General features: G+C 41.2%; 8 protein-coding genes across 12 annotated transcripts; 4 read left to right on the forward strand and 4 right to left on the reverse strand.

Moving 5' to 3' along the window:
• Positions 1–8,199: 8,199 nt before the first annotated feature.
• Positions 8,200–18,478, reverse strand: mrpl3 (mitochondrial ribosomal protein L3). Its single transcript, XM_084919764.1, has 10 exons — positions 18,259–18,478; positions 15,211–15,392; positions 15,025–15,116; positions 13,963–14,061; positions 12,011–12,110; positions 11,859–11,919; positions 11,501–11,612; positions 11,310–11,387; positions 11,060–11,137; positions 8,200–8,426 (listed from the first exon to the last, which is right to left on the reverse strand). The coding sequence occupies exons 1-10, from the start codon at positions 18,330–18,332 to the stop codon at positions 8,277–8,279; spliced, it is 1,026 nt and encodes a 341-aa protein (XP_084775890.1). The 5' UTR covers positions 18,333–18,478; the 3' UTR covers positions 8,200–8,276.
• Positions 18,479–19,842: 1,364 nt separating this feature from the next.
• cpne4b (copine IVb) lies at positions 19,843–46,441 on the reverse strand. 2 transcript variants are annotated; one of them, XM_084919406.1, is made up of 16 exons: positions 46,113–46,441; positions 42,330–42,520; positions 36,804–36,983; positions 33,065–33,136; positions 32,685–32,759; positions 32,030–32,113; positions 31,845–31,934; positions 30,060–30,158; positions 29,684–29,770; positions 27,985–28,044; positions 27,757–27,890; positions 27,457–27,511; positions 27,171–27,222; positions 26,415–26,548; positions 25,772–26,008; positions 19,843–20,810 (listed from the first exon to the last, which is right to left on the reverse strand). In XM_084919406.1, the coding sequence occupies exons 2-16, from the start codon at positions 42,498–42,500 to the stop codon at positions 20,679–20,681; spliced, it is 1,662 nt and encodes a 553-aa protein (XP_084775532.1). In that variant the 5' UTR covers positions 42,501–42,520; positions 46,113–46,441; the 3' UTR covers positions 19,843–20,678. The 2 variants fall into 2 exon arrangements, with proteins under 2 accessions (XP_084775532.1, XP_084775531.1); XM_084919405.1 differs by having other exon boundaries at positions 46,108–46,440.
• A 970-nt stretch (positions 46,442–47,411) lies between these two features.
• On the forward strand, positions 47,412–56,141 carry dync1li1 (dynein, cytoplasmic 1, light intermediate chain 1). The gene is made up of 13 exons (XM_084919657.1): positions 47,412–47,613; positions 47,883–47,956; positions 49,901–50,017; positions 50,173–50,403; positions 50,653–50,807; positions 51,001–51,094; positions 51,632–51,767; positions 51,860–51,971; positions 52,219–52,278; positions 52,418–52,462; positions 52,588–52,675; positions 52,791–52,913; positions 54,771–56,141. The coding sequence occupies exons 1-13, from the start codon at positions 47,510–47,512 to the stop codon at positions 54,887–54,889; spliced, it is 1,458 nt and encodes a 485-aa protein (XP_084775783.1). The 5' UTR covers positions 47,412–47,509; the 3' UTR covers positions 54,890–56,141.
• Positions 56,142–58,158: 2,017 nt separating this feature from the next.
• Positions 58,159–69,041, forward strand: LOC146362778 (catenin beta-1-like). 2 transcript variants are annotated; one of them, XM_084919306.1, is made up of 17 exons: positions 58,159–58,353; positions 59,369–59,418; positions 59,856–60,065; positions 60,677–60,927; positions 61,038–61,276; positions 63,435–63,636; positions 63,750–63,894; positions 64,056–64,159; positions 64,286–64,420; positions 64,540–64,743; positions 64,854–65,012; positions 65,124–65,243; positions 65,547–65,697; positions 65,789–65,910; positions 66,055–66,115; positions 67,779–67,974; positions 68,075–69,041. In XM_084919306.1, exons 2-16 carry the CDS (start codon positions 59,406–59,408, stop codon positions 67,967–67,969), a joined length of 2,307 nt encoding a protein of 768 aa, XP_084775432.1. In that variant the 5' UTR covers positions 58,159–58,353; positions 59,369–59,405; the 3' UTR covers positions 67,970–67,974; positions 68,075–69,041. The 2 variants fall into 2 exon arrangements, with proteins under 2 accessions (XP_084775432.1, XP_084775433.1); XM_084919307.1 differs by lacking the exon at positions 58,159–58,353 and adding an exon at positions 58,524–58,762.
• A 7,151-nt stretch (positions 69,042–76,192) lies between these two features.
• Positions 76,193–77,616, reverse strand: LOC146362779 (forkhead box protein H1-like). Its single transcript, XM_084918960.1, has 3 exons — positions 77,461–77,616; positions 76,907–77,002; positions 76,193–76,819 (listed from the first exon to the last, which is right to left on the reverse strand). Exons 1-3 carry the CDS (start codon positions 77,614–77,616, stop codon positions 76,193–76,195), a joined length of 879 nt encoding a protein of 292 aa, XP_084775086.1.
• Positions 77,617–81,377: 3,761 nt separating this feature from the next.
• Positions 81,378–84,263, forward strand: LOC146362780 (uncharacterized). Its single transcript, XM_084919677.1, has 4 exons — positions 81,378–81,742; positions 82,319–82,547; positions 82,653–82,745; positions 82,828–84,263. The coding sequence occupies exons 2-4, from the start codon at positions 82,395–82,397 to the stop codon at positions 83,440–83,442; spliced, it is 861 nt and encodes a 286-aa protein (XP_084775803.1). The 5' UTR covers positions 81,378–81,742; positions 82,319–82,394; the 3' UTR covers positions 83,443–84,263.
• Positions 84,264–96,541: 12,278 nt separating this feature from the next.
• ndrg1a (N-myc downstream regulated 1a) lies at positions 96,542–109,013 on the forward strand. Of its 3 annotated transcripts, XM_084919196.1 has the most exons (16): positions 96,542–96,694; positions 100,556–100,630; positions 101,141–101,176; positions 103,609–103,714; positions 104,126–104,246; positions 104,542–104,604; positions 104,708–104,768; positions 105,243–105,329; positions 105,433–105,489; positions 105,631–105,734; positions 105,979–106,035; positions 106,130–106,181; positions 106,575–106,622; positions 107,019–107,054; positions 107,395–107,446; positions 108,636–109,013. In XM_084919196.1, the coding sequence occupies exons 2-16, from the start codon at positions 100,574–100,576 to the stop codon at positions 108,893–108,895; spliced, it is 1,197 nt and encodes a 398-aa protein (XP_084775322.1). In that variant the 5' UTR covers positions 96,542–96,694; positions 100,556–100,573; the 3' UTR covers positions 108,896–109,013. The 3 variants fall into 3 exon arrangements, with proteins under 3 accessions (XP_084775322.1, XP_084775323.1, XP_084775325.1); XM_084919197.1 differs by lacking the exons at positions 96,542–96,694; positions 100,556–100,630; positions 101,141–101,176 and adding an exon at positions 102,507–103,068; XM_084919199.1 differs by lacking the exons at positions 96,542–96,694; positions 100,556–100,630; positions 101,141–101,176 and adding an exon at positions 102,508–103,062.
• Positions 109,014–109,602: 589 nt separating this feature from the next.
• On the reverse strand, positions 109,603–116,638 carry ccn4a (cellular communication network factor 4a). Its single transcript, XM_084919200.1, has 5 exons — positions 116,285–116,638; positions 113,400–113,688; positions 112,174–112,428; positions 110,924–111,117; positions 109,603–110,838 (listed from the first exon to the last, which is right to left on the reverse strand). Exons 1-5 carry the CDS (start codon positions 116,330–116,332, stop codon positions 110,539–110,541), a joined length of 1,086 nt encoding a protein of 361 aa, XP_084775326.1. The 5' UTR covers positions 116,333–116,638; the 3' UTR covers positions 109,603–110,538.
• Between the last annotated feature and the right edge of the window lie 7,724 nt (positions 116,639–124,362).

The raw sequence follows: 124,362 nt of genomic DNA on the forward strand, positions 1-124,362 counted from the left end.
TCTTCCCTTCTGTCTCCATCATTCCTCCATGAATCCTTAAAAAGAATTCAGGGAAACTAAGCAAGGAATGGTGAAAGGCAGTTATAAACACTGCTTTGTGGGATCATAACTGCAACACACACACACACACACACACACGATCACATCTAAAAGCAGGATAGGAACACCTGTGGAGAGGGAAGGCGGGGACACAAAGGATGCACCCTGCTCTCACCCAGTGGTGCTGGAAGGAAGGAACCCAAATTTACCTACACGGGTGGGAATCATCACACACACACACACACCCCTGAGACCCAGGTGTGCACAACTGGGAGGGGCCCACACCAGCAGGACCACCAGCAGAGCGGCTTAAAGGGATGTGCGGCGATAATTGTGCATGTGAAATTACTAGCAGGGTGCGTCTCTCTTTCCACATTTAGCCATCATTTCCTATTGGATCAAATTATAATTAACAACACATATACAAATATTTATATTTAGAAGCTCTGTTCTGCACAACGCTGCCAAATGTAGGCTGAGCAACGGGTGCAGTTTTCTCTCAGTAAGTGTGCCAAGACGTCCATGATACAGTGCTCAGATGGTTTCCTCTGTAAAGTTCAAATGTCATTTAGATGCATGTATTTGCAGACTAGGATCGTAGTTAGACTATTAGAAAATGATTTTACTGCTCTGTTTCTGTTTAAAAGATTCATTTGTTTTATCCCTGACGCGAGAGCTTATATAAACACTTTTATAATTGCCTGCTGATACAAGCCGGTGTGAAATTGCATTAGCATTCTTTCTTTCCCCTCTTCACTTCTGTTTAGTGACTCTTCACTGCTGTCACTGTAGACTGCTGTAACTGGCTGTCTAACTGAGGCACTTAATGTGCTCAAGAGCCAGCTGTCCCTCAAATAACACACTCAATAATTCATATTGCGCGGCGCACGCCACCACACACATACTCGCTGCATGCGCCTTTGTGCGTGCGTGTTGTTAAGATGCAGGTCAGACCCGGAGTTTGTGTGTAAACTCGGCAAGGAGGCAACAACATAAGTGCTGACCAGCCTTGGAGAGGGAATCTTTGCTCGCTAAGGAGGCATTAAAAGTGAGTGTTTGTGTGTGTGTTTGTGCAAAAGAGATAGTGATGGTCACTTTAGGTGTGTATACAAGGAGAGGCTGTGTGTGTATGTGTGTGTGCGTGTGCCCTCTTTACTAATGGAAATCAGATCTCTCATGTGTTGAGCCAGCAGAAGTAGAGCAGGAGATCCATCATGTCAGACCTGGGTCAAAGTAGCAGGCCAAACCTCTCACACACTCTCCAAGTAATTTCCCCGAAATGTTTAGATTCAGCCAAAACTCAGCTCTTTAATTAACTAATAGAAGTGCATTTTGAGATCAGATTCAAGATTGTTACACAGGCAAGAAAACTGGTGAGCGTGGCTGGTCAGAGCACTTAAATATCTACATTTGCAAACTTGTGCTTTTCTCCCCAGCGATAGCTACACTCCTGTACGCTGTTTTAAGAGAGTCGTTGAATAATAAGTCTTGAATCGAGTCCAAATAAAGACAAAAGTCCTCATTAGCAAAGTGGAATTGAGCACTATTTCTTCATCAGTCAAAGTTACATGCACGGTCAACGACTCTTTCAGCGCTAATCAATTATAGAAACTATTCTGATTTGAATGAATTACTATTTTTGGTCCCAAGTGATTTTTGGTTATGCATGCCCTCTCAAAACCTAACAGTGTAACTTTCCCACAGTTTTCTGGGATGAATCAAACAAACTTGTAGAAATATCACTCGTGAAATTATTTCGTTGCAGCCCGAGGCCAATTGCATTATTTACTGACAAGTTTTCAGGGCTTGGCTGTCTTTTTTTCTGTCTTTTTTTAAGGTCACATTTTCTACTCATAAGCCAAGTCGTGGTTTAGCAGTAAATCTCAATAAATTCAGGTCCAAGTCATTTTTAAAGTGCTTTCTTGTGACTGAAAGCCTCCAGAAGTCTTCTACATTTTTCATTATTGCTCTAGTAAATATTTAGTACTAATAATACAACAAATGTGTTCATATAAATTAGGGATTTGTGAAATAACAAAAAGTGCTGAGTAGATTATTCTGTATTCATGGAGTGTCTCCATCAGTTATGATCGAACACAACTCGGAAATATTGGTTTTCGGTGAATAACCCATCTCACGTTTTTCCTGCATAGATGACAGATTTCAAGTTTCAAGGTTTTTGTGTTGTAAAAGAAAAAGATGCTCAGAAATAGCAAAAAATAGTTAAAGCTTGGAGCTTGGAAGGCTTATTGAAAGATCAGTCTAAGACAGCACAGTGCAATATGTGCATTTATCCACCCCTTTATTAAGGCAAATATCTAATCAGCCAATCACATGGCAGCAGCTCAATGCATTTAGGCATGTAGACAAGATGATCTCCGGAAGTTCAAACTGAGCATCAGAATGGGGGAGAAAGGCAATTTAAGTGACTTTGAATGTGGCATGGTTGTTAGTGGCTGGTCAGCTGATCTATTCATAAAGTGTTGATCTGCTGGGATCTTCTCATACATCCATCTCTAAGGTTTACAGAGAATAATCTACGAAAGAGAAAATACCCAGCGAGTGGCAGTTCTATGCCTTCTTAATATCAGGAGTCAGAGGAGAACACCACTGCAATCGGGAAATATAAAATATTTAGGTATTAATGTTTCTCCCAAGCTTGCAGATCTAACTAAATTAAACCATATCCCACTTTTAAAGAAGGTAGAAGGTGATCTGGCTAGGTGGAAATGTCTACCCATATCACTCATGGGAAGGGTTGCCGCTATAAAAATGATGGTCTTACCAAAAATAAATTATTTATTCTCAATGATCCCAACTAAACCGCCACAAGATTGGTTCAGATCTCTAGATTCATGTATGTCCAAATTCCTTTGGAAAAATAAACCCCCACGTATAAGCTTAAAAACACTACAAAAGACCAAGGATAAAGGAGGATTAGAACTACCTAACTTTCAGCACTACTTCTTAGCCAACAGGCTTCAGTTTATCTCAGGATGGCTAAAACATACCCTCTTAGATGAACCTTGGCTAGATGTAGAACAGGCACTTTGCAATAATCTAGAGATTTCAGATCTACCATTTATCACCTCAAACATCCAACGACATGAATGCTTTAAAAGCATCAACATCAGCTCTTCTCTGACAGCATGGTGGGAGTTTCTAAAATTGACGGAGTCTTCATTAATCCCATGCAAACGTACACCTATCTGGAACAACCCTGACATATTACAAAACAATAATATGATAAACTTTTCAGATTGGAGTGGTAAAGGAATCAAATATTTAGAACATATACTAGAAGGAACAGAATTTATTTCATTTGACGGACTAGTTACACAATATGGGATCAACAAGAAAAGATTTTTAGAATATCAACAAATTAAATCCATAGTAAAAAAGAAATTTAAACCGGGTCAAGTTGAACTACAAACACCACCAAGTGTGGTTCAATTTCTTACTCTTAAAACCCCCAAATTACTATCCAAAATATACAGAATGTTTTCTAAAACAGATGAATCAATATCACTTCCTATTGCAAAATGGGAAGCGGATTTATCAGTTAACTTAGACCAAAACTTCTGGTCTCAGACTTGCTTAAAAACCTTTCATCTAATCAGAAATCCCAGTCTTCAATTAATTCAATACAAAATATTACATAGAGTGCACTATACAGGTCATCGGATGTTCAAGATGGGCTTTACGTCTACCAACAACTGCTCACACTGCCAAACCAATTCACCGGACAATTATATCCACGCTCTTTGGTTCTGTCCACCAGTTCAGAAGTTTTGGCGCGAGATATGTGAAGACTTATCAAAGTGTCTGAAATGTAACATTCCAACTTCCCCCTTAGTGTGTTTGTTGGGCAGCTTAGATAATGTCACTTCAGAAAAGAATATAGCCCATATGGTTTTCACTGCCCTATGCATAGCCAAGAAAACAGTCCTCATGAACTGGAAAAATAAAAATAATCTTAATTCTAACCAATATAGAAATTATCTATTAGATTACATTAGTCTTGATACAGCCTCTGCCACCACATCAGATCAATTGCTCTGGGCTCCTTTGATCAGCTCCATCACCTAGTGGGGGTGGGGGGTCATAGTTTGGTCCCGCCTTCACTGTTGTGATTGGTGTGGGGGTAGGGACAGGCTTAGGGTGTCGGGGGGTTCCCCAGGGGCATCTTTCTTGGGGGGCTCAACCCGGGGTAGCGGTCATGTCCAATTAGGGGCTCTGTTGGCTCTCAGGTGACGGTTTCCTCGTGGCTGCGTGCAGCGGGGCTAGGGGAGGGTCTGTGCTGACGGACGTGGGTTACTGACCTGGTAGCCTGGCTGCCCCTGGGTCGGTCCGGGATGGGCGTGAGGTTCTGGGGGCGCTCCGTCTCTGGGCTGGGGCCCTGGCCGGGCCTCGGGGGCTTGGGTCCTGGTTGGTGTGTTGCCGGGGTTGTGGGCGGGTGGGTGCATGGGGGCCCGGCCCTGGCGCAGGGTGCCGCCGGTGCGTCGAGCCACCTGGGGGGCTCTTCAACTGGTGAGGGAGGTTGTCACATCTTGCAGGAGCTTTCCTCTCTTCGGGAACTCTCTCTGCAGGAGGGGGAGATACAGGAGAGGTGGAGGAAGATCTCAGCCTGGGCGTCTATTGTCTTATGTAGTCTGGAAGATGAGTGGATGGTGGGGTGGGTGCAGTTTTCTCTGTGGTGGGGTTGGATGGACTGTCCCGGGCTCTGTGGGGCCGGGCGGCGCTGCTGCACTGGGCCCCGGTCTGGATGGGCCTGGGCCCCCTTTCCCTGGCGGGTCGCGGAGTATGGGGGTGCCTACTGGGGTCAGCGGGGGAGCTGGCCCCAGGGAGGGGTCACTTGCCCCTCCCTTCCTTCCCTCCCCATCTCCAGCTGCCTCCCTCTTCCCGCTCCACCACAACCACCCACACAGGCAGGGCCTTGGAGTAGGGGTGTGTCACCAGGGTGCAGAGAAGGCTACCCCCCCCCCCGCGTCCCCTTCTGGCTGCCTCTGCCTCAATTTTATCCCACAACTTAGACATTCACATTACTCACACTCTCATTACACATACATATAGGATCTTGGGGGTGGGCACGCTACACGGATTCCAAAAGACCATCAGGGTGTACACCTCACCCCTGGCGTCGTTGCCCACCTCTCAATTTTAAATACACGTAGACATTGAGGGCTATCAGGAGGGGCTATGCGCTTACCTGCTGCTCTCTGGTAGGTAGCTCCATGCCCTCCTGGGGTTTAAATGCACCTTAGAACACACATGCATCAACACTACAATGAGCGGGTGGAGGGAGGTTTGGAGTCTTCTCTCACCCCCGTTCTCTGCGGCCTGCTGGAGCGGGGGGGCTAGAAGGAGGAGTTGGCCATCCGACTGCAGTCTGGAGTGTGGGGCCTCCCTGCTGCTGCGGAGTCGGGGCGGTCTGCCTCTCCCCACCGCAGGGAAAAGGGTTACACCACCTGGGTCTGGGTGCAGTTCCCCCCTCCAGGGGCAAGGGTACCTAGACCCGGTTCGTAGAATACGCTTGGGGAGTGAGCCCTCATCTGGGACTCTCCTCAGCTCTTTCTGGGACAGTGGCGCGGCTGCCCCTCTGTTGGTCTTCCTTGGTCCTTGTGTTCTGGGGGCCTCTGGATGTCTGGAGTTTTGATCTCCTCCATACCTGCTTCATGCCCTGGAGGACGGGGCAGTGGCTCCCCCACACCCTCTAGCAGATCATTACATGAAGGAACCTTTTAAAAAAACAAGCGCGTCCATGCTCACAGGTATACACACGGGTGATCACACCCACAAACTACACCCTTTTTGGCTCCTACCTCAAAGCACACTGTGTTCTGTTGATCTTATGTGCTGCACAATAATGTTTAATATTTAGTATTTACTGTCATATTCCCATATATCATTGTGATGTTGTTTATTCTATTACTCTTGTTCTCTTCTGCTTGTTTTCTTTTTTCTTTCTCAACAGGCGATCCAGGTGATCGATAGATGCATTTTTTTTTCTGCCCATTCTGTTGGTTTTTGTTTTTTGCCCTTGTCCCTCTTCTCAGCTGTTTCTCTTTCCCTCTTTCTTTCTCCCCTTCTTTCCCCCAGTCAAGTCTGTCCCGTATTCAGCAAGTGAAAATAAAATAAACAATAAAAGGTGAATCAAATGGACCATTACGGCAAGGCTGGGATGGTCAATTTGGTAAAGTAAATCCGTTGGGCATCTTTCTTTGCCTTTAGACAATAATTCTGATGGCAAAAGAGCCAAACGGGACAGGCAAAAGAAAAAAAAAAAAAAAAAAAAAAAAGGAGTCAGAGGAGAATGGCCAGATTACTTCAAGCAGATTGGAACTAAAATAACCACTTGTTACAGCCAAAGTACGTCTCTGGATGCACAACACATCGACTTGAAGACGACAGGTTACGGCAGCAGAAGACCACACTGTGTGTCACTCCTGTCACCTTAGAAGAAACTGAACCTACAATACACACGGGCTCACCAGAACTTAACAGGAGACTGGAAAAACATTGTTTGGTCTGATGAGTCTCGATTTTTGCTGAAATGTTCAGATGTTAGGGTCAGAATTTGGAATAAATAACGTGAAAGCATGGATCCATCCCGCCTCGTACGACTGGTTCAGGCTGGAGTTGGTGTAATTGTGGATGTTATTTTTTTGGAACACAGTCCGGGCATATTTATTGATTATTCAAAATACATAATCATATACTGGAGGTCTTTTTTAATACATAAATTCTAATATAGTTTTAATAGGGTTGCTGACTTATTGGACTGCTTACCATGTGAAAAACAGCCTGGTCTTGTTTCACAGGCAAAGCTCTGCATAAACAAGCAGGTTACAGTCCAGCACACCTTATCCTCAGGTGAAGGAAGAGTCTTGTGAAAGTCAGGGGAGACCGCGACTTCCCAATCCTGGCCGGACTTCATCGTCTTCTCTTTCTGCTCTGCTGCTTTGACAGGCAAAGACCACCCCACCCTTTTTCTTTCCCTCCCCACTCTGCTCTCCTCTCGTCCACCCCCACAAAAGCCAGATGATGTGCAGGCTCCACAGAGCAGGACTTTCAAACGATATCATTACCATTTCAAAGAACCTGCCGCTGTCTTACAGACCTACAAGCTGTGGTATGCTATAGCTATTGCCACAAACTGCGTCATCACTTTGTACTGTTTTATAGCTAAATGATGGCCAGCGCCTGCATGTTACACATGTCAGACAGTGGGAGGGCAGTGCAGTGTTGCAATTAGGGAAAAGAAATCGATGCTGTGCGCATCCGCAATTGTTGCAGCGGATCCTGTGAAGCATCGCTGCTTCTTGTCAGTGTTTCAAACAAAAGCCTGTTTTGGTTTTTTTCTGCTGTTGTCAATTACATGGCAGATATGGAGCAGAGAAGGACTACAGGCCTCTGAAGATACACACTAAACAACAGTCAAACAGTTAGGAGGACATGATTTTCATCTGATAACTTGCTACCCACAAAAAGAGGCGTCCACACTGTGCCTAAGGAGCTCCGTTAACCCACAAACAGTCTGCCTCATTTAAATACTGCTGAACACAAACACGCAAGCACAGGCTTAAGCACCCAGCAGTTCCTCCTGCAACATTAATGTCCTCATTTATCCTCTTATGCACAAATGTCAACCTTTGTCAGCCTTCATCCCTGCCTCTCTCTCTCTGCCACCTTTAGCTGCCCTCCACTCCTTCACTGGCTCATCCCCACCTAAAAAAAACAAAACAAAAATAAAACTCCTTTGTATTTGCTTCCCTGCTTTATACCCAATTCATTACTCCTCCCATACCAGCCTATTCCTTCCCTCCCGTCTGTATTCCCCTCACTGTTTCATACACTCATTTCCATCCCTCCCTCTTCCTCTGCATAGATATTGCAGTTCTCCAGCAGGCCTGCCTCACTTCTCCCTTGTTTTTGTTTCATTGTCTTTTTTTCCTCCCCATTTCTCTCCCTCTCTCTACTTGGGGATCCTCTAGTGACATCATCACTCCTACAGTTACCATGGTTTCTGAGAGGAGAAAAAAACCAAGAGAGATGTAATAACTGTTTGGATCAGACAGACATTCTTTGTGGCAACGCATTTCTCTCACTCTCTCTCACACACACACACACACACACACACACACACACGGCTGGAGAGAATACAAGGAAATACTCTTTTATTACAGGATCAAGGTACAGTTAGCAGGTTTGTGTGAAACAGTTGTGTGTGAGAGAGGTCAGGTCAGTGTTAACGATGGCTCTGTGTGAACGAACAAGTCTTCGTCGTACAGGTCTTCGTCCAGGTCACCGTCCTCTTCTGTGAAGTAGGTCGGAAAAGGAGGGTTCAGCAGGGTGGACCTTCTGCTCGGTAGCACAGTGTCTCTTACCTGGAACACATAGAAACACAGGTACTTAATTTTCTTAGTGACTAAAAACTTATTTATGAAGCAAAAATATAAATATATACAAAAAAGCAAAAGTCAGGCTACTGAAGATAACGTTACACGTGCAGTGAGGTGTTTTGTTTTGTGAGCGATCGAGCAGCTTAGTGTGATGGACGAGCTGCACGACGGTATCTGATACGTGATTTAGAGGCTCTTATCTTCTCCTCCAGCCTCTTGAAACCGTGCAAAGACAGACTGGACAAATGCCTCGCGTGGGCTGTCTGCTCCTTGATCTTTAACTGAAACCAACACGGCAACTTCTCCCGAAACTTTCAAAACTAGTCCCGTAAAATGAAAGCATTTGAGGACAGTAATAAGCCATGTAGTTATTGAATGGGTCTCCATTCTAGATCAATAATCGCTAGTTTCAAAGTCTCTTACTTGTTTTTAAAGATGGCCAGTTATGTTGTATCCTCCTGTTTGTTTTACTTTATGCAAGTAAACACCACGCTACCAGAATGCACGAGCTTTCACAGATGATCATCGAAACTGAGCTAGGGAGAGATGTGAGGTTAAAACATGAAACAGCACACGTGCAAGAGGTGCACAAGTGCATCAGTAACTCATACACAAACGCCATCATCTCAGCTCATGGCAGTGTCCTTCCATGCTCTTTTACTCTGTAAATATCAGGGGGAATGTATTACCAGTTTTAAATTCATTGTTGTTCCTCAGAACATAGCTTTTCTCCCCTGGCTCTTCAACCTTTTTTTTTTTTTTAATTTCACCTAGACTGGAGCTAATACACCGCTGTACAAATTACCTCCTTTAGTCATTTATAATTGGCGGTTGGTCGTGTACTCTGCTTGAAAACAATTTGCTCCACGACGAGCATTAAATAAATCACGCTTGGAATTATTTCTGACTGACTAGTTGTTCTATTTAGTGTTTACCATCAGTCTTACTGAACCCTGAAACACAGTGCGTATACAGATGTACGAATTGCAATCAAAGACTTCGGCACCTGTGCCCATAAAAATCAAAAACTATGCCTTGATCTCCCCTTTAAGATCACGTCATTGTGCACCTTCACATCACTTCTAGTCGCGTTCCAACCGCATCCATCCATCAAGAAACCCACTCTCCCTCCGTCACCTCTTCCATCTTATCTGGTGGTACAGTGAGTCATTTCCAAGCCAGCTGAGAAATAAAATCTCTCCAGTGTGTCCTGCGTTTGCCACAAAACTCCCTGCCTGTAGTACAAGCCCGAAATACCTCGTTTAGGAGGCACTCAGTAAGTATTCTAGTAAGATCCCTGAATCACCTCCACTGGCTCAATATCGGCTCTTCAAAGCAACCCTTTGAAGGAAACTTGTTTTTATCGCTTGTATTCGTGATCTCATTCTTTCTGTCACTAACTAGAGGTCATGGCCTTTGGTGAGGGTAGAAACACAGACTGACCGGTAAATCACAGCTTCACTTTTAAGCTCAGCTGTCTTCACCACCACAGACCAGCAGACATTTGCATCACAGCTGGCGGCGCACCAAAACATCTGTCAGTCTCCTACTCCACATTCACCTGTGCATGGTTTTTACACACTGGATCTCCCTTAAGTGTGTTACATAAAAGCTTAACTTTAAAACTGTTTTGGTAAAAAGGACAATCATGGGGATCCAGATCTACAAAGTACAGTAGGTGGTGACCACTGATTGTGCAGATGTGGACAAAAACTTTTCAATGCAATGTGAATGGGCAGATGTTGTCCTCACACACCCCAGCTTGGAAGTCTGCATTGATAGTCTGGCCGCAGATGAACTCATGCAGGTGGTCAGAACAGGATTTCCTCGGAGTGAACAGGAATGCTGAAATGCTCACAGCACTTTGCAGCTGCCAAAATTTAAATAAGGATAAGGATTTTCTTTTACCTGCAGCCACAAAACCTTTTGACAGCACCTTTCCATCCCTCCACCCCCTACTCTCCTGACCCCAACATAGAAACCAGTGTCCTAAGTGATTAATCAAACAGTCAGCACTGAAACCAATAATAAAAATTATCACTAATTGCAGCCATAGATTTAATTTAAATTAATAAACCATGACTGGTCCTCATGTACAAAGGGACATTAGGGCCCCTCTGAATGATTAAAAAAAACAAAGAACAAGCATTAATAACCCGCATGTGTGTCCTTTGGGGCTCTATAATCTATAATGAATCCAGGTGTGTGTTTGTGTTGCACACAGCTGAGCTGGGTGAAATGCAACACGCATTTGTATTCATTATCGCTTGTCTGCAAAACAAATAATAGCCTGCATCTATGTTTCAGCAATACACACACACAGGGCAAGCACAACATGCTGAGTATGGAGATGGATGCTTTGGGTAATCCTAACATCGTTAAGGAGCATGCTCCCATTCCCCCACAACACACACACACACACACACACACACACACACACACACACACACACACACACTGCTGATCCAGCACTGCGTCGATGAAGACTGATCACACCGTCTTGCAGGTGTGACGGTGTTTTACAGGTGCAAGGTCACTTGTCTCTGTACGAACACTAAGCATGCTGGGGTTGACCTTCGACTTCACACTCCACTTTGACTGTGTATGATTATATTTACCTTCAGTAAGCAGTTCTTGTGCCCGGGGACAGAGCCGTTAACGTACAGCACATTGTACTTGGTATTGACCCTCCATATCTGGAAGCGGGATAGAGAAGAGGCAGATGAAAGAATATTGAGCTGAAATTGCAGGCAAGGACAACCAAGTTTAAAACTAAGGCTCTTTAAGTTTATGTGTGTGTGTGTGTGTGTGTGTGTGTGTGTGTGTGTGTGTGTGTGTGTGTGTGTGTGTGTGTGTGTGTGTGTGTACCTTCAGTCCATAAGCAGTGATGTAGGTGTTGCCCATTTGGCCGGGCATCTTCTTCCCTTTGAAAACTTTAGCTGGATCCTGGAAGCAGACGATGAATATCACACATGTTCATATTAATGGATTTTGGGGAACCAAATGTTCACGTTTGGCATGGATGAACATCTTAACAAGCGTGTGTGTGTTTGTCTAACCCCTCCTGGTCCAGAAGCTCCCGGTCTGCGATGAGTTTTGGTTTGGCCGTGAGTGGCTGGTTGACCTTTAAATCCCCATCTCTTCATTACACCTTGAAAACCCTTACCGATTCTACAAACAAACACGCACCACAAAGTTTATTTACACACGCTCAGATTTCCAGATTACTTTTATGTTGACATGTTTCTCCAGAAGGTAACAATATTTAAAAAAGGAAAGAAAAAAGGACAGACGTGTAATTTCTTGTAAAGTCAAAAACTGAACTCTCTTCAAAACGTGACGCTGGGAAAGGGTAAGAAGCAAGAACAGGAGCCAAGCAGAGGAGCGCCAACGAGGAGCTGGAAGAACATAACTTACGATTTGCCCGTGACGTCCACATACTGGCCAGGACGGAAATGTGCTGCATACAGAGGAGTGCCTGAACATGCAACAAACAAGCCTGCATTACCAATCATGCACAAAAACCTAATAAGTGATCTTTCTTCGCAAAATTCAATGTCATTTCATACCTGGCTTGATGATGGCACTGTCAGAGACTTTAAAGGCAGTGACTTTCTGCTTTGGAGGCACTCCTGCGTTCCTGAATACCTCCATTTGTTTTTCAGACCTCTGTCAGGCATAGTGACGGAGCGCAAGAGAAAAATAAGAAGCAAGGAAATAAGGTGTTAAAAGAAGTAAATGCAGTAAGAAGCAGCTGGACTTTAGCGTTTTCAAATTAACCACGGGCCTGTTATGACTGTATGGGAGCCAAACACACTCGCACACAAAACGCACTCTAGCAAGCGTACGCGCACACACTTGGCACTGAGAGTCTTTGACATTTGCTTTCACTCGGCTCGCTCTCATCTTAGCGCCTCCAGTCACTCTAAACTCACTCTCTCTCCCCGCTTCTGTTGACTGAAAATCCATCTGCCAAAGCCTCTCACTCCAACAAACTCTGCTTCTGAATAAAGAGTGATGTGGCTGTGTGAAAAGGATTCAAAAACAACTTCACGTTGGACAAGTGAAATCCTGACACCGGCCCATTGAGCATGTACTGAGGCCCAGAAAAATAAATGACACCCTAATGTATTCACACTTGTTCCTTTGTTTTTCATTTAAAAGAAGGAACATTTCGAGCATTTTAAAGCCAAAATCCTCCTTAAGAGGAGATTCTTTTTAAACCTGTTTTGTAGGAGGCAGGTTAGAGTGCAGTATATGTTTATCAGCCAGTGATGCTGTCTTACTTTTCAATTAATCGTATTATTGACTTTTGAGAGCAGTCATGGGGCCTTAAAGTTTATTACACTAGTTGTTACCAGACATAATTGTCATTTAATTTAATTGTTAACAGTTTAATTGATGTTATGCAGCCATCTTCAACCACATGTAGCTGCAGCCCCGACATCATTGTTGAAAACTCTGTCTGATATAGAGTGAAGAGTGCAGTTATTTAGGAGGAACTCAAGTATAGCTGCTCCTCCACATCGAAAGGAGGCAGGTCCTATGGGGAGAAGGCCACACGGTAGACCCAGGACACACTGGAGTAACTAGGGGGCATTGGTGTTACCCCGGATAAGCTGGAAGATGTGGCTGGGGAGATGGAGGTCTGGGCTCTCTGTTTAGGTTGCTGCCACGGGATAAGCGGAAGAAATTATGGATGGAAGATTTTAACTTTGATTGAGATGGCTGTCATGAATCGTAAAACAATGCGTCATTCGTAATGCGTCACACTTTTCAGCGTTTCTTACCTTTAAACTAGTCTGTTAGTCTAAATTTTTCCTTGTTTAGTCGACTAAGAAATGAATCACCATGAAAATCCCTGCTGTGTGTCCTCTTTATGCCATGATGGCAACACATCCGGAAGTGTCAACACACAGTCTAAAGCAAAGTTTAGCGTTCTCTCCCCAGCAGAACACTGCATAGTAATGAGGCGAGTGATGTCATTCATTTACACCCATCTTGTTTATTAATAATGTGTTTGATGGGTGCAAAATACAATCATTGACTGTTAACTGGAATTTCCATATGAAATTACCAATTCATTTCCATTTGGGGGGGAAGGGGATGACAAAGTTATGCATCCATAAAGCTGTCGCACTGATGAAATATAGCGAGAACTAACAAATACGCGTTAGGTCTGTACAGTATGGCTGAGCGATGTTTTCAACTCGTGAGTCAGCTGCACACATCGTTCAGTCGTGGACACTCAACACTTTGACAGGATAAAGTGTTTGGCAGCAGAGGCTGGTGTTACAATTCAGTACAAACTCAACACGTTATCACCAGCTCAGGCCTCGTGTGAACACTCACCACAGCTTGACTGAATGAAAAAAATATGCTTTGTGAAAAGTACGAAACACTTAACATGAATTGCCGTTTTTAAAGGCCAGTGGCCATCTTTGCAGGATTGTTCTTCGAAAGCACAACCAGCGTGAAGCGCTGTCAAATGCACAAATTCAACCACACTTTTTCTACTTACGTGGAATGGGGACACATTTTTTCCTCCTACAATGAGAGCAGCAGAGTGTCCATCGTATTCTTCTTTGGACAGGTACTTTATTATGTGACAATCCTGCACCTGGAGAAAACAGATGCTGCATTATCAATCAGGTAGACAGCGCTGCCGCTGTACTTAATCTAATAAGAGCCAGGGCCACAGTCGTGATGAATGATGATAGAAATAGATGGTGGAAGAGTCTGGTGCAATATAATAATAACAATCAGCAAAGAGATAAATTCATCAAGATACATTACTGTAACAACAACTTTGCATCATTACACACATTGTACAGTGTGTGCGATATCTGCACAACTGATGAAGGACATACATCACGTTAAAGTTTCATAACTTCTTTTAAAACCCACCATTTTAACCTGCCCTCCTGCTCTCGTTCCATTTGTGATGATGACCCTTCAGCTTCAGTTCAGATAAAAACATGAACCCAAAAGCTAAAGTGGTGGGAGTAATTTCAATATTCAACTTGTCATCTTCTCTTTTTTTGTGTAGACCATTAACATTTCAGCTGAAGAGAAAATGACTAACTGTGACCGAAGTGAGTCAGCAGATGGGGATATGAGTTTCTTTATTGCCTTGAATCTCATATTAAAGAGAGGCGATGACAAAATTCAAATATCTGTCCAACTGTTAACATTGACATTTCACTGAAAGTGAAATGCAAGTCGTGATCAATAAAGAGCAAAATGAGCACAAGCAGCCAGTGGTCGCTTCAGTTTACTTTAATGACAGATAAATCGATGGGAATAAAACGTGGTCTGAATAAAGCAAACATCTAGTATCTGCTCCTCACACCTTACTGTAAAAGAGGACGAGCTTGTTTTAAATGTAACATCAAAGTCTGAAGGTGAGATTTTGTGTCCTAACTTTGCTATTCTTTCCCTCCACTATACTGAATAATCCAATTCATTAAGTTCATACATACATAATAAACATAAATGCCCGTTATCACTCCTGAACACCTGAAGACTATCTGCAGCTATTATGGATCAAAGCTAAGCCACAGCAGAAGCAGAAGTGTGATACCTGTAACATGGTGACTACATGTCTTTCGCCTGTTTTCGTCCAGACAGGCACCATCCCCAACTTCACAGCAACTAACCCGACTCTTCGGCTCCCTGGTGAGAGAACAGAGGAAAACATGCTGAAGTTGCCAAGTGGATGGAAACGAGAACCATAACAGACACGGCTCTAACTAATACTTGCACCCACCTTCTGTCCACTCATGTCGAGGCCACGGCTCATCTTTGAGTGGGTTGAGCTTTTCAGCCGTTTGCCGTCTGTATTCCTCTGCCATGCTCTTCCTCATGTACTCCTGGTTGTCCTCTGTTAGGTTTTCCTCAAACCATGTTGTGGTTTTCACTGTCCTGATACAACCAACCAGCAGGGCAGGACTGAAAGAGAAAACAAACCATGTAACGCCCACAGTTAGAACAACAATGGTCAGACACACTTGCTTCCAAACAACATTACCACAGCCAAATATTTTAAAATAGCAAGAAAATAATCATTTTAATACTGTTATGTTGGTGTATGCTCATATTAAGCAGTAACTGTATTAAGCTTTAAATGACAAGATCTACAAGTAATCCTTCTAGCGTTTGTCCCGCATGGCAGGGTCTGCTTTGCGTCTCCATTTGGCACGACCGAGGGCGTCTTCCTTTATTCTATCCTTCATGTCTTCCTTTATTCTATCCATCCACCGTTTCTTCGGCCTGCCACGGGGTCGCTGGCCACCGGGCTCAAGCCTCATTGCCGTTTTTGCCACTGAGCTGTCGCCTGAGCGTAATACGTGTCCGTACCACCGTAGCCGTGCCTTGCGCATTTTCTCCGTGATTGGTGCGATGCCAGGTCGCTTTCTGATGTCTTCATTCATGACTTGGTCCTAACGCGCTAGGCCTTGACACCATCCATACAGGGCAACTGGGCGGACTACAGTCTTGTAAATCTTCGCCTTGAGATGGTCTGGCATTCGACGGTCGCATAGCACATCCGTCACCTGACGCCACTTCATCCATGCGGCATTGACCCCAGCTCGCATGTCCGGAAGAATATCCCCGTTGCCACTGATCATCGATCCAAAGTACTTGAATCGGTTGGCCTTCTTCAGGTCTTCCCCGTCGATGTTAATAGTGCCATCAGTTTGGGGGCCAGCTTCCATATACTCGGTCTTCTTGATGTTGAGTCTCAAACCATGATCGGCCAGGTGCGTCTCATGGTTTGAGACTCAACATCCATGAGTCTCAAACCATGAGACGCGACAAGATCTACAAGTAATCCCTGTAAGGAAAAAAGACCCTCAGGCTTCAGATTGCCCTAAACACTCAATTTTCCCTACACTTGGCCCTGTACGATTTCAGCAATAGCACATATCCCTAATAAAGTCATCTCAGGCAATCAGCACTAACTCTGAGCATAAACGTCCCACCCTATGCCACTGAAAAATCATTTTAAGTTTTAGTTTAATTTCTCAATCACTTGATAACTCAAGATTTCAAGTTATTTCCTCAGAGGTTTGCATTAATAAGTTGAAATTTTTGGAAAACCCCAAACTCTGACTTATGAATGCTAAAAAAAAACAACAAAAAAAACTTTTAGTGGCAGAAAAAAAATGTCCACCTGTCTTCTGCTCAGACTTTCTGTTTATGAGGTGCAGACAACAAGAAGAAAGCTGGTTTAAGGAAAAAAGAACTAAATGACTTGCTTCTGACAATGGATGAACTGGGACAGCACCAAAGCCCAGTACATACAAAACAATGATTCATTCAAAGCTTCTCTGATAGAAATAGGTTCACAATAGATCCACATTAATGCACTGAAAATCCTTAAAGCACCACTGGATAATCTACACTGAAATTTGCCTCACTGCTTCAGATCTCAAACTACTCCTCAATTTTAGTTTACTTAGTTAAAAAAAACAACAAAAAACAGTCATCAGTCTGCTGCTGCAGTGAGTCGGGTCATTGCAGTGTCCTTGCTGATGCATTAACAAACAGATCCAGACATTTACATAGACAGTTTGAGCATATTAAGTGTCACATGGGACTGAGTGAAGCCTGGTGGCTCGTTGTTATTTCAAAGTATTCTTGCCTGCCTGTAGAGGGACATCAATATTCCTGATCTGCAGTGTTACAGGTTAATGTGCAACTGTAATGATGAAATCTGTCTCTAACACAGTCATAAAAGACTTTTGTTCCCAAATTCAGCAATCACATAACAGCTATTAATCAAAAAAGGTATATTTTTACAGAAGGTCTTCTTGAAACCTGAACTTTCATAGGAAAAAAGGACAAAAGCAAAATGAAGAGGCTTATAGCATCATACAGAATAAAGGAAATGTTGATATTTCCTTAAACTTTGCTTTTTGGTATTAAATATAATATTTCAAACAAAGGTTGGTATCAGACATCTAACCACTGCTAAATAACCAGACTCTTGATATTTATCTATAAATAAGATTACTTTATTCCTCTGGCACATAAGGAGGAACGAATACCAAGATATCACAAAAAACAAAAACAAACAAACAGTACAATAGCTGTATTGCCTAGAAATTCCCTGCTCTGTAAAGTAGGCAGGTGTCTCTATTGATATGCTTCTGTTTATTGGGGTTTAATTTCAGGTGATGGCAGTTGTGGCAGAGGTGGTGAGGAGGTCCTTCAGTATGGATGTCATACATATTCTACGTTGTGTGTGTGTGAGTGTTAGAAAAAATCGCTGTCTGAATGTTTGTGTGATTGGGTGAATATTATTTGTAATATGAAACGCATTGAGTACTCAACATGAGTAAAAAGGCGCTACAGGAGCATCACAAAAGTAAAATACTGAGGATATTAATACTTTAACTTCATACAGAGAGTGAATTTAGTGTTTTTACAACCACAATGTTGATGAATATGTTACTGTACTGACTGGGACTGTGGAGTAATTTTATGTTCTCTATAACAACCGCTCATTATCAAGCATGTCATGTAGAGCATTAAAGATGGGAAAAGACTACTTTCTTTATAAACCATTAAGTGAAAGTCAAACAGTCTGTTAGATCAAACGGGGGAATCTCAGAAATGACAGGAGATGATAAATCTCATTCCTCTACTAGGAACAGAGGCAGTTTATTACGTTACTATTTTAAAGAGACAAACTCGAGATATTAAGCTTAAAGCTTATGAAATTGCAAAATTAAACAGCAATGTCACCCTGTGGTGTCCAAGCTTCAAACTGCAGCTTATGTTAGCATGGCTAGCCCGTTAGCATCCTTACCGTTCTGCTGTTGCACGAGGAGGGATGACACGAGTCCCCCGCAGAAGAAGAAACCGGCAGCTCCACGCGGCCATTGCGCTCTCTAAACTATACACTTATACATATAAAATTAAACCTTCAGAAGAAAGACAAGCCTTCACTGAGGACTCTCATACACGCCTTAGTTTTCTGTGTAAATGTCACCCTGCATACTTCCGGTGCTCAATCATAACGGCTCCGTAGAACCGGTGCTCAGGGCAAAGGTTCCGCTCATGGCAGCCATTCTAACGGGATAACACAATAAACAGGGGCGTATCCAGATTAATTGTTATTTATTTTATTTGTTACTTGGGTGGCAAGTGGAAAAAACAAGTATTCAGGCTTCAAGTAAAATTAAAAGTTATGTTAAAGTAGCTAAAGTAACCATACAGTGCCATTTATATACTGTATTTATTATTGGATCATAATTATTTATCCTTTTACTACCTGTCCAGAGTGTAGCCCGTCTCTCGCAGTCTGACAGCTGAGATAGTCTTGAAGTTGATAGTCATGAAACCAAAACCAAACCAATGTGTGATATAGATGAGGACTATGAAGGAAATGAATGGATGGATAATTACTGATTCACTGATATGTGGATATCTCTTTAATATCCCACCTGTTGAAGAATGAACATGAATACAGGACAAAATAATAATAATAAATAAAAAAAATTTTAAATGCTAAATTTCACTTTCACCTTACATAGTTGTTCCGGGACTTTCAGTTATGCTAGCAGGTTTTGTCTAGTTTTCATTTAAATGTTGATGCTCAGTGAAGTGCAAAAATATCAAACAATTATTATTATTATTATGATGATGATTAGTAGTAGCAGTATTGCTACTTGTTATAATTCAGGTCAGCTAAAGTACTAGACTAGACATTTTTAAGTGGTTACTTTCAGAAGTCAATACCACAGTTGTTGTTGATTGTCCATGGCTGCAGACTCCCTGGTTTAGCGGAGCTGAACCGCTGCTGTTTGTCATTCCCGTGCTGTCTTTTCCAGATTTCCTGTCTTACTTCACTGGAAGTCTAACAGACAGGCAAAATGCCAAGGAAAAAAGAAGTTTTTATGTGACTCCTATGCTGTGAAGCTGATATTTCTGGTCTCTTCTGATGGGGCTTATCTATGATAGGGAAACAGATATCAAAAGGTTCATGAGCTGAATACAGATCTGACTACCAGAGCCCGAGGCACGCTTGGAGTGTCCTCTTAGGACAGCCCAACTTTGGCTCGCATTAATTAAACTGTATGGAGATTAGTGAAATAATTTATTCTAGCATTTTAATGTCTGTCTAGGAACGAGTGAAGGAAAGGCAGACATGTCAGTGAAGGTGTCTGTGGGCTGATGGTTTTTATCAGTGTGTGAAAAGTATGTGGCATTTGGAGCTGTTGTGGAGTACGAGCTAATTTAATAACACGGCTGGCCATGTGGATTTTATTATAAATCCAGATCTTTGGCAGGGGTTATCAGAACTGCTACATAGTATTTGACATTTACACCATATGTTCTTGTTTTTTGTCACTATAAGGAAGACATCCCGTCATAAAAGATCACACTAAAATGAGAAAACCAAAGGGTCTTTATTATAATCAACATGCAGAATACAGAAGAAAAAAACATTTTCAGCTCACAGATGAGTATCTACCACACAAGCGTTTCTATCCTCCCAAAACTCTTTACAATGTAAGAAGGTTATTAAGAAATTATTACAATTATTCAGTTGTTCATTCCATTTAGCAAAATGTCAAACAAATCTGTAGAAAAGAACCCCAAACACCAAAGACAACCCCAAATCTCACACAAATGACAAGATACTTTATTTCATAACTAGCAAGCAACTACTAGAAAAGGGGAATTAACAGGAGCTGAATAATGCATGCATTTATGCAGTACACAAACAGAAATGCTATCAATCCTTTAAATAACATTTGCAATGCTAATTCTAAGCATTTCGGGTTATGCATCTCACGTATTAGGTTCTATGCTGACAGATAGTTTGGTCTATGCACTTGCTAGTTATCTAAATAAGGTAAGAGTGTCATTCTTTCCCCCAGTGAGCTAAGGTCTGCATATGCATGCTGTTTCAGAAGACTGTTCTTATTTCTATAAATACCTTTTTTAATGTACAGTAGATAATACAGCAGTTAATTTCCCAGGTGATGCCACTGTGGCCAAACATGCAATAGTCACCAATAGAGTAGTTCAATTTGTATCACCAGAACGAGCTAATTCTCTGAGCTAGTCTACTGTATGTAGTATTGTTTTGTGTACATGTTTGTTTGCGTATGTGTGTGCTTGTGCTTTTGGACATGTATACGTTTTATACAGTACTTAAATGTAGATATAGGATTCATACATGTATATGTAATTGTATGTATGTGTGCACGCAGTCCATTGTCAGGGGCTGAAGGTTCTTGTGGACTCATAATCTGACATGCACTTGGGTTTAATTCCTTTCGCGTTGTAGTAATCTACCACCTGGTTAGGGACTTCTGCCAAAACACTCTTAGCAAGGGCAGCAGGGGAGGCCTGGAAAAACAAACAGAGACACAAGAGGAGACAGGTCACTAATACACCAGTAACACCACGCATGCCCGAGTCGAGGATGCTGCTGAGCTTGATGCTGCCAAAGGTTTAGACCAGTGAGACTGATGTGACCAGACAAGCTCATCTGAAAACCTCAAAACATCCCTCCTCACCTTTCTGTTCCGTTACACCCTGGCCTGGTTTATATTTTCTGCATCCATGCTGTAAAACGCCTAAGAGGCAAGTGCATCACATCCTGTACAAAAGCACTCAGTAGGCTGCAACAATAAGCAACTATTCGCATTAGACCTTGCTAAGTACACCAGTGGAAAACAGTCCAGTTGTTCCAATGTTGTGATTTAATTGCTTTTTTTTTCCATTTGGGTGGGCTGACAAAAGTCTGTGGCAACTTCCTGAGAAGCACTTTAAAAATATGAGTGGAAATACATTTTCAAACAAAGCCAAATCCACTTACTTGACATTATAAATTTAATGTGAGCTGTCAAGATGCCTGCTGTAAAAGTCATAAAAGTCAAACCATTCCGTGACTGTCATCATCTTATTTTCTCCAAATTCAAAGTGGGGATTAGATGGGATGTTAGGTTATACGAAGGGATTTGGTGAGTAGTTCATGACATGTCAGCTATTGACTTTTAAATCTCTATTTGACCTTTTGACTTACTACTCAACATATACACTCTTAATTCCACTTCATTAGGTACATTGTGCTAGTACTGGGTTAAAACCCAATTTTTCCTTCAGAATTGTCTTAATTCTCAATGGCATGGACTCAACAAGGTGCTGAAAACATTCTTCAGACATTTTGGTCTGTATTGACATGAAACAGTTACTGCAGATTTGTGGGTTATACATTCAATACAAATATCCTGTTGCACCACATCCTAAAGGTGCTCTACTGGAGACCAGGCAGGCTTCGGTATTTAAATGGTGCACAGTCGGTATTAAGCATTTAATGTCAAGGAAAATAAGACGCTTTGCAAACCATGTGGAGCAACTTTCACAGCAACAGCATGACAAACTTTTACACTTTATATTTTAGTCAACTGAATCCACTTTAGAGTTAGTCTACAATAACCATATGATATTTAGTTGACTAAAACTAGACTAAGACTATAAGAAAAATAGACTAAATTATGACTAAAACTAAATAGCTTAATACTCAAAAGAATATGAATAAAACTAAATCAAAATGAACACCGTTCTTCTGCAGACCTGTTCTGTAACAAGTGCTTATTTAAGTTACTATTTAAGTTACGTTCATCTCGGCTCGAAGCATTGTGGCCGTTCTGAATATTTTCTCTTTTTCAGACTATTCTCTGTAAACCCCAGAGATCGTTGTGCAAGAAAATCCCAGTAGATGAGCAATTTCCAAAATACTCAGACCAGCCCGTCTGGCACCAACAACCATGCCAGGTTCAAAGTCACCTTTTTTCCCCACATTCTGATGCTCAGTTTGAACTTCAGCAAGCTGTCTTGACCATGTTTACATGCGTAAATGCATTGGGTTGCTGCGATGTGATTGGCCGATTAGATATTCGTGTTAACCAATAACGAATGACAAGAGTAGATAGTTGAGTGAGTCTTTTAAAAATGTGTAAAATATACAATAGTCGTGTATATTACTGAAGAAAGAATGAAAAGAAATCCTTATCCTTTCTTCCAGCACATGTATTAACACACATTGTTACACACGGGCACACACACATACTGCCACAGCACTCACACTTCAGAATGCTCAAAGTCAGAGAGTCTGTCGTACTCCGTCTCACATAATTCCCCGAGACAATGCATCATCAAAGTGCTCCCACCCCAACCTCCTCACCCTTCCTCCTCTCATTTCCACCCTGCCTCATGCTTTCTCCTCTCTGCTCCTATCTACCTGTTATCCCCCACTCTGCCTGTCACCCAGCAGCTCCGTCCTGCTAATCCCCTCTGAAAAGAAACGACAGAGCAGAAAATCACCTCTCCACCTCTGTCACACACTCCCTCGCTCCCTTTTGTCTTTAGCTCTGGTCTCCTGCTGACCTCCTTCCAACACCAGCACCACCACCCATGGGCTGTCTCACATCCTCCACCCTTCATCACCCTTCCTTCTCCTCTCAGTATGTCTCTGTCTGTCTTCATACGCGTCCGTGCGGCATGTTCCTACTCCTTCCTCCCTTTCTATTACTGCGTAATTGTTTAATTTCCTGACTTGTCATAGATCAAGCTCACCATAACGAACCCAGTCAAACACATCTGGTCAAAGGCAGGCAAAATTAATGCCAAGACAGAGACACACACAAACACGCACATACAAACACACAGAGAGGGCCGATAGCCAATAGTTGATGAGTTCTGACGAGCAAACCGAGCACGTTACGCCCACACAGTCACACTTTCAATCCCCTGAATACTGTAATCATATCCCCCACACACAAGACAGAAATTCAGAGTACAAATAAAATCCCAACACCTAACACTGAAATTGGTGCTCACAAATATATACACAACATTTGTGTTCTTCTGATTGTGTTTTTGTTTTGTTTAGTCTTAAATTACATTTTATTATTGTGCAATTTTGTTACTTGTCGTGCTTTCTCAGTTTGCACTTGCCTTTGCATATTATACTACATAAAATATAATGTAATATGAGAATTTTATATCCCCTCGCTTATTTAAACCACATAAAGTGTGAAAGACGTCTGATTTTATTTGAAAGTTACTGTTGCATTCTGCATGCTATTTGAGATTAATTGGCATTTACCGTATATTTGTTTTTGAGTCTCAAGTCTGTTTTGGTCAGATCGAGTACAGCAATATAACAGAACTATGTTTGAATTCATTTTCATTGGAATGAAGTGGAAATGTTTATTAACTATAATTTATTCAGAAGGAGGCACAGCTGCTGAGGTTCTGAAGCTTGTCTTCATGTGGGGATAATTAGTGATATCCCAAACAGTTTTTTTTTATTGCCCCGGTCGTGATTCAAATCTTTTAGTATTAATGTGTCTTGAGACCAATTCAGTACTTATATCTACTTTAAAAACATGCATATGTGGGTCAGTGACGTGACATGCATATTTCAGTGTCCCACTGCATCATAAATAAATAAATGAATATCATGTGTATGTATATATATATATGCATACACACTATACATAAATAATATATATATATATATATATATACAATATTTTTAAATAAAATTTATAGAATTTATAAGAATAAATGAATAAAATGTATTAACTAATAAAATAAAAATAAGTGACATTTCTTTCTGTTCGATCCTGTGTTCGATGAAATGTGCCAGACTGTGCGAATCCTGGGATTTGAGAACAATAAAACTGGATGGTCAAAACAGTTTTAATTGTCTCAACAGCAAACTTTTGGTAATTACACATGCTGAGTGGCACTGTAGTGTAGAGGTTAACACATTTACCTAACACCCAGAGGAGGTACAAATCCCTTGGAGGGTTAGGAAGAGAGGAAGGGCATCCAGTGTAAAAATGTGCCACATCAAATATGCGCATATTCAGAAGAAGATATTTATGTATTTGATTATTTCAACAGCTAAAAAGAAAATTCTGCCAGAGTTTAAACAACATTTTTTAAATCTTCTTAAAAGACTTAATTTTGAGTTTTAGATAGCATATTATATATATTATATTATATATTATTTAAATGCACTGGAAATGTATTGAACCCTAGACTCCCTGGATGGAATCTAGGGGCTGTAGTCTGTCATCGGGTGAGAGGGGTGTACTTCCTGGACAGGTAGCACAGTCTGTTGCAGCACAGTCAGAAACAAACAACCTACAGCCAGTTTAGAATCACCAATTAGCCTAACCCCAGGCATGTCTTTGAACTGTGGGAGGAAGCCCATGCTGATGTGAGGAGAACATGTCTACAATCCACACAAAGGCCCCAGGATTCCAGCCCAGGACCTTCTTTCTGTGAGGTGAGCGGTAAACCGCTAAACATCGACGTGCCACCACTGAAATGTGTTTAAACTTAAAAGCTTTTATAGAATAAACTGTTACAAGTCATTAATTTAATACTGCATGTGACATGATGACTGACCCGTATACCTCCCAATGTAAAAAAACAAAAACAAAAACAAATTAAAAAAACATCAGTGCTTTAAATAGGCCCTCGTCAAAGCAACCGTTTTGACTTGAAATAGTAGGGATACACAGGTGTTACTAATCACATTAAGGCTCTGTGCCCAAATACAACAAAACTACCATTAATCTCATTAGTGCTTCCCTGCTGTTTCTTTTTCTAAATGTCTGCTGTAAAACAGCCTTATCATAATTAAGATCTTTTAGACACGAGGCATGAAATTGAATGGGACTTGTGGATAACTGAATGTTGGAGTAGTACAGCTGGATATCCAGCTGAGTGATAGTTATAGCCTTTTTAGTAGTGATCAAAACATCTTCCCTCCATGTCAGTAACCTCCTTAAATTTCCAGTGCTTTGTTGTTGTTAAGAAAGTTTTAATGTGTTAAATCAGGGGAGTCAAACTCCAGTCCTCGAGGGTCGTTGTCCTCAAACATTTACACGTGTCCCTGCTGCAACACACCTGAATAAAATTAGCAGTTCATTAGCAAGACTGTAGAACTTGACTGCATGCTGAGGTGGCAATTCAGCAATTTGATTCATGTTACATCAGCTCATGAGTGAATGAACATGGTGCAATAAAAATCCTTTTAGCAGTACAATTTTCCAAACACTTACATTTATACATGTATTTGAATTTACTTGACTAGGGTTGACTGCATGCCACCTCAGCGTGGAGTCAAGTTGCCAATGACCTACTAATTTTATTCAGGAGTGCTGCAGCAGGGACACATGTAAAGGTTTCAGGACACCGGTCCTCGAGGACTGGAGTTTGACACCTGTGTACTAAATTAACCAGTCAGAGCTTTTTGACCAAAACCCCTCCCAACCATCACCTACATGCTTGAAGTCCTTGAAAGGGACAAACTGGACGATGTCGCGGAGGACAGGCTCGCCCTTGGGCGAACGCAGAATCCCGTCGTCGCCGTCCAGGATCTGCATGTCTGTGAAGTCTGCGTTGCCCACACCAACAATGATGACAGACATGGGCAGGTGAGAGGCGTGCACGATGGCCTCTCGCGTGTCGGCCATGTCAGTGATGACGCCGTCCGTCAGGATCAGCAGGATGAAGTATTCCTGGTGGGACGTAGGTAAAGGGGGTGGGGGGAAGGAGGGGTATTTGTGGGTGGAAGGGGGAGAAATGAAGAATACATGTTCAATTAAATTTGTTTTAAAAATGGCTTCTTGTCAGGGGCTAATTTGAATAAAACTCATTTTAATCCACCAGAGAGAAGCAGTAGGCATTAAGTCAGAGACGAATTTCTGCTCTAAAATTTATGACCAGAATTAAATTAATATCAATCCAAGTTCTTTTCAATTCATCTTTTTTCTTTTTTGATTCATCCTTTAAGTTCTTTTTGTCTTTTTATTACTATTTGTCTTTTGCTTCTCTCCATGTGTGCCAGTGCAAACATCAACAGACACAATAACAAGACCAAATGAGTTTGTTTTTTCTCTCCATCTTTCTCTTTCTCTCTCTCACCATGGCTTCTTTGGTGTGCATTTCCTCTGAGGCAGAGGAGGCCACTTTCTGAATGATTGGAGCGATGTTGGTGGGCCCGTACAGCTGGATCTTAGGGAGGCAATTTTGATAGGCCTCCACCACACCTTGGATCCCTGCAACACACACACACACACACACACACACACACACACACACACACACACACACACACACGTGGGTTGTTTTTGCTGCCATTTTTCTGTTTATTGCCTGACCCTGGAGAGCCAAAAGTTCTCATACTTGCAAAAGCATCTGCTAAGATGAATCAGAGTCTGTGTATGTGACCGCACTGTGAGGTGACCGAGCATTTTGTGCAAAATATTCCCGTATTATCCTCACACACACACGCTGTCACGGCGGGAACGTCAGCTATGTGGAGAGAGGAGCACAGAAGCCCATTTCACACATACAGATTAGTGTTGTTTTTCTCTGTGTCCGCAAGCCTGAAATACTTCCAGCAGCATAGTGACAAACCTCCCAGCTGTGTGTGCGTCCGTGTGTGTTCGAATGCTTGTGTATGTCTGTGCATATTTGTGAGGAGCAAAAACAAGGGAAAAAAAATCAGGGAAAAATATAAAAGGGTGGAACATGGGACCGACAGCAAGGGAGATATGAGAGGCATGCAGGGGACTGCTTTGGTTGTGCATGCGAATGTTTGTGCGAGCCTGAAGCGAAGTAGTGTGTGTATGTCTCTGTGTCCGCGTTTGGGGGAGGGGAAGGGTGTGGGTAGCTCACCTGCACATTCAGGATTGTCCTCATCAAAGTTCACAGCAAAATCGTGTGAAACCTTCAGGCAGGGCAGAAAAGACAGGGCCTTTTTACTGCCACAACAAACCACTCACACTCAGCACGATGCATTCAGTCCAATTTACAGGTTGACAGATGTATTCTCCTTTCATGTTGATCAAAAGCAAGCTGAGCCTCCAAAAAGATCTCAAATCTAAATATAAATTCTCCAGACCCACCCCACCCACTCTGCCCTTTGCTTTTGCACACATGTGCATGCTCCCAAATATCCTACCTTGAAGTCAGGGGGTATCAGAGCTCCAAATCCAAATGCAGGGAACATCTTATCACTGGAGAAAAAGAGACAGACATATTTCATTGGGAAAAATAAATAAATATAAGGAAAAAATAGAAGGGTAAAAATAATGGACAAAAGCTTTGTGAGGCTCATAAAGCAAAGGAAGAGGTTTTTTTTCATGCTGACTTTTGTGGAAGGATTTGATTCTCAGAGGGAAAATCCAGAGTGTGTCTGTGTTTGGATGCGTGCCCTTGTGTCAGCATTAGGTGGAACGATGATTGATGGAGTGGATTCTACCTGTCATAGTCTTGGCATATCTCTCCTACAGCCACCAGCGCTTTGAGGTACTCATTGGGCTGGTAGGGGTGGATGTAGTGGAGGGAGCAGCTGTTTCTAGGATCTCCATTGGATGCTGTAAAATCTATCGCCACCTGAGATGGAAACATGTACGCTCACACAGCGTGGACGGACACAAACAGGCACATTGATGTAAACATTAAAGAGATTACATTTGAGGGAACTTACTGTGAACTGAATCTGGCAGCCTCCCATGATGTAATCCAGGAAGGAATACATTTTAATAATCTGTCAGGAAAAAAAGAACCCATAATATTATTGATTTACTAGTTTACTAATACTATTTATTTACTTTTCTAGTAATTTCTCCATCGGATTTACCCATTTTTATTTATTCATTTTCCATTTTTCCCGCCCATTTTCCAGTTATTTCTTTTGTTTGTTTGTTTTTTAATTTATATTGAACAAAAAGCTTCTTATTAAAAGTATGTAATGGGCCCTTTTCCTATATTAGTGAACTGACAGCCTGATTATGACAGAAAGTGCTACCTACAGTCAGGTGATCACTACAGAAATTATTGGACATAATGCAGTCAGTGCTGTTAAATGGGAAAATAATTTAAAAAATAAACAAATACATTTTATATACAAATATAGCAATTTCGATGACTTTTGTCTGTATAGTTACAGTACTGTGCAAAAGTCAAAACCTGTCATTTCTATATATTTTGTTTCAAGTAGCCAGACTTTCTTATGTGTTTCTCTCACACTTCTCCAGGCTTTTCAAAGAGGCATTAAAACTATCTGCATATGAACAGTATCTAAAATTCTTGTCTTTAAAAAGTATGAAGAAAATCCAGCAAAGACCTGACCCAGGACCAAAGAAATGCATCTGGGCCTGTAGTTGATCCATCTAATGTTCACTTAGACCTCATCAGAAGGTCTAAGTGGAAGGATCACTGCCAAGAAGCCAAACTTAAGGAAGCGAAATAGGGTGAAAAGGCTGAGTTATGCCAAATTACAAAAAAAGTAGATTGAAAATCAGTCGCAACAGGTTCAAGTGATGAATTCAGATTGGAAGGTTTTAGTTCAAGTAATCAGGCCAGGTGAGAGGTACAACAGTGAGTGTTTACAACTCTCTGTAAAACATGGAGGAGGCTCTGTCATGGCTCAAAATCCAAGGAATTATGAACACAGAAGAGTGCCATCAAAACATTTGATTGGTAACAGTTTTATTTTTCAGCATGACAATGATCCAAAACATACTGTTAATGCAGCAAAGGATACAAGGGTAGAAACACACAATAAAGCACCATCAGTTATGAACTGGCCTCCTGTGCCCAGACCTCAACATTACTGAAGCAGTGTGGGATCATCTTGACAGAGAACGGAATAAAAGGCAGCCAACATCCAAAGAAGAGCTTTGAAATGCCCTTCAAGAAGAAGAAGAAGAGCTATTCCTGAAGACTACTTAAAGAAATGACAAGAAAGCTTGTCTAAGAGAGTTCAGGCTGTGTTAAAGGAAAAAAAGATGGTCAAATATTGAATAGCACAAACTCTGTTTTTGCTTTATATGTGCATTTCCACGTATATTTTCAAATTTCAATAAATTGCTGCACACTTTTCCCGTTTTCCTAGCAAAATAAAATGTATTTATAGTCAGAAACACAATGATAATAAGGTTTGTGCATTTATCGTTCTTTTCTCTGTTTAATATAATTGTAAAAAATAGTGTATTTAGGTCTATGAATATTAATGGGACTAAAGTAGCAATTAGAAGGCACGCCTTTTTTTTCACTGTTATCTCATGCTTTAAAAGTCAAACAATTAATCCCCCAAACAGTCAGTTGATATTTAAATTAACAACGAAAATAACAATTTGTTGCACAAAAAGGAAGGAACGCAGACAGAAAAAGCTTTACCTCACCTTACAGTGGTTGAGAATGACAACGCCAGAGTTTCTGTAATTCTTCTTCTTCATCTGATATTTAGGGTTGATGCATTCCCATTGGATCTAGGCGCACAGATACACACAAGTTATGCAGATGGTATCAAGGGAGCACAGAAGGAATTTGCTCGACTCGTTATGTATTTGCTACATAATGATGCAAAGCTATTAAAAAGGAGCTCTGCTTTTATTTAAATGAGGATTATTTAGGATATGTGAATAAAAGCACTGACAGAGATGCAAATGGGCTCACAGTGCATAAATGAATTTATGGCCCTGAGTCAGTGAGTAAACATTACTTGTTTTATTCCTCTTGTGTGAGCATGTGCAGGAGCTTAAGCGCGCATTTTCTCACCTGTTTGCCCTCCTGCTCTACCCTCATCTCCTTAAACGTGGTATGAAACTCCCCGATGAAGTCATGTTTTCCATTGGAGTCCCAGTCCCAAACTGTGCACTGGAAGAGACACACACACGTTCACTCGTTTAGAGCACAGCTGCAACACCGTTACCTAAACAAACACACAGGCACTCGCAGGCATGCAGGGAAATGCCATGCTGAATGATTGATAAGGCGGTGTTGGTGGGGGGGCAACGGAGCGGTGAAATATTAATCTGAGGATGCTGAGAGGTACGCGGCTTAAGCGACAGCTTTACGCTTGTGTGTGTGTTTTTCGACATAATAGTTTGACTCACTCTTGGGAGCTAGTAAGCAAGACAAATTGCCTCAATCAAGTGAGGGTCAGCGGGGCAAGGCTAAGCACATCATAAAGACACAGTCCTTTCATTTCAAAGGATGGCACAAGGCTCTCATATGTAGGCTGTCCTGCAAAGTCACTACAATCAATGATATTCAAAAAGGTTTGTCAGTAGAGACACATGTTAACACGGACTGAAAAAACTCGGGTCTTTTGTGAAGCTCTAATGCCTGTGAATGAGTCCTTCAGCGGTGCAGTTTTGCATTGTAACCTCCTTGCATGAGGTCACCCCAGCAACTAGCAATCAGAAGCAATCCAGCAATGCTTGATTAAAAACAATGACTCACTTTAATCCCCTAATTTCCTGTCTCCCACTTAAGCTGTTCACAGCCCGCACCTAAAGCGTGCGTGCATGTTTGTGTGTGATCGTTTGCAGACCGCATGCATGTTTGTGTTTGTGAAAGTAATTTGCGCGCGCGCGCGAGGTAGCGAGCGCTCGCTTTTGCAGCCTTGCTTCCACTTCAAACTGCTGAGAGCTGTGCTAGAGAGTAATGAAAAAATTAAGAAGCTCTGTTCCATTCACTGAATACTAACTGTTTGACAAAGAGAGAGAGAGACCAGCGAAAGGACAGAAAGAAAAGTAAAGAGGTGGAGAAATGGGCTCCTTGCCGATTTCAAGTACAAAGGAAGAGACGGCGAGACACTGCAGAGGAGGGTTATGCATTTATGCATTGGTCAGTTAAGAGTCTGGTGAAAAGAAAGCACTTGTCTGAATAGAAATCTCTGCCCTGCCATTTCTCACTAAAGCTCTGACTGTTCGAAACAGGTAGCCCTGGAAACCATAGCCGACGGCGTGCGCGCGCGTGCGAGCCCTTTCTCCCGCTGTCAGGAGCCACACAGAGTTAAGATACCTCTGAATATTTAATGAACAATCTCATGTTTATTCATGCAAAAGAATAACTGTTCTCTGCGAACGTGGCGGCCACTGCTTCCAAAAAGGCGAAGAGATCTCCTCTGACAAGTAAAGGCGAGAGTTTAAGATAACCACTGAGCTCCTTAACGCCCATCTGACTTTTTAAATAGCACAATGATATCATAAAAACGCCTGACCTGAACTTAACTCCTGGAGCTGAAAAGAGAAAAGGACAAAGGCTTTTTGTACGTGCCGCTGTCCTTTGCATTAATGTCATGTTTTGTATGTAGGTGAAAAAGGGTAAAACTACTTTATTTATTGTCATTTTAAGTTTTTGTCCGCATTTATTGAATGAACGGCATTTCTTTTTTTATGTTTTAAATAAATAAAATGGAGGCTGGTGATGATGCTGTGCAAGCACTCGGGTGCTGCTTGGCTTCGGCCCTCTTAATGAGCCTTGCATTTCACTGGAGGAACTTAAATAGTTGCATTGCCACTATGATTGTTGCAGAAAAAATATTCCCAGACTCACCTTAAGCTCCCTGTCGTGGTCTCCACTGCAGAGTGTGTTTAAGGAAACTTTGAAGGATTTCCAAACTGGGCTCAGGTTGTTCATGACCGTCTGTGCACAATAAATACAAAGACAATTCACGCTTGTTGTTTATTTCCAAACTAAAACAGCTGCCTACATCTCCACGGATGTGCGAGCGCGGTTACCTCGGTTCTGTGCACAAGCGACTCAGTGCCGTCATCATTTATTCTAAAAATCTCCAGGAAAGGGTCTGACTTGCTGAAGAAATCCTTCAGAGAGAAAACACGCATGTGAGGCATTCCCTCAGAACTCCCTTTGATCACCATAAATCATTCGAACACTAACAGAATCATTATTTCGCCCCCTTTAAACTCCTTTTCTTCTTTGTTTCTTCCACCTATCCCTTTCCTGTCCTCTCCAATTTATCCACCACTCCCATGCTTTCTTCCATCTTTTCCCCAGGGCACTACTTGTTTGGATTAGTCATCCATGTCTGTGTGTGTGTGTGTGTGTGTGTGTGCGCACATGTGCCAGCTGGAAAATTAATACAGTTATCGGTGTGTGTGGTTGGGGTGGTGAGATAAAAGAGGGTTATTGGGAAAGGGGGTGCCCACCTATCTCAGCAGGCCTCCTTTAATACCAGCTTGTACTAGTGTGTATTGTGCGAGTTTCTTCATAATCAAGTCCCACAGCTCTGCCCACATACTTCTCCAAGCACACGCACACACAAACACACCAACCAGGCATCATGCACACACAGACCCACATCTTCAGTATTAATTACCCTCATATCTTAAGGAAAACTTCAACATTTCTGAGTATTTTTGAAAGTGCACAAACCTTATCGTCCAGCTTACGTGCACTGAATGAGAGTTCAACGTAATCGTCATTTCCAGACAATTCCTCAGCTGTCACCTATACAGCGGGGCAGAGAGTGAGGGTGGAGAGGGAAGGTTGGGAGGCGAAAGGAGACAGACAGAGAGAGAGAGAGAGATCGACACGGAGATGTAAGAAGGAGGTGAGAGAAAATGAGATGGAAATGAGCTACAGCACAGATTGAACAGGCAACATCATCAAATTAATTATCTTCAGGGTGTCTGAGTGCACAGAGGTGGTGTGTGTGTGTGTGTGTGTGCGTGTCTATGTGTGTGTGTGATTTCTGCATGTGTAGGAGTGTTTAACGTGGTTCGGTTGACTTTGGAACCCATGCCATACCGTACCGTGATAGAAGACTTTCCAGCAGTGTTTCCCTGTTTGAGAAGAGCTTTAGTCAGTTTCCTCTGTGAAACAATCTGAAACAAAAAGAAAGAAAAAAATCACCTCAGATGTTCCAGCCTCCGCTTAGAGTTTGCATTTGTCTGGAGAATGCAAGTCAAATATTCACTCTACTCTACACTGACTTTAGTCTCTAAAAACTGAAACATCTGACTTTTTATCTGGCTGGCATTTATATTCTGCCTTTCCACTCGCTTTACACTATAACCCACATTTTCCAGTTTTCACACACACCCATACAGTTTGATTTATTACACATACGCACTCAGACGCCAGTGAATGTACCAGGGGCAATTTGGGACGCATCCACATGGAGACTAGAGGAGCTGGGGATCAAGCCAGCAAGCTTCTGATTATTGGATGACTTTCTCTACCGCCTGAACCACAGCTGCCCCATTTGGCACTAATATTATTAAACTGTCGATGTATTGTACATTAACTATTTTTTTTTGTTCATAGGCTTCACAAGGTTGTGCCACCATGTTGCTCCCCTTAAACCATAGTTATCAACTTAATCTGGCTATTTCGTATAAATTTAGCCCTAAAAAATAACCTCACTGCTCAGGATCTCAGAGCATTTAAGAACAGGAGCAAAGTGACATTGAGCAAACCTCCAGAGTGTGGGGATGATTCACAACAGAACCAACATCTGGTGCAATAAATTAATATGTTTAAAAAATTAAACGAAGTAACAAGATGAAAAGATGAAACTATGGTAATATGAATAGTATTCATGATTAAAATATTACAAGGTGGCAAAAGACATACTGTCGACCTGGGGTGACTGACTTTGCCAGCCAGTTCTGGAGCCTCCTGGGTGGTGCTCTGTCAGCGCTTCACTGCAAGTGGCAGTGATTGCTGCTTGCACTCTCCCTGACCAATTTATCCTTATTGTTATTTGCTGTGGTGAAGATGGCGATGATGGTGGTCGTAATACCAGCAGAAAATCTTATAGTAGTGTTATTTTGTCAAGGACTTTCAAAGGTACCACAATTTCTCCCTTTTTCTACTTCAGCTGCACTTCATAGTCTCTTTCATAGCCTGACAACGTGCTACACAGGCAGCCAAGTGCACACTCACGATGATGTGTCAAACACACCAACCGACTAACACGCAGCCCCTTCCTGCTACAGCTAAGGCATTTGTACACGTACATGTACGCACATTAAAAAACATCTACATCCCCAACAAATTTCCTTTGTATCAAGAAAGCTTATTGTGTGTTCCCAATGCAAGTAGACCATGTAGTCTGTCTGTGTTGCTGACAAAGAAGGTTCACATAGATCCTGGCAGATCCTATCTCCATGTCAGGGATAACAGATGATTATAAGTAATCACTGACGTGACCGATCTGGTGCCGGGATGAAGCTGTTAATAAACTCAGAGGAAAGACTGCTTCGCAGCTGGAAACAACAAACAAAACTTCAGCTCGTGTTTTTGTCAAACCCCAGAACCCCAGACTTCCTCTGAATTGTTGATAAAAAGTAAATTATATTTTAGGCACGCAGGTGATTACTGCACCTAATATAATAGGCGCTGCACTTACATCAAATACCCTGATGCACGACTACACACAGGCACTGCTGTAGATATTAATGGAGGTGCAGCGTGTATAGACGTATGGACATATAGACTGGTATGAAATATAATGCATTAAATCAGGTGGACAACCTACTGCAATCACACTGTCACTGCATGCTAATGCCACAACTAAAGAAGCCATCCACGCCTGTGTGACACCTACACTGCATTTATGTGCAATGCCGGTGTGTCCGTTGTGAGTCTATTGAAAATTATTGGCATGCACTCGGACGTTTGGTCTGATCCTTAGACACCATTACCTGGCACTACTGAGGCATTTAGTAATTAGAATCTCATTCATTGTCCTTATTTATTCATTGCTTCCGTTTCCCTACAATGTGCTGTCAGGGTTTCTTTTTTTGTTTTTTGTTTTTTTGTTCTGCCAATAAAGCAGAAAAAAACAACAACATTGATCATAACAGAATTAAGTCTTACAGCAGGTATAAGTGCTTACATGCAACATGTCAATATCTGTTACAATATTACTGATGCAATGCATCTGCAACAAGCGTTTCCTCTAGCAACTATTCAGGGCTTCTATCGTACACAGAAAAAGGAAAATGATCACACTATTGCTACAAATGATATGATGTAAGATAAACATAACCTCTATTTTTTCAAATACAGTTATTAACAGAGTTATAAAATGATTATATAAACAATAGCTTCCAAACAACCTCTCCAAGAAGCTTTCACACCCTTAAGTCAGTGTTATACATCCACCAGCTTCTCTGCTGTCTCTGATGAGTAGTAAAAAGTAAACACTTCCTTTAACTGCAGACCTGACATTAAAGATAAGGGAAACACTGGGCTGCGCATCCTATTTCCTTTCATTTAATATTACATTAGATAGCAATTCCCCCAAATGCACTTATTCAAATTGTTAATGAGTAGTAGTGCAATAACAATTTTCTTTTAAATGCTCTTGGATATTGAGTGAAAAATGCAAATAAACCAAATCTTTAAATATTGATTAAAACTTCTTCATTAAAGAGGCACAAATCCATTAAGTGAATAACAAGGCTATACAGTTTAGCACAAGCACATATAAAGGCTTTGAAAACAGTTCAGGCACCCTCAGGGCTTTTTATCAGAAGCACTCATGGACAGAGAAAGCATGTTAATGCAGACAGTGCATCAACTGAACTCAGGCTGAAAGCTGACATCCTTCCACAACTGAAGTTGTTTTTTAGTCATTGAAACCTAACACTGTGTAGGTCTCCCTCGTGCCACCAAAACAGCTGCCACTCTTTGTGGCATGCATACAGGACCTCTAAGGATGGCCTGCGGCATCTGGCGCCAAAATGTAGGCAGCGTATCTTTAGCACCATGCAGGTTGTGTGCTGAGTTTGACCTCCATATGTATGGCATGGTTGCCCGATTGGATTGGGATCTGGGGAGTTTTGGATGCCAGGTCAATGTCTAAGGCTCTTTGTTTTGTTCCTTTAACCGTTTCTAAGCAGGTTTTGTGGTGCGTTTGGGGCAATTATCCTCTGAGGGGAAGAAGTGCTGCCGACACTGTGGGCGTCTTTGGTCTAAAATAATAATCTTATTTAGTTACACTCACATAAATGCCAAGGCCTGAGGTTTCCTGAGAAAAAATAGCCTTATTACGATATCATCAGTATTATTTACTTCACCTGCCATGGTTTTAACGAAGTAGCTGACTGAGCATACTCAAGTAGACGATTCTTATCCCAACAGCATGCTGCTCTGAGGAAGATTTGTATGCTTTTTTACTGCACCTACTGCTTGCGATGCACAAGGTAAATCCAGTTTGGAGGTTACAAGCGCATTTCTGTCATGCTTTCGCCTCCAGAAACACTCACATCACACACATTTCTGATTGTTTCTGAACTCCTCTCACATTCACTGACCTACCTCACACTCTTTAATTTTCAGTTAATTTAAGCTTGACTTATAGGAGCTATGTGTTATATTTTAACTTCCGTGGGGGTGAGAGTAGGAATAACAGTTTGTAAAGTATTGTGACTGTTTCACTTATGTTTGCACTCATCAGTCATACTGATTTCCCAATCGACCTGCTTGCTTCGTGCATGCTCTTCCTTTAGAGTGTACAAGCCAATCAAGAGAATCACTGACCTGTCCTAGGGTACACTCCATGGCTCCCAAGAAGTCAGCATCACGGAGGCCATTGTTGCCGGAGCTGATGTCGTGAAGTTCAAAGCGGAGCCTCTGGACCTCCTCAAAGTAATAATCCACCAAGAAAATCTTGGAGAAAACCGGGCTGCTGCTGCTGCGGATGACCTCTGTGCGGTCCACCTGCAAACAGACACAAACAGCTTCACAACGCTACGTTTAAAGTATCTGTGGCACCTAAAAGAACAAAGCTTAAGGCACTTAACTTCTACTTCTGGTGGTTCCAAATTTCTTTAAAACAGAAAACTTGGTAATTCAGTTGGTTTCAGAAACATCATCATGGACTGCAATGATTCCTGTAAAAATCACTGCAGCCCACCAGAGTGGTTATTGTAAAAATCACACAGATGCTTGGCAAATGTTTGCCACAGCAAGAACCCAGAGGGCTGCATAAATTAAAAAAGAGCTGGTAAAGAGAAAAGGCAAGACAAAATAGAAAAATACTTCCCCTGTTAAAAAAAAATATAATTAATGATCATTTTATTAGGTTATCATTATCTGTACAAGTATTTTTATCACGATAAACAATAAATAGCAACTCTGTAACCACTATTTACTGATTTTTATATTTGTTGTACCCCTTTTTACAGATTCAGTTATATAAGTACTTGTTTATTCAAACTGCAGAATCAGAATTGATGAACTCTTCGTAACCTTTAGCAATATCACTGAGATCTTTTATGTGCGTTGGTGAAAAAAGAAATCCAATATCAAGACGTTCGGCAAAACCTGATTATTCTTCTTCACGTGGACACTGGATTCAAGTTTTCACGAAATTTCATTAAAGAACATCATTTATGGTTCTTCTGAAAAAGCAGTTTCATAACACTGTGCTTTTTACTACAGGCAGTCTGACTTTAAATGGATTTTTTATGCTCTTTCCAAAGTGAACTAAAGTATGAAAATTGTACATCAGAAACACTGCCGCTGAGCATTGATTGCGAACCTCAACAGACTTTTCAGAATTGCAGCAATAACCACAAATAGCCATTACCACATTGTTTACACTTATCAACTTGAGAACTGCGGCTATTGATTTTTCGTGATGACTAAAAATCACCCGAGCTGTTTGATTGCACAGAGATTTGACTGCAGCTGTAACATTGATCTCACATTTTCATCCCTCTGACTGCTCAAAGGATTAGGAAGCAAAAAGAAAAGTATGTTGTGACGTTGTCAACAAAACCTATCTAACACTAGCAGCAATGACTGGCTCCCTTTTATGGCTGATAACCCTCTGGCACATGAACGCACGCAAACACAGACAAAAGTGAAGAGCGCACCAGCAGGCTCGACAGACACACAAATGCTGGCCTTATCCTGATGCTTTTCTCAATAGGCTGGCAACTCATTAAAGCATCGAGAGACATGAATACATAAACACACACTAACCAAGCGGCCTAAACACGATCTCTCGCAACAATTATCCAATTAAGACACTCTGGATCTGATGGGCAATGATACCACCGGCCCATTCCCACACTTCTGCAAAAGGGGCTTACTGTAACGCATACACTCACTCATGAAGACACAGACGCGCAGACATGACACAAAAAACGCAGCACTGTGTCGTACAAAAGCTTTTTGTGGCGTCTCCAAAGGAGGAATAATGCTGCACTACTTTCAGAGCGCTCGATCTTGAGCCCCTGTGGAAATGGAAAGTGGTGTATATGTGTGTGTGTGTGTGGGAGTGCAGCTTCCGTGTCGCTGACAGTTTGTGCAAACGAGTTACACGTGTGGATTTACATACGTAAACGTACATCTGCTGAGTGGGACAGTGTAGCACTAAATGTGGAAGGATCTGCACGGATGTGTGGGTGTGCGTAGCTACATTTTTAAAAGGAACACTGTTCACTCCATATACTGTATGTCTGTCCATCCCAAAGGCAGAGGAAAGAAAACTAAAAATAACCAAAGATCCTCTTTTTTGCAACATCGCCCTGATTCCTCATTCTCAACACTGATGCCGCCGCTTGTGAGTCTTCAGCATGTCTTTGGCTTCAGTAGAAGTGCTTTATGTGCGAGTATGAGATGGCATTTGAAAGGCTTGAAAAGCATCTGAGTCGTGAGGGGGAAAAGAAAAAACACTTTAAAGCATAAAGTTAAACAATCCTTTTTTTTTTTTACTGTAAAAGAGACGAGCAAAACTGCCCATAACTTCAGGAACAGGTAGTCCTTCAGGATGGCACATACATGTATGCCAGGTTTCCTGCATTTCCCGACACAATCTCAAGAGAGTGGAGGCGATAACAGGAGACAGACCATTGCAAGAGGAGTGCTGGAAACGGCTGTCCAGCAGCACAGTGCTGGGCTGAGAGCACAGTTCCCACAAAAAAGTAGTCTGTTTCTGACAGTTTGGTCAGAAACATCCATGAGTACCTGACTGGAGGTCATTTTGTAGGGCTCTGGCAGTGCTCCTCATGGTCCTCCGTGCACAAAGGTTAGATTTATGCCTTTGCACAGCCCTGGCCAGCTCTCCTCATGTAACAGCCTGTCTCCCGCCATCTCCTCCTCACTCTTGAGACTGTGCTGAGGGATGAACTTAAATGTGCCATCCTAGAGGAGATGGACTTAAAACTAGCTAAAAATCAGTCAGGAAGAATAACAAGGGAGCAATAGTCTGTGGCTACCTCCTGCTACATTTAATGGTCTTCTTCTTGTGTCTCCAACAGGTGCAAACCTGTTGTCACTTTCATTTGCACTGAAGCATGTAAAATGGTTTTAATGGTTTAATGGTTTATGCTTCCCAGAATTGTCTTGTACTTCACTAATAGAGAGTTGCATTAATTTTTTTAGCAGTACACAAATAGTACACTATTTGTTCTACACTTTGATCAAATTGTATGATTGTAAAAGTCATTACATGCAGAATTGTTTATTTAATTGGCAAGACATGCTGAGACTTAAAGACACTTTACATGTTTTAATCTGTGCAGCTTTCTGTAAATGTTCATTTTTTTCCGTTACTGTCATCGTAGTTTGTCTCATTTTTGTACACTTCACTCCAATCATATGCGTATAGGGCCAAATCACAACAACAGTTGCCTCAAGGTGCTTTTATATTGTAAGATAAAGACCCTACATTAATACAACATATGTTTCCTCTCACATTACATGTATTTTACAATGAATGTAAAACCTGTGCTCTTGTCATCTGCATTCATTTTGTCAACAAGAAGTCAGTTATTCTCGGAAAAATAAAAGTTTCTATCAGTGGCCCTTCAACGTCAAGATATGTGAAAATATTCTAAAAAATCAGGCAGTTAGGAAATGTGAAGGTGAGAAAAAGACACCTCTTAACCGTCATCCTGACAAAATATCTAAACTTCTCACCGCCTTGCTGTCCACATTGTCAAAAGAACTTTTTTATTTTGGTAGCGATGACTCATTCACTGACACAAAAGCCTCATTTTGACACACGAATTAAAGGCTGTGGGTGAGTTACGGTGTCATGGTCCTCCAGTCCTCCTCTGCATCTCCACTGTTTCTCCCCTTTGTTCTCTCTCTCTGTCTGCGTGCTTGCTCCTCTGTGTGTGAGTGTGTTTACCTGCCTTACAGGGGCGGGATCCTCCTGGATCATCTAGCAATCAGCTGTTTGCAATTTAAGCTGTGACCTGACAATCAGTCTTCGCCTGAGCGTTATAATGGCAGTAGCTTCCATGTGGCCTTGCTGTAAGTCTCTGTTTCACTTTACTTGCCAAAGCTTTCTAATGTGTCTCTTCTTAGGATGGCCTTGGATTCACGGAAACCTTCTTCCATTTGATTTTCTACATATTGGACTTTTGAACTGAGCACTTCAAACAGACTTTGTATGTAACATTAGCTGCACCAAAACTGGAAATAAACTCAATGAACTTTCATTCCTGAGTCCTACTGTCACAGATCTGGTTCCGGGGACTCGGGGTCCGTGAACAGTGTGGACCTTTATTATTATTATTATTATTATTATTATTATTATTATCGGATGTATGTTTGCTGCACTGTGCTCTCGTGTTCCATGCTGGTGTGTGTACGTGTGTGTGGCTGGAGGATGAAGGACAGCCACCTGCAGGCCTGAGGGGTGTGGCCCTGCCAGCTGCTGGTCACACCTAGGTTCCCACACACCTGCTTCTGATCAGGCTCGTCGGGGGAGCTACTTAACAAAGCGATGGAGCTTCCTCCGGCGCAGGATCGTTGCGTTAGACTCCATGTCAGTGTTTAAAGTGCTGTTCAGTGTATGCCTGCTGGAGTTGGTGCCATAATGGCTGTGTCTGTGTTTTTCCTCAGGAGGACAGCGGAACACAGGACTGCAAGACACACGGGGTGTGCGAAGGCACAGGGGCAGAGAGCACGAAATACCAGCACTTAGGAGAAGACACGTCACGGGAGTCGAGGGAGCACTTTGGAGATTTATTGTGTGGTGTACATTTACCTCACTGTAAATAAACCCACTGCTTATTCCACTAAGTCCAGCGTTTGGGTCCTTTCTCCAACATTCTCCACGGCTTGCCCTGGCAAACCGTGACACCTACGTTTGAGTCCGGCCAGACAAACCATGACATACGGCCTTTTAAAGGTTAATTACGTTGCTCCATGTATGAGCTGTTTTGGGAAATGCTGCAAAAAGTGTGCTTTAAGATCATGCTTTCAATTCCTAGATGACAGAAATATTTGGATAGATAAATAAACTCTTTAGCCCAGCCGACAATAGTCATGCTTTCTGGTGACCTCTGTGACGATTAACATCCATAATTTATAAGAACCAAACATAACTCTCAGTTTAGTAGGAGGAAGGTTAGCGACACAATCACAGCTCTGCACGATAGCTCGGGTTCTTGATTACACGCAATCATTTAGTCAAACATGAATTCAATTACGTGCTTGAGTAATTTCAAGTGCTGTCTGCGGAGAAATTCATAAGGAATTGTTTGCCACAGAACCTGAAAAGATGATGAATGCACTTGAGCCTCGCAGTCACACACATCAGGCCATGGGCAAATTGTGTAGAGTGTGCCATGGCTTTTACTGAAAATGAAAAATGTGTCAAGTGTATATTAGAAGCAAAAGAAAATTATACAGAGACCAAAGTTAAAGTATTTGTGAAAGTGTTCAAAGCCCAAATATAGAGGTCACAATGTTATATTACTAGGTGAATAACATTGGGCTGTTCAATCATCTCTGTGGACCCCCACGACAAGAGTAAAAGGAAAATAATCCACCAAAGCAATAGTTGAAATAGCGATCTAATTTATAACAGAACAACAATGAGATATGAAACTGCGCCCACGTACAGACTCGTACAGACTCTCGGACACCTGCAGCTCTTACCAGAGTGTCTTACCCTGGGTAGAATCAGCATCACGAGAGAGGACACTTCAGAATAATAAACACTCCACAGATGGCTCCGCCTGACCATTAAACCTCTATTTTCTGGCTATCAAACATTTACACGCCGCACCTCTCACCCCTCCTCCCATCCAATTACTGTACCTCAAACCACTGGCCGTGTGACTGCATCTTCAACACCACACACGGGTCGGGTTTGGAAAGGGCGTCACGATCCGAGATCCCCCGGCAGGCCACTCTCAGCTCCACTTTGGTCAGGCACGGAGAGCTGATGAAGCCCAGCGTGGCCTCTGCAGACTCATAGATGTTACTCATGCTGAACGCGCAATCACACACTGAAATGAAAGAGAAAGAGAAGAAAAGATAGGGTTGATTTGTACTTTGTAACTAGATAGATAGATAGATAGATAGATAGATAGATAGATAGATAGATAGATAGATAGATAGATAGATAGATAGATAGATAGATAGATGGGGAAAAAAATCACGTGCACTGCAGTGCATTATCACTGTTGTTTTGCCTTGACATGAGCAGATGCAGTGGCCCTGACTAAGCAAACAGCTCTCAAACTGTTCAAGGTCAGGGACTCTAAACCTCTGAATTACAGGCAAGGTCCACAAATGCACATATATTGTGTAGCGTTAACACACATTTGCACGGAAGTCCATTTACAAATGTTAATGCAAACGTTATAATGTATGTATGTATGTATGCATAATGTTGAGGAACACAAGGAAGCACATGCATGCAAACAAACCGGTGTGCACGCTCACAGGAATACAGTGAGCTATGCTGAGTAACCAGAATATATTGCCAGGTTTCTCCTCAGGTTTCCGCCGCGTGTATAATGTTCACATCCCTAAATAGAATATTGTCAAGTATCTAATTACTGTGACACAGAGATTTTTTTTTACTTTTTTTGCCATAGTCATGTGAAACGAACCATTCATAATGAATCACGTCTTATAGTTACACTCTGCAAGAATGTGACACATCATTACGCCAAAAAAAGAAAGGAAAAAAAGGCCCAAATATATCTGCCACCTTCCATTTAGTCAAGGTGAGTTATTCTATTCCAACACCAGCAATGATCTGAATAATACCTAACATGTTCAAAGGGATAACTCTACGCATCAATCAACCACCCACATAAGTGTTTTGTTTAAAGTTACTCTCAGGACTGTGTGGGTTCTGCAGACTCGATTTGCCACTCCTTATTAGTGTGTTGAACCTGTTTGAGGAATTACACCTTTAAAGTTCTTAAAGTAAAAGCTTGTAAAGTCAAAATCAGTGAGGCTTGATTTGGCATGTCACATATATCCACACTAGCATTTATGTGTGCTGTTTGATATGCACTTTCTTACTTTCTACATAAGATAATGTGGAAAAAGATGATCGGGATAAGTGCTTTGACTCCACTGGTTGAAATGCCAACACTGTCTCTGGCACAAGAAGCAGAATAAACAGCTGTACTCAGTAGTTTAGTAAATAAATAACTAAATAAATGACAACCCTCTCATCTTTCAAATACACCTAACCTGCAGTACTGTATGCATACTGGGATATGGTGGGCTTTACTCCCCTGCATTTCTTCACCCATTTCCACCATTTCCGAGTCTTTAAAGGAGTACTTCAACATATTGGGAACTAATTGCCTTCCTGTCAATAATCTGATGAGAGGATCAATACCACTCTTTTAAGCTACAACCAGGGCAGGTCAACCTTAGCTTAGCAATGAAGCAATGAAGCTCCTATTATATCATCTTTATTAAGCCCACGCATTATATAGGGATATACAGTAGGAGGGCAACTTTTTTAAGAAAAGTGTTTCTGAAAATCTTGAATCATTCTTGATATACATATATACGTATATATACAGAATAGCAAGCATATTGAAAATGCAAAGCAGCAATAAAAGCTCTTTATTCAAAGGTTACAGCAGCTGATGTTGGTTGTAAAGCTAACACTTATTTATAATAAGCTTTAGATTTATGACTGCTATATTGGAAACACTGCATCACATGCATAATTAATCTCATGAAACTGTATGGATCCAGCTTCGCAGCCTGTAATGTGCATAAAGCTTTAGGGCGAACCCTTGGGCAGCCTCGGTCCACTTAGTCCAAACTAAAGGATAACCACAGGTCTGATACAGTAGATGATACAAACTGCATATTAATGGAGTGGTCTAATAGTGTCGTCCTTGGGGAGTGAAGCTGTTGGAATTGGGTCTGACTCTGACCTGAATGTCTCTCTCTCTTTCCTTCGGTTCTTCCATAATTCATGTTCCATGTGTGTGGTGCTGATTATTTTTAGCTGAGCGTAGCGAATGGGCTGTACACAGACAAATGGACGGAGGAGGGAGCCAAAGGGCAGGTGTGTGACTTACAACAGACCCGTGAGTGAGTGGCATGTAGTCAGCTGTACGTGCCCGCGTGCACTGGCATACATTTGTGTATGTATAACCGGCTGATAATGTGTGTGTGTGTGTGTGTGTGTGTGTGTGTGTGTGTGTGTGTGTGTGTGTGTGTGTGTGTGTGTGTGTGTGCACGTGGGAGGGGGAAAGAGCAGATGTCTCTCTGTTCCAGTTGACAGCAGATGACACTGATAGTGAAGTGTGGATGTGGAAGACTTCTCCAGCAAGATCCACTGTATGAGGGCGGCGTGCAGAATCTGCCTCACTTGTCACATGCGTTGCACATATCCAGAGGTGACAGCAAATTTTCATATCACACCTCAAGATTTTTCAGTATGGCTTGGATGATTTGCCATCTTTTTTTTTACAGCGATATTAAGGTAACACAGAGTGATACAAATGTTTTTGTCAAGGTTTATGTGTTACGGAGCCCACTTTGAATACAGTAATAATTTTTCATGTTTGTTCAAATAAAGAATTTGAAACTTGTTTCAAATATTTAACAGAAAGCACATGAGCAAAAATGACCTAACTTATAGCAGCCTTGAACTCCGAGCTCTTTTTCTGCATATACAGTAACATCGTTAGAGCTTGCGCCTTGATGACTCTTGACTCTGTGCATGTAGCTGCTCACCACAAATGCACATGTGTACAGTGACTGTGACTGATGTGGCATCAATGATTCAGTCACATAAAGGTCCCTGACACTCAAGTGCTGTAATTGCTCCGTTATGTATCGATTATCAAGCAAAGGGAGTAACAGCCACTGCACAAGCAACACGACCTAAAGAGGCATGTGGCATGTTATGCAACCAATTAAAGACCATCAGCCATTGGAGGTGAAAGGGATATTTTCAACTAAAAGCTGGCTGGGACTGGGAAAAGCTATAGTCTAGTGAAGATTTCTGGTGCTGCAAACTTGCAGTGTTATTAGAGCTGGCAGAGAAGGAGGACTAGCGAGAGTGAGGGAGACAGAGGTTGTGAGAAGGGTGGAGGATTAGAGGGATGGAGTGAGGGAAATAACTATGGTGAGGCAGGCAAGTGAGGAAGAATGAAGCAGAGGGGAGAGAGGAAAATTGAGAGGGACCGGGGAATGAGATGGATCTTTTCCTCTCACAGAGGTTATCTTCTCATATAGCACACCAGGAGAATACAATTAAAGCAGAGGCTTATAAGTGAAGCCTGCACCGTGGTTTCCACTATTTCAAAGAGAGAATACCCCAACTCCCTTTTTTAGAATAACAATTTTGTTAAAAAAAATTAATAGGATTTGTAGGTTTATTAGTTTCTCCCTGGGTTGTTTCATTCTTCAGAACAAATTCATGCACCCACAAAGTCCCGCAAGCTGTTCATTTTCTCCTCTTTCTATAACATCAACACATGCATCGTATATGTCACTTACAGGACAATACAGCGAATTATTCGGGGGCGGATATTTGTAACACACACCACCCGTGAGTGAGACATTAACCACCCGGGTGCTCCGGCAGAGAGAGAAAACTCACCTCACCTGAAGAAAAGATCCGTGCGGAGCAGGAGAACTTCACCGCCGTTTACTTGACAATCACGAATACCTCACAGCCTCCGGACCCATCTCACTGTCTTTGTCTATAATGTTCTCCTCCTCACACCACCTCCTTCTCTATCCCCTACACTGCAGAGCTCGACCGGCTGGTCGCTGACAGTCAACGCTGATTCCCAGTTCCCACAGTTCGAGCTCGGTAAGGAGGCGCTCCGTCCGCCTGGCTTTACTCTAGGTGAAAGATGGGGAGGAGGAGGACGGTGCGCCACTTAACAGGAGTTTGTAATCCGTTGGCTCCATCGGGGGCCACTGAGAGAGCGCCGTGCCCGGGGATCTGCGGCTTTCCACCGCAGTGTGTCAGCGCCATCTTGCGGTGGCTGTGATGAACTGCAGCACTCGTGAACTGCATGCGCGGTTCTCAGCTCTGATGCGCCTCGCTGGTTTTGTTGTGGCGGTGACCACACACCTGAGACCGCTTGGCAGTCGAAGGTTCACTCTGAGCCCAGCAGAGAGCCGTTCAATCTGCGTGAGCCCTATTTGGCTGCTAATAATCACATTTTATATTCAGGCCACTATTGCTTCTCCCTGCTGGGAATTGCACGCAGAAATCCTCACGATTACTTTAGCTTTTAAATGTTATTTTATTTACGAAATTACAAATGCATAAAGATTTAACTCCTTGCAGCGTTTTCAGGTGGAAGTTCACTTATATAATGTGGTATAACACACCTTTTCTTCGAGCCGATTCGTTTGTTATATGTAAATTAAATGCCTTAATAAAAGTGTGACGTTAAATTAAAAAAGAAATTGTTAAATAATAAGCTCTAAGTCGTTTTAACTTAGTTTAGTTTAGTTTAGCTCATTTTTGTGCTGTACAGCTTTTAAAGGCCTGAACTGTTGATTTGAAGTCCATCCAATTCCTACACGGAATTATCGCTTTATCTCCTTATAGGCTTAGGCCTGATGCCCCAATATTCACAAATCAAGGCACTGATTCTGGATGCAGCACATTTAAGAGGATATTTTGTCTAAAAGACGGATTTTTTTAGCTTCTTTTGGGAACGCGATTATTTATTTGGAACAAAATGACGTGAAAAAGAAACCCAGTTATTTCCATACAGCCCATACTTGTTGTATTATTATTATTATTATTATTATTATTATTATGTTTGTTGTTGGTTTTACACAGATTTATTTTGAATAATACAGAAACACTGCATGTGGACTTTGCCTGGGGTTGTGCCACACTGCCCTGTGGCTGAGATCATTTCATGTCTGGAGCAGGGACAGCAGCTTTGTGCGGGCGGACCACGCCCCGGGCCGGGCTAGGTTAGCGCTCTGCTGCTACATCCGGGCGCTCCGTTCGGTTTCCAAGCCCTGCGAAGATGGCGACTTCAGGGAGGAGTGCACTATTATCCTCCAATTCAACTGGATCTAGGAGCACACTGGAGAACTCCAACCCAGAAGAGGATGATGGGCAGAACTTATGGTGGGCGATGGCTGATTAGAGCTGGTTTATTGGGAGCAGAATTTGGGGGCGCGGAGAGTCCACTGTGCTGGGATAAGGATGGTTTGACAGCTAGCCTGCTAACGAGGCTAGCTAGCATCAGCACCAGACTGATTGGGCACTGGTGACACAGCAGCAGCAGCAGCAGCATTACTACTAGCTTGTTTTAGCTTCTCGCTGTCAGTCGTTTGTTTGTGAATGAATGAACAAGCATGTTTGGGCGTGTTGTAACGGGGATGCTCTGTGTGCAGGTCCACAATCCTGAGCGAAGTGTCAACCCATTCAAGATCAAAGCTACCGTCTGGGAAAAATGTCCTGGTCATGGGTGGGTATCTATGTTTGTCTGCACTCTCCTGGCTAACCAGTAGGCACCGTTAGCTCCAACAGCCAAGGAGCTGGTGATCACCTCATCCGAGCAGTTAGACTTAATTTTCCTGCTAAGCTAGCATCTCTTTGGACTGATGAGGCTTTGTTGTTGATGCGTGGGCTAGCTGAGGAGAGGTGGAGACAGGTGTATTTTGTGAGCGCCTGCACTGGCGCGCGGTCATGTACGCGCGCGCACGCACACACACAAGCTCAAGATGATATGTAAGCTAATACAGCCGCTTTGAAAGCCTGCAAGTCATTCTAGCAGTCAGCGATGCTAGCAGCAGCTAGGCAGAGATGATTGTGAGTGGACGGGACAGACCAGCGGACTGTGTTGTTGTTGTTTTATTGTGCAGGACCACAGAGCTCCGCGTGGGTGAAGCGGACAGGGTGCCTCCCTGTCTCGCTCCGTTCTCGTGCCACGACACAAAACACACTGTCGGCACATCCGCCCGGGATAATCCGCAGCCCGCACACCCATTCCAGCTAATCAGACAGCTATACCCGTGTACAATGACGGCGAGAGGCCATTTGACTATAATGCTACCTGTGACAACATCATCAGCACTGCTTTATGATGCGTTGAGTCCCCCTGTCGGTGTAAGTTAATATGGCAGCGAGCAGGAATGGATGCAGCTCTGACCTAATCACATACAATAACAATGCTTTTGTGTCAGCTAAGAGGATAGCAGGAACTGCTTAAATGTCTCCACATATGCACAGCATATTGTATCGTCCTTAGATCGCTCTTTAAAACAATAACATCTGTGACATAAGCAAAATATATATATATATATATATATTAACCATAGACAGTTCTTTTTTGTTTCAATTCAGAGTTTTCTAAATGTAGTTTCAATGGAAGCTTATTTGTGCCATTGAATTTTTATGCATTTATTTATTTACCAGGCAAAACGTAGTGAAAATGTATGACAAAAAAAGACTAATTTGATGAAGGTAATAGCTAATGCCATTTCGTGTCTGTTATTGTTAAATTACATTTTAAATGATAAAAAAAGGATTTCATTTTTTACAGTAATTTTTTTTTAAAAACACAGTTTCATAGTTCTTCACAATTTGCATAAAACACACATTAAATATAAGTGTATATATCGTGATATAAAGGACACAAATTTAATCATATATTCATACCTGTTTATATGCAATGATCCTTTCAATAAGACATTGTTGGGATCATAGTCAAAAGTGAGGGGCACATTCGAGGAATGAACTAAAACTAGTAGTAAACATGCAGAAAAGAACCATAAAACACATAATCTATATAATGTGTTCTAATCAGGCTGATGCGTTTTGTCTTTTCTGTAACATCTATCCATTCATTTTCTTCCACCTATTAGAGTCAGGGTTGCAGGGGGGCTGGAGCCTATCCCAGCTGTCATAGGGCGAGAGGCAAGGTATGCCCTGGGCAGCCTGCCAGTCTGTCACAGGGCTAACATAGACACAGACACACCGGTGAGTCTAAACTCCACACAGAAAGGCCCTAGAATCCAGGAGCTTCTTGCTGTGAGGAGACTGTGCTAACCACCCTGTCGCCTGTCTTATTAATAATACATTTGAAGTTTGCTGGTTAGGCAAAGAAAGCAATTTTCGTGGCACACCTTGGCCTATAGGAAAATGCTTCCTATATATTAATATTATAGGTATTACCTTTGAATTATGTGCAGCTCATAACACCAGATGGAGGTTAATTATCAAATTGTATACCTGAAACAGGGCTGTAGTGTATTGGTAGACCTCAGTTTTCATGCCACTTAAAACGCTTTTTCCAAATTTATTATTATTTTTTTTGTTCTTGTATTGTTGTATCTGATTGAGGGGGTGCATATTGTGTTTGACTGGTTATATTTACTGTATGTTATGTACTGACTTTATGTGTGTTTAGGTGAGGTGGGCTCGGGAAAGACCACTTTGGTTGCAAAGCTACAAGGGGTTGAAGAGTACATGAAAGGCCGTGGCCTGGAATATCTCTACTTCAGTGTTCACGACGATGACATTGATGGTAACCTGCAAACGCCTGCTGTTCACAAAACAAATTACAGAGTCTTACTGTGCTTCTGTTTTTGTGACTGCAGAGTAAACTCGAGCGCTGAATATATCAGGAGGCTGTATCGGAATGTTTACTTGAACCTGCTTTGTTTGTGTTTGTGTATTTAGACCACACTAGATGTAATGCCTGGGTGTTAGACGGAGACCTTTACCATAAGGGTCTACAGGGAGTAGCTGTACCGGTGGACTCTATCGACAACACGTTGCTCCTGATAACGGTTGACATGTCGCGGCCTTGGAACGCCCTGGACTCTCTCCAGAAGTGGGCCGCCGTTGCTAGGGAACACATTGACAAACTCCGAGTCCCCCCAGAAAAGCTGCGGGAGCTGGAGCACAGACGTGAGTCATATTGACAGCAGTCAGACTTAGAAGTAGATAAATCATAATTTCTTCACAAAAATTGATCTTAGAAATCTAAAATGTTACTCAGAGAAGTGGCATCTTTGTAAAAGACTTAAATGGGTTTGTCTAAAGAGGTTCATTAGAAGATTTCTAACAGGAGGTTTTTAAAAACTGACCTCTTCAAGGTCCCAATAATTGCTTATCTGTCTGTGCACCTTAACGGTGTTTTCTTGCATTTGCACGCAGTGGTAAAGCAGTTCCAGGAGTACACAGAGCCGGGTACCGGGGAGGATGGAGCACCGCAGAGGAGGAGTGAAGAAGAAGAGAGCGTGCTGCTGCCCTTAGGAGACAACACACTTACACACAACCTGGGAATACCAGTAGTGGTGGTCTGCACAAAGGTACACATAACACTGTTTTTCCTCCACACGCTGCAAAAGTTGTAGCATGTGTAATTTTAAGATGGAGTTTTGGGTCTATTGTTTGTTTTGGGTTTTTTTAGCAGGAAAGGTTTCATCTCATAGCAACACAGTGCTTATTTTTTGCATCTCTGTACAAGCATTCATCTCTGACATCTGTTTATCCGTTCCTCAGTGCGATGCTATCAGCACACTGGAAAAAGAGCACGACTACAGAGACGAACACCTGGATTTCATCCAGTTCCACATCAGACGTTTCTGTCTGCAGTGTATCCTTCCTTAACAAACTGATGGTTAGCGCAACCTGTAACGCAAAAGTCGTACTGTTGTAGAGAACATAATGAAAATGTGGTGCATATGCAGTGTCTTTACGTGTCTGTGGAGCTTTACATTTTGTCTGTTCCCTTCTATGAGGTGTTTTGTCCATAGGATTTCCCTGGCACTGTAAGCTGTTAAAAGTTGAACTGTTGACGGTGTTTTCATTTATTTTTGCAAACTGAGTTCAGTTATTGTCAGAGTTCACCCAGTATTGCTTCACGTTGTTTGTTTCTCTGCATAATTTCACTCAGTCAATAGTGAGTGAAAGCAGGATTTAATTTTTCAGGTTTATTGTGTTTAAAAACGAGCGCAAAGACTAAAATAATTGCACGCTGCCTCAGTTCTTTTGTGCCCCTGTAGCAATTATAAGTCAGAATTGGGTTTTTCAGTGTCACTGTTATTAAAAGAATTTTGTTTTTGTTAGTGTTTATCATCGTTTCTGACTCTAGATATTGGAGTGTTGAAAACATCCTTGACAGCTGTGTCAGACGGCGCCTCTCTGCTTTACACATCAGTGAAGGAAATGAAGAACCTGGACATCCTGTATAAATACCTGGTCCACAGACTCTATGGCTTTCCATTCCACTGCCCTGCGCAAGTGGTGGAAAGAGATGCCGTCTTTATGTAAGCTGGGTTTTGCGCACATGTGTGCATATTTAAAGTGCTGTGGGCACCACCTGTATCTGGTTTGTAACCAAGTCTCCCCCCTCCACCAGTCCATCAGGTTGGGACAACGAGAAAAAGATCGCCATACTTCATGAGAACTTCCAGACAATAAAAGCAGAGGACAGCTTCGAGGATGTAATAGTTAAGCCACCAGTCAGAAAGGTACATGCTGAAACATCCTCTTATGCCAGTTAATCCCACCAAGTCACACTTAGATTACTATTATAATATCATATGCTACCACAAGCCATCATTTTTACAGTTCATAGTGGTTGCACTAACCTTTAATGTCCCTGCAGGGGCTCACAATAATTTTTGGTCAAATCCAGTTGCTTTTGAGCTACAAAGAAGCAAAAAACATTGATACATTTATATGTTGTGTTTTTTTTTTTCTCTTTCCTTTCATTAGATTGTGCACGAAAAGGAGATTCAGGCAGAAGACGACCAAGTGTTTCTGGTAAAACTGCAGGTCAGAAAACATTTCACCGGTGTCGATGCTATTTGGGTTTGCTGCTTGCAGGTGCTCAAATTAACTCACACTTGAGGGTTTTAATATGTTAATGAAGGGCTAATTTGAGTGCGTGTGCATGTTGTGCTCTAATTTACAGTCGCTGCTCGCCAAACAGCCCGCTGTGACAGCAGGACGACCAGTGGTGAGCGGTCCATTTTATTTATTTATTTTTTCCTCCCAAGTTTTGGCTCGCATGATAACAGAAAGCTCCCTCCAGTGTCCTTATGTGTGAAATCAACTTGGGTTTTTTTTTTCCCCCTAATATAGGACACCACAAGCAGGGCACCCACGGGCTCTCCGAGGACGAGTAATCGCTCTGCAGCGGCCAACGTAGCAAATGCTATGCCACAGTCCGGTATGTCAGGCATTTCGTCCTTGCGCACAGACGCGCGTGTCGGTTTCTCTCTAAGTGCGCTGCTGTTTGTACGTCTGTGCGCATGTTTTTTAACTCGAGTCTCATTATGCTGCAGGTCAGACTAGTGAGGGTGTGCTAGCCAATTTCTTCAACAGTCTACTGACAAAGAAAGCGGGGACGGCAGGGCCCGGCACACCAGGTGGTGGCAACAATACACCGGGAACTGTACGGAAGTCAGGTGAGAACACGCTGAGGCGTTGGAAGCGCTCTGCTTTTGTACCCCTGAATAGAAGTGACCTGTTATTCAGCTGTCTTTGAAGACATCGCATATTTATTCAGTACTCATCACCTGAGCTTCTGTTTGTTTTTGTCACCTGTTTGCCATCCTTCCTCTTGACTCTCATCCTCACACTCCAGACGTAAACACAACCCTTAATAAAGACAGTCATTAAAGGGCCTGTGTGCATCTACAAGTTGCACAAACCTACACCCATCACCGTCGTCTCTATGTCTGTTTGTAGCTCCGTGTGAACGTCTTGTCCTTCTTAACTAACCCTCACCGTCTTGTGTGCAGTCTCACTGTTAACGCCATTCATAATGTGTGTGTGTTTGTGTGTGTATGCACTAGTCAGAGGATGCTGGCCACGTTAAGGTGTGTGTGAGCAAGATATTTCTCATCATTATTGCTTGTGTATGACACCGAGAGCACCCATTTATTCTTTTGACACGCCTTCTCCAGCATCCAAAGCAGGAGTATTGCTGGGATCAGTCCTCCTGTATCACTATTTACTTCTCGTATAAAGACAGAGACTGGGCTGCGGGCTTTCTGTTTATGTTAATTTATTTACATATGATCTATCCTTTCAATATGGAGGTTATGTCTATATGTAAGTTTGCCCAAGCTGAGAACTAAAGTAGGGGTCCAGGAGATGATCCCATGGCTATTTAATTACTTCTCCGCCATATGCCTAAATTTTGCCTTCAGAGATTAGTCTCAGTGATCGAATATGTAATAGAATAAATGTGCTGATTTTTGTGGCTAGGGGCACATCTACAAAATGTGAAGATTACCAGCAGTAAACCAGGAAGACAAGGATGAATGGATTTTAATGACAGTCGCATCCCATTTATTTTCCCTTTTCCCTAATACCCCTCTCTTCTTGTTACTCTCTCACTTTAAATAATTTGAATGATTTGTTTGCATGTTGCATTGCATTTCACTAACATCTGCCAAAGTCAGTGCACATGATTCTGAGTAAGGCTGGGTTATATGAAGGAAATCTATGTCAACGCTTAAAAACACGATAGCTGTAAACAACTTACATTGTATAGCCAGCATACATGCAGGTGTTTTCAGCCATCATGCACACACTGTGGAAACTTTCCTATTCAAATGAAAGCTTTATATTAATATAAAAATTGTATATTTATATAAAAATCGTTATATTCTAATATATTGCCTTTTGCTGTGTAATTTAGACAACAAGTGCAAGAAGAGCCAACGGCAGTTGAATACAGTACTTTGATGTCTTTTAAAATAGGATTGATATGATCACACAGTTATTGCACAAATGTGTAAACCTGGACAGAAATAAATGATCTCTTTCTATATGTAGATAGGAATGGCACTAATAAAGACTTTGAAAAACATATTTTACCACTTTGCATCGTTGGCTTGGCTCCCTCTGTTGAATTTATAAGCCTATTGTCATTATCCTGAGGAGCAGCAGAAGCGCTGCGGTTCCTCATGCAAATGAGTTGAGACAGAATGAGACCACTGAAACCAGTGCAGTCGTCTGCTTTTATTATAGATGAAAAATATCCATGAACAGTACTAAAGTCATGTTACTTTTCATAACTGTCCATGATGAATGATGAGCTTCTTACCCAGCTCTTATTTTAATCATGTGCACTTAGCTTTTTTTTTTTTCCTCTCTCTCCCTCCCTCTTTCTCTCTCTATTGCATTGTGCTTTGTTAACCACTCAGTGCTGTGAAAACGCACTGCTATTTGCTGCATTGGCTAAGCGGCTTGTTTATTTGATTGTGTACTCTGTGACATAGCACCGATTTGTACGTCCCTGCTAACATTTGTAGGTTCAAAGCTGGGCCTCAGCGACGTCCAGGCAGAGCTGGACCGCATAGCCAGCCGAGAGACTGACTCTGACTTGTCCAATGCCAACGACACCCCTGCCACCGATGGGCAGGACACATGAAGACCAGCACCCTGCTCTCCTTCCCTCCATCCCCTGCACCTCACTCACCGTCCGCCTCCCTTCTTCCCTCCACTCTCACTCTCCACCTCGTCATAAAGATACAGGGAAAAGGGAACGGGTGGACATACCAGTTTCTCCCCCCCCCCCCCCCCCTCCCCATTCTCCTTCACTTTCTCGACGAACTCGCCCTTTACCCACACTTTGTTCCCGCTCACTCCCTGTTTTCTTCCCAGCTGTTACACCAAGGACAAGTATTTGTCTCTTTTAAATACAAGAGGGTCTGTTACATGAGAAGTATATGGTTAGTGGGAGGGGGGCAATGGGGGTGTAAAGGCTGGGATGAGAGTTGGTTGGATTGCAAGAACGACAACAATGGTGTTTTATCCATCCACCGATTGTGATGGTACAGGTGGTGTTTTTACTGTAGGAAACGCTGAGGGCGCATGATGATGAAACTGCACTTAGGTAATAACATAGGGATGAATGTGTGTGTGTGTTCATGGGTTTAATGTATGTCTGGTAAGTCACACTTGGCCAGAGGAAGACGTGTAGAAGAAGAAGGAAAAAGAAAAATGCCTGACATAAAAACTGCAAGAAGTTTTTTATGATGAAGGGGAAAAAACATATTAGTTTTGTGTGTGTGTGTGTGTGTGTGTGTGTGTGTGTGTGTGTGTGTGTGTGTGTGTGTGTGTGTGTGTGTGTGTGTGTGTGTGTGTGTGTGTGTGTGTGTGTGTGTGTGTGTGTGTGAATGAGAGTGAGGCAAATAGAACTGTTTCGTCAAGAGATTTTTTTGGCTGTTTGCATTTCAACCAAATGACAAAACAAAACAAAAACATTACTATGCTCTTACACTAGAAACTCTTAAAACAGTGCAAACTCTAATTGCAGCAACAGAGTCTGCATTACTACACAAACCAAACAACAGACCTGACACTCAAGCTCTTCTGTCATGGTACCCTACGATTGGCCAAACTGCCCCTCGAGGTACAGACCAGACTGTGCACTGAAAAAAGGGAAGGTTTCAGAGGGTAGGTGTGTAGCTGAGCTTTACTTGTTCAGAAACACTAGCAATTAAGTTCCATAGTTACTGCTGGCAAGGGGAATGGCTTTTGGGGTGGGGGGTGGGGGGTCACAACAAGAATGTACAGTCATTGTCTCGCTGATCGGTCCCGTTATTTCAGATCTCTGTGTTGACGTTTGTATAATCAGATCTGTCAATCAGTTAAATAAAAGTTGTATTTATTCGGATTCATCCACCTGGCTTCCGTTTTGTTTTTTGACAGACAAAATCTGCAGTCTCTTAAGTTAGGTACCTGAAGGTTGAGCCCACCCCCACCCGCTTCAGTGACCTGCAAGTGACCTTGGATTATCCTTTGTTTTGAAGAATGAAAAATATCAGTTGTGGCCTTTGGTGCACATGACTTGCAAGTGGATGAAACATAAGAAGTGTTTTCAGACACTGTTTTGAGTGTAGTGCTCGTCCTAAGACTCAAACAAAAGAGTACAATATTAAATACCATTGGGATCATGAAGCAACAATCATATTAAAAGCTCTTATTGTGTTTCTAGTGGTTTACTTTTTACCTTGACCACCATGAATATACACTATACAATATATAGTATTTATAAAGACTCTGAGGAACAGCAAATGAATAAACCCTTACACAAAAGTGTTGGTTTAACACATCACATTATTAGAATCGGTGCATTGGTCAGCACTGTTACCACATAGCAACCGGGTCTTGGGCTTAAATCCACTGACTTGTTGTAGAGCTTGCATGTCCTTCCCATTCTTACGTTCCCCCCATGATTAACATGAAATGCTAGGTTTCATGTCTTTAATAAACCCTTAAACCTGCTGATATAAGAGACTGGAAGGAATATGAACATCACATTATGTCAGATAAATTCATGCAAAGGGTGTAGATTTCTGTTTGACACAATGCTACAGGAGACGCCTGGTTCACATTCTAATCTGCAGATGATAACTTGCAGTATTATTATAATAATAATAATAATTATTATTATTATTATTATTATTATTGTTACTTTGATGCATGTCTGAGCTGGTTCCTTGATTTTTAGCTCCACATGCTGAGACAATAAAGCTCAAAATGATGGAAATGCAGTCTCATGTATTCATTTGGTCTGGCTGCATCACTGAGAATCATTACACCTACATGCAAATTCATGTTTTTATTGCCATACTACAGACTTACATCATTTTCATCATCAAATAAATTACAGGAATATACAACTTTTCATTGTAGTATCGTAACTGTCAGTCACTATAGTAACAGCAGTAACAACAGTAGGTATATGCTTCTCAATAGCACTTTGGACTTTGACCTTTTCTGGCTTGAGGCATGCATGGCGCACATGATCATGCACAAATAGTCGGCATTGCTCTGTGCTTTGCATGTGTTCATTTCATATCAACAGCCTCTCTCATTTTATGACTCTTTAATGGGGGGAATTGAGCTCTGCAGTCGATTAACTGTAATTCTTTTGATGCTCGTGTGTATGCAATCCTAAGAAGCTTAAGCACAGGCAGGAATGTATTAAAAGCACAACTTGACTATTAGACTGCCTGTGCATACCAAATACATATACAGCTGCCCAGAACAAAATGCACATATTAGCAATGTTCCGATAGTTTCAAAATAATCAAAATATTAAATGATCCTAAGACTTGTAAACCTCATGTATCAGTTCAAGATCACTTAATGCCTCCTGGAAATTACAATGTGGACGATTTAATTATGTAATTATTATAGGAATTTTATATAGCGTGTAGCTGACTCTGTCCCTCCATCCCGTCTCCTATCCACCCTCCTCTTCTTCCATTAACTACTGCAGTCAAGCATTTGCAAAATCCCTCTTTAACTGTATACAGGTGTAGAAAGTGCTAGGACCATGCTTGCCAAACCTGCGACTTAATTCACTGAGTTAAGTAAATGAATGTAGAGTCCTATTAGCGGAAATGTTTGTGCCTTTTTCATTTGCTGCATGTTAATCAAAGCGCTCTGTCATATTAGCACCCGCTGAATCTCATTCCTGTCTAATGAAGGCACCTCGCCTTCCCCTCCACTACCCCACCGCCGCTTCCCACATGAAAAACTCTCATTACCTTGCTATAAGACCTAAGAGCCAACACAGCCCTTGTTCGTAAAACAAAAAGACACCACTACCTGGCTATTACGGTAAAACTGTGATTTTTGATGCTACAACTTTGTTTAAATCCGAGGCCCTAGTTTTCCAAGTGCGGAAGAATACTGTATTTCTCCGCTCGCCATCTTGATGTTTGATTGCACTGGCGGAAGCAACATCTTCAGCGGCGCAGCAGCGGGTGTGGTTCGGACTTCTACGGGTGGTTCACCTAGCAGCCCTTCTCCTATTTTCAGCTAAGAGAAAGGGGATTTTTTTTCTCCTGACAAGAACCACGGAGGAGCCGCTCGATTCTGGTAAATATGCTACGCTCATTACCGCTTTTATACAATATCGTACAGTGCGTCAGGGTATGGTTTAGCAAAGAAAAACGTCTTTGGCTAGGGAGGGGGCTCCGGTGGGGTTTTCTGATTTGGCTGGCAGCACAGCAGGTTTTGTACGGTGGCGCTTGGAACTACTTTTCATACGTCCTGGCTAGCTGTGCTTATCAAATCAGAAATTTAAAGATGGGAGCGTGCTTGAAAGTCGGGATTGTACTAATGGATTTGTTTGTGAAAAATAACGACTATCAATATTGGTTGCTTCTCAGGACGGCTCATGCGCATTTTTAGCCAGTGGCCAAATTCCTAAACAGTGTTTGTTTATGTTAGCTAACTAGCGGATAGGTTAGCTGCGCACGTTAGGCTAGCATAACGAGCTTTCAAGGTAAGCTAGCCAACCTGTTAGCTAATAGGGGTGGCTAATACACGCTAGTCCTTGAATTGTGTACGAATAAAATATATTTGGTGATTGGTGTGACCATCCATTTAGTTTTTTTTTTTTTTTTTTTTTTTTTCTCGTTTAGTTGTGATTAGCCAGCTTGTTACGCTTGTAGTTGGACCCACCATGAGAGGAGGAGTCATTGAAGTGATTGCGGGGCGGAGGGGGGTAGTTTCTCTCATTGGAAACCCAAGCTGCGAGGTCGGAACTTGGCCGTGGTAGGGGGAGGGGGAGAAATATGCCTTTGATGTTCTTTGCCGCTGAATGGTGAATTGTGTTCGTGCTGGCCTGGAAATACCCACCGCTTTACTCACTCGTTTAGAGGTGGAGGCTCGGCATTTCCCCTCAAAGCTAAGATAGCAAACCAAACAAGCATCTCGATCACTTATACAGGTAGAGCAGTAGACTGTGGCTTTAATATTGAGTGGTCGCTGGAGAAACCCAGAGCTTGACGATTTGGTTTGGTTTTGCCAGAAATGAAGTTGAGTTTGAGTTGGTAGTTTTTCCTCAGTGTTCGAAACATTTTTTTTTTCTTTTTTTTTTTTTTTACAGGTATATCTGCTGTGCGGGCTGAGGGCAGGCAAGAACAATGGCTACCCAGTGTAAGTATGGAGAACTGATCGTTTTCAAGAGTTTTGTTTTAAGATCTCAGTATAAAGCTCATTTGAGAAAAGGAGAAGCATGACCAGATGTCACGGTATCTTAAATAATTTGTTTTTAGCTTTTTCTTTCATCTAGTTTTGTCTTTCAGTAAACTAAATGCATCTTAAGTTGGTATGACGAGAAATGTTAAAATTACCAGCAAAGTACCCTGGAGTATCACATGTAGAGAGATATATATTTTTTTGGTTTCAGTTAAACAAATGTATACTTGTCAATTGTATTTTTCCGCTCTTTATTTTCCTACAACAAACTTCCATAAATAAGGTTGGTGAAAGATCTTATTTGAAAACTATACTTAAAGTTGGTGAAGTAAATATTTACTTTTTCTCATGTATTCCTTCTTGTGTCTCACTTTCTTTGTCCTGTTTTTGCACAGCTGATTTGATGGAGTTGGACATGGCAATAGGTGACAGCAAGGTTGTTGTAAGTCAGTGGCAGCAGCAGTCCTATCTGGACTCAGGCATTCAGTCTGGCGTCACAACCACAGCACCATCCCTGAGCGGTAAAGGGAACCCAGATGCTGAAGAAGAGGATCCAACTCTTTATGACTGGGAGTTCAACCAGCCTTTCACTCCAGAGGCTACAGGTATGAGATACTAATGTAGGCACAGGAGACAAAATATTATATCCACTCAAATGTTCACTCATTTGTACTCATGAAATATGTTAGTCAATATGGTGAATATAAGATAAAATGGAAACATAAAGACAAACAATTTTGAGAAGAGTCAAATTATGGTAAGACGGCTGTAGTGGTCCTGAGTCATAAAGGCTACTCCTGTAGTGAGTACCAACAGACAATGATTCGAGGAAGGACCAACTACAAGCTCATGCTGTGGCAAGTCTGATTCATGTCAACTACAACTTGGAAATTACAGGACTTAAAGGATTATGAACTGTCTTGGTATCAGATATCAAAGGACACCTTCAGAGGTCTTTTGGTGTCCATGCCTGAGGCTCTGAGCTGGTTTGGTTATGTGGTGTGTACTGTTAGGCACTGATTGGGTTTCGGGTGGTGTTTTTACTCTTGTGTAATAACTACTCTTTTAAAAAATTGATCAGTAATAAATTCATTTAATAAAAATTCATTTAAAATAAAAACTGCAGGCTTGATTGTACATGATTGAAATGCTAAAAGAAAAACTGTTCTTTATATTTCTGTAGAGTAATTGTATTGTAATTTTCCATTTCTGTCAGACATCGAGGGCTATGCCATGACCCGGGCCCAGCGTGTACGTGCTGCCATGTTCCCTGAGACTTTGGAGGAGGGCATCCAGATCCCACCTACCCAGCTGGATGCAGCCCATCCAACTGCTGTGCAGCGTCTTGCAGAGCCATCGCAAATGCTAAAGCATGCTGTAGTTAACCTCATTAACTATCAAGATGATGCTGAGCTGGCCACTCGTGCGATCCCTGAGCTCACTAAACTGCTTAATGATGAGGACCAGGTATGCGTAACATGTTAATGAAAATCAGATGCCGACAAGGTAACTTCTGATATCGTTGTAGTTGGCAGCAATACAGCTGGCGTCACTAACAAACATATTCTCTGTCCTAGGTTGTTGTGAATAAAGCAGCTGTAATGGTGCATCAGTTGTCAAAGAAAGAGGCATCTCGCCATGCCCTTATGCGTTCACCACAAATGGTTTCAGCAGTTGTTCGCGCCATGCAAAATAGTGGTGATGTGGAGACTGCTCGTTGTTCTGCTGGCACCTTACACAACCTTTCCCACCATCGAGAGGGTCTCCTTGCTATCTTCAAGTCTGGAGGCATCCCTGCCCTGGTCAAGATGCTGAGGTAAGAAATGGGATTTTAGTGACAAAATCAAAATTGTAACATGTGCTGTAGCCAGCCCCTTCAACCTTTAGTACAGATTATGTAATGGAGAATGTCAATGAGACATTTGGTGACTAGAATACAGAACACCTGACTGAAGCAATTTCCACACTTGGCACTGCAGTCCTGAACTTTACAGACATTTACAGGTTGAGGTGCATGTGTGAATGCAAATGTAGTGGCATCAGATGTTAGGTCATTAATCTACTATCTTCCTTGGACATATTCTGTGCAATGTCCAGTTGTGCAAATGTGAGATTGGTAGAGGCTAGCTAATAGTTTAACAATGAGGTTTTCCATTGTCAAATTAAGTACAGAGCATTTTTCTGTACTTTTATTCCTCTTGAAATTGGGTAAATGTTCAATTCACAGCTAGTAGGTTGTAGTTACTTTTCTTACTTCTTACTTTTCTGCTTGATGTGTCCAACTTGCCTAATTTGATGTTTCTGGTGGCGTTTGCTATATGTGAGAAAAGACACTCTAGGATGGTGTTCAAGTGCCCAGTCCAGGATGTTCAGCATTGTATAGAACATTTCTTTAAATCTTTGGTTGCCCTTTATTATAATTTCCTGCTATTAAGGTATTGGCAAGTGCTTAATTCATCATTTATATAACATTACTCCTACTTAACATGGCATTTATAAATATACATATATTATGACTGATTAATAGTAGCGATTGCTGTATAGTGTACATTAACAGATGGGTAGTACTTGTATGTATCAGTACAATTACATCTGTATTTATAAATTACATTCTAAGGAGAAGTAGTGATATATAAATGATGGATTTAGTGATCCCTAATACCTTACTAATGCTTAATAGTGAGACATTACAAAGTGCTACCCAATGTGCTATGTAGTGCTGCTTTATAGCTTGTAATGTCTGCTTGGTATAGTTTTAGATGATTACTTCAGTCCTGTACGACTAAAGTTATTTGCAGAATATCTTTATTTTAAGATCATCTGTTCTCAGATGCTTGAGCTTTCTGCAGTCTGCTGTGCAAGTGTGTTCTGCTGTAAGTCTTATCAATTATGACCAAGCAAATACACTGAAAATGTTGGCACTATTATAATTTTCCATAACTATGTACAGTTTAGCACGCGTACTTTGATGTGGGCTAAACAGATTGACAAATGTTGGTTGTGTTACAATATAGCCAATCCAGACATTCATAACCAGACAAATTACAAAAGAAAAGGTCCTGCAACTCAGTTGAAATGTCTGCCCTCCTTCCTTTCTTTTAGTGTTTGCGTTTCTTCATGAAAAGCCTAAACACACAGCCAAAACTGTTGGATCTCTGGCAAGTTACAGCCTGTTGGATGGCGCACATGTGTTTGAATTTGTTCCTGGAATCAAATTACTAATGGTTTAAGTGAAAGATGGAGCAGTACATCAAGAAGAAAGGAACTGCCACCTTTTTGTAAAACCGCTGAATAAACTTGCATATAGGTACCATTTTAAAGTTTTTAGGGCTTTAATGGTTTGACCGTGAGGTTATTATCCATTTTGCAGTGAGCATTTCTCTGTACTGCTTTTATTGCTCTTGAAATTATGTAAATGTTGCCTTGAGATTGGATGAGAGATGAGAACAGAGAAAGGGAAAAGTGATGTACTGGTTCAGTTCTCTTAAGTATCAGCATTAATTTGCAAATGGCTTTACAGTCCTGGTAAAATGTTTTGTTTTTTTTTTTGTTTTTTTTTTTTTTGCTGAGTCATTTCCAATTGCTAAACTTAACTGGACAATTAATAGGCTTTGGAGACTTAATAAAACTGCTGTTGAATTGCACTATTAATGGTTGTATAATCTTTGGAAGTTATAGTTAAAACAATTTTGATTATTCATAAAATGTGGTCTTGCATCTGTGGCTTATGCAAACAACTCAAAATGTGTAATGGCACTTGGTGTATCTTATTTTTTCTTTTTTTTTTTTTCTTTTAATGTTTTTTGTTTTTATGGGCATCTAAGCCGAGTCATAATGCCCTGTGTATGACAAACTTGCACTCTGTGTGTGTGAATGTGTGGCATGCTTGTTTGCATTTTACTGTTATGTAGATTCTTTGAAGATGAGTCAACTTTTCCATAACTACTTTTTCTTTATTTTCCCCTCCCCTTTAGTTCACCGGTGGACAGTGTTTTGTTCTATGCTATCACCACACTCCACAACCTGTTGTTGCATCAGGAAGGGGCAAAAATGGCAGTGCGCCTAGCTGGAGGATTGCAGAAGATGGTGGCACTGTTGTCCAACACTAATGTCAAGTTCCTGGCCATCACTACTGACTGCCTGCAGATCTTGGCATATGGCAATCAGGAAAGCAAGGTATTGGAGCTCTGACTAATTTATCAACTTGAGTACATTGTCTTCATACTTGTCTGCTAAAACAACCAGCAGTTTGTATGCCAGTATAAACATAAACTTGTCTTTATTCTTAGCTGATCATTCTGGCCAGCGGTGGACCCCAGGCTCTGGTCAACATCATGAGGACTTTCACATATGAGAAACTGCTGTGGACCACAAGCAGAGTGCTCAAGGTTCTCTCAGTCTGCTCAAGCAACAAGCCTGCCATTGTAGAGGCTGGTATGTATAAAATAAAAAATACAAATTAAAAATGTATGCTGTATTTAAATCATTGCAGTACAACTGTGGGCATTATTACAGGTCTCGCTTGTTTACTGTTGTGCTTTTCTTCAGTGCAGAAGGGCTTCTAATAGTAAAATGTTGTCTGACCTTGTTTGTAGGAGGCATGCAGGCTTTGGGGCTTCATCTGACAGACCCCAGCCAGCGTCTGGTCCAGAACTGCCTCTGGACTCTGAGAAATCTTTCAGATGCTGCCACTAAACAGGTAAACATACAAGGGCCACCTCCTTAAAAGAATCCCACTTAATGTAACTTCTTGAATAAAATGCATAAATTCTGATAGAATCTACTTTATTTAGATGTCTTTTCTGTCCTGTCCTCTGCTCTCTAGGAGGGGATGGAAGGTCTCTTGGGCACTCTAGTCCAGCTGCTGGGCAGTGATGACATCAATGTCGTAACATGTGCCGCAGGCATCCTCTCCAACCTAACCTGCAACAATTATAGTAACAAACTCATGGTCTGTCAGGTAAGTAAACACACAGCTTCTTAGAAATTATAAAAATTCTGTGGTGTGGAAATGAATTTAAAAAAAAAAAAAAAAAAAAAAAAATCTTTATCTGCCACTATCCCCCCCCCTTATGTTAGGTTGGTGGCATTGAGGCTTTAGTGCGAACAGTACTTCGAGCTGGTGACAGAGAGGACATCACAGAGCCTGCGGTCTGTGCACTTCGTCACCTGACTTCCCGCCATCAGGATGCTGAGATGGCCCAGAATGCTGTTCGCCTTCACTATGGCCTGCCTGTGGTGGTCAAATTGCTGCACCCTCCATCCCACTGGCCTTTAATCAAGGTCGTTATTCCTTTACTTTTACATATTTCCAGATGACTGGTAAAATCACTCTCAGAATTCGTGAAAATATATTCCAACTCTAAATATGCCAAATATTCCTTCCCTTATAGGCCACAGTTGGTCTGATTCGCAACCTGGCTCTCTGCCCAGCCAACCACAGTGCTTTGCGGGAGCAAGGCGCTATCCCTCGACTGGTGCAGCTGCTTGTCAGAGCTCATCAGGACACCCAGAGGCGCACTAGCATGGGAGGCAACCAGCAGCAGTTTGTGGTGTGTAACAAGCTAGATGTTTTCTTTATCTGAACATCAAGAATGTGTTGTTTTTTTCTTTTTTCTTTTTTTCTTTCTCCTTTTCATCTCATGAAAACTTGAATCATACAGGAGGGTGTGCGCATGGAGGAAATAGTGGAAGGTTGCACAGGAGCTCTGCACATCTTGGCCCGAGATGTGCACAACAGAATCGTCATCAGAGGGCTCAACACCATTCCACTTTTTGTCCAGGTGAGGATAAAACCCCAACTTCCAGTTCCACGCCCAGTGTTTTGTTTTGTTTTTTAAAATAAATCTTTTTATTTAAGTGTCATGTTTGTGACACTTAAAAATTTCCAAAATACTTATTTTGAACCTGATGCCAGATTTAATTTCTTTTTTTAATTTAAAAAAAAAAAAGGGAGGAAAAAAAAAAAGAAGCTGGGACAGGGGTGTGGGTTTTTTATTTTTTTTTGTTTTTTTTTTTGCACCATTTGTCCACTACTTACACTAATTGTATTAACTATATTGTTCATTGTCTGCTTTTGTTTTCAGTTGCTTTATTCTCCAGTGGAGAATATCCAGCGTGTGGCAGCAGGTGTGCTGTGTGAACTGGCCCAGGATAAAGAAGCTGCTGAGGCAATCGAAGCTGAAGGAGCCACTGCACCTCTCACTGAGCTGCTGCACTCCCGTAATGAGGGAGTTGGTGAGTGTGCAAGGAACAAAATACAAACTGTACACATTTTTGCTAGTGGTAGCTTGAAATCTCTGACTGTTGCTATGCATTCTTCTTGTAGCAACCTATGCTGCAGCTGTCCTGTTCCGCATGTCTGAGGATAAGCCCCAGGACTACAAGAAACGCCTTTCTGTGGAGCTGACCAGCTCTTTGTTCAGAACTGAGCCTATGGCCTGGAATGATGTACGTGTACATTAATATCTTTAACTTTTGCATTTTTCCCCATTGAAACAAGAAAATGAGGCAATTTATGATCCATTTGCCTTAATCTATTTTGCTGGTTTACCTCAAATTGTCCAACTCACTCAATTCTTAATCTTTCTATAGACCGGAGACCTGGGATTGGATATAGGCGCACAGGGAGACCCTCTTGCTTATAGGCAGGATGGTGAGTACTTCAATTTTGTTCATTTATGTGTTTATTTCTTATGTGCAGCTCTGTAAGTTGACTTAAAAGATTAATTGCACAACTTGCTGTGATTAATAGCAATTTTTTTTCTTCCAAAACTTAATCTTATAATTGCAGCATGCATGTGCATATTGAAATTCTACTTGTACTATTTGCTTAACTAAAAATGTAATGGTTATTTCTAGAAATGCTTACCCAGTATTAGTGGCACTCAAACCTGGACTAAGAAAATTGTTTTTGTTCTTTGTTTGTTTTTTGTAAACGGACCAAAAGCAATAAGATTGCATAATAACTGTTCTTGTAAACGATCAAAAATAATTTAACCCCCCACCCCCCCGGTTTCTGTTTTTTGCTTTTGTGCAATGCATATATGCTTGAGGTGTGTCAGTAAAATTTGAAGGGCAGAAAAGATAAAGTGCTTTGACAGAAGTTCAAAACAAGATTATTTAAATGTACAATTTAACAAGTGACACATGACAAAAAAAGCTGATACGAAACAAGGTGGCCTTAAAGTAGCATGATATTTATCACACATACCCATGCTAGAGTATTGTTTGGACTGCTCATGCTGTTTGCAAATGATACTTAATCTCACTGAGAATTTAAAAAAAAAAAAAAAAAAAAAAAAAAAGTGTATATAATCCCCTTGATAGGTGGTTGCCCAGCAGGTTGATGGCATCACATCTGGGGAATAAATCGGATGTTATTTTGTATCTACAAAATAACAATAAATTGCTTTTATAAGGTGTTACTGGTCCATAAATGCTTAAATTGGTCATTTTATCCCATTGCAGGGTCCTTGCTGGGCAGCATGATGCTGTAATATTTGATAGTTATAACTTGCGTTTGCTCAGCTCCTGATCTAACAAGAGTTGGTGGACAAAGAAATAAATACATTTTTAATGTATTATAAGATTTGCTTATGTCCCACAGTGCCATTTAACCACATCTACCAAATCGTGTTAAATAAGTTGTATAAAAGAGGGACGTGACCTCTGTGATGTCAGCCGCTGGTTTGTTAAGCCCCACTCTGCAGTAACTGAGTATTTATACAATTGCCAGGTGATAATTGAGGGTTATATCTGACTAAAGCTGCACGGTCTGCACTTTCCAGACCAGGGAGCAACATAGTATTATAGGACCTATCTGTGGTTAAATCGCCTTATAGCTAAATAGTGTAACACAAACCTTAAATTAGTGTTTCACGTTTTAGCCGTTAAAATCTGCTTTGACATGAGTGGGGAAACGAGGGGCTACCTTTAATTTGAGCCCTTTGTGACTAGTAAGTGTGCCTGGCACTGATCAGTCTTCAAAGTAAACAAGACACTATCAAGAACTTAATTGTTACTGCACTAATATTTAGATTTTTGGTTTGCAGACACTGCATAAAGGCTTTTATTAATTTGAAGTGTGACTATACACCACAACCCACAATTTTTTATTTTTATTTATTTATTTATTTATTTATTGTTAATGATCAAAATGATTTGTGCATCACTTCATCATTTGTTCAAGATCACATGCTGATATTTACCACTGTTGGCTGTTCATTTTGCTGTTTAAGAGTAAAACGACTAAACTGCATTGTGTTTATACTTTGGACCCTTTATCACTTACTGTACTTTTCTCTTTTGCTTTTCAGATGCAGCCTACCGGGCCTACCCACCAGCTTACGGTCAGGACACCCTGTTAGACCCTATGATGGAAGGTGCCGACTACCATGCTGACACTCTGCCCGACCTGGGTCACCACACTGATCCATTGCCAGACCTCGGCCACACCCAGGACCTAATGGACAGCAACCAGCTGGCCTGGTTTGACACAGACCTGTAGAATTGGTAAGTTGGACTTGATTATCAGTTAGCAGTAAAGCTTCTTCTTATATCACCAGCACGATATTAATATATCATCTTTGTCCTATGCTTCTTTTTTTTGCAGTTGTATTCTGATAGAACCTGCATTGTGATTGGCCTGTATTTTCTCAAGCAGCATTATGATTGGCCTGTGTGTTAAAGGTAAAGAGAGGAGTAAGGGGTATTAGAAAGTGCCTGACACAAGAAAACTAAGATGGTTGCCACAGGAATGTTTAAGGAAGTTGAAAGTGTGTGTGGGGGGGGGGAGAAGGGTTAAAGGATCAGATGTGGAATCACTCATTGGAGGTCTTGGAGCAGGTTACCATTATGGATGAGTGCAACAGAGATGGATCTTAAAGTTTGAAACACAATTGTTTTAGCCTTGCCTGTATTATCAGTTTTTTTTTTTGTTTTTTGTTTTTTTTGTTTCTATTTTTCTTATACATTTTTTATTTCTTTTTTGTATTACTCATTCTGTTATGGTACTGACCCAGCTTGCCTTCACTAGCCATCTTCATTTCCTTTTCAATGCTAATCATTTGTAATTTTTTTTTTTTTTTTTTTTAAACGTATATTACATGTAGTGTTAAGTTATAGTGATATTATACAATGTTCCTTTGGTTTATGGTCGAATGTGTAGAACACTAATAATCAGTTGAATTGTACTCTGACTTAAAGTGTAACATTGTGTAGTTTTTTTTATAATCTCGAAAATGGAGAATTATGCATTCTTTATGTGCTTGTTTAAGCATAAAATATGTCGGTGTCACAAATGTTCTAAAGAGGGATGCGGGTGAAATTGAGGGTGGGTTGGGGATAAATTTAGAGACAAGTGTTTTATATACAGTATCACTGGTAGGTTAACAACTATTTTGTATGCTATCATTGGTTGTCTGATAGAAAAGTTTAATGCTATCGTTGGTGGTCTTATAAAACCTGGTTTTATGTGCTATCAAAGGTAGCTAGGTTGATGAACAGTTGTAGTCCTGCTGTGCTTATTTTGGAGACGAGGTTGTGACACGGCTGAACAATAAAATGACATTTTATTTCAACTGGTGTCTGTTCAGTTTCTTTACTTAGAAAGTTTAGAGCATCATGTTTTTTGTCAATTGTTAAGACTACCATCGTCAAATGATGTCTGTTGGATAATCACAGTAATCAGCACTTATTTGCAAATGTGATGTTTTAATTTTTTAATTTTATTTTTTTTTAATGCAGATGTGCTAACGTCTGGCCCACATTGAATTTAAAGGTGTACTATGTTATAAGCAGTACTGTAGATGATCAAAAATCCCTTTTGAATGCACATTCATAAAAATTGAGGCTATTACCCTACTGTAGTATTAGCGGTTGCTAATATTGTTGGTTAAAGATGGTCCCTTTTTCATTAAATGAGCTGAAATGAAGTTTTGTTTTGGTTTTTTTTTGATGGGGCAGAATTTGGCATTTGCTGCAACGCCCAGACATTTAAGCTGGTGTTGGTTGCATGATTGCTCTAACAATGTTTAATAGGAATGGAATTAAACCTTCTTAAGGCAGGATTATATATCTGCATGTTGTGCTGAAATAAAGAAATACTTTGAAGTGGTGGAAATTAAATGTTTGCCTTTTTTTAAAAATGTTAATGCGCTGTAGAGGATGGTTTGTGCAAATCAAGTGTGGACAACTCTGCTTTGGTATGTGAATTTTTTTTTTTTCACCCTCTTGTGCGTTTCACTTGTTAGTTGGTGTATATAACACAATTGATGAGCTCATGTTGTCAGTCTGTAAAAGCAGCCCTCGCATATATTAAACTGCAAAGGTAGGACAGTTATCACAATAGAAACTCTTTTCACATGCAGCCAACAATTTTGTAAGAGCACCGATGAGTTGAAAAGCAAAGAAAACCAAAGTATCAATATAAACTGGTCACGGAGTAAGACATGACAAAGCCCTGCTCAGTGAGCAGTTTAAGGTGGATTATGGAGGAAAGATGTTTGAAGTTCACTTCTCAATAGGAAGGGTGATGCTTTCTGTGAGCTTTTGACACTGAAGAAAACTAACAAAGGAGCGACTTAATGGTCTGCTTTAGTGGTTTGAACATAGTTGTTAAAGAATAATGCACTATGCCTGTTATACTCTGACTAAAGTCAGAGTTTTTAAGTCTGTCTTTACAAACCCTGAAGTAGCCAAACATTGAATTGAAATTGTATTGTAATGTGTATTCCATGTTAATGGAAATGTACTGATAGTGAGAACGTCTGAATCCTTGGGTGGGGTCATCTACATAATCAAAGGCTTAACTTCTGAAGGGGCAGCTGTGCTAAAGCTCCAACGCCCAAAAACAGGAAGAACCCAATCTACATATCAAATGTGCCCCTAGACAAAGCATGTGTATATACTGACTGCATTACCTAAAACTGGACAGATTATAAAGTTCCACTATGTTTAATTCATAGTTCTCTCTTGTGAAAGCTTAACTTTATTTATGTAGTACATGTTTTCCTTATGAATTACATTTCAGCTGCAAAAATGTTCTCTATTATGTTACATTCCACTGATTAAAAAAATGACAGTGGGCATCTTTTTAAATCATGAACACCAAGATAGCTCACTTGTACTTCCTGACCCTGCTGTGATTTGTGGAAACTGTGTGGGAACCTGTTGATATCAACTACAAAACACTTTATCAGCAAGATGAGTATACTGCCAGGACTGTGGATCTAAGCAGTGCTGCCAGTGACTTTGCCGAGCAAAGGCCAGAAACGTGAAGCTCTGACGGCTTTTGTCTTTGTTTTTCTAAAGGATTGAAACATCGTTACATTTATATGTTGAAAATACGCACTCGTACTGTAATATGCGTGTGATATATGTAGACGCTGGCCCACTGAAAACGATTGATGAGTGAGCTTGTTATACGGCGACCACGTCCAGTCAGTCTGTGAGGACCTGTGGTTAATGGGCGTCTTTCTTCTGTCCTATATGGTTACAAACATTACACTTGTCTTTATGTTACTTTGGAGAGGCTAAATCTGTTTTGAGGTCATTACCTAAGCAACTTTGTCCATTTCCCCAACCCCTGCTGTCCATGGTGCTGATTGAAAGCTGGAGTGATGATATTGATATTAATTATTCCTATACAATGTTATTTTTTTGCACTTACACAGTGTGTGTGTCTGCATGTGTGTGTCACCCTTTTTAACTGAGTAGTCCAAAATCAGTCGAATCCACAGTAATCTGTCATACAAAGTCAAGGAAAAAAAACAATATTTGAGAATCTACTCTTGTTGGGTTCAGTTAGGATCGTAAGGAGACTGGCAGTGGTAACTCAACTTAAAGAAGGAATATCCCTCCACTCAGAATGAGACACTGACAACAACTTAAAGGGAGAAAAGTGATTTGAGTGTATTCAACATTTTAAATGGTCCAAAACATAGACATGAACAAAACATTTAGATCATTTCAAACATGTAAATCTCAACAATGTACAATATATCACTTAAAGTGTCCATAAATGTATTAGGTAGGCTGTCCATTTCAGTTCAGTGCACTTAGTATTCAGTGTTCTTAGTAAGTGTTAATTGTCTTTAGTCACAGGTTTGCTTTTTGATGCATCAGTTTTTTTTGGTGTTAAGTGGAATCAGCTCTGACCCAAAAAAAGGAAAAAAAGTAACAACATAAAGCGTCCTGAGATCTCAGAAAAAAAACGTTAATCCTAAAAAAAAAAATGCAAATCGTTGTATCCTACCACCCTCCAAGGAAACAGGTGGCCTTCAGATTGAGAACGTCCTTTCTAGGCACCTCCAGTGGCATCCAGTCCTTAGATGGCACCGCTCGGTCCTTGCAGCAGATTTCTACCACATAAAAAAAAAAACAGCAGGACTGAATATCCACACAGCTTTGCGCATCTAGCTCCGTGCAGGCGGATGCAGTGAAAGAAAGTCACCACGCACGCGCTATGGTGCATTCACGGTACATGGGAAAACTCAGCATTTAACAAAACAGTAACACTTCAAATTAGAATAAAAACAGAATACAATTGGCAATAAAATAACCATGGGTTACATGTGTGTGACAGAGAGAGAGAAAATGTAACATAGCGTGTTTGGTCAGGTACTATGTGGCAGTAACAACCCAAAAAATCAGCTATGGGGTTTATTGCAGAGTTGTTAACCCTGTGACAACAATAGATCTAGTCAAGTGGCTCATAATTGGCTTTGTCACTTGTTTTGTTTCTGTTAAATGTTGATGCATTTTTTTAAACCACCACACTGGCTTTTTCCAACGTGCATATTAAGTAAATATAAAATATGAACAGAACAGAGACTTGTTCTTTTATTAATTAATTCTATTTACAAATAACTTAAATTGACAAAAAAACATGGAAATGTTGAGCTGTCTCCAAGCTTTAATATTCCCCTGTTGTTCCAAAGGACATACGCACAGTTTACTGCATAAGGTCCACATCAGGACACTGAGCAAGGTTGTAATTGCAGTACTCTGTGGGATTACACTCTTCAAGAAACATGATGCAGATAAGGAAGTTTGGAGCTCTGGTGTATCAGCTAAGTCTGCTGAGAGAGAGCACCCCGCCCTTACCTGGAAGCCTTCCAAAATGCTGCAGGCTCGATGCAAACTTTAACTCTGGTGGGAGTTAAAAGAAACTTTTAATTATCTCAGTTATCTTTAAGAACTATTTGAAAGCTTTCATTTTCAGTCTGGTATTTTGTAGTAGACAAGATGAAGCTGCTAATCTCTGATAATGCGTCTTAGAGTCTCTATCTATTTTTTTTTTATACTATATTAACTCTTATTTAAGCTGCTTAAAAAACAACAACAAAACCAAGACCCGGTTGTATTAGCTGAAGTACACTGGATCCCCCCCCCCCCCCCCCCAGGTATAGTGCTCCCAAAAATCACTGGAGAGAGCTGTGGGAAACTTGACTCCAGTCACTCCTAGTCAGATCACAGCAAAGATCACAGCATTGTTACTTCAAAGCAAGCTCTGTTCGAGGCCCACACACAGACAAGTCGGGGCAGCGTGGCGCTTCATCTGGGACTCCGAGGAGCCTCAACTCCTTCAAACTTCAGCCGGGAAAGTTAGCTGAGGGAATAAGTGAACCTTATTCCCTCAGCAGATGGAAGGACACAACAAGGAACCCATTGCTGTGAAGTTGTGGAGCCCACCAAGGGGACGCCTGTGCCCGGACCCCTCCCCCTCCATTGCCCTCTGCATTTCTCCAACCCACACACAGCAGTTACATCTGAAAATCTGAAAATTTGCTAAAAGTAATAAGTAGCTCTCTGATTATATAAGTCAGTTTCATCCAGTGTAATACAACAAGTTAACACTTTCATCTATTCCTAAAAGATACCTCAATTTTTCTCCACAATTTGACAATCATCCTTGTGGCCTTCAGGAGTCCAAAGTCAATTCAGTCATTGGCCCTCCATACTGTTCACGCCTGCACTCAGCCCACTTTGATGGACCAACTCTGAGCCGCTAATCAGCCAGTCTGTCATCATTGACTAATGCCTGGTACCTGCTGTGTCTCCTCTCTTGAGTCTTGGAATCAGTCTAAATCCTTGTGATGTCTGTTTTCAAAAAAATAAAATTTGGGGGTGGAGTGCATGTTGTCACTCTGTCAGCAAAATAAAAGGATTTATAAAAAAGTATGCTGAGAAGCCTAATATATTGTGTACTTTTTTCCTCATTTTAAAGTGTAGTCATAAGCACACCTTCCAGATATCCGTGATGCAGAGAGTCAAGGTCAAAGGGATAACTTTAGGAGGAAGTATGTGAATTGTGCATGCTGTATAGAGAAGCTGAAGTATGTAATAATGATAAAGAGTGAGTGAATTGCAGACATAAACACTAAAGAGACTAAAGCATCCTGGGTAATTGTTAGTACAGAGTTGTCTGTGAAGGTTCTCAGTCATCCAGGTCATCGTAGTCAAAGGAGCTTGCAAAGAAAAGCCTCTGGACTTCTTTAAATTACTTGAAGACGTTTCACCTCTCATCCGAGAAGCTTCTTCAGTTCTAAGGTCAAATGGTGGAGAGTCCCAGATATAAACCTAGTGGGAGTATCCCCCCACAGAGGGACAAAAGGGACTCTCCACCATTTGACCTTAGAACTGAAGAAGCTTCTCGGATGAGAGGTGAAACGTCTTCAAGTAACTTAAAGAAGTCCAGACGCTTTTCTTTGCAAGCTCCTTTGACTTAGTACAGAGTTGTATAGCTGCTGTGTGGATTGGTGAAATAAGGGGCGCGGGCTCTGGGGAAGACACTGGGCTCAGGGTACACAGACTCTGGATTAGCTGAACCCCTGCTGTGTAGACAAAGATTTTCCACTTATAGTCTGCAGGAGGAAGGACCAGGAGACTCTTCCCTTTGTTGGGACCTGTGTGTAGGATGCATAAGGCTGCTGCTCCACTCTGAGGGGAACACTGGAGCGAGGACAAGCTCTGGTGTCCTGAGCAGAGTCGTTGGAGAAAAGGACCACTGAACTGAACAGATAGCTCTGGGGGTCCAGAGAGCTTAGTGGTGCTGCAATGGTTAGCAGAAGAATGATGCATGTGTGGCCCTGCCAAGAGGTGACTTCTTTTTTGAAATTAAGACAAACACTGCATTTGGAAATCTCCAGTTGCTGTTACAAGCAGCTTTATTAACTATGCAAAAAAATATCAATGAATTTAAAAAAAACCAAACAAACAAAAAACCCCAACAAAAAACACATGTTGGTTCGACTAAAAAGTTCAGTTAAGAAACAAGGAGACAGACAGAGGTTACAGCACAGTGTGGAGCACTATTCAGTTACTACACTCTAATTCTGTGATCCCACTGTACTGCACACAATTCAGCTACTTCATTTACTTCAGTACTACTCCCAGAGAAGCTACCAGGTAACCTACAAGGGACAGCAGGACCAGGGTTAAAATATCACTGACACAATCACTAAAATAACACAGAAAAAAAAGAAAAAGAAACAGTTAAAAAAAATTCCAGTGGATAATATTCAACACTTGACTGGAATTTCAAAAGAAACAACAGTTAGAATCACGCACAGCATTAACACAACAAACATGAATAGCATTAATGCATCAAACATGTTCAATAATTAACAAACTCCCCACAGTTCAGGCAGCTACAGGTCAAGACTCCCGAGGAAGTGCTTTAACATTGATCTGTATAAATACAAACACAATGAGTCGAAAGGTACTTTACTGACACTAGTTTGTCTAGTTTTTTTTCCTTAAAGTTTATGACATACCTGCAAGAAAATCATACAGCCCCCAAGTTATCAGTTAATCACCTATAGTGACTCATGTAGCCTTAGAAGAGACATTTACTGCACATAGCTTAGAGGACTGTGTTGAATCAACCCGTACGCTGAGCAAGACAAAAGCCTACTACACCTGGTGGATGGCCTTTTGTTACCCAAGCACCTTCCCTTTAATACGCCCACTATTCTCAATCACTATTCTCCCTAGGACATTCTAGGGAGCTGGGCATTCCCGTACACTACACATGCCATGTTCAAAACGGTTAAAATGGTTTACAATTCCTCTAATAATTATACTGTAATTTGTACAAATTAAAAAAAAAAAAGAACAAAAAAAATATAGTAACACAACATAGTATTTACAATACAGTAAAATATGCCTGCTACCACAATGTCCAGCTAGCTTATCCTGCCTTTTCCTGAGAATTGTACCCACAATCCTCTGCATCAGGTACACATACATCAAGAGAGTCAGAGTTTAGGGCACAATCTTGAGAATGTGATGATTTCATAAGGGCAGAAAGATCTAAGCACAGACAGGAGCAGTTCAAAGGATTTTTTACAACATGGAAATTTGGCAAAGGGGTTACCTTCAGAGCTACAAGGCTCACGGGTGATGGGGCTGGCAGGAAAGAAATCCAAGGTTTCTGAATCAAAGTCGAATTAAGTCGAAGTGGGTACTGGGTAAATCCTACTGAGCAGACAACACACCGGGAGCTTCCTGGAGACGAGAAGTTGCCTTTCTTCTGTCCCTGTCCTAGCTTCAAACATGACCGCTAGAGAGGGCAGAACAACCTAGTGAAAATCAAGGGGAGAAACTGTTTCTTAAACATTCCAGGTGAGTGGTTTGCTGGTAACCGCAAATCCAAAGGCATCTACAAATGACTGAGCAGAGAAGAGGAGAGATGTAGGGAGGGAGAAACAGAGGGTGGGGAGAAGGATTACAACCAAAAACCTCGAGCATCATGCATGAATGCTGGTACAGATGTTGCATAACTGCCATGTGGGGTGGCGTAATAAGAGGCGCTGGGTCTGGGGAAGGCTGTGGGCTCAGGGTAAGTAGGCATCGTTTTGATGGGGTGAACAGCTCCACATCCAAAATAACCTCTGCCATCAGCTAAGTAGATGGGGGAAGTTACAGCTGCAGTTTTTAGGGTGAGAGGCTCCTCAGAGTCCCAGCTGAAGCTTCTCTTTGTTCCAGCTTGTTTGGACGGTGTATAATAAGGCGGCTGTTCCACTCTGAGAGGAACACCAGAGAGAGGAGAAGCTCTGGGGTTCTGAGCAGAGTGTTCATCAGTATTTAGGAGGGAATCAATGGAGAAAGGACCTCTGAACTTCACCTCACGCTGGATACGAACAGATCTGCGAGCTTCAAGTTCATGGGAGCTGGGAGTTGCGCAATGCTGCGATTGTTTGCTCAGGTTCTCCTTTTGCATCTCGCAGGCTAGATCGGGGAAGAGCTGCAGGATGCCTCTGAAGTGCCGACGCATCATCTTCGCTGTGATCTGAGTCAAGTCCAACTTCCAGTAGTTTCTCTTACTATTGAGTGAATATGGCACAATTGGAACCTGAAAAAAAATCTCAGTCAACTGAACAGAAACTTGCTTCTTGAAGTAGTTCTTACAACATCATTTATTAAATATGTAAAATCTTACCTTGACAAAACATTTGTTTGTTGATAAACAAACTCTGACGTTGTTCTCAATAGATTTTTGATCCTCAGAGAAGAACAGGGTCAGCTTGTCCATCAGCTGCACATGCATCACAATGCAAGTTAGTGCTTGACATGTGAAAGACATTACTGTTGAGCATAGCAATTTCAAATCCCCACTATCTTATGTTTTTAGATTCTCCTAATGAGGTATTTAGAAAAAAAATGACCCTTCCTGTCTGACTGATTGGGAGGAAAAAAAGCCAATCCACGACCTCTTGTCTGTTTTATTTAATAGTTATGACATGCAGCTTTATTGCTACTCTTCACCTATTTCCAGTTCTACTTTCATTTTGAAGCAAACAAATTTCTGGTCTAGTTTCTTGCCATTGCACTCTCTTTTTTTATAGCATTTCCTACAGCTGGTTGCAAGCAACCACTCTTCTGTTTCCTGTTTACATCAACACACACAGGCCGTGTACAGTAGCAATCAACATGATAGCGAAGAAAAAAAGGTTGCAGAGTGCAAATAGCTTTGTAATTCTGAATCTTTGTTACCTGAGTAAAGGTGAGCATCTTGTCTGGAGCATCATGGAGAACAATGGCAATCTTAGCCAGGTAGGTGGTGGTGTTGCTGAGCAGAGCCTTCTGAGCACTGCTGGCTGGATCCGAGAGAGACAACGGAGTGCCCAAGTTCCCTGTCTGGTTCTCCATCTCGTTTGCTGGAGAGTAAAGTGCTGCACAGGAGAGTGTTGTCGCAGTCCTCACTTGGTGATGATGTGTACCTGAAGTGGTCAGCCCTGGCTATATGTCTTGCTGGAACAATTCATTAGGGTGTTCCTGACGATCGCCTTTTCATGTGAAGATGAGTCGTTAATGTTGGAGGAGCAGCCACTGCGGGAATCCTAAATGTGAATAAGGCCATCAGGATGTCCATGTTCATGGTTTAGGAGATTTCTTAATTTTCTTACTGATTTGAGGCCTTCTTGTTCAAGACATCAAGTAGAGACTGTCTATGATGAATGTTTGAATAATCGGAACTAAGTTTGCTGTAGACTACATCTTTAGAGGCTTAAACAACCCTCCTCGTTAACAAATATAAAGATCGCTGGAAGACCGAGGCTGTGTGGGTGAGGTGATATCGCTGTCACTGGTATTCATTAGTTAGAATGGCTCACTATCACAAACAGTGTGTCTAATTTGAATGTGACTAGAAAGAGTATTAAGTTACATTCCAGCGGTTTACGACTCGGGTGGGAAGAAATTCTGGGCCTCTGACACATTTAGGTCAGTGCACTCAAAAGATTTCTTCAGCACTAACACAGTTTTTATTTCTACACGAATTCATGTTAGATGACAAAGATTATGTTAACACTATTAAATAACTTTTCTTAATACTAATAATTATAACAGTCATCTGCTTATCCCTGTTGTCACTGTGTGAGAGGGGTGCTACTTCCAGGGCAGTTTCCATACCTTTACAGAACCAAGACAAGGAGACAGACAACATTTCACAGTTACAGTGACAACAAATTTTGAATTAACAAATAACCTATTATGCATGTCAACACAACACAGACTGCCTTAAGGTTTTAACCCGGAACCTTCCCGACATGTGGCAACAGTGCTAAATGGTGCACTGCTGTGCAATACATTCAATTTATTGTCTTTAATATTTAGAATATTATCTAATATAATATTTCTCTCTCCTCCTGTCATTGTCCCCAAACCTCATCACCATAGAGACTACACCATAGAAACAAAAGAAAGGCAAAACAAATTAAACATTCAAAATTCACAAAGACTCATAATACCCCAAACTACACCTAAATAAATTAAAGGTGGAGTATTAAACATTATGTCACAGTCAGTGGATGCAGACTGTGTGGAGTGGAGAAAAGTGTAGAAACAAACTTAACATTAACTGAAAGCGAGCTATTTATTGAAGGCTGGTTTTAGCTGCATGAAACAAGACGCAAAGGCAAAACTAAACACTTAGTTCACCCAGTTTAGGTTAAGGCTAAACATAAAAAACCTTGAACATGAACGTGGAAACCCTGACATGAAAAACCTGAAATGTGAAGACTTAGAGTACATGAAAACCCTAGAGAGCATGGCAGAATAGCAGGACAAACAGACAAGGAATGAATAACACACAGACTAAATACACACATTTAGGTGATCAGGGGAAGTGGAAACACACGGTGGAAACAGCTGATTAGCTTGAACATAATGACGCCACAGTGGAAGTGAAACTAGAAACTGAACATGGAAACACCAGACTCTTCACAATAAAACAGGAAACATGATGAGAGGCAGACAACATGGAACACGCAGACATGAAACACATGGCAGACTAAAACATGCAGACTTAACGTGACAAACTGATGAGGAACATGCACACTATAAACACACAGAGGAAAAAACGGTACTGGAGATGAGACAGACATAACCAAAACAGAACATAGCTGCGGAAAAACACACATGACGGATGGAAAGGGGCACGAGGAAAACATGTAAACAAGAGGAGAAGAGGGGAGACAACGACATCACTGAAACACATGAAGGGCACGGAAGACATAAACACAAGGGGTGAAGACACAAGGAGAATCTAATAGATAATAAACTATAACAGGGGAAGGAAGGCAAAATAGAAATGAGCTTAGATTACTAAATGAGACTTAAACATAAACAATGAATATGAAAATATAAGAAAACGTAATACACTGGGTCAAATGACCCAGGACCGTGACACAGTCTAAGTTTGTGTTAATATGATTTAATAATTGATCAACACAGTGATTTACTTGGCCTTTCAGAGACCTTGTAATAGCTGGATGAATATATGTTAGTTGAAATTAATCAACACCCCTGAGTTACCCAAGTTATATTGTCAGCATCCTGGACGTACAGGCTGAGGAGGAGTAGCAGCAACCTTTCACTCCATCTTATTAATTAACTAAAGACACAGACAGAGTTTTAATTCATTCATTAATTCATTCTCAACTCTAATAACTACTGATATTTACTTCACTTTCTCTTTGATCAATTTCCCTCTAAACCAGCGGTCCCCAACCTCCAACCCCCGGGCCTGGTACCGGTCCATGAGTCGTTTGGTACCAGGCCGCAAGAGTTGAGGCTTGGGTGTGAAATGTATGGTTTTCAGGGTTTTTATCGGTTTTCAGCGTTATTTTGTTATCGTTTTTATTGTTAACTCTGTTTTCCTGGGTCTTTTCACGTGTGTTATGAATAAATCTTCTTTTTTTCGGTACCGGTACTAGTTTTATTTTGTTGTATTTATCCGCGACACCTTAAAGGCCGGTCCGTGACAATATTGTCGGGCATAAACCGGTCTGTGGCGCAAAAAAGGTTGGGGACCGCTGCTCTAAACCACCAGTGAGCTTTCTTGATGCCATTCCTACAAGACTGCTCAAAGAGGTTTCACCATTAATTAATGCTTCAGTTTTAAGTATGATTGGTCTATCTTTATTAACAGGCTATGCACCACACGCTTTTGAAGTAGTGGAAAATAAAAATCTTGCACTTGATCCAAAATCTTTATTCCAAAAATTCTTCAAAGAGTAGTTGTCAGACAGTTAACTAATTATTTGCATTTAAATACATCACTGGACAGAAACAGCACTGATAAAGGTTACAAATTATATTCTTATGGGCTTTAACAGTGGACTCAGCTTTGTGCTTGTCCTGTTAGACCTCAGTGCAGCACTTGATTCCACCAATCACAAAGATTTGGTGCAGAGATTAGGACACACTGTGGGTGTTAAAAGAAATGCAGTAGTCACAGAGTTCCCCAGAGTTTTGTCCTTTTTAGCTTCTTTCTGTTATTGCTATAATAAATAAAGCTACATTTAATTGAATATGGTACAAGTAGCTCCTGGATAAAAATTTACACCTAAATTCTGATGTAAATTCAGTGTATATTTATTCAAATTAACCACAATCAGCACCTTGGCTGGGTTGCGTGGACAAGGATGTACGACTATGAAATACCTGAAACAATGACCTCAGGTTATACCAGTGAAGATGAGTCTGTGTTAAAACCTTCTTTATTATTAATAAAGGAATAACTCCAAGAAATGTCGTGAATTAATCAGCTGAGAATTTGCACTTTTTATTAGTAGAAACCATTTTTTATTGCTCTTTCACAACAGAAGGACATATTTTATGGCCTCTTATTGTTTCTGCCAATGCTTCAGTCCCTCTCTGAATGGCTGTATCAGAATTGGTCTGTGTATGCTGCTGTCCTTCATGTAATTGTGACTGTTTCAGTCTAACCTAAGCTTGTTTTCTCCAAATTATATTTTTATCTTTTCTAAAATACATGTGGAAATCTTGAGGGTCAGCGGTGTTTTACAGATCCCTCTGTGAATCCGTTCCTTGGACCAGACCCCAGAGCAGCTTAGCACACCTTTAATCAGAGACAAGTGAAAACACATGGGTCAGGGTTGCAGCCTTACAACCATCCACCAGAGGAAAGCTGTAATCCTGCTTTCAGTACAGGTCATGGGTGGAGGAATCTGAAAAGGGGTCGTTGATTTAAATAACGGGTGTTGAGCAAAAGGCTGCTGGTTTGACTTTAAATGAGAGGTGCAGTAAATTGTACTGTTAGCGTGTGAATAGATTGCTTATTGGTTTGACAACTTTACTCGATTATGTATTCTGTGTAATTGAACCACCAGCGTGCATGTGGTGTGTCTCAAATCAACTTTAGAAACTAAACTAAGTGTAAGGGGAAACGACTATAGGTGAGGGGAAGATTTTTTGAAATTAACCTTCACCTGCTAGAAGGCTGTTCCTCTACGTTGAAACAACTTTCAAAGTGAGTTTTGTGCTGTTAGGTTTGTATTTAATTAAAAGGTTGGCTACTTCTGAGGCGACGCAACGTGGCGAAGACAAAAAGAGAGTGTTACAATCTAACCAGAGCATTTCAATACAGTTTCTGTTCACAATTTAATTTACTCAACACATTTTTGTCAGGTTTTAACTTCATGTTACTGGACACTTATGTCATTGCAAAATTAAACATTCCTCAAAACAAGACAAATTACTTCAAGTTAGTTTTTTCTTATCAAGAAGAATTTGAGTTATTTGCACAATTTCAGTGTTACACTAATGGCAAAAAATTGTATTTTCCTTTTGTCTAATTTTGCTGATTTGGTTGAGGTCTGAAGTTTTAACAGTTCTGTAAATGAAAAGTTTAATATTAAATGTTTGCTGAAGTTTATGAATGTTTCAGTGAAATTTAATAAAAGCTTCAGAGCTAAGCTAAAATGCCGGTGGGGGGGAAATCAGCATGGAGCCAGACTCCAGCACTTGTGGACCTGGTTTATCATCTTATTAAAAACATGCTCATTTGCCTGAAGTTGTCCACCCTGAAATCCCCTTTTTGTTCCAGAGCTTACCGCTTCAGGTGCAAACTGGTAAAGTTTATGACGACAGTGAAGGGGACTTGACTTGACTCTCCAAAGAAGATGCAGAACAAAGATGAGAAGTCTGGAGATGACAAATCTCTGACTGATCTATCTAAACCTCTGAGTGCGTTCTGTAGCAAAAATACCACTTACCTGGCTAAGCTTGCCATCCTTCTCCAGTATTCTCCACATAAGATGCTGACTTTTACTCAGGTAAGAAATAAGTGTGGTGTTTATTGTTGCTGCTGTTATAAATGCAAACACCCAATATGAAACACAAGTTTCCATTTTAAAGCCTTCCACTTGATGTTTTTATAGATAAAAAACAAGATTTCAGTGATTGATAAGGATGAAAGGAATGCTTACAACAACATCAGTTGGTATTTAACAGGTTACAAATGTTTCGTCAAGGTAAGCATCTTTTCCAAAATTTATTTAAATCAAACACACAAAGGGCTGTAAATAAAACTCATGTGTACTGTTTGCTTTTCAGATTCTAGTTCCGGGCACAATGAATTGTAAGCTTGTGTACTGGACGCTGGACTGCAGGGAGATAACAACAGAGATGGTGCATGAACACTTCTTGGAAATTCTCCATCTCTTCCCTGTTCTGGCCTCCAGACTGGAGACCAAGAACCTGAGCTGTCCGCCTAGGCCTCTCCACTCTCTAGAGCCTGCACCACGCAGTACTGTTCAGATCAAACCTGAGGTGAAGTTTAATGGCCCTTTCTCTATTGACTCAATCCTGAAGAGAGACTGCACCTCTGCTCAAGCCTACACTCCCACACTCAGTCTGCCAGTCCGGGTGGAGCACTTTATTCAGCCTACGCAGCGACGAACTGGGACAAAAAGGTGCTTCGGCTGGGACACCGATCAGCATCTCATCCTACAAGCTTCAGCTGGAAGTTCTCCTGTCTGCACGGGAGGGGGCAGCACACACCACTGGGCCACTGCTGATGTAACTACTACACCCGTCAAACGGATACCTGTGTATTCTGTTCCCTCGCTCCAGGTTCACCCGGGAGCTGTCCCTTTGTTCACCAGCCCGCAGAGCAGTGGCCTTACTTACACCCTTCCAGCACTTACCCCCGGTGTTCCCCGTTTTTGATAGTTAAAAAAATCTTCCTATTAAAATACACTTCCATGTTTCATGTTTTGAAGGGGACATGCTAGTTTTATTGGAAAAAAACAGAAATATAGTTTTATATCAAAGTGGGCGTGTAGTTTAATGTCGATTGTTTGTAATATAATGTCTTTATTTTTGGCTGTAGACTTTTTAGTTGTAGATAATTGATGGTTTAGGGAAAATACTGTTTCCTGGAGTTAAAAAAAATTGTGGCTTATCACGGTTTTTTGTGTGATTGCGGCCACTACATTTTATACATGTGTCTGAAGTCACTACAGACTGACCACAAGGGGGCAGTAGAGTTTTACTTTGAACTCCCAAACGCACTACCTTGTATTAAAATCAACACAATTAAGTGTTGTTGTTTTTTTTTTGTTTGTTTTTTTTATATCTATCTATATCTATCTATATCTAGAGATAGGTGTATATTTGTCCATTTTGTGGTGTTTAATGCAGTTTTGCTGACCATTACAACAGTCTTTATTACACTATAGAAGATACTCTAACAGAATGCATATACCATAGACAATGCTTTGTTAGGTTGTGAAAAATTTAATGTCTGTAAGTGGGGAAAAATCTAGATACAATTAATCATGCAAGATATCAGGTCTTTCATTTGTTCCCAGAGGTTGCAGAGTTGGTTGAGTTGGGCAAATATGCAGCGCATGAAATCTGTTTGCTTTTCTATTTTCAGCACACATGACCTGTACCTTGCTGAACCATAACCTAGCTGGCAATATGATTAGCATGGTTAACACTGGAGGTTGCTAGAGTAGTATGTCTTGAAATGTTATTTTTTTAGAGAGGGAAAAAGACCGTAACGTGAAAGCATGTGCCCTGTGAAGTCATGTCAGTAGCCAGCAATCAGGTCACTGAGGTCTGGGACTGAGAACCTCTCCTTTAGCCGAGCGCATGCTTAGGTCAGTTTGGACTTGTGAATTAGCGTCCACGTCAGGCAAGAGTTCTGGAATGGGCCAAAAGTGCAGGTGCAGCCCCTTGCATCTGCACTCTGAAAATGCATTACATTGCAGCAGGTGTCCATGTGTCAGATGTCATGCAGTGAGTCAAGCTTTATACTTTTTAATAGAGGAAACTTGAGAAAAACAGTGTTTCGGTCACAAATCACCGAAACATAATCGATGCATACAACATGATGCAAGCAGCTTGCATACTTTTCAGTGCGGTAAGGAAAGAGATCCACCCTTTGCCATTATTCACCCTGACCCTGCAGCTTCAAACAGGCTGTGGGCTGCAGAGTGGATTTTAGTTCAGACATGTACAATAGAACATAAAAAGCAAAGAATCAGGGATTATGAGTGTCCTACTCTACATTGTTTTGACACAAACTGTGCAGTACAAATGCTCAAGGGTACACAATCCTTGTACTAGTAATTGAAACTGAAGGTCAAGCAGGACAGTATTTCAGTCTCCACCACCATGTCCTACTGTAAGGACACCAAGTCATGCATCTATGCAGATCATGCAAGTCATGAGCCCACGCAGGACAGGTGCTGCGTGACCCTCTCAAACGCGATGCTTCCAAACAGCTTTTTCTGGGAACAGGTGAAGCGTGACTGTAAAAGGATGTGCAAGCAGTTGAGATTGCCAGAAATGTTTTGACTTTTAACTGAAGAAAGCCCACATGGAACCATGAAGGTAGTGAAGGTGATGCTTTTATTTCGACATTTAGGTTTTTGCTGTAAACTATGACGGAACACAAGAATTGTGCAGATTCCTGACACAGCAAACATTTAATATCAGGTCAACAATAAAAAACTGCATCCTCTTCAAATGAAGAGCATTTACGACATAGCCTTTAAAGTAAAACAGTAAACAAGTATTTGCCCTCTTCCTGATTTTGATTTCGTTTTTTGCATATTTGTCACAATTTTAAAATGAAAAAAGCGATCCGAACCTAACTGGCCCTGTGTTAAAAAGTACTGTCCCCCTGTTAAACGATGAATGATGAAATGATGATTAATCACATTTCTTGGAATGCAAGAAACCAATTTCACTGGAAAACACGCAGTCTTGATTATTGCCAAATCTGATAGAACCTGTCTGACAAAGTATGACAAAAGATCTCAAAAAGCAACACATCAAACTTGATCTAAACAAACTCAATCATTGACATCTATGAAAAGGGTTATAAAGCCTTTGGAACTCCAGTGAACCACAGTGAGAGCCATTATTCACCAATGGAAAAAACTTGGAATGGTGGTGAATCTTCCTGGGATTAGCCGGCCTGCTAAATTACTCCAAGAGCACATTGAATACTCATCCATGAGGTCACAAAAGAAGCCAGGACAACACCTCAGTTAAGGTCAGTGCTCATGATTCATCAATAAGAAACAGACTGGGCAAAAAATAATAATGGGAGAATTCCATTATTTGTTTGCCAACAAACATCTTGATCAACACCAAAACTCTTTACTTTGTGGACTGGCGAGACAAAAGCTGAACCTTTTGGAAGGTTTGAGTCTCGTTACATCTGAAATAAAGCTAACACAGCATTTCATGAAAAGAACATCACGGTGGTCGTGTGAGGGTCTGGAGCTGCTTTGCTGCTTCAGGATGACTTGCAGTAATTGATGGTACCATGAATATCTGGCTATGGATTCATACCCTGAATGCCAAGAGCACCTTGGTCATGCAGCAGGAAAGTGATCTGAAACACACCAGCAAGTCCACCTCTCAAGGGCTCAGCGCTAACAAAACAAAGGTTTTGGAGTGGCCTAGTCAAAGGCCAGATTTAAAAGCAATCAAAATGCTTTAATATGACCTTAAACAGATGTTCATGCCCCAAACCCTCCAATGTAGCTGCAAAGAAGAGTGAAACAGAATTCCTCCACAGCGATGTGAAACATTCAGTCAGTTATCACAGATGTTGGATTGCAGTTCTTGCTGCCAAGGCTAGCACAACCAGTTATTACTCTTCGGGGTCAATAAGTAAATGAAAGCATCATTTCAGAATTGCATTTTTTATTACTCAGGTTGTCTTTGTCTAATTTTTAAATGGGTATGTTGATATGAAATTTGAGAAATATTAAATAAAATACTAATCAGGAAGGGCATTATATACTTTTTCACACCTTTGTATCTCCATCCTGAATCATCAGCTTGGCAAGAACTCTGTTTCAGGGCTTACGCAGCGCTTTTGAATTACAAACTTATCAGATGGACTGAATGATCAACTAATACCCCCTACTTGGGGAATTTCTAGCAGATATCATCGGAGCATGTGAGTCGAGGGCAAACTGAGGGAGGTCTGTCACGAGACAAGAATTTAGCGAACAGAGGCACAAGGAAGAGGAGTTGGCTGAGCTCAGCATTTGGCAGTGAATGACCACAACAGAACCTCCACCCTGTGGGATTACTAGTGGACGACCTAGATTGCGACACAGTCCTCCATCTTTTTTTTTTTGCCCTCGCTCCCTTCTCTGACTGGTCAACAGAGATTACACTCAGAGAATGAGCCTGGCAGTCAGACAGAATCACTAAGCATGTGACTGAGTGACACACAGAGGGACGGGAGACAAAACAGCATTTCTCTTTCTTCACTGCCTCACATCTCTTCTCTAATTTATGCTTCATTTTGTGCACTTTGTGTTTTTAAGCTCCGGATTTTACAGCAAAAGACAAAGTTTCATATGAATATCAAACAAAAAAACAAAACAAAACACAAAAGGAGTGGCAAGATTTGTTATAAGTGCACAGTGAGGGGAAACTGGAGCTCGTCAGCTCGTCGACTGTGAAGGATTAACTTGCAGGTTTCTGTTTACTGATTGAGTAAACTGGTTCAAGCTTTAATCCCCTGAACGCTATATCGTGCAGAGAATCCTCACCGGCATATTAAACTAGTACTGATACGTTGATCTCTGTGTGTCGAGGACTTCCTTACTTTACACTAACGTAACATATCGGATCACACACACATACCAATCCCACCAAGCTGTGAAGATTTGTTTCACTAACAAAACCAAACTGCATGTCTGCGTGTGTGAGGATGCACCGGGTTAATCTCCACACGGTTTTTCTGCCGCTTGTTTACAAGTAGGCCAGGACACATGGCCGCTCCACTAGGGAAAAATGAGCTAATATTAGCCCTCATACATCCACATTCTCTCATGTGACTGCCTGCCTCTAGTGTATTACACAAATATTTTACTGTCATTATTACTTAATGCCTTAGTTTTTCCATTAAAGACTACTAAACCTACTTAACTGGGCAGATCAGTCACGCCATTCAAATGGCTCTGTAATAGTCAGTTGTTCATTTGTTTGTTTTTATTTTGGGGTTTTTCACTGGTTTGTCTGTAATAGTGTGTCAAACTAATTTTTCACTGTGGGCCAACTACAACCCACTTCTTTCTGAAGCAGGCCGGACCAATTCATTTCACTTCAGCTCACTTTATTTCATTTATATAGCAACAAATCACAACTGTAACCTCAAAGCCAGCAAAACCCCCCTATCTATAAGTTTAAAGACATTAACTAATTGCTGAGTTAATATTAGTTTTATTAGTTAATACTAGTTTTTCTAGATAATAAAGAAATGCTTCTTTAGTAAATGAAAGACATGTACCAGCACTATAGTGTTGTGAGAAATAATAAAAAATAAATAAATACAGAAATGTTATTGTTTTCTGTTACTTATTACTTCAGTGTAGTATCAATGTAGCAAAAGCTGTAAAACCCAAGAAAGAAAATACAGTGCAATGCAATGCAAAGGGGCCAGACTGGAGTTTTTGCAGGGCTGATTCTGGCCCCTGGGCCTTATTTTTGACACCCATGGTTTATAATAACAAATCATATAGCATCTTTACATGAGATAGGCTGTTTCAAAGTTGAGGTTAGGTGAGGCTACATTACACCCCTGTCACTATCACTGATTTCACACGTGTGGGACTAAAAAATCCTCGAGGTTTGCGTCGCCTTTTCCTGGAGCTTCGCCCCTTTTCGAACCTCTCTGAAGTTTAGCAGAGAGCAGCTAATGAGTCCTCTGAACCTGCTTGTCGTCCCGACTAAGCAGCTACTGAGGTTTCCTGAAGGTGTGTCACTCTGACGTAAGAGGATAAATATGCACAACGTAGACATCCTTTCACAGCACCGGGCAGTCACGTCGCACTCGTCTTCCTCGTCTGGGGTCACGCCTAGCTCCGCCCACAGCAGCTGGCGTCACCCTCGAAGCCCTTTTTCATCCTGTCGGATCAGCCCGCGGAGATGCGCTGCAGACAGGGTAGAAAACAAAACAAAACACCCATATGCGGATATTTTGGTCATGCCCCTGTTTAACCTGTGACTGTTTTTGTTGTGCACTGATTCTTGTGAAAGTGAAGTAAGCACAAGCTTTGTTTGTATGGACTACACAGTATTACGCAGACGTTTAAAAAGATGTAAACAATAGGCCTTAACCTACATTTTATTAAAATAAATATTCCTAATCTTTCATTTTTCTGTGTGAATTGTGTGAAAAGCGGTGACCAAACGCAGTGTTTAGCACTACAGGAAGTTGTGAAAGTCTTGAGTAGTCCTTTATTTCTTATCTTGAGCAATAGTTCTTCAGGATTTCTGAAGGTCTTTCAAAGTTTTTTATTTCGATTTCGACATTGGCTGCTTTTCAGTCCCGTCCTTGTACCTGACCATTTCAGAGGTATGTTGTTTTGTTGGGTAAGCCAATCGACCCTGACCTTTGAACCATTCAAGCATAAAAAGGGCACCCAACTCAAGGAACCAACCAGCATTGTGATACACACGACAACATAACAAGCAAAAGACAAGTTTTAAACTGTATTTTCATAAACGTTTTTCTACTAATCTGTTTTTTTGTTGACAAAAATGAGAAATATATTGTTTAAGAGGCATAAAATAGTATTTTTGCAACCAGCAAGATGATCCTTAAAGAGCTGTTAGCCAAAAACAACAACAACATAAAAAAACCCAAACTTGGCATGATGTGGAGTTTGTGCTTAAATAATGAGGAAACTAGACAGGTGGAGGACAAAAGAAGAATTGTTAGGCCTGAAAAACTACCTACAACAGATGAACAGTATCTGAAAGTCATGTCCTTAAGAAAGTGGGAAAAAAATCCAACAAACATCTGACATGGCACCTAAGAAATGCCGTTCACATGAGCCATCTACTGTTCACTGAAGCCCCATTTCTTAGGGTCTTTGCCTTACAATAAAAGTGCCCACTGTGGTTGTGATTTTGAGCTACATAAATAAAATGGTCTCAGTGGACGGCTGTAAAGAAGCCATTCTTGAGGAAGGGAAACAGGGAATAAAGGCAGAGGTATTCCACATTACACAAGAACTGGACTGAAAATCAGTGGCAACAGATCTGATTGGGTGATGAATCCAAATTTGACATTTTTCCTTGAAATCATTACATGCATAACTTCATGGCTTCATGAGTGTGGTAAAAAAAAAAGTTACAGCATTATGTTGTTCAAACACAAGTTCCTTTTATTCATGTTAATGATTTTCATGTCTTCAGTCAGACTTGCACACAGCAGCAGTGGAGAGTGCCACGGTGGGTGGGCAAGTGGGTCAGGTGACATATTATGTGAGTTCAAAGTTTTCTCATGAACACATGGGGGACGTGCTATATGGACACGTTTTTGTTAGTGTTACTGCTTTTCAGGGCTTTTCTCCTCTTTACTTTTTCAGTTTCAGTTTAGTCATTGAGGTCTGAGTTTACAGTTTGGTCGATCCAGTGCAGAAGTAAAGCATGACTCCATGGGTCTTTGTTTTTTTTTAAAAAATTGATTTATCAGAGAAAAGGCTCTGGGGAGGACACCTGTTGCAAGGGGCATATTAGCAGAAAAACCAATGTCCCCATTGTCTCAAGAGCTTGGAAAGAAAGTCCAACTGGTGCCAGCTGGTGGAGAGCTCTCCACCAGTTGCTCTTAGAACTGAAGAAGCTTCTCGGATGAGAGGTGAAATGTCTTCAAGAAACTTAAAGAAGTCCAGACGCTTTTCTTTCCAATCTCCTTAAACTACAGTGACCTGGATATCCGAGAACCTTCACAGACAATGTCCCCATTCCATGTGCTAATTGCACGTTCAAGTCCTTTGCACCTCATAGTACTTTTAAAATAACTTTTATCAACAGTACTGAGCATAGCACTGACCTTTGATTTACAGCGGTCATATTTTGGCAATACATTACCTGCTTTTTTCAAGGGCGGTGTTTGTTTATCCTCACCGTGTGCCTAACAAGGGATCATTAACATCTGGGCTATTTGGGTCACCTCATTCTCCTTGGTTTACCCACTCCAGAACTGACAATCATTGATCTGAAAACATGGCAGACAATTTTCTCCTTCAAGTAGTCATGTGTAATTTAGCCAGCGCCGAGTTAATCAATTGTAAATTTTCCATTACGCGTGAGGGCACGTGCTTAACCAAAACAACCTTCAGAGACACAGAGCCATGCAAGAGTCTCCTTTTAAAGGTTTTCCATCAACTTTTAAGTACCTTGTAAAGCTGTTTGGCTAGTTGGGAAATATATTCTTTGTTTTCATGCCACAAGACGGGTGAGAGTGTCATTGCATATCTTGTAGATGTTTTTTAAATATATATCAAAGCAGCCAGACATTTTGCCCGGCTTTGTCAGAAGATAACAAAATCCCCACGTTTCTTAAAGAGGAGTTGAAATTTCCTGCAATTGCCACTGGTTGCCTGACAAGACTAGACTAGCCTTAAAGGTGTGAGTTAGAAAACCACTTTGGGTTTAGCTTGAAACTATATAGCCATGTCCGCTATTTCCAGTGGTGGTAGATAGCGAACACGGCTCTGACTTTTGACATGAGGTGAATGAGGTGCGTTCTCTAAATAGTCACAATTCTGAGTGAGTGCAGTCCATAATTTCTTTAATTCCCACACCAGTGACCCTCACCTACTTTCCATTCTACTCATGCCTATATCAACAGCTACACCCATCCATCCTTTCCTTATCTATATTGCTGGACACCACCTTAACCACAACCCAGTTATCCAAGCAGCCGTGCACGCTGTGTATATATAAACACAGTTTTCCTGTTGCGCATCAACATTTCCTGTGTGAAGGGCAAGTTAGAGCTGAAACCCACCCGCAACACAGCAGGGGCTGTTATCACAGTCTCCCCTCAGTATGCCACAGACCACAGACCCTCCCATTAAAAGATATTACTCCAGCCATTACCTCCAACAATACGTGCAAACTTACTAAGTAATTAAATTGTGCAGTGGAATGAATATCTGCCCAACAGTCCGCATGCATCCCTTTAGTGGGGTGCAGTCTTGCCTGCCAGCTAATATCCTGGCATTCTGACCTCACATATTTTACTCAGGAACCAAAACACAGGCTGGTTAAGGTGCAGTTTCCACTTTATCGAGCGGTCCAACTTTGTCAGTCGAGGCTGATCTGTGGCTGTTGCTGGAATGTGATGCTGCTGCCAAGATTCACTGTAAAAAAAAAAAAGAAAAAAAAAAGTGAAGAATTAGGTGGGATTTCCACATTCCTGAAAAAGTTACATTTGTGGGAGAGACGCCATGTAATAGAGCGCAAGAGGCAACAGAGACGCTTTAAAGGGGTTGCACCAATCCTAAGCCTGTACACAACTGCGATTTAAGTGTGGCACTGTGTGAAAACCCACTGAGAGTGTTACTGCAGCTTTGTTTAGCTGTGTCATCAGTACCCACTGTGCCCTGGCATGTTTACTGTGTCTAAACTTGGTGCTGGCAATAAAGATATTAGGCCTATGATGGAGAGCTTGACGAACAGTGACTGTGGCTTTGAGGGGATTAGGGTTAGCTCAATTACGCTCACTGTTTGCATCTTGTTCTGTATGAACCAAGTGTACTCAGGTACGTGCTTGTGGTTCATATAAACGATTTTTAAACGAGCTGCATAGTTGGTTGGCCACTGTTTTGCCTTTTGTTAATAATTTAATGAAATTATGGTTGACTTTAAAGGGCAGTGCACATAACTGGTTATTTGTTAAACTTGATATGTTACCAGTCTTGTGCTTTCGGCTTGTGTAGATAAAAGCCAAAGGTTGCTGATTCCATTTTTAAGAGTCTGTAATATTTACACATTGTGGTTTGTCCCACTCCTTTGAGAATGAGTCAGCTGACTGTCTGGTTGTGACTTTCTCTATGTGACTAAACTACTTTCAACAATGTCTGACAAACGGCTTTCGTGAAAGAAGACTGCTCCTTCTCTCTCTTAAGCTGCAATAAAATTTGCTGACAATTATAAATACCTGAAGACAAAGGCATACTTCAGTGGGCAAGGTTTAACTTTTGCCCCCAGGAGGTCACAGGCAGAGACAAACAGTGCTATTAGGATGTTAATGTTCCCTGATTCTATATATCAGGAACGTTTGCCTTGGTTAGTCACTCAGTAACAACCTTATCAACATCAAGAGGACGGTCTTATCAGAGCACTTACTGCACCTTATTGAGACAATCAATATTGAATACAGGTCAGGCTCAAATTTATGATTCAAGAGATGAGAACATGACTACTGATAACTTCTCTTTACAATCAAATAAAATGCAACAGTTTGTTTTGTTTGTTGGCGTGTGATGTGTGATAGCAATTGCACAAATTCACTAAACATGTGGATGCTCTCTGTAAAGGACTAAAACGATAACCACACAAAGCAAGTCTGCTCATTTTTTACACTTAAATGCTTCAAATCTTTAAACAAATGTTAATATTAGACAGGGAGCGATTATGTCAATTATCATGGAAGCTGAGTTCAGTTTCACTAAACACATCCAGACCTGATTACTGTCATACCTGTTGAATCAACAAATCACTTGAAAAGCATCTGTGTGACTAAGTAAGGTACGCTGTAAGATCTGAAAAAGCAACACAAAGCCATTTCCAAGTTTCTGGGACTCCAGTGAACCACAGTGAGAGCCATTATCCACCAGTGGAGAAACGTTGGAACAGTGGTGAATCTTGTGGGAGTTGACAGCCTACCAGTTACTCTAAGAGTGCATTGATGACTCATCCAGAAGGTCACAAAAGCGCCAAGAACAACATCTAAAGAACAGTAAAGGTCAGAGTTCATGATTCAACAATAACAAAGATACTGGGCAAAAATGGCATCCACGAGAGAGAACAAGGTGACCAAGAAGGACACAAAGGCTCGTCTCAAATCTCTCCCCAAAAAAGTGGAAAAGCCTGTGCAGATGTGCAGATGAGACAAAAGTTTAACTTTTTGTGAGATTCAAGTCCTCTTACACCTGGCATGAAACTAACACAGCAATTCATGAAAAGAACATCATAACAGCTAAACACGGTGGTGGTATATGCAGCTATTAGTTCATGCCCTGAATTCAAAAGCACTTGATCTGATGATCAGTAATCTGAAACTCAGCCTCAAGTCCACTCGAAAGCAGTGAGTGTGGCCTAGTCAAAGTCTAGATTTAAACCAAATTTAAACGCTTTGCTATGACCATTAACAGGATGTTTATTATCACAAATCCTAAAGTGTGGCTAAAATAAAACAACTATGCAAAGAAAAGTGGACCAATTATGAACTGAAATGTGCAAGTACTTACTTTAATGGCAGTGTATGTCAGTCATTTCCCTGTGTTTTCAGTCTTTATGCTAAGCTACCAAAGTGATCGTAGCTTCAAATGCAGAAAATTTGAAGTGGAATCTTTTCATTTTTTATTTCAGGTGTATTTTCCACAAATATTGAACTATTCTTTTAAAGCTCTCCTTGACCCACGAGAGGCAAAGGCAGCCAGCACACTGCGTTTAATGATTCATCTGCACCCTACTGGTAACTTTGAAAAGTCACTTTTCCACTTTGTTAATTTTAGAAAAAGTTTATAAACATTTACCGCTCGAGTCCACACCCATTGTTCTCCAAAATATAATGCATTACTCACACATTCACAGTTTCTTACTATGTGACCTACAAACACATGTCATGTGTGTCTAAATCACCTTTTTTTTTTCAGGCTTGTTGCATCATTTCAGTTTTCATGACCAGTTGAATCTAGCTCAGAGTCATGCAAACAACCTGGTTTGGGTGTGCGAAATGAATAAAGCAGAGGAAAAACAGATGTGAGGAAACAGCCTACAGTCATGCTGTGTATGGTGTAAATACACTTCTGCTGACCAACAGCTGTCAGGGCGATCTTTGACTTTCAGTACAGAAAGCTAACTTTCTGCTCTGTTTGCACTGAACAGCAGCCATGAACTGAGAGATCAAGTACTCTTCAACCCGTTGACCCATTAAAGCCTTGCAAAAAGACAGAGGGCACAAAACAGATTTCCCCTATGACACTACTGTATAGTCCTACTGTATTAGAAATAGAGCTAAAGGTAAAAGAGAAACAAGAATGGAAAGATCTAATGTCCTTGAGTGCTCCTTTGTTTACGTTATTTATTCCCATATCAGTCTTTTGCTTTATGACAGGCCTTACACTCTGTACCCTTAGACTATCTTAAGTTTTATTGTTCTTTCCTCAACACTGTGTAAAAAGAATGAACGAACACAAACTCACTCAACACAAACAGCAAAATGGGAAGAGAGTGAACAAGTGGGGTTTTTTTTGGTTTTTTTTTAAACATTTATCTTAATTACCTTAATCCTTTCAAACAACCCGTGGATGGTTGCAGGACGTGCTGGAAGAGTTTTATTTCATTTATATTGCCGAAAGAAGTCACCAGCTGCTCCCACAAACACAGCCAGGTGAAAGTCCGCTGGTTTTATCGTGTACCGAGACACCACGACCTACATATGTTGCACTAAATCGCTCACAGCAGCCTTTCAAAGGTTTTCAGTGCTTCAAAATAATAAGTGGGATGAAGATACAGAACTAGGAAGATGCTCCACAGATACAGGAAATGCTGCATTCTGTTTATACACATTAAGGTGTCGGATATATAGTTTGCTTGTTTGAACTATGCCCATCAGCACTTTTGGTGGTGTCTTGCAGTGTAAGTGACTGACCTGAAATTAGCATAGTGCTCATATTTTTCCCCCCTCCAATGCGCCTATTATCCGATGTGTTCCTATTGAGGGCCTCACATTACAAGTCCACAGTGCTGCTATTGTATCCTGACAAGGACCTTTCACACAGTCATTGCCAATACTAGCACTTATTAGCAGATCCACAGTATAGCAGTCACAGTTTTGCAGATGTGGAAATTTCCACACACGAAAACCCTCCACGTTTAACTATGCTCCATGAATGAAAAGCGCGGTGAAACCTTTTAAGACAGACTTCACACCAGATGTGTCTGAAATCATTTGTATCGGGGGCTTAACAGATGTTTCACGCAGTTTCTTGAAGTAACATCTCCACATCTACTCACACAGAAAAAAACATCCTCCACCGTGCTATTGATTATATAGGACAGACCAGCTTTGATTAGTCAACATCCATGCCTTATCAAGGAAAGGCGTTATGATCTAACGCGAGGGAAGGGCTTCCCTTTGTACAGACTTATCTCCTCTTGGCCTCAAATCAAGGTTGCAGGCCTGGCTGCCTTCCTAACAGGGCGGACAATGGCTCAGACACATCTTAAAAAACGGTCGCATGCTGCGACTGCAAGAATGTGGAAACACTCGCTTAGTTACAGTAGAGATAATTTGTAGGTTGGTCTAAGAAAAAGAAAAAAATAAGAGATAAGCATGCTTGTTAGAGTCTTTGTCCGCATCCTGCGTGCACAGCGGAGAAACGGGGCGCACTTCCTATAACAGAACTATTAAAGGACAACGTGGGTCTTCAGAAGTTGCAATGCACGTAGTGAGAATGTATACAAAGGACAGATCAGAGGGAGATAAAATATCACACAGTCACTTTAACATTTGAGCTGGGGGGTAGCCCCCTAAATTCCTAAAAATAGGAAGGCAAAAGTCCTAAAATAAAGTCGACTGTCACCGGGGATAAATCGGGTGGGCGTTCTTTTTTCGTGCATCTCACCAGAGAGTCACAGCTTCCTGGTCATGCAACCGCTGGAAAGCTGCATTCTCAAATCCCACAGCTGGTGTTGCCCAATAGAGGCGGCGGTGGGGAAAGTGGGCCGGGCTGCACGCCCCCAAGCTTTATAAAATTCCCTCATACATCCGCCTGGCGCTACACGTAAACAAAGCAACGCTGCTGTTTCAAAGAGAAAGAAGGAGAGAGAGAGATTGCAAAAGTTTTGAGGACTTTTTTCCCTCCATCTCTTCAGGAAGTTTTCATTTCAGGACAATCATCTGCTAAACCAACAGGTAGGTTTCTTTTTGGAATTATGAACTCTACTATGAACTCCTTTTTTTAGGGGTTCCAAGGAACTGTGCGCTCACTTATACTCAGTTTCCCCGTTATTGACGTTGTCTGTGCGCAACCGCTGAAACACAACTAAAATAAGAAATTAAGGCTGCATTATTTCTTTCCTTTTCTAACCCCTTTATAGAATCTGGAACTACATTTTTATTTTTGCACATTTAAAAAATGCTTTCTATTACATGTCCACGTGCATTTTCCGAGAGAGCTTTCTCGCACTTTTGGGCATGTTTCTCAAAAAAGATCAAATAATCTGTGGCATGTGTTTCATAGCAAGGAAGGCACCATGTGTGCAAAGCGTAAAAGATCTTCGTAGATCAACGTTCATGTCACACGTGACACTGGTGGCACGCGAGCACACGGGAAACATGCAGTTTTATGTCAAATGTTGCACTCATCGTGAGGCCAGATAGTTGCATAACAAATCCTCTTTGCTTTCTAGCCTTGGTATTAATGTAACAAACAAACAAACAAACATGCACGAGGGTGGGGGCTGGAGGAGGGAGAGAGACTGGGCTGTGGCTGATGCTGATCGAAGTATTAAACATTTTCTTTATTGACTTAAGGTATTAACGGCAAGTGTTCCAAAAATAAATGCACAAATAAACAAATCTTTGCTAGAAAAACAAGACTGATCCCCATCAGATCTGCGTGACCCCTCCTCACCAACTTCACTATAGAGAGGAAGACGCCCACAATTTGCTATCTCTTACAGTGAAAATGTAGGTCTGTATGAGCTTAGTCCAGCAGGCCTGCTGCTGCTCTGCTGATATTTCAGAACCAGGGATTTGACAGATTAAGCGAGTTCCCAAAGATTAGGGAAGCAATCATTGTTTCTGCAGATGGATGCAGCAGGCTCGTGGATTTAAAAGTATGTGGAGGCACAGGAGGGAAGGGATGACCTGCCCTTGATTCTGGCTCTCTGAAATTGAGACTCTGTCCAAATCTAATCACTACATATGCTTCTTTCTGTCAGTGAACAAAGAGAGTTTGAGCCCATGCTTGTTTTGTAACTTGGATGTTGTGGCTTAAAGCAGCACGCCCCATCTCCTGGATTTACTGTGGAAAACAAGCGCTGATGTTTTACGAAGACCTGAGCCAGAGTTGTTGTTTTCCTCTAAAGCTCAAACCGCAGCATCTCATTGTCAGGTGATATTTTTTTAATATTCAGAAAGCCAACAACTGCCCTAATCAGACATCGAAACCAAGCTTGAAAAACTAAAACCTTGACATGAAGTCAAACTGTCAACAAATAAAAATGCTTTAAATAATTTCGAGTTTGTGTTCTTTTATTTATTTATTTTTCTGAGCTACACTTTTAGGATCATCTCTTAGAAACGTATATCCTCCCACTGTTTCCTGTTTAAGATTGCATAACAGTCTCACTTCTGCCAAGCCGAAGCTGTTTCAGTTACCGCTTTTGTTTCGTTTCTTTCCTTCTGCAATGACATTTTTCTAACAGGAGCCTTTGCATGTAGGGACAACTGCTGCCACTGGCACCGCTTTGTGCTGAGGCCGGTTTTAAAGAAGGCACCCTGCTGCAGCAAAATTCCTGTGAGGGAACACGCTCATCTTAAAATCTGAGAATAGTCTTTTACCCAATGTGGCCAAATTTGAGGAAGCGATTGTGCTCGGTGTGCCACAATATTAAGAGCAGCAGAGCAGCCTTGCGTTCAGTGTTATTCACTCCATCTCATGTTATTCATCGACATTACCACCTGCCGGTGGTTTTAAATGTAATGGGCCACTGTTGAATATTTATCTCTTTCCATGACAGTCGTTTGAAATCATTTCATAAAACATGTCACAGCAGCAGCACTCCTATCATGTTGCTTAGGCTCAGAATCTGGCGTGGGTAAACTAACACTTCCCCTTTCTGCACTCCTCTCAAAGAGGTGAAACATTAGCTCAGCTTGGCTAACATCACAGGTGTAAACAGCAGGTGACCTAGTTGTCTTAGCCTGCTGCTCTGTCAGAACTTCTCTCTGATGTCGACATGCTGGCGGGTAGTGACTGGTAGCCAAGCTTGAAAAGAGATGGGTGCTTTTATTTCATTAATTTAGTTTCTGTTGTTTTCCATTTGGTCCCACGTTGTCATTTACTCACCAAAGTGAGTAAATCAAAGTACAGCACACCTGTAAGTCCCATAAGATTTAGAAAAAGAAAAAGAGACACCAGATATGATAAATGTTACTTTTCCATATGGGTGAACTTACTTGTCTGGTTTTATTTTTGCTGTTTGCAAAAAAGGCTTAAAAACAGAAAACAGGCCGAGAGGTTTGCTCATGTTGACATGGGAAATTACACCCCCCCCCTCCATTTTTTTCAAATTATATAATCAAAAATGGCCTGAGCGTTTTCTTTTTCTTTCGATATTATGAAAATCATAAACATGGTTTCTGTTACATGGCTGTGGAATCTCAGCGGGGGCTGCTCTCTTCTCCTCTTCAACAAAGCTCCTGCAGTGTAACCGCAGCCATGTTTTTGGAAGGGCCGCAGTGAACAAACGAACCTGTTGTTTGATACTCCTCTTCCTCTGCGGCGCTGTGAGAGCTGCCTGGCGCTGGTGTGTGTTCTCCCCATCAGAGAAACACAGGCATACAGGTGTTTGTGTGTACCCAGGGCGTATTCTGCCAGACACCCATATCTGAAACATGAGTTGCTTCCTCTAAATGGCAAACTTGCTCTGATGAGCACTCTGCAATTCTGAAGGTTGATTAAGTTTTTTTTTCTATTTTCTATTTTTGCTGGGGATGTTGGTTAAGACAAAGAGAGGCATGAGAGCACAAAAGACATTGTCAAAGTCTGGAAATGGCAAACGGAGAGACTTCACCCAAACAGAAACCAAGATAAACACAGAAAGTGACAGGAAGCGCAAGCAGGGAGCTGAAAAGAAGCTGGGAAGTTTAGATGGGAACCAGGGTGTCAGTTGCTTCCTGTATATGGATGTGTGTCTTGGTCATCATGGCCCCCCCGTTTCAGCTGTGGGAGAGAAGTGGGCAAGCCCCTGGCCTGCTGGGGCAAGTGGACAAAGGGCTCTCTTAACTGGCTAATTTGATTTGCATGCAGAGTCACAGCCTACATGCTCTATTCCAACACAGCATCATGATCTGCACAGCCTGGCTTCTCTTCCAGTTTTCTGCCCTTCTGTACAACTCTTCATCTTTCTTTTCCTTTTAATGTTGTCATTAAGCCCCACTTTGATGTTCTTTTATGAAATATCTGCCCAATCCCGAAACCTGGATTTAGGGAGGGTCTTTTTCAGCTCTAAGTTCAGTGGATAATTAACTTGAGTCCAATCTTCAAAGTGCATGTGTAGTAGATCTTTTTTTTTCTTTTAAATCTTTCAGCAGGGTGAGAATTACCCAAAAATCACACTTCCTCTTCCCCTCACAGCCAAACCTTGCTTTGTGCCTGTCAACCACCTTGCGTGCCCTGTCTTTCAGGTGTGGTCCGTTATGTGAGCCGCATGTTACTGCAGATAACTGCTGCAAGCCTCTGCATGTTGCGAGTGTGTCTTGGACTATATTAAACTTAAGCCCTGTTTACTTTCGTGTGGAGAAACATACCCAGCCAAAGTTCAAGCAGGCCTCATTCTATTGTCTGCAACTCCTCAATTCTGACAAAAGTCTCCCAGCAGTCCCCTTAAAGACGCTTAAGAGCAAAAGCAAGGGACAAAACTGTACTTTAACAGGCCTTTAATCACTCTTTTATTTTAAAATACAGTAATGCATATAAAAACCTTGATCCTTGTACACAGAAATATGCTGAACCAGTCATTAACTAATTGCTCCGATCTCTCCCAGGCTCTGCAGCTCTTTGAAATGGATGATATCCAGGTTGTTGAGTCCAAACCCCTGCTGGTTGACAGGGAGCTGCCGGTATGTTTTGTACAAAGTTTTGTTTAACGGTGACTCTCAGATAAATCTTAAGCTGTTGGAGTTCTATGCTGTCAAGCCTTGCATGCTTTTTGCTGATTTATTTGTGCCTCTTAGCTTGACTTTTCTTTAGATATAACTTTTGGGATATTGGTGCTTTTATATGAGAAAGTAATCACTGAACACTTCATAAATATCTACACACAGATTTCCAAAATATGCACAGTAAAAGACAATTAAGCTGTCTGTGGTCGGCTGTGTGTTAGAAAAATGGAACTAATGCAATAAGAAAATCATGCATGTGCACCAGAATACCACAGTATGATTCGCTTTCACATAATTTCACAGAATGTTCTTTATGTTTGATGCATTATGTTGACTGTGCAGTCAAAATTATACTTGATTCGGGTTGGGTTCAGTGATGGGAACCGACTTCGGGATATTAGATTATAGCTTGTTGCACCGTAATCATGTTATCTTTTATGTTTTCATTCCTCTTTTCTCTCTTTCCAGGGCTTGAGAGAGGCTGTGCAGCAGCTTGTAACCAAGGTATGTTTGCATAAACACACATTAAATGCTTTATTATTCTGACAAGTTGCAACATTTTGTTTTAGCAGTTAAATCCACTGCTTGGTATCTCATAACTTTACCTTGAATAGTACCATCTAGTGGCTGGTAAAATGAAATACTTTGATAATTATTAACATAGCTGTGGCACTACCTCAATGACCTTTTATCTGCTGTGATTTTATTAGGACAGAAACCTAATTAGGGTTCCACTAACTGAGGCAGCTACAGGAAGTGATGAAACGCATGTTGAACTGGATTTGATGATGCAGCCTATCGGGAGAAACCACATGTGTTTTGGTGCTGCTGAGTCTGGGGGCGATCCCAACACCCTGTACAGAGCTCCTTATAGTCAGAAAACATTTGCTGCCTCTTGAATCTGTGTTGTTTTTAAATAACAGTAGGTGTGAGAAGTGCATTGGTTTCAACTTAAAAAAATCTTTTCTTCAAACTTCATTTGAATTTAAGGGTTTTGTGCTCAGGCAGTGTGTGGATGGGGTTCTTTTACTGAGAGTCTGAGCTCCATCAGAGTCCTTCTGACTTTCTTTGCTGTGACACTGACAGATTGGTTGACCTAAAGTATCCAGGGCAAGTGTTTGATGTCTCTGTGGGGACTAAGCTTCCAACAGTCAGTCACGCAGGATTAGTTGGCTCTGATGATATTCCCTGATTTTATTAGCGAATGCATTCATGACACCTGGACACACGCACATACACAAAAAAGAAATTCCACTGTAAGTTTCACAGATGTGCGTGTGTGCTTATGAACACTCTGTACACACAGACACATGCTCGTTGCCTTGCAGGATTATCTCCACTGCGTAGTCTCCACGTTTGAGTGTGCCCTGCAAAGCGTGGGTGGAGCGAGCTGTGGTGAATCCTGTACATTAGGTTTTACCTCCTTGCTGGATGTTCCTGCCTGTCAAGTAGATCCCATGCAGTTAGAACTGGTTTGGGGGTAAAAAACAAACTACCTAATAGGTTGTCTCGTGACATACCCTTGACCTGGTGATGGATCACCATAGAGCTGCTGTTGGTTAATAATAAACCTTCATATAAACAGTTTAAGTTTAACAGTTTAAGTAGAAATAAAGAAATGAATGACTATGTAAAAGCAATTTTTTAGCTAATAATCACTCTACATATTTAGATTTTATAGAAAAAAAACTTTTTTTAAAGGATTTAAATGTTTTTTTTAGTCTAGTTCTTAAAACTGATTTATTCGTGGATTTTGGCAGTATTTATATTTGGAGAAATTTTTAAAACTTCGTTTCACTATTTAACTAAATTTTTAATATATTATGGGTGAGTTTTAACCAAGTACTGAATGTGTAATTTAGAAAAAAATCTATGATTTTCATCAAAAGGGCTCAGTCTAGTCTCAAAAGACTGTTTGCTGCCGTATATCGTGTAGGATCTATATTTAATTACCAACACTAAGTTAAGTCTTTGTTTTTGTAAATCTTCTCCCCTAAATATTACTGAATAATAGCTGCTGCCTCATTTATTCATCATGTTTTGCCACTCATCACATGCTCATACTTATCATGTCAGCGCAGTAGCTGATGCCCCTCTCTGACATTGGCTGATCCAATTTAAGGATATGTTCATCTAGAATTAGCTTGTTTTGACCAGCCTGCAAGGCACCATGGGAGGCCAGGAGCTTAGGCCAACTGGTAAGCAGCAGGGGTATAAAATGCAGTTCTCACTGAAGGGCTGAACGACTTCAGAGGCTTACCAGCTCTTGGATCTATAGCTCAGAGAGCCACTGTAACTACAGTTTTCAGTAGCAAGCGGTGTTTAACTCCATTCCTGCAAACATGGTTCTGGAGGATCCTGATGTGGAAATGATTGTCGCTGAGATTGAAGTGAGCGTGAGTAGACTAAAAGCTTTATTAAAATGTTTGCTGTAGTTTCCAGCAGATTTGTGGGATTATGCTGCCTGCTGGACAATAGATACTAAAGTTGGAGTTGTTGCACAGGTGCTAAACGGGAAAAAAAGCTCTATTTTATTCTTCTTTTGTGGCTCATGTGGAAAAAATGTGTTGTGTTTTAGAGTGGCCAGCCTTTTGAAATGGCTTTGCTTACTTTTCAGTTGGTAAAGTAGATAGAAAGCTAATATATTTAATGGAATGATAAACCTCTGTAACGAGATGCGGCATGGTTGGGTAAATTATTCCTGGTGAAGAGCCTATCATTTAGACTTTCCATCAAAAAAACAGGCTAATTATTGGAGGTTGTATTTAACAAAAGTATTTCAAATATTACTGCAACAGCTTTACTTTGTCATATTGACTATGCAGCCCTGTTGCACCAGCATCAAGGAGTAACTTTAAAGAAATATATATAAATATATTTATGTATCTTTTGTAACCTGGAGCTATAAAAGTATGATCATGTTTGTGTATCTATAGGAGCACGATGTGGAGACTCCTAATGGAAGAATTCACTGTACAATGAAGGGGGTTCCCAAGGGGGACAGACCAGTCATTCTCACCTTCCATGACGTCGGCCTGAACTGTAAGCCTACCTCATTATTTCCTTTATCTTGGTGAAACGTGCCGTGGAACCGAAGGCCTTATGTGTTTTGAATGATCATACCAATTAAAATGAAATTAGTTTCTCTGAACTACCTTTATATTAAGTCTTTTGCATCACAGTATCTAAGCTGGATTTATAATCCTTGTATCCACGCTATCATTTTAGGCTCGGTCATGTTTGTGTATCTGTAGGAGAGAGGTGTGGAGACTCCTCGTGGAGTCTTCCATGATTTCTTTTTTCTTTTTTTTGTAATGAAGTCAGATTTTGTAAGAAGATTGCTCACGGCACCTCCAAACCTGAGATTTGCTCATCTATTCAGGCTGTTTGAGTTCTTCTTTCCCTCTCTATTAAGAACCAGTCATCCAACTCCATCTTTTCACTGTTTTCCAGACAAAACCTGCTGGAACACGCTCTTCGACCATGAGGACATGGCGGAAATCATGCAGCACTTTGCTGTGTGTCACGTCGATGCCCCGGGGCAGCATGAAGGAGCAAACACCTTTTCCACTGGGTGAGCCAGATGCACACATGCATGCGCGCACACAGTCACAAACAGAGAGCCACTTAATGTATGTCAAGCAGTCTGTGACCTCAGAATCGACAGGTAGATCACTGCGAATGTGCTTAAGGCGACCTAATTTGACAAGTATTATCTCTTGTTCAGCCTAATCTCTGCTTTAATGGTGAGACTTTGCCTTATGTTAAGATTACCTGAACACAAACTGCTGTCAGGTTTTGATAACGGTAATATAAGACCATTGCTGATTAGATAGTGTCTGTAACAATACCCTTTTTGTTTCCCCCAGATATGAGTACCCTTCTATGGACCAACTCGCTGAGTCTCTCCCACTGGTCTTAAAGCATTTTGGGTAAATTGAGCTCCAGTTCCCAGCCTGACACTTCACCCTTTATATTTGAGACACTTTCTAACCGGTTGTTCTAACAGTATCCCTCTACTTTTGTGCACTCTAGCCTGAAAAGTGTGATTGGCATGGGCATGGGAGCCGGGGCCTACATTCTGACCAGATTTGCTGTGAGTTTACCCCACGCTCTCTTAGTCACACTTAATATTTTCAGTATTAATCAATCTTGGATTAGCAGAGCTGGCTAATGGGGTTTCTGCTCTTGGCTGATTTTTGGCAACACACCGCCGCTTATTGCTTGAGCCTGCAGAGCCATGAAAGCCTCAGGAATGTACAAGATCAGCTCACCACTAACACTGTGCTCAATAGTAAGCCCCCCCCCCCCCCCCCCCCCCCTCTGACACAAAGGTGGCAAAGATGCAACATTTAACTCTTTGCAGCCTTTACTTTAACTAGTTCTATATTGTTCAACAGGGCACAATATAACATTAAAGAGCTTTAGATTAAAACCTAACCCTCACCAAATTGGGCAACAATAAATAAATAGATGGGCTATACAAAATATTTTTTTAATCGGTTGTGGGGCACATATTTAGCGAAATGTGTCGTGGTTTATTTCTAAAGTTCATTTATGTATCTTTTAGCTGGACTACCCAAATATGGTAGAAGGCCTTGTTCTCATCAACATCAACTCGTGTGCTGAGGGATGGATGGACTGGGCTGCACACAAGGTAATGCGCGTATATGAGCACCTGCAACTGTTCAAACCATTTCCAAAAACTGTGGTAACTTGCAGAACCATTAAAGCTAAACATAGCTTTTTCTGTTTTTTAGATCAGTGGCTGGACTCACGCAGAGCCCGACATGCTCATCACCCACCTGTTTGGAAAGGTAAAGATTCAAATTCTCATTAACATTCTTGTTTAATATCTTCATTACGCTTAAAGTATCTCTGTAAACTGAAACTAGGATTTTAGTTAGATTAATTTGTAGGTCGTGGGTTAAACCCGTCTTTTGTTTTGGGTACCGCAGGAGGAAATCCACCACAACCATGATCTAATTGCCACATACCGCCACCACATCATGAATGACATGAACCTGTTTAACCTGCATCTCTTTGTCAAGTCCTATGAAAGGTAAGCACAGCATCTAGTTTATGTAAATGTTTCATGATATAATCTTGGTGTTTGAGTTCATACACTCTAATGGAAAGTGTGGTGGCTCCTTAGTGTAGTGCTGTACACATTTGAGATACCGATCCCTGTGGAGTTGAGTCAGGGAGGCCATCCGGTGCAAAAACAGCTAAATTAAAACGTTTATGAATTAGGGAGCAGCCGAAAGTAGCGTGTTCTGCACACTAACAGATGTGTCTGTCTACAGTCGAAGGGATCTGGAAATTGAGAGGCCAGTCCCTGGAAGCCATGCCAGAACCCTCAAGTAAGTTGTTCTCAAAAATGGCATCAGCTTAAATGAAACAATGTTATTTCTAACACGGAAACATTGACTGTGTGGTTGTGTGTCCTTTATCCAGGTGCCCTTCTCTGCTGGTGGTTGGCGATAGCTCTCCTGCCGTGGAGGCCGTGGTGAGTTCACACGGCTCAAGTGCTAATGATTAGACTTCCCACTGCCGTTAACACGGTTCAACTTGTGCTGGACGTGTTTTCCATTCGCTTCAGTCGTCTGCTTAAGCCCAAGAGATATGCAAGGCTAAGTGCTTAAGGACAACAGTTTAGCATGTCTTAGGCAAGAACCGAATTGGAAACAGAAACGGAGTGATGCAGATCAGCTTTAATCTGTTAAAGTTAAGAGATTTGTGTGACTGCTGCTGCTTTCAGCTGCAAACGGGTCCCAAATCCAAAACGTATTTGTTAGTATATATTATCCATAGGAATAACTGGATTAAGCAAGCAACATTAAAAACTTGTTGGTCATCACACATCATTTGCCTAATAAATGTTTTGCGTTTGTTCCTGCAGGTTGAGTGCAACACTAAGCTGGACCCCACAAAGGCCACCCTTCTTAAGGTGAGGGCCCCACTCCATTCCCTCTGTTGTGGCCTTTACCCCACACCTCCTGTCTCCTATTCTCATCCAGATTATAACCGCCTTGATGAAAACTCATCTGCTGATAAGATTCCATTGGCTCAGCATTTACCTGGTGATATATTAACCAGTGTTATGACAGCTGAACGTTTCCCCAGAGCTCACTGACCTACTTCGGCTGGCCTGTGGCGAGCTTTTTATGAACCGCATCTCAAATCAAATGGCTGTGGTGCCTTTTACTGGGGTTAACGGTTCTGCGTGTTCAAATTGGACTTAATGAGCGCTGTGGGGGGTTATGGAGTGTGCACGATGCTGCACGAATACACAAGTGACAACATGCAAAATTCTAATTTTGTGTTCTTTTACTCTTCTCCCCAGATGGCCGACTGCGGTGGCATGCCCCAGGTTGACCAGGTGTGTATGTGTGAGAAAGAAAATAGGGAGGGGGAAATGACATGAGAGACATTGATGCTGTAGAGCAGGCTGGACAGGGCTGGATAATCAGTACACGGGGTCAGGTGGAGGGGTGGATGGCGTAGGAGGGTGGCACTTAAGAGCATTAACAAGTACCAGACATGAACCACAGTTGTCAGGTTGTAATCCTCCAAACTGCACAGCACCTGTTCATAACAGCTGTCATATCACAGACCCTGGGAAGTAAGCTGCTGGCTGAGAGCTTGAACCTGTCAATGTTATGCAAACAAATATAATAATTACTGACAAGAGGACCGATTATCTTTGTTCTTCTCTGCAGCCTGGCAAGCTGACCGAGGCGTTCAAGTACTTCATTCAGGGCATGGGATACAGTAAGTATCACATACTTTCACTTTGTTTTACTGAGATATGTTCAGATTAAATTTTCTTCTTCCAACGTGCATGAAAATAAAAACGACACAGAAAAAAATGCCTGCCATCACCGGTGCTTACAGATTTAATTCTGTAAAAGATGTATATTCTGCCACCTTGTGGTGAGAGAAAGATCTCTTAGCCTTAGAGTTCACCTCATCCAGTGTTGAAAATCAAACACTCTGAAAACATTAATGCACTAATTAATTTTGTTAGGCTCCTCATTACGTTGCTGAGACCAGTAATATAATTTCTAGTTTAGAATAGCACATTAAATCTTACGTATTCCCACGCATCAGCACAAACAGCTACCCTAAGAAGGACATGCACAAGATCTGAGCACTCGAGTGTCACATTCTTGTCTCTTTGCGTGCCAAAATTAATTATTTATGATGAACTGCTCTGAGAATGCCCCCTTTGAGAATTTTTGCAATTTGTCAAATGCGCTCCACAAAGTGAGTTCAACGCATGTTTGATTATTCAGATACTTTAGTATCTTGTGTAACTCTTGCAGGTGACTCAGTTGTTTGATTTCTGACTGTAATGTGATTAATGAATTTGGGAACAGGAATGCTTGACTGTACCAATGTACACACAAATATAAGGTGATTATAATAATGCCCCAATACAGCCTTCGCACCCCTTGTGTTTATGATTGATTAGGGCATGTACTCACTATGATGTAACTAATGCTCAAAGCATAGACCATATGTGCACCCACTGGCAACTTTATTATACACAGCCATTCAGCTGATTTAATAACTAATCAGCCAATCACACGGGAACAGTTCAGTTAATTTGGGCATGTAGACATGGTCAAGACAGCCTGCTGAAGGTCGAATTGAATTTGACAACTTTGCACTACTGCTCTCAAGCACAAAGTATTCGCTGTTTAGTTTAAATGGTGTCAGTGTGAACTTTCATTTGATAATTATGACGGACACGTTTGCATTTGCTGATGAAAGTAGAACCAATTTTAATTGTCTGCATCTGTTTGGATGGCTTGCTTTCATTGTAACAACACGTGGCAATTTATATGCTCGCCATACATTTATTACAAAATTCTGCAAATCTTCTTGAAGGTTGTGATGAAAGGTAGAGAGCAAATGGGAAAGTAGACGTCAGTAAATTCTTCTCCTCTTCCCTCAGTGCCTGCTGCCAGCATGACCCGCCTTGTTCGCTCCCGCACTGCCTCTGGCTCTAGCGTCACCTCGTTCGAGGGCAACCGCTCCCGCTCCCACACCAGCGAGGGAAACCGCTCCCGCTCCCACACCAACGAGGGCAGCCGCAGCCGCAGCCACACGGCTGAGAATCCGCACGGCCGCTCCCACACAGACAGCTCCATGGACACCACGGCCAACAACAACGTGGACCAAGGCGTGAGCAAGTCCGCCGAAGTGTCCTGCTAAATAACCCTCCACTCAGCAGACATCCAAACCTCTCAAGGATCCCCTTCAGTCTGTGCTGCGCTACCTCTAATTCACACCTGGCCCATGTACCTGGAATTGTTTAAAAGAGAGGGAAAAACAAAGAAATAAAAAAACGCACAATACACACTCACCTGCAGATTTCTCAGTGCAGATGAGTTGCCCTAGTTTGGAAATATGTTTGAGTAAGAAGGTTGAGGTCGTGTTTATTGATTGCAAGCAGAAAATGTTTGGGGCCATAGTGTAATTGGAGGCAACGCAGCATTTGGGGACATCGAAGCAGAGAATGTCGGAGAAAGCTGTGGCTAAGAGTACACCAGCTTGTAATATATCCCTCATAATCTCGCATACAAAAAAAAAATAACCTCCCCTTCATCTTTCCCTCCAACCTCATTTTTTTTGTCCATTTTTACCCTACTGACGCAGCTTTCTCAAATTTACCCGACTGTAAATGTGTTTCCTGTTCTCACTGTAATTGTTCGATCATTTATTCGTTTATTTTTCATGTATGAGTTATTGTTCGTATGTAGGAGCAGACTTGTAGATGTGGAGAGTGAATGGGGAGGCACTACACATATATATCTTTGAAAATTGAAAGGGCAGACTTAAAGTATATCATGCACAGCAAATTGTTTGACCTTGCAAATGTCATTTATTTCCCCCCCCTGTGAATTTTCTTTTCCCCAAAAGATTGTTGAAATAGCAGTTTGCAGGTGAATTTAAAATTAATCTAAATTGTATGCTTTGTCGTCAATCAAAACACTGAAAAACCAATGCTAAAGCTTCAGGATCACATGGTTTATTAATGGATCAAAAACGGTTCTCTCTTAATGATTTTTATGATGATTTCTATGCAATCAATGTGCCATGAAATTGTTCACCTTTGTTAGATTGTGCTGCTCCTGTGTGTGGATTCTTGAGTGAGTGATAAAAGAGAGGTCCACATGTAAACACGAGGATAGCCATAGAACTTACCTGATACTTTCTACTCTTTCTTCTGTATTTTACTTGCACTACAAAAACATTTGGCTCTGTAGAACACGTACATACAGCTTTGTAAATACACAACCTTCTAATGCTGTAGAAAAGCATTAAAATGACATAACCGTTTGTATTTATTAAAAAATGACAAAAAAATGTGTAACAGAGCTTCCCTGATTATCCTTATTTCATATGAATATGTAGTCTTGGGGATCTTTGTTCATCTCTTAACACTTATAGGGAGAATTTAATGAAATAGATGAAGAAAAACCTACAACCTCCGTTGATTTGGGAGTTTAAAGGCAGGCAAGCAATGTCCTTGTGAGACGTCGTCCAAAAAACATAGCATGCCAGTACATATGCCAAAAGCCTCATAAATAACTTAAACCTTCAGTATTTCACATGCTTTGTTGAATATTTTCATTTGCAAACAGTTCTTTAAATAGTCTTCAAAAGCACACCATGCTTTATGAATACACATATGTGATATTTACAGATTTTTCCAATAGGAAAAAGAAAACGGAACAAAATCCCTTGTACATGATTGGACTAAAAAAGGAAAGAAAAAAAAACTGCATAGGAAATGAAAGTGAGGAAAAAGTTCTAAAGCTCTTTACAGATGGGACAAACCAACAGGTCGCTTCTTAGTTCATAACCTCTGGATAACCGTAATAATTCTCCAGGTCAGCAAAGATGTCATTGGGGCTTCTGCAGCTGAGGTTGCAGAAGCAGGCCTGAACCCACAACATCTTCCAGGTGAATCCCGCCCCGTTGGGACACTCAAACTCCACGTCAATGGTTTTGGATTTGTAGGGGATGCAGCAGCGTTCGTCGGTGCAGACGCCGCAGTATTTGGGCCGGTACGCTTTCTTGCTGGTGCAGCCGGAGATGGTGAGGTTTGTTGGCTGATCTTCCCTGTAGATATTAAGACATTTCTTCCCTGGCTGAGGGAGAAAAGAAACAGGAAGATTTTAAATATTAAACCATTTCAGTTTGATCAGTTATTGTGCGTGTTTGTGAGACTACTACCTTGATGTGTTTGGTGATGTCGACCTCGCACGGCCGCAGGTTACAGAGACGAGACTCTTTAAACAGCTCGCATCGCTCATTGGCATTGGAGATCCTCATGGACAGGCCGCGGCCGCAGGTCTTTGAGCACGGGCTCCATGAGGTAGTCTGGGTAATGCAGTTTTTGTGCCAGTTCGTGGTCTCGGCTGGGAAAACTAGACAGCAGCATAGACAGAGAGGTGTGCAACTACATTACGTTCAGCGCCATTTCATTGTCAAAGTGCTCCAGGTCGCTACAACTCTACTCCATTTGGCAAACCAAGAGTTAAATATAGACAGTTTTAATTAAAGTTTTAATTCAATTGAAAATTCACAATATTTCAATCAATTGTTTGGTTATTAGAGACAAAAAAAAGTCAAAACAAGGATTGTTTTTCCGACTGCAGTTAAAATTTAGCAGCATGGCTCCTTTTTGGGACTTGCTGAGGTAGTAAGACCCCAGCATAATACAGAGCAGTGATAAAAGATGTAACTTTATAATAACTGGATCAATAAATAAATGGATCAATTAAGGAATTTTAGGAGAACAATTCCACTCAATCAACCAATCATATATCCTCTTGTTTTAAAGTTGTCTTTTAGCAACATGAATATACTTGTTTAACATTCAGATCATTCAGATCCTGCACATGTAATGTCGGAGAGAACACGAGAAGCACAGTATGACTGTCTCCCCTCGTGTCGCATCTGTTTTTAATCCAAATTGTTAAATTGTGTCTGCCTAGAAGTCTGGATCTAATTTGTTTCCTTATGCAACACAAAGAGATCTTCATTCACATTCTTGCCTCCACTGGCTTCCACAGGAAAGGATCGATTTGTCACTCACACGCTTACGACAAACACGTACTTCACGACTGGACTACGAGCTTTACTTGCACAGCTGCTTTGTGAGATGCAGTTTCAAACAGAGCAGATTCTATGTTACTTCTAAAGACTTATACGGGTGTAAATAACACCACTCAATATTAGAAATATTCACGGTGTACTGTATGTATGTCTACATTTCTGTGCAAACAATACTGTCCAAGAGAGCTCCAATTAGTCATGTAAAATCCTCACATTTTTAAGAATACTGAGGGCTTCCTAGTAATTTGTTCACTATATTTGTACTTGAAGCATTCCCTTCCATTTAAATGACCTCTCAGCCATCAACTCTGAACATTAGATTTAGGGGTTAAAACATACAATACTTTTTATCCAAAGCTTCCTACCCTCGACTGCATGTCGTAGCGCTGTCTTGCGCCCTCTCCTGGGCTCGTCACAGATCCACTGCTCGCAGCACTGTCCCCGGACTTTGATTCGTCGTGGGGTCTGGCACCAAACACGGGGAGGCTGAGACTCTGTGCACAGCCCCACACAGCCAATAGCACCGTTAACACACACGCACTGGTATTTACAGTTGGGCTGGAAACTCTCCCCGTTACGGTAGATCACGCCATTGTGCTCGCAGCCGATTCCCACCATGTCTGGCAGAGAGGGATGACAAGCAGGAATATATTATAAAGGCATGCAGGGCAAACACACAAAAGCTTGGACTTGTGCGTTGCTGCTGAACTGTGTCCGCCATTATTAGGAGGACATTTGTCTTGCAGAGCTTGGAAAATAAAAGCAATCGATAAATGAAACATTTTGCACTTCAGAAATGTTTGAAAACTGTTATATTAGTCTCCGTTTTTTATTTTCTTATTCCATCTTCAAACTGTCATCAGATCATGTGTAGGTAGGTTTTAAATGAAACTTCTATTAGAGATGGAAAATCTGTGACACCATAGGTCTGTTTTTACTATTTTTTTAGCAGCAGACATCATTTAGTGGGAGGTAAGTATTTCATTTCTCCACAGCTTATTCCAAAAAATAAAGTCCTTAAAAGTGAGCACAACAAGCAACGAATGAACAAAAGAGAATAATTAAAAAGGGGAAAAAATGGTGTGAGTGAAACTAAAATGATAAATGGTATGAAAATAACAACACATAGACGTATTAAAATACAAAAAACATGTAATGCAATAATTACATTAGAAGCTAGTGCTGTGCAATATCTGGGATAGATTTGATCTCGACATCAGGCAACGATTAAGTCTGCACAGTCTGCAAGGATGTAGAACAAAGGCAAAAAAATAAAATAAAATAAAACATGAATAACAGAAAAAGTTATTTGCATGTTGGAGACTTGGATACAAAACTTGCAGATATGTCCCTAGACTGAGGTCAGTAATTCTCTTCCATGTGTGCTCTGTGCTCTTTGTTGAATAATGTGCACATGCTGCTTGTGCCATGAAACCAAACCAAAAATAGCTTTTTCTAATATTCTCTACTCAAGTCTGTGCTATGCTGCAGTTTGTGTGCAGTTTGGACAATGAACGTGACTTGCAACATTACAAAAATGAACTTTTGATGCGGTGTACAGCGGTAGTTTGTTTTGGTGAGTGACACTTACATGCACACACTCCTTTTTCGTACCTAGGCTTGTCTGAGCTGTAGTCGCAGTACAGTCCCTTGTGGTAGTCACACGTGTCTGCCTCGTTGCACACCTCGCCCACCTGCCGGGCGCAGGTCTTGCAGCAGTCGCAGCCATCCATGAGGAGGCTTACACCTGGCGGGCACTTAGGGGGGGTCTCTGGACACTCGCAGGGCCACTTGCAGTACTGTGTGCGGTTGTACAGGTCTACAAATGGGGATGTGACAGCTGTGGCAGGCGGCATGGTGGTGGAATTCAGGGAGTAGGCCTGCAGAGAGGAAAGGGGAAAGAAAATGAGATTCCCAGTTCATATACTCTATATTTTATTAATCTAATATGTCCAATAGCTTTCACATCATGTGTACAGCTTATGTCACATCATCAAGCCTGAGCCTTTGTTACAGTGATTGCACAAAATAAGTCATCTGCAGCTACTCTTTCAACCTGTTTGTCCGGATTTTTTTTTATTGCACAAAAGGTATTTGACCCCTTGTGTGGAGGCAATATTTTTAATGCCCCTAATCATGATTTTTTTTTCATCTAGCCCTCTTTGGTAACCATGTCTCAGCAAGTAATGGACTTGAAAGGTTTAAAATCCCTTACTTGTACACTTCTGCTTCAGTGCTAACATGTGTTCGTGCTGCGCAATAAATTAAATAAGACTATAAAAATGAATTAAACACCCAGTGGAGATAATCTTATTAAATCACCATCGCGCCCTGGTGTCTTATGTATTAACACTGGTTTCCGTCGCCATATTTCAAACAAGAACTGTGCTACTTACAGTTATAAAAATCCTGCCAATGAAATGAATTTCATCTCCCTTGGCATTATGACTCTTACAATCTGCTCTGTGTAGCCAAGATCACACAGTAAAGAGCTTTGCAGCTCTTAGAAGCAGATGTTCTCACAGCAACGCAGCACATAAGGCACATTAACAGCCCAGAGCTTAGAGGTTAGCTTTGGACAGAGAATGCATGAGCCTCAGCTGATGAAAGTTTGGGAATGTGAATGTTTTTTGTTGTTGTTTTTTGTAAAAAATAATAAATGGTTGAGTCTAAACTGAATTATTTTTGTTTTGAGAGCATCGTGTGCTTGAGAAAGGAGCAGGAAATGATCTCCAGGTTGTTACTTCGTGTGACAGAAACCGAAACTTCCCTCTCAGGGAAAGTGAAGTCATGTTGCATTTATGATGCAAATTGAGCAAAACTTCAAATGCAGATGAGTCAGTTTTGTAGCAATAATAAACCACAAAGGCTCTTTATGAATAAGACTTCAGCTGAAGCAGATACCATGTCCATCCTAATTACAAGTACAGTATGTGGTCGGGGCTAGGCGAGAAGTGAAACATATAAAATTAGCTCCAGTATTGTCTCTACAGCCATAAATACTTATAGCAGAGCTCTTAAATGGGGAGCTTGAAAGATACACGTGCGTGCACACTCTGTCCGCGGTTAACTGTGCGAAAAGATGCTTAATCATCTTAAGCACGGTGGATCCGTTTTCCTCGGCTCGTTCTCAGCACTTCAGTAGAATTATGGTCATATTAAAGATAATGCAGATGAACGACTTTTAGTCACAGTCTTGCCACAAAGCTGTTTATCAAAAGACTTAATTTATTCTGCAGCCATGAGGCTAATTTGCAAAGGGGCATACATATTGTTCCCACTAAGGAAATCATCACCCTGACATAGAAAAAGGAGATCATAGAAATCAAGATGTGAGTGCTTCATAAATTAATTATAAAAGCTGGGCTGGGATTGATACAAACATCATCTTATTGAAATCATTTATCTCTGATGAACACATTTTGCATGTAGGACATTTAACAATACCAAGACAGAGAGATTATTTAGTAAGTTATTTGTGATTATCATCATCATCTTTTTTCCCCCTTTTTGAATGCTTTCTAACGTGACCTCAAATACTTGTCATATTTTTGTGGCAGCTGGTTACAAAGAGATTACAAGTGCTGATGACCCTGGCTCCACTCCTGGTTTAATCTCTTCTTCCTGTCAGCCTGCAGTCAGGTCAGATGACCTGCGGGGAGGTGTTGGCTTGATTTACCCTTCCTCAGAGCAGAGGAGAAAGGACTTTTCCCAGGGGAAACTGTCACTCAGGCGTTGTTGTTATTTCCCTCCAAACCACATGAGTTTATTATGCAATAATGAGAATATATTTAATACTGACTATTCACAACCACACTGTTTAGGGGTATATTTGACATTGATGCTGAATAACCCAAATCTTACAAAAACTAAGAATATCGCCGTGTTTAACGTGTTTAACACAAAATATCATTAATTTAACCACTCCGTTTCTGAGGTTAGACCACAAACTGGTGTCTTTATGAGGAGAAAGGCTGTGAGGAGGCAGTGGGATACAAGAAAGCACATGAGTACCCCTAAATATCCACCAGGTGGCACTAAAATATAACCGAACGAGCCTAGAGACAACTTTGAGCATCACACAGTGCAAAATTACAGCCAGATAATGGATAATAATAAATAAAGGATAATAGGATAATAAAGGACAACAATCGGTTTTTAAGCAGATTTTAATGGAAATATTTATTCAGCCAAAGGTTAAAAAAAACTCTTTTTTTTTTGCCAGGGCCACATAACCTGACGAATAAATGGGGGGACCTAAAACGGAGGAAACACTGATTTCGTTTATTACGTTTAAATGAGCTTGTCGTATAGTGTATTTTTTAGAATCTCAGCCTACCTTACTAACTTTAATAACCCCCTATGTCTTCTGCAACTTGCATTAAACGTCTGAGTTACATGCAACCTGGACGTTAAAAGAAAGAAAGAAAAACAAAAGACAAAAAGGTACTTTGGGAAATCTGTCCTCCATCCCACCTGTTGAATCCCGGCTGCTGTTAGAATCCACAACAGGAGCCAACTCATCACTGGTGAGGAACTGCACACGCATTGAATCCAGAATTAGTTCCGTCTCTCAAACGCGCCACACGCCGCTCTCCTCAGGTGTGCTACATCCTCGTCCCCTCGCTGACATCTCGGCGCCCTTCGGTTTGCGCTGACAGCCTGTTAATAAGAGTCCGGACCCGCATAGCCTGCCCTCACGGTTTCCTCTCTTCCCCTCAGCTCCACTTTCACCCGAACCTCCTCTTCTCCAGAGCGCTGGCAGCTGTGGTGGTTAGGGCGTGTCTGGAATAGTCTCTGGAAGGACTCTGACACTCCTGTTACTGCTGCTTAATTTAAAGGCTCCAGATATTTCCAAGTCAGTCTGAAAAGCAGTGCGCGTATGCTTACGTAGGCTACAGAATCATTGCCCTCTACTCCACAGGTCATAATAAGTTCCTTTGAGGATTTCAGTGTAGTTAATGGGTCATTCTGCACAGGCAAAATAAAGATTCAAGTCACTGTCTTTGTTGCATGTGAGTCTCCTATTAAGATAGGCCTCACATACACAGACATTACAAATACAATCATGTAGTTTACACTGAGGCCTGGACTTTGTGTAATGCTCCCGATTTGGCTTCCTCTGAACTTATTTACTTCAGCAAACATATTTGGAATTATTTATCATGCGCCTGTCATTGCATGAGAGCATTTTCTTTTAACACCACTGTAACTACACCTAGCAGGTCGCCTACCTCTCGCCCATTGTGTCTATTTTAAGGCTCCGACTGTGTCTGGCCTCCAGATGTTTAGTTTAAATCAAATGATGTCATCTATCTCACAGTCTGCTACTTTGCTTTCCTTTCATTTTTCTGGAAATTTGAATGTGTCACATTGAGGAGATGCAGGTGAGCACCAAATGCGCCATATGGAAACTCTCTTGTATTTGAGTAATGCTGCACCTTTTACCACAGCACCTTTTGCTTTTAGTCTGCTGAGTCTCACCCAGAATAACCAAACGTCTGTGAGAATTCGACCCCACAGGCAACAGAGAGAAGGAAAGAGTGATGGATGAGAAATGAACACTTTGTCAAAGAGCAAAGTGCCCCAGGTCTGAACCCCTATTATTTACAGGCAGTCATCTAATCCCTGTCAGAGAGCTGTCAGCTTCTGGGCTGATCTGAGCAGGCTTTCCTTTTTGCCCTGACCAGGATGACCTGCCCCATCCACAGCACAATGCTCTCTGTCTCTCTCTTCTTTCCTTACTCTCAAATTCAGCTTCTCTTTACTTTCCATCTCTGCTGGTCTCCTCACCTTCTCATCCTTACTCCTGCTGAAGCAGGGCTGAAGCCCGTTAACCTCCAATTTCAGTTGTTATCAAAAGTTTTTTCCCCATCATCTAAGATTGTGTATCTTTTAATTTCTTTCGTTTCCTAAGACATTACTTTTGTCTTTTTTTCCTCTTTGAAAGCTGTGAGGTAAAATCTTTCATGAGTAATGATGGGGGAATTCAACACTGTGAGAAACTAGTGCTGATATTAATTATTGCCTTTAGGTGGCAGTCAATTAAATAGACACTGTGTGGGTTCATGTTCACTTTTAGGAACCATTCTCAGCGAACGCAGCTTTTGCTCCATCCATAAAGGTCAGCTAAAAATGTACCAGATAAAGAAAGAAAATTACATATATAAACCACACCTGCATATAAAACACAGACAGAGCCATGCTGAGGTTTTCCACTGGATTTAGATTCTGCATTTTAAAGTCAGGCTTTTATCAGTGATTTCTATCAGTGAACTATAGCAAAGCTATTGAGGCTACAGTCATGTGAGGAAAGAACGTGCACCCTATTTCAATTCCATGGTTAATAATACAAAATAATCATCTGGTCCCTCTCAGGTTTCGAAATTATTTAAATACAAACTTTATTATATATTATGTTATTTATTGAACAAAAAAGACGATGAAGAAGCAGTGTGTGACAAAGTGTGTGGCATGATTCAGGACCTTGTAGAACCACTTTTCTCAGCAATAAGTTAAAGTAATCATTTCCAGTGTGACTTCGACAGTCTCTCACATCATTGAGAAATAATTTTGGTCAGTTGTTCTTTACAACGTTGCTTCAGTTTTTGAGGTTTGTGGGCATTTGTTTATGCGCAGCACTGTCAAGGTCCCGCATCAGCATTTGAGCAATTGGGTTGAGGTCTGCACTATGACAGGGTCATTGCAACACTTTGATTCTTTTCTTTTTCAGTTCATGGTTGATTCAGTGACGGCGAGGTGCCCGAATTATCACCCGTCCACCACCGTGCTTCACCGTTTATGTCTTGATCTTTGTACTGATGTTCTGTGTTTGTCTTTTGCTTAATGCAGCACTGTGCATTATGACCAAACACTTGGCCTCCACTTTGGTCTGGTCTGTCCAAAGGACGTTGCTCCAGAAGTGTTGTGGTTTGCTCAGATGTAGTTTTGCAAACTTGAGCTCTGCTGCCAGGTTCTTTTAAGAGAGAAGATGCTTTCTTCTGCGAACACTTGCAAGCAAGCAAAACTTGTTCAGGCGTTTTCTAATCGTACTGTGATGAAGTTTAACATTAAACATGTAGATTTTAGGTGCGTTGGAGCTTCTCTTAGTATGACACGCTCTGACCTTGAGATGAATTTGCTGGGACGACTGACAGCTGTCTTCAGTATTTTCTAGTTATGAATAGTCTTTCTCACTGTATAATGACAGTGTAACATTTCATGTGTTATTTTAGGACATAAGTTCTTAATGTCCTAATAAGGAAAACCTTAGATCTGAAAGGGCGTCTTTCACTTTCACATGACTTTATCTCAACAGACGCTGTGCTAGTGGCAGAGTGTATCCTGGATAGGGTTAGAAGTCTATCACTAACGCAGTGATAACACAGGAAGACATTTACACTCACATCTACACCTACAGCCAGTTTAAAATTACCAGTTAACCTAACCTCCCTACAAACCAAGAACCTTCTTGCTGTGAGACAACCACAATGCCACCTTGGCACCTTTAGGGTCTAAACGATTTGTTAATATTTCCATTTTACTCAGTGTTCCAGCTTTCTCTGAAACACAGGGATCTAAAACGACTTGTTTAGCATCATTTAGACAATTTTGAAGTTGTACTTTTCCAAGAAATTCTTTTGATTCCTTTTTTTCCGTTCATGGCTTCCTTGTGTATAACAGTGATCTGTAAGGAACTGCTGTACCATTACCCTGACGAGATCAGGATTCAGGCTTAGATGTGTACTTATGCAGTTGCATAAGAGACAAGTAGTAGAAATCATAGAACTTACAAAATCCATTATACATTGTTGTCTTAATTTCACAAGTTAATAAGGCCAAAAGCAAAACTATAGACCCCAAAAAATGCTGTTTGCTTGTTGTCTTCATTAGTGTTCCTGATGCGTCTCTCTTTAATTCTCTAAAACTAACACAGGCTGCCTCTTTGAACAATGCAAAACCTCTTCTGAAACAATTCAGAGAAAGAAAACGAGCCGTAGCTTGTTCGTGCTCTCATGTTTCATGTTTGCATTTGTCTTCTATTTTCAGTTCTGATATGGTAACTAACCTATAAACGGACCGACAGCAAGAATAATTAGATGTTTGAGTAGTATGAGCTCAGTAGTGTGCTACTTATTTTTGCATGTTGAGGTCAATTGAACAGAAATAGCTAAAAATGAAAACCAGGTCTGAGGTGACGGCTGCTCTGTTTTCAATGTAGCTCTGTGCTCTCGGCTCACTTGAATTATGGGTGTTCAATGACTCAGATGGTGCTAAGAGGCGTGGGATCTCAAACATTTTACAAGTAACAGCCTTTATTTGTGAGCCACACCCAGATCAAACCTGCATTTATAAAACTGTACAATTCTAAAAACGTGATATGTGTATTTTTGCCAAGAGCTTTGCCTTAATAAGGATAAATAACTGAAGAAAGAGCTGCTTTAAAAGCTTTATAAGTGGACTTCACTGCCTTAAAGGCTTCAGAGCAAGTCAAGCTGTTTCCTAGTGTTTCAAGTCTTTAATGTAATCCAAATGTGGCATTATTGCTTTAATCCCAACATGCATTAAGCAGGAAGCAGACACATTTCTGTCACCCATTCATACAAATTCAGTCTCAGTTTGTGACATTGTGTATTGAAATCCTTGACAGAAACATCTCCGAACACAAATTGCATTAAACTATTGCTGACCCACATTATGCCCTCTATTAATACCCCGAGTGTCATGTGGGTGAGGTAGTTCAGGTAAAAGAAAAGTGTGACAGATGACCTGATTATAGAAACTGACCATCTACCACTCAAGTCCTGCATAGCTGGTCAAACCGAAAATCCCCTCATTAAAATCCCCTCAACTCCCAGAGAAGCCTTGAAGTCAAACCATGTTTTGGAAATCTTACAGCTTCAAAGTCAAGTGGAGTCGGTAATCCTCCTTAGAACGGGAGAATGAGTTTACAACACCTCGAGGCGAACAGACACCGCTAAGGTGATGCATAAAAAAGTTCTTTCGTGGTACAGTACTATGTGTGGGAACATTTTCCTTTGTAGCTACTGGCCTCAAAATCAAAGACATACAGACTGCACTTTGAAAAAAAAAGGTTAAGAGGTCATTAAAGTTAGAGTAACTTTAGCAGCAATAAATAAAATCAAATAAAAATAAAGAGATGATCATTCTGAACAAATGTGCTTTTTAAACAACAGGCTGAGATTTTGTTTTTCTTTCTGCTGACACTTCAAAGGTGCAATATGTAAGATTATCACCTGAAGCTGTCACGATAACCACCTAGCACTATAAGTAAAAGTAAATAAGCACAAGTTATTTATATAAAGGTTTTAAAGAAAAGAACCAGTCACAAGGTGCTTTGAAATGAGAACACCTGGACTGAAGCCCGGCTGAATTTGTCAGCGTAGTTTCAAGTCAGTTTGGTTTTTGGCCCATAGCACCGCTTGCTGCACTTATGTTTCCTCTCTCGTTGCTCTCAACATCCCCTACCCTGGGAAACAGTGAGCGATAAGGGCCCCAGCACACCCACCGCAATTGTCGCTTTGCATGCTGCACACACTCGCTGCAGTATTCTCCTGAGCGACAGGTATCAGGCAGCACTGACACATCAGCGCTGGTATATGAGCAGAAGGAATTTTCCACAAAGTCTCATCTTTTCAAACTGTTGCAACATCTCCCCTGTAAAGTGCGAGTCTCTGAGCTTCTGCATCGATATATCGCAAACCAACACGATCGTACAAGGTGCCGGGTTACAAAAATCGAGAGAACCAGCAGAAACAGCAGCAGCTAGCAGCAGTGGATGTCACTTCAATTTGTTATCAAGGCCCTAAAACTGATCCCTACACCAAGCCAATATCACGTAGCTTGAATTTTGTGAACCATATGTAGGTCTTGCTTAAAGTGTACAGGGGATTTGTGTATATGTGTGTGTGTTTGCCAGAAAAAGGGCATGGCACGCCGTGCTCAGACTGGTCCAGTAATTATACTGTCTTTATATAGCTGTGGTCTGAGACTGCTGGACTGAGGAAAACATCTGCTGAGCTCCACAGATACAAGAGTTTCACATAAGGTCGGGGCAGTTTAATAGGCAACGATCGCTCACGATGGAGGCATTTGTGAACACTGTTTACCGGCTAATGCGGGATAATTGACGGCTGTTGACCTTCCAAGAAAAACCAGCAGCACATGTGTACTGGTCAAATCGAAACTAAGCTCAAATTATTCCACATCCAATTCAGCTAATTAACTCTTAATTTAATGGGTGAATTGCGCACACTGGTCTTATTCTCGTCAGATTGCACAACTTTATAAATGATACTCTCTTTAGTGAATTAAAATTATGAATACAGACATTTATATGAAAGCTGACTTTCCATTCATGCCTATTTTTGTTGTTAAGTGGCTAGGCTATTAAGTCACAGCTGTGCCAAAAGCATCTTTGATTTTAGATTTCGATCCAGTGCTGCTGACTCCGTATAATTGACTTCAGATGAATAGTGAAATGCTTCCCTGTATGTGCAAACACACGCTGCATTTCCACTCGTGTAACTGGGCTTTTATACAAATTTCCTTACGGTTAAATTATTTATACTAAAGGCTTTTAATTTTGATCACTGATTTCTAGCAGTTTACTTCCACAGTTTCACCCAGCGAGAGCAGATTTATCACTCTACTGAAGCACTATCAAAAATCTTAATGTTGTAACTACCCGGTTAGATTATAACAGATTATTCAACATATTATAATAATCGACATGCTGCATGGAAACAAAAAGAGAAAAAATTTGTAGCTCTCAGGTTTGAGACCCATTTTAAGATTTTATTTTATTGATTGTTTTTCATGTTCTCAATTATGTTCATCACATTTAGCCCTTTTCCATTGGGGTTGTCTCGGCACGGCACGGCTCACCTCTGTTTTTAGGGTTTTCCATTAGGTGAACCATCAGGTACTTTTTTATTCAATTCAGTTTTATTTATACAGCGCCAAATCACAACAACAGTCGCCTCAAGGTGCTTTATATAAGAAGGCAGACCCTACAATAATACATACAGAGAAAAACCATCAATCATATGACCCCATATGAGCAAGCACTTTGGCGACAGTGGGAAGGAAAAGCTCCCTTTTAACAGGAAGAAACCTCCGGCAGAACCAGGCTGAGGGAGGGGCGGCCGTCTGATGTGACCAGCTGGGGTGAGAGAAGGAAGACAGGTTAAAAGACATGCTGTGGAAGAGAGACAGAGATTAATAACAATGCAGAGAGGTCTATGAACACATAGTGAGTGAAAAAGGTGACTGAAGAAAAAATAGTCAGTGCATCATGGGAATCCCCCAGCAGCCTTCATCTATTGCAGCATAACTAAGGGAGGATTCAGGGTCACCTGATCCAACCTTAACTATATGCTTAAGCAAAAAGGAATGATTTAAGCCTAATCTTAAAAGTAGAGATAGTGTCTGTCTCCCGAATCCAAACTGGAAGCTGCTCCCACAGAAGAGGGACCTAAAAACTGAAGGCTCTCCCTCCCATTCTACTTTTAAATACTCTAGGAGTATTAGTAGTACCTACTCGGCTGGGGTTCCAAGTGATCCCAGGCGATCCGAAAACATGATGTCAGTAGACTGCATGCCACTGATTGGCTAGTCAGTGGCGTCACTCAATGAGTCATGAGAAAGACTCCTTCCCAAAATCAAAACCTGCCATTCTTAAAATTATGTCATGGGACTTTCGACCGCATTGTTATAACGACCCTGTGCACATCAGGTGGTTCTTGACTGTAAAGGAAAACCAGCAAGACTGATCATGTCTAGCTGAGTAGGTACTAGTGGAAAATGGCTATGAGACTGTAAGCACAAGGTGGACGTGGTATAAAAAGTGAAGCTAATTAATGCAGACCTTCTTGAAACATGCATTCTTCATAATATCCAGTAGGAGGCAGGTCATCTGGTTGCATAAAAGTCTGCGGTAAAACAATCCTACTTCTCTTCTTGATTTAAATGTTTTCTTCACGAGTTTACGATCTCAAATGTTCATTTCGAGTCTTCTCCTTCAATACAGCACGACACTCATTTTGTAAATTATGGTCTCATTTAGTGTGAAAAAAAAAGATAAAGAAGGGCATACTCTGGAGTGCAGCTTCCTTGTGATTCACACGTTGCTTTGGTGAGAGATGCTTTAATTTAAGTCAGCTCACCCTTAAAAACAAGATGGCGACAGATGAAATGGGATGTTAGACTAATGTTTTCAACAATGTTTTAGAAACGTATTTAACTTCTTAACACTGACTTGTTAAAGCCTAAAGATACAGAGCAACTTGAAAGCAAATAAGGTTTAAAGGGATATTCCAGTGATGGATGCAGTCAGTGTATGATGCAATTTCACACATCCATACATGCTCTCTGTTTACATCTTGTGGATACTTTGCCAACCTATAAGCAATACATAGTGGTCCTAAGAGTGTTTATGTGCAACTGAATGTATGAACATATGAATGCATGAATGTGCGCAAAATCAATCAGTATATAGACCCACTCAGTCAGTGACTTTATTTCTTAGCTGT

Source organism: Perissodus microlepis, chromosome 22 (assembly GCF_051167445.1).
Source record: "Perissodus microlepis isolate ML-2025 ecotype Zambia chromosome 22, ASM5116744v1, whole genome shotgun sequence".
NCBI lineage: Eukaryota > Metazoa > Chordata > Actinopteri > Cichliformes > Cichlidae > Perissodus > Perissodus microlepis.

Coding starts and splice junctions, on each gene's coding strand:
- mrpl3 (XM_084919764.1), bottom strand. CDS start 18,332: ATGGCCGCGTGGAGCTGCCGGTTTCTTCTTCTGCGGGGGACTCGTGTC. Junction 15,117..15,210: donor TCGACATGAGTGGACAGAAG/GTGGGTGCAAGT, acceptor TTCTCTCACCAG/GGAGCCGAAGAGTCGGGTTA. Junction 14,062..15,024: donor ATGTAGTCACCATGTTACAG/GTATCACACTTC, acceptor TGTTTTCTCCAG/GTGCAGGATTGTCACATAAT.
- cpne4b (XM_084919406.1), bottom strand. CDS start 42,500: ATGAGTAACATCTATGAGTCTGCAGAGGCCACGCTGGGCTTCATCAGC. Junction 32,114..32,684: donor CACGTAAGCTGGACGATAAG/GTTTGTGCACTT, acceptor TTCTCTCTGAAG/GATTTCTTCAGCAAGTCAGA. Junction 30,159..31,844: donor ACCACGACAGGGAGCTTAAG/GTGAGTCTGGGA, acceptor TGTCTCTTCCAG/TGCACAGTTTGGGACTGGGA.
- dync1li1 (XM_084919657.1), top strand. CDS start 47,510: ATGGCGACTTCAGGGAGGAGTGCACTATTATCCTCCAATTCAACTGGA. Junction 50,018..50,172: donor TCACGACGATGACATTGATG/GTAACCTGCAAA, acceptor TTGTGTATTTAG/ACCACACTAGATGTAATGCC. Junction 52,279..52,417: donor TGTTTCTGGTAAAACTGCAG/GTCAGAAAACAT, acceptor TCTAATTTACAG/TCGCTGCTCGCCAAACAGCC.
- LOC146362778 (XM_084919306.1), top strand. Junction 60,928..61,037: donor TGCTTAATGATGAGGACCAG/GTATGCGTAACA, acceptor TCTCTGTCCTAG/GTTGTTGTGAATAAAGCAGC. Junction 64,160..64,285: donor CAGATGCTGCCACTAAACAG/GTAAACATACAA, acceptor TCTGCTCTCTAG/GAGGGGATGGAAGGTCTCTT.
- LOC146362779 (XM_084918960.1), bottom strand. CDS start 77,616: ATGGAGAACCAGACAGGGAACTTGGGCACTCCGTTGTCTCTCTCGGAT. Junction 77,003..77,460: donor AGATGCTCACCTTTACTCAG/GTAACAAAGATT, acceptor ATGCATGTGCAG/CTGATGGACAAGCTGACCCT. Junction 76,820..76,906: donor CAAACAAATGTTTTGTCAAG/GTAAGATTTTAC, acceptor ATTTTTTTTCAG/GTTCCAATTGTGCCATATTC.
- LOC146362780 (XM_084919677.1), top strand. CDS start 82,395: ATGCAGAACAAAGATGAGAAGTCTGGAGATGACAAATCTCTGACTGAT. Junction 82,548..82,652: donor AGATGCTGACTTTTACTCAG/GTAAGAAATAAG, acceptor ATGTTTTTATAG/ATAAAAAACAAGATTTCAGT. Junction 82,746..82,827: donor GTTACAAATGTTTCGTCAAG/GTAAGCATCTTT, acceptor TTTGCTTTTCAG/ATTCTAGTTCCGGGCACAAT.
- ndrg1a (XM_084919196.1), top strand. CDS start 100,574: ATGGATGATATCCAGGTTGTTGAGTCCAAACCCCTGCTGGTTGACAGG. Junction 101,177..103,608: donor TGCAGCAGCTTGTAACCAAG/GTATGTTTGCAT, acceptor GTGTATCTATAG/GAGCACGATGTGGAGACTCC. Junction 107,055..107,394: donor GCATGCCCCAGGTTGACCAG/GTGTGTATGTGT, acceptor TCTTCTCTGCAG/CCTGGCAAGCTGACCGAGGC.
- ccn4a (XM_084919200.1), bottom strand. CDS start 116,332: ATGAGTTGGCTCCTGTTGTGGATTCTAACAGCAGCCGGGATTCAACAG. Junction 112,429..113,399: donor CGAAAAAGGAGTGTGTGCAT/GTAAGTGTCACT, acceptor CCTCTCTGCCAG/ACATGGTGGGAATCGGCTGC. Junction 110,839..110,923: donor ACATCACCAAACACATCAAG/GTAGTAGTCTCA, acceptor TTTCTCCCTCAG/CCAGGGAAGAAATGTCTTAA.